The sequence below is a fragment of the Arvicanthis niloticus genome, chromosome 30 (genome assembly GCF_011762505.2).
Source record: "Arvicanthis niloticus isolate mArvNil1 chromosome 30, mArvNil1.pat.X, whole genome shotgun sequence".
Lineage (NCBI taxonomy): Eukaryota > Metazoa > Chordata > Mammalia > Rodentia > Muridae > Arvicanthis > Arvicanthis niloticus.
The window spans coordinates 9,429,956-9,541,643 of NC_133438.1; the positions used below are offsets into that span (position 1 = coordinate 9,429,956).

Consider the following 111,688-nt stretch of genomic DNA (forward strand, 5'->3'; position numbering starts at 1 on the left):
AGAACTATGAATCTTCCTCTTAACACAGCTTTCACAATGTTCCCTAAATTTGGATATGATGTGTATTCATTTTCAATGAATTCTATAAAGCCTTTGATTTCTTTATTTCTTCCCTGACCAAGTTATCACTGAGCAGAGAGTTATTCAGTTTCTATGAGTATGTTGGCTTTCTGTTGTTTTTGTTGTTATTGAAGTCTAGCCTTAGTCTGTAGTGATTTGATAGAATGCATGGGATTATTCCAATCTTCTTGTCTGTTGAGGCTCGTTTTATGTCTGATTATATGGTCAGTTTTGGAGAAGGTTCCATGAGGTTCTGAGAAAAAGGTATATTCTCTTGTTTTGGGGTGAAATGTTCAGTAGACATCTGTTAAATTCATTTGAGCCATAACTTCTGTTAGTTTCACTGTGTCTCTGTTTAGTTTCTGTTTCAATGACCTGTCCATTGGTAAGAGTAGGGTGTTGAAGTCTCCCACTATTATTGTGTGAGATTCAATGTGTGTTTAGCAAAGTTTCTTTTACAACTATGGGTGCCCTTGAATTTAGGGCATAGATGTTCAGGATTGAGACTTCTTCTTGGTGAATTTTTCCTTTGATAAATATGAAGTGTCATTCCCTAATTCATTTGATAACTTTTGGTTGAAAGTCTATTTTATTGGATATTAGAATGGCAACTCCAGCTTGTTTCTTGGGACCATTTTCTTGGAAAACTTTTTCCAGCCTTTTATTCTGAGGTAGTGTCTTTCTTTGTTACTGAGGTATGTTTCTTATATACAGCAGAATTCTGGATCCTGTTTACATATCCAATATGTTAGCCTGTGTCTTTTTATTGAAAAATTGAGTCTACTGATGTTAAGAGATATTAAAGACAGATGATTATTAGTTCCTGTTATTTTTGTTGCTAGAGGTGGTATATGTAGATTACAATCTGAATCTACACTCAAGAACAGCAATTTAATGGCAAAATCAAGAAAATTATGCCTGCCATGTTCAGTAATCCACAGCGTGCTTAAATCTTTAGTATTAGGAAACAAGTATTATTTAGGGTTAAGAACCAAGATATAAGTCTCTTTCAATTCCACACATTTATAAGAAGTTGTGGCAACTATACCATGTGTTTCAATATGCATTTTTATAACATGATCAAAGGAAATGTGACATATCCCACAAATAGCATGTAGCACATGAGCCTTTATGCAACAATATGTAAGAATACAATGCAGGCTATATAGCAGTTAGGTACCAATGTATTTTTTTTGCTCATGTGTCACAGTGAAAATATTTTCAAAATTACAGGCCAGAAGTCTGCGGCAGGACTTTTTCTGCCCATTGTATTTGCAGTGGAACTCTGCCATTGGATAGAGAAGAGGTAGGTGGGACTAAAAGTTGGGAGGAAGAAGAAACAAGGAAAAAAGAAAAGGAGGAGAAGAGAGGAGAGAAGATGGCCGCAGATGTCCACGTGTCTCTAGCAGTGTAAGGTATTATTCATATCAAGGTTAGGTAATTGGGTAAACAATTCTAATTGTGTGGACATCTTGTGTATTGAGTATTTGCTGATATATAAATCTATTTGGTTAATCTTTAAGCATTAAAAGTCTTTATTCTACCAGGTATGCAAGAATGGTGAATATTGTCTGGGTTTGAGCCAAGCATTATGAGAGTGGCGGAGTTGGCCATGAGCCCATGCATAGAGCCATGGACTCCATGGGGCTGACCAGTGGAGGTACCAGCCCCACCAACATCTTGTGGGTCCCAGGAAGGCATGCTGGTCAGCCAGTGCTGCCATTAGTGTGGGAACATGGTGGTTGGGAGATAGTGGGACCTCCCACTTTTTCAATGACCTCCCGCAATGTAAGTTCATGTTGAATATTTGCCCTAAAATTGGGGTGGATATAGTATGGGCAGATTTGAGAAAAGAGTCATAGGCGATATGGAATTATGCAACTATAGCATACAGCTGTAGTCATAAAGATAGTATGGTGAGGGCACAATAATAAACAGGATAACAGAACAGAAAAAAGGACCCAGAAAGAAAATGAGAAAGCCATGTTTACTAAATATTTAACAAAGAAGGCAAAAAGATATGTCTCAAAAATATGTTTTTCTCAACAAATGGTGCTGGCAAAGTAGATCCAATAGGAGAATAAAATTAAATTCTTATTTCTCATTTTGGATAACAATCCATTCAAAACCAATGCCTTATTTAAAGCCAGATACACAGAAGCCTAGAAAACATACTGAATATTCATCAGGATACTGGAATGGGCAAGAACTTATTGAATAGAAAGAACACCAGCACCACAGGAATTAACCCAAGTATTAACAGATGGGATGATATAAATATAAAGTTTGTGTCCATCAAAGGAAATAATCAACAGGGCACAGAGACACCCACAGAATGGGAGAGAATCTGTACCAGTGATACTCTGAATAGGAGCGCATATCTAGAATTTACCAATTATTACAGAAATTCAATTCCAAGGAAATAAACTGACAATCAACAAATGAGCAAATGTACTGAACAGACAATCTGAGAAGAGAAAAAAAACCAAATGGCCAATAAATATGGCAAAAGGAGTTCAGCATCCCTAATATACTATCATAGAAATGTAAAGTAAAACCACTTTGATATGCTGCCTCACCTCAAGTAGAATGGCTATCTGTGGGACTGTGAAAGGATAGCTTTGTCTCTGGTAGAGCACTGGCTGGAAACGGCCAGAGACCCAATAGGTATCCATACCTACAAGGGATGGAATACATTTCGCCATGCTCCCAGACTCCAGGCTCCTGACACATGACCAAGACCTCCATTGATCCATGCCTTCCAGTCACGAATGCCCCTACAGCCCCTCCCAAAGAGAGGTTTGTGTCACCTAGCACAGGTAGAGAGAGTGACTACAGGCCTCAGCCTCAGCTCTCCATATTAATGAGATACCTAAAGGCCAGAGGGCATAGCCAATTAAGCATTCCTTCCCAGACCCTCCTCGCTCCCTATTTAACTCAGGTCTGCCCTGAGGTCAGATGGGTACACCTCTATCCACTTTTCACCATGACAATAAACCTTTTAAAACCTTGAACTTCCTCGTGTCTTTGGGGCCTGCTGTGGGGAACCGTGGAGGGGGCCTTAGACTACCAAGCCTAGGCCTGCCAACTCAACCAAGCTAGCCAACCCAGCCAAGCGAGTGCCATAACCAAGAGTCTCTACTGGCGGGGCGCTGCTAGGGCTTCTCTCCCCCTCACCCTTCTTGGCTGCGGGCCGGTCCAGCCCATATGCCCTTCATCTTAGTTCTTCCGTGGCTCCCAGTGGCATCTGAGAGTCCAAGGACAGAGACCACCGGCCACCCAGTCAGCCGCATCGACCTGGAGACCCCCACTCAGGAGCTCTACTCCTGAGAAACTTCAGGCTGAGACCTCTTCATGCTCAGGTGGAGCCCCACGGCTTCTCCCAGCCCAGCGTTTGCCTGGTGCTATGTGGAGTGAACTCAGTCAAATTCCCGATTCTGCTCCCCAGAGACACAGTTCCAGCCACCTAGGGTGGCAGACATACAGGAACCACAACAGCCCAATAGGACCCACACCCACTCATGTGAGCTACCAGCCTCGCAGCTATTATTAATTAACCTGATAACAAAATGTTAGAGAGGAATAATATACCCTTATTCTCTGTGTGTGTGTGTTGATTATGTTTGAAAATTAATTCAGCTATTGTGAAAACTGGTTTGGAGATTATTTAAATATATAGAGATCTAACTATCATATGAGCCAGCTATTTTAGTCCTAGAGATATATCCAGAGAAGTCCACAATCCACCCTAAGGATACTTGAGCCCCATGCATACAACTGCTTTATCCACGATAGGAAAGAAGTTGAATCAATCTAATTGTCTACCAAGAGATGAATAGTTAGTAAAAATGGCATACATATAAAATGGAATACTATTCAGCTAAAGAGAAAAATGTAATCAAACTTTGCAGGAAAATAGTTGGACTTAGAATGTATAATATTAAGTGAGGTCATATGCAGAATCTAGCCAATAACATATCTATATGGAAACAATGAATACGTGGGCACTATAGAGCACGAAAAAAAGGGAACAAGAAAGATTAAATACCAGGGGGTGAGATAGGTTTGAATGCATGTAGTGGCCACCAGTTATGAAAAAGAATATAAAGCTAATTGCTTTTCTAGTTCTAATTCTTTCACAGGTTGGGGGGGGGGGGGCATTGGTTGTGAATCAGTTCATAACAACATAGTCAATAATGTAAACATAAAATCACATGTGAGGCCCCAGCACTTTTTTACTGTAAGTGTATAAAAGTGCATTGAGTTGTGTAGTCTATAGGCTGGTTAATTTCAGTATGTGATTTTGTTTCTTTGTTTCCAATATGTTTTAGAATAAAGTTTTAAAAAATTATCAGAAGCACAAGATTAAAGGCTTGCAATGTCTTAAAATAAAACATTTTTAGAAAATGAATGGACTTGAGTACTGACCTGGGACATATTTAATGAAGAAGAAGCCATTTTCACTATTTCTCTTCCTTAATTTTCTCTTTCAGGAATATTAAATAGCAGGCTTGTGACCCTTTACTATCAAGGAGTCAAAAATAAAGGACAAAAATTAATACAGAAAGATGTTAAAGAGCAATGCAAACCACATGAAAAGATCCAAGCAATAGAATACTACCTGGTGTCTGGTCAGAGGTCCCAAAGCCAGGAGAGCATGGAATGACATTTAAAAGTTGGAGAGAAAATCACTATCAACCATATTGTTAGACTCAGAAAAAATACTCTCTCAAAACTGATGGAGACATTAGTATATTTGAAGACAGTCACAAATTAACATAATTGATTTCATGTAATAAGTTAGAGGAAAATCATATACAGAAAAATCAGAGGAATTATCCATGAGAACAATGAAAATAGCCGCTCACAGAAAAGAAAACAAACCACTGATTCTCTCAGAAAAGGAAGAATACTATCAATAATCCACCCATCAACAACATAAAAGTAAAATAACAGGAAATAAAAACTCTATGAGCAAACAATAGCCACTCTGAAGATCATTACAAACAATCTTCAATCAAATAAACAAATTCTCAAGCTAAATAATTCTAGCACATGATGAAATGGTTCCACTTCTTCAAATATCATACTCCACAGATACCTTATCATTCAAATTCATTGCTACTTAAATTCACAATAGCACAAATTGAAACAACCTAAATGACCTTCAACTGACAAATGGGTAGTAAAGAAGTGGTACATATTACACTATGGAATACTATTCAGCTGTTATGAAAATTCAAAGCATGAACGAGCTTTCCAGGTAAATGGGCAGACCTAGAAGAGTCCCAAGTGAGCTAACCAAGACCCAGAAGGACAGGCATTGCATGTTTTCTTTAATAGTAAGTTCCTAGCTCCAAACCTGCAGATGTGAGTACACAAAATGGAATAACTGCAGTAACCAGAAAAGTAAAAACAGACCATGGTGGGATATGGTGAATAATAGAAAGGTAATAATAGGGAATAAATGATTCAAAGGGGGAAATGGAAAAACGGGCAGGAATTCAATCATAGAGCAGGGACAAATATAAATACACTCAAAAAGTATGGTAAATAAAATAAGAATGTCTAAAAATGTAATAAGGAATCATATTATTATCCAACTATGAAAACATGCTTACAAGACACAAAAGTCTATACAGACATAAACATTTGGAATATAAATAAAAACTTTCTGTCTGGGATGATAATGTTCTAAACAAAAGAGCTATAGATGTTTTCACAAAATTACCAACAGCAGGCATGAGAAGAATGTTTCCAAATAGTTGGTTACAGCTGTCCGAGAGCTTTCCAAACCATTACAAACTATTGTTCTTGCCCATGGTTTCCTCCTAGAGGAAGAAAGTGAGTCCCTTTTGTTGAAGATGCCCTGTACTCTGGATGCAAAACCGTGAGACTCAAGATGGATCTGAATGTAAAAGCATCCTCCCTGGGGACTAACTGTCATGATACCAGAAGGCAACATGGACGTTTACAATGGAGAGATCCAACCAACAGTCCTACCCAGCTATGACAGCTAAGAATCACAACAATGATCTGCACTGCATGATAGCCCAAGGCTGCAAGAGTAGCATACATACCATGGTGTCAACCAACACCTTCTAATAGGCCTTAAGACTTCAACAAGAAGTATATCACACCTATTACTGGAAATTTAGACATTATCCCCTGGACTTATGAAGTCATGGATATTGGAGGAGAACCAACAACCAGTAATTTACTAAACCTCCATAATCACAAAGAGCATTCTACGTATTTATCTTAATTCCCATATGTAAATGTACTCCTAATCCCTCATCAAGGAAAGTACTTTTTGCAACACATAAATATTATACAGAAAACTAGAATCAGTCAAAAGGTAGAGCTCTGATGCTCAGTCTTAACTGACATATAAGCAACACACGTCTTGCATCTAAAGCTCAGGGATCACTGAGAAAGAGGGCTTAGAGCAAGACTGGGGCTTGGGGAAGCAAGATATTTTAAAGGTCAGAGGAACAGGATGTTTGCTCTGAGATTATGTCTCCTAGAAAAGTCAGAAGAGCTATATGCCTAAAATCTTACAAACATGATTGTCTAAACATGAGCAGAACAAGGACAATACCAAGAGACATGCTAACATGGAAGGGAGAAAGCTCACTCGGCCTCAACCCTAGTCAAACACTAGGGAATTCAGTGGAGAATTAGTTGGAGTAGTCTTCCCCAGAGAATAGAAAACGATTGACTATCCAATACCAAGTGCTCATCCTAAAAACATACAGATTGAGTAGGTCCTATTTTTATCTTTAAAAAATCCACACAAGAGCTTAGTGGCTAAAAGCACTGACTGCTCTACCAGAGGTCCCGAGTTCAATTCCTAACAACTACATTGTGGCTCACAACCATCTGTAACGGGAGCCAATGCCCTCTTCTGGTGTGTCTGAAGAGAGTGACAGTGTACTCACATACATGAATAAATAAATCTTTAAAAAATAATTCATACAAACATACAACAACAATTAAAGGAAAAATTATTGAATGCATGTGTAAACTGAAAAATGTGTAAATTCTACATAAAGATGATTTGAAGGCATGAGACTTCTGTTATGGCTACGCACATAAATAACACAATATGGGGATAGAAAGATGGCTCAATGGTTGCCATTGTCTGGTGTTCTTGCAGAAACCCAAGTTCCATAACTAAAATCCACATGTGGTTCCCAAATGTCCATAACTCCAGGTCTAGAATGAATATATTGCAAGCAAAATATTTACATACATAAAACACGAATATCTAAATGAAAAATGTTATAAAGCTTGAGCAATTCCAGTGATTCCAAATGACTAATGCAAAAAGTGCAACATTTCCAGAACCTTTCCTATAGCAATGACCATGTGAATGTCACCAAAATATCACAAACACGAGTTGCAAACTAGACAGCCTCTTCTAACAATGATACTTGGAAAAGTATCTATGTGCATATAAAAATATGATCATGGGTTTAAGTCTCTCTTACCATACAAGGAATCACAAACCTTCATATATGACTTGAAACAGTGAATCCTGCAGGGTAACACAAAGGAGCAACACTTGATATAAGAGCAGGAACTGATAAATAGTACTGTGTACAATTACAACATCCAGGGGAATAGTGATAATTAACATTTGAAGAGACAAACTATCCAGTACATAAATGTATTAGATTTCTACAGATCAATAGATTAAAAACATAAAACCTATCAGAATTATACAGGAAGCAATAATAATAATTATGCAAATTAATTGAACAGAAGGTGTTCAAGAGCAGATGAAATGTTGAATATGTACATATTAAAAAGCTCTACATTTTAGGTCATAAGACAATGCAAATTTACTATGCACAGCATCCAATTTGCATAGTCAGTATACACATAGAAGTTCTTAAATAATAACATATACATTTGTTTCAGATATTTAATAAAATTTAAATGGATAATAGTCTCTAAGAAGGTGAGGTAACCCAATCACAAAAGAACACACATGGTATGCACTCACTGATAATTAGATATTAGCCCAAAAGTTTGCAATACTCAAGACACAACTCACAAACCACATGAAGCTCATGGAGAAGGAAGACCAAAGTGTGGGTGCTTTGGTCTTTCTTAGAAAGAGAAACAAAATACTCAGGGGAGCAAATATGGAGACAAAGCATGAGACAGAAACTGAAGGAGGGGTCATCTGGAGACTATTCCATCTGGGTATCCATCCTATGTGCAGTCACCAAAGGTAGACGCTGATGTGGATGTCAGAAAGTGCATGCTGACAGGAGCCTGATGTGGCTGTCTCCTTAGAGGTCTGCCAGAGTCTGAGATATTCAGAGGCTGATGCTCACAGCTAACCTTTGAACTCATCAGGGAGTTCCAAATGGAGGAGTTAGAGAGAAGGAGCTGAAGAGTTTTCTGGCCCCATGGGGAGAGCAACGATACCAACCAACCAGAGCTCCCAGGGTCTAAACCACCAGCCTGGGAGCACATAGGGAAGGACCCATGGCTCCAGCTGTATATGTAGGGGAGGATTGCCTTGTTGGACATAGGTGGGAAAGGAGGTCCTTGGTCCCGTGAAGGTTGGATGCCCCAGTGTCGGGGAATTCGAGGGTGGGAAGGTGAGAGTGGGCAGGTGGATGGGGGCACATCCTCATAGAAGCAGGAGGAGGGAAGATAGGATAGGGGGTTCGTGGGTAGGGGGGAATGGGGGAAGGGGATCACATATAAAATGTAAATAAAATATCCAATTTTTAAAAAAAGAAATTAAAAAATAATAAAAAAAAATAACATCAGTGTGTAATTTCCTTGTGGTTGTACCAGTATGTGGTAGAATTATTTATTTATTTATTTATTTATTTATTTATTTATTTATTTATTTATTGAGATAAGCTGGTCTAGAACTCACTGAGGTTAGCCTTCCCTGCCTCTGGAATACTAGGATTAAAGGCATGTTTGAACATGCCAGGTTCATTATCTGGTTTAGTATCAGGTAATACTGTCTTGATTTTTTTATGTCAGGAAGTATTAATGATTAAGTTGATTTGCTGTTAGTTCATTGAAGTTCTAATAGGATCCTGTCATTCTGGTCATGGAATTGTTTAAGGATGGCATTTTATAATTGCTTCAGTCCCATTGCTCCTCTTAGTCTTGTTTATATTATCTAATTCATATTGTTTATATTTGGTATGTTATATGCACCTGGAAACTCATCCATTTCAACTAGAGTATTCTATTTAGTACAACAGAAGTCTTCAATGTCAGTAGACAGAAGATCCATTTGTTAACACATTTCTATCAGTAAGTTGTGCCTTTACCTTGGGTAACTGTCAGAATCTTATGACCTGGGCAGTGGTGATCCATGCCTTTAATCCAAGCACTCAGGAGGCAGAGGCAGGCAAGTCTCTATGAGTTCAAGGCCAGCCTGGCCTACAGAATGAGTTCTAGATCAGCCAATGTTACACAATGAAACCCTACCTCTACAAACAGACCAACGAGACAAAAAAAAAAAAAAAAAAAAAAAAAAAAAGACATAAGCAAAAGGTATGTGTAGTTGGTAAGGTCTTGTAAGTCTTCAAACCAAGCACTCAGGAGGCAGAAACAGAGGAACTCTGTGTTCAAGGCCAGCCTAATCTACATAGAGAATCTAGGACATCTAGCATCACACAGAGATACCCTGTCTCAAAATAAAGCAGACTCCACCCTGAAGAATAACTTGTATGAACCCAGAATCAGTATGCAAGCTTCCAAAGGAGGAATCTAATGGACAGTCCTACAGATTTATGATGCCTATGAACCTATATCAACAATTATCATGGCAGGACCACTCTAAGGGTGCAGTAGTGGCAGGCTCACCTTAGTGATAACAAACAGCTCTCTAGTTGGACTTAAAACACTCTTAAAAAAAAAAACCATGACTGACACTGGAAACATAGCTACCTACTCAGTGCTGGTGAAATCAGGAACCTTACAGGGGAACCAACAACCGCCCCTTTACTAAATCAGCATAATCCCTAATAAAAATCTAAACATTTTTCCTTGTACCAATAAATAAATGTAGGTTTCTTCCCTTATCAAGGCTACCCCTCTTTCAACAGAAACCACTACAAAAAAAATCCACAACTAATCAAAATGTAGAATTGTAAAGTCCATGCCTAATGGATACATCTACAAAACACTCGTGCACATAAGACTCAAGGAGTATTTTTGAAGATGGGTATCAATAATCATGAGGCCCAAGATCAGGAAGTCTGCTATGAGACTGTTTCTCCTAGTAATGCCAGGAGCTTATCCATGAAATCTCAAAAACACAACTGTCCAAACAAGAGTTGAACAAGCACAACAAACAATGGGCATGCCAAAGTGGATGGGGAAAAGCCCACACAGCTTCAATCCCTACAACGTGTACTAGAGGCAACTGCACAAAGCTGAGAGCAGGAGTCTCCTTCAGGGACAAGCGTGCCAGCCAGTCTCCTCTTACCAAATGGTCAGCCTTGGAAACAAATACACAGGTAACATGATAGAGACAGAGTAGGTTATATTAAGTAATATATATGTATTTCAATTATACATGTTGAAGTCTAGTTCTCTAAACTGGTTCCCTGGTATTACTTCCTAAAAATAATTATAGCTATCTTGTTTCAGGTCCTGAGTATTCAGCCACTTAGCTTCCCTCCCTGGGCATTCTTCCCTGCAAAAGGTATTTAATTCCTAGTTCACCCTCAGTAAGATTCATGCATTATCATTTGCTATCTATGAACAAGCAAGGACCTTCTCTTCAAGAATCACCACTGGGGGTGGGGGAGCGAGGAAGCCAGCAGTGCCTGGGTACACAGGAGACTGGAAACCACAGCAATCATCCCAGACTTCATTGTTTCCCAATTTGGGAAATGATGGACAAAGGACTCACTACTATGTTCTGCCTCTCCTGAGATGCATGTTGGTGGTGCTTCAGGCTCCTGCAGTGAGGCAGTACATAGTCCAGCAAACCAACAAAGTCAAACTTGGTGAACCAACATGATTTTTTTAGGGGTGTTTTGCCTGCATGTATGACTGTGCCCCATATGTGTTCCACTTGCACAGGTGAAAAGAGGGCACTGGGTGCCCTGAATTTGAGGTTACAGATTGAGGACCCATGTGACAGTGCTGAGAATTCAATGTGAGCCTTGTGCAGGCTGCTGGCAGAGAAATGATGTTACAGTCTTACGCCTGAATAAGGTTTCCTACAGTACCAAAGCACTAGCCAAGATGTGTGCACTGGTGTAATACCGGTACTATTGTGTATGAGCACAGACAACCTTTCTTGAATGGATTTTTTTTGTTGTTAAGAAATTTTTTTGCGTTTTTATTGTATCATGAGGCATTGAAACATTTGAACAAATCAATATCTGGGTGGTTGGTGAAGCAGCTGCTTTCTCCTTCACTTCTTTGGGTTACTAGAGCAACTTGTCAGTAGATTAAAAATAATAATAATAATAAACCAAAACCCGACAATGTTTTGCATTACTTGAGTCTTTCCAAGGCATGAGCTGGTACAACACAAACTTCTCCTGTCAGATGCAACTAGTCTAGCATCCAGACATCATGCACAATAACACCGTGGTGACAGAAGTGCACCACACCTACTCCCACCTAGGCCCTGCTTGTTTGTGTATGATATTTAGAGCACCTGTAGGAGTGAGATAGGATTAGGAAGAGGGAGAAGGAAACAGCATGACTATCTGGCCAGGAGAAGGTCAGCTGAAGTTGTGCAGGGCAAACCTGAACGTGTCATCGGTACAAACCGAAGCATCGTTGATGTTCTTTAATAGAAATATCTGGTGGAAACCCATAATGGGATATTCATCAGGCTTGAGCTGGCCTACAACCATGCTGATGCTGCAGCTATCTGGTGTAGGCTGATGGTCCCATGCGGTGATACTCTGCTGAATTTCCTGGAACAGAAGGTTAGATAACTTTTCCACAATGGCAGCTTTCCCCTGGAACTGCTGTCCTTCCCACGTAAGGTACGATGCATCCATGTAAATTGTACCTAGTTGGGTTCTGTCTTTATCAAATAACTGATAATAATGCTGAATAAAGCTGGATCCAATCTGCTCCCAAATTGGCTTGTCTCCCATCATGGAGAGTCACCCACCTCACTGAGACCCGTGGAGCTGGCACAAAACGGCAACTTAGCACGGTCTCCTCTTGAATGGATTTAAGGCCTGCTCCTCAAAGGAATTTACACCATGATAACCAACACTTTGAAATTATAGGTCCAAGGACAGAAGCTATGATTTCTTTTTTAATAAACATGTTGCTAATCTGTCATCAGAATATTCATGTTTATACTGAACAGTTTATGCAACTCTGTAGCATGGTGAAAAGAGCCTCTCTTCTTTTGCAGGAGTGGGTAGGGAATGCGGAGATCCATAACTATTGAGAAAGTATGAAGAATGAACAACTATGTAACACTGGGGCAATTACCATTTCAAAATGGCTGATTGGGAGTTCTGAAGCCTCCCAATTCCATGATTCCATGAGGGTCTAATGGCTGTAAATGGCTGGTATATTATTTACAGCATAGAGCAAATACTTCCCCAACAGTACTTGAAATGGAATTCCCACATGCCTACAGGGATTGCATTCTTTCTTTTTCAAGACTTGGGGTTTCTGTGTAACTCTGGCTGACTTGGAATTTGTACTGTCGACAAGACTGGCCTCAAACTCACAAGATGTACCTCCATCTGTGTCCAGAGCTCTCACATGAAAGGCAAGCATCACCACATCCTTAGCCTTTGAGGATTTCTAAGAGCTATGTGAACACACCAGTGATGTCACATGTACAGCCTACTTTTATTCTTTGTGTCCTTCTTGGTATTTGTAAGGATAGACTCTAGTATGAAGATTTTGAAGGTGAATGAATGATGAGTATTTATTACAGCATTTTTTTCATGATGAATTGCCTATTATATTTGCAATTCCAGCACTATTTCTTAAAGGATTTATCAAATTCAATATACTTGTGTGTGTGTGTTGGGGGGGGGTAATATCCAATGAACAGCAAACCATGAGGATAACACCTTCACATGGTTTCTCATAGGGATGAACTTTGTGATGTTCAGCACAACTGGATGTCTTTGTCATATTGTTACTACATGTTGTACTTATTATGATTTTTTAAATCAGACAAATGTTTTTGTTATAGCTTTTCCCCAGTCTGAGAGAGAAGGCTCAGTGATTAAGAGCACTGGTTGCTCTTCTGAACTGGAGTTCAATTGCAACATACAAATGGCTAGCTACACACCACTGTCTTTACTGCCAACTTCAGAGGATCTGATGCTCTCTTCTGGCTTCTTCCTGCACCAGGCATATGTGTAGTGCACAGACATAGTTGCAGGCTAGGCACTCAGCACATTAGAAAAAACAAATAAATGAATAAAAAAAACCTTTCCCTGCAGTTACATTTACGGAATTTTATTTTAATATAAGCTTTGTTACATTTTTAAAAGATTTCAGTCTTCATTAAAGGATTTCACAAACTTGTTATCTTTGTGAACAAGATGTAATTTGTAAGCAGGGAACACGAGATAACTATTATGTCACATTATTTACAACAGTCTGTTTTTCTCCTGTATGAGTTTTCTGATGTCTTCTAAGATTCGAAATACACATGAAGGATAAGTTACAGTCTTTGCATTTGTGAGGTTTCTCTTCAGTATGAATTCTCTGATGCTTTCTAAGAAGGAAGCTCTCCGTAAAAGATTTGTCACATTCCATACATCTGTAAGGTTTCTCTCCTGTATGAACACTCTGATGTCTTTGAAGATGTGAGTACCTGATAAAACATTTGCCACATTCCTTACATTTGTAAGGTTTCTCTCCAGTATGAATTTTCTTATGTGCTCTAAGAGTTGTGCCTTCACGGAAAGCTTTGCCACATTCCGTACACCTGTATGGTCTTTCTCCAGTATGAACTCTCTGATGTATTCTAAGAGTTGCACCTGTAGTAAAGGATTTGTCACATACAGTACAACTGTAAGGTTTCTCATTCGTATGAATTCTCTGATGTGTTCTTAGATATGTGAGCTGGGTAAAGGACTTGCCACATTCAACACATTTGTAAGGCTGCTCTTTCGTATGAACTTTCTGATGTTGTCTAAGAATTGAGTTTCTAGTAAAAGATTTGTCACATTCCTTACATCTATAAGGTTTCTCTCCAGTATGAACAGTCTGGTGTCTTTTAAGAAGTGAGTTATGAAAAAAGGATTTGTCACATTCACTACATTTGTAAGGTTTCTCTCCAGTATGAATTGTCTGATGTCTTTGAAGATCTGAGTACTGGGTAAAGGATTTGTCACATTCTCCACATTTGTAAAGCTCTGCACCAGAATGGATTTTGTAATGCTTTCTAAGTTGTGATAATTCAATAAAAGACTTACCACATTCTTCGCATTCATAATCTATTTCTGAAGAATGAGTTTTCTGATGAATTTTAAATAATTCATAGTGGGTAAAGGATCTGTCACACTCATTGCATTTGTAAGACTTCTCTCCAGTATGAAGTCTTTGATGGCTTTTAAAGTGTGAACTTTTACCACATTCTGGACCAGTATGTTTCTTAGCTCTATGGGTTTTCTGATGTCTCCTGAAACTGGAACAGTGGGCAAAGGATCTGTCACACTCCTTACATTTGTAAGGCTTCTCTCCAGTATGCAATTTCTGGTGACTTTTAAGTGCTGACAACTGAGGAAATGACTTTCCACATTCTTTGCATTTGTAAGGTTTCTCCCCAGTATGAAGGCGTTGGTGTGTTTTAAGAGTTGTACACTGGGCAAAGGATTTGTCACAAAAGTTGCACTTGTAGGGCTTCTCACCAGTGTGAATTCTCTGATGTATAGTGAGGTTTGCGGAGGTACTGAAGCATTTCCTGCATTGCCCACACTGGTATCGTTTCTTTCTAATGTAGACTGTTTGTTGCGTGAGACTGTGTGTAGAGCTGAAATGGTCATCATATTTTTCCTGTCTCTGTTCTTTGTTTGCACTGTTTGTTCTCTGATCTTGAGCAATGTTGGAACACAAACTGGAAGATTTCTCACAGTCTCTAGATTTACAAGGTTCTTCTCCAGTGTGCGTGCTTTTAAGTCTATCTGGCTTTGATGAGTCAACAGTGGTATTCCTGTCCTTACAGCATCTGTCATTATTAGAGGTTTCTGTAGTGTCACTTCTTTTATAAAGTGCCGAGCTAGGGGCACCACGAAGCATTTCACGAAGCTCATTACACCGACCAGACTCCCTTTCAGTCCTCACTTGTTGACGGATAGTATGACGTGTAGAATAATTTTCTGAAAATGAGTACAATTCAGATTAATAGGGCTTGCTCCCAGATTTCACATGTGACAAATGACTGTCTCTGTAAGTTTTCTTTTTTATTTTTTTCGTCTTTTTTATTTTATATTTTATTTACATTTAAGATGCCACCCCATTTCTACATTTCCCCTCCCTAGAACACCCCTGTCCCATGCCCCCCCCTTTCCTTTTTGCTTTTATACGATTTTTTTAAAATGTTAATCAAAGGATTTATAAGTTTGGTAATGCTCAATCAGAAGCGTAACCCACTACCCAACCTAGATATAAAAACTATCTTTGACTGTGAACATCTGCCTCCATGCCCCCTCTCTCTTTCTCTCTCTCATCACCTAGCTTCTCCTCTGCTTCATCTTCTCTCCTTACTCCATCTCTTCCTCTCAGTACTCTTTCCCACTTAGCTCCTCCTACATATCACTCTTCCTGTTAAAGTAGAACTTTTCTCTCAAAATACAATTAGAGCATACTTATTCCTAATAGTACCAGTGAGGTACAAGCTCTGTAAGTTTTCTTTTAAGATAATTCAACCTTCAACTATTTAGAACAGAGCTCCCAGTAGTTGACACTTTTCATTCGCTGTAACTGTATGGATTCTCAACTGACAGGTTGTTTTCATAAGGAACCATGCAGTTACAAAAAAGGATTCTTCCATGGGTCAGTGATTTCTAATACACATCTCATCTTTACGGAAAATGTCTAAGAAGTTGGCATTCTCTGAAATGCATAAAAAGTTTAATCCAATCTCAGGCTCACACTGTTTGTATCTCACTTGCTCCAGGCAGGTGACCAGGCCTACTATGCACACAATATTCCATGTATTCTGTGAGGAAACCTACGACCAGTGCTAGAATTGTGGGAAACAATATAGACGTGTGAGACAGTGCTGTGCTCAGTACATGAGAAGTGCTCTAAGTAGAGGAATCTAGGAATAAATTCCCAATTATGATTTCCAGTCAGAATCTCCAGAATATTCTGAAAGAATTTTCAGTTTGCACATCTTGAGTTTTTCTTACAATTAAAACATCAATTGTAATGATGGCTATGGAACTTTAAGATATGGGAGAAACAATGTGTGCTACTGAATTTCTGAATGCATCTTCAAATCAAAATCAAGAGTGCATGGCACGTCTAAAGAGATAAATGAAGAAGAAAAAAGTAAATACAACAAAAGCTTTTTTTCTTAACTGTTCTTTTTTTCCTCTGGTTCTCTATGAAATTCACATCATACCCTCCAAGCACACGTGTTTTCAGGGCCTTTCCAATCTGCCTTGTATCTTTGTAACTTACCCCTCAAAAGACAATAAAAAATAAAAGTTAAAATTTAAAAAAAAATCTGGCCATGACTCTGGGCAACAATCTGCTCTTGTATCAACTGCAGCCTTCCTTCACACCTGGAACAGTTGAGCTGCACCAGTCCTGTTGTGCATGTACACATCCACTCCTCCACCACGTACATATTCATCATAGTAGCATTGGAAGCTGTGACGTGTCACACCATACACCCTTAGCCAAATAGTTTTACTTGCAAATGCTTGTGGTAATGAGCATTGTTCTGGTTCCAGTCCTCTGACTTCTGTTACACCATCAATACTGGACCCTTATGGAGGCTACTCTTGGCTATCCTGCTATTGTCATGAGTCACTGAAATCCTCCAGCTTTGGTTCAACAGAACGGGCCCCATTACAGGTTCCAGCAGTTCATAAATGAGGCAGATATTGGGATGAGCTAAATCAAAGTCATGGAACTTTTCCTGGGTGGTAACTGAGGTGGTTGGCCCTCCAGCTCTCCCACATACACATGCCATGTGGGCCAGCCCTCCTCCGCTGACTAGGCGAGAAGCAGGGCAGACTCTCCCATGTGAAAGTCTAGGTTGGACCACCATGTCGTGACTGGTGATGCATAGTGCTAGTGGGGCCACAAACCAAGACAAGGCCTTTGGTGGTGGCAGTATGGCCTGGACATCACCATGGCCTCAGGTGGGAGTGCAACCTCTCACATCAGGCTGTTCCTCACTGCATTCAGATTTCCATTTCCAGCCCTTCATAGTGCACAACCACTATGCTTCCTTCCCTTTGTCTCCACTTTCTCCAGCACATAGCTGCTCATAATAGTGACGCACTCTGGCTGTCTTCTGCCTGCATGAGCAAGGGAACCTCCTGGAAAATTTCTTTTTCACTACCTAGACTTCTATTTTTTTTTCCATGACAGCTTAATAGAGAGTTTACAACCTATAAAGTCAAAGGAAGAGTTAGGAATTATACAAGAAAAATGTTCTCACCCACAGAGACCAGGTTGGTATAGTTCTCCACCATCACATCAATGTACAAAGCCCTCTGAGCAGAGTCCAGGCATTCCCACTCCTCCTGGGAGAAGTCCACAGCCACATCTCGGAATGTCAACAGACGCTGAAAAAAAAAAGTTATAATTTGACTAAGTACTATAGGGTAGAATACTTTCCTGAATATACGGAGACAGGATGTAGATGAGTGAAGACCATTGTTATCAAACATCAGCAAAATATTAAAACATTTTTTAAAATCATCAAAAAATGATTTCCAACATAGTCACATTCTGTAACAAACTTTCAAACTCTGTGAAAAGAGGATGACACGATAGTTCTACAAGCAGTATCCATGAAACAAGAGACAGGTTTAAAGTATGGACATGGTTATCTACTTGATATATATTCTGAGTTCATGTGCCACAGCATCACAGTGTTCCTGTCTCAGAAGGACAATTCGTGATGAGGACATGTGCATTTAAATGCTCTGCCTTAAGGTCATCCTAAAATGCATACATCGAGTCAATCTTCTCTGTACTTGGTCTGGCCTTACATAATCTATTCCAACAGGCTCAGGTGTGATTTTTTAAGCTATAATATTTAACACCACACTATTAAAGCGCAATGGGGTAGGTATAGAAGGCAGAACTCATGAGTCCTTTTTAGGCAAAGAATTATTGTTTTTTCCACAGTAGCAAGTTTGTAATAACACTACACATTGATAACTTTAACTGTTACATATACAAATCAAGTATATATATATATATATATACATATATATATATATATATATATATATATACATATATACAATACACACACACACACACACACACACACACACACACACACACACACACACACATATACTCATAAGGCTATTAGGACCACTAACAAGCAGATAGAAAAATCTGCCTCAGCCACATTTTAATATAACCTAAACTTGTCCTAAGCATGTACACGAGCCACCTTAGACAAATAACAATGTCAGAACTCTTCAGCTGTCACTGAAGCAGAGAGTGACTAGAGCAAACCCACCACGGGAGTGCCTTTTTGTTACATCAAATGTAACGAGCAGCTTATGCACATCTGTCAGTCAGTGCTCATAAGACATTTGTATGAATGCATTCCACATAATTCTACACAATGAGGCCAAGCCCAAGTGTTCTGCTCAGTGGGATGCTGTGTGTGATAAAAACTAAAGAAATGAAAAAAAAGTAAAAATAGTGCTCTCTCTACTATGGAAAGTTACCACCGAGCTTCTTAAGTAAGTGTTTGATTTCCTTGGGATAAACAGATATGAGCTGCCAACAAACGTGTAGAAACACCACCACCAACATGATATGAAACACAAAAGGGAACTAAATACAAGTAGAATACAACCTCAGCCTACACTCAAGAACATCAGTTTCATGGCACAGTTAAGCCACATGTACCTGCCATGAAGGTAATCAGCACTTGTTATGAAAAAATACATAAAGCTAATTGGTTTTTTTTGTTCTAATTTTTTCACAGTTTTTTTGGGGGGGGATGGTGTTGGATTAGTATATAAAAATATATTCAAAAGTAAAACATAAAATCACATCTGAGGCTCCAGAGCTGCTGTTCCTAGTGAATATTGTAACTGCATAAAAATGTATTGTGTTGTCTATTCGCTAGGTCTGCTGAATTGAAGTCTGTACTTTTGTTTGTCTGTTTACAATTTCAAAATAAAATTTATAGCATTATCAGGAGCATAAAATTAAAGGCTTCTAATGTATCCAACTACAACACTTTTAGAAATAGACTGGACATGACTACTGACCTGAGATATGTTTCCTGAAGATTCAGCCATTTCTTTCTGTATCTCTTCTTCAGTTTTCTCTTTGAAGAATAAATAGTTGCCTAGTAGCCCTTTAATATCAAAGGGTCATCTACACCATCCATCTCTAGCTCTGGAAACACCAAGGAAGAAGAGGTGGTCAGGCAATAAGAAGGGAAAGAGGAGGGGAAAGGCTAAGACACACCATTCTCTAGACTCTACACAACTACTGTAATTAGTAACCAACAGCAGCTGTCTTTATCTGCACTGGTCTCACACAAGACCACGGTCAGTCTAGGAAGCAGAACGGCTCACTTTACCTCTCAGACGTTGGCTATGATAGATTCAAGAAGAATCACTGCCTTTAGTTGTTATCCTGTGCTGAGCACATCAGGCTCCAGCACATAGCTCCAAACCCACAGTCTCACAAACAGCTCTGGTTCATCTCAGCGGGCCCCAGGCAATATGAATAGAGATGAACACAGCACAGTGACTGTTGAACTTGTGGACCAGAGTATGAAGAGGTAGGACGTGAGCATGGGCGGTATTAGATGTGCCCATACAAATGCACACACACATTCTGTGTCTATATACATATGTTATACACATATGTATGTCACTGTAAAATAGCTAATAATAGAAGTTTGAGAAGGCCATTCATTCATTCAAGACAGAGTTTTTCTGTGGAAACTGTTTAAAGGCATGTGCTACTATTCCCAGCTCAAATACTGTTTTATTTTTAAGCTTTATTTATTTTATGCATGTAAGTACACTGTTGGTGTCTCCAGAGACCCCATAAAAGACCATCAGATCCCATTACAGGTGGTTGTGAACCACCATGTGGTTGCTTGAAATTTAACTCAGAACCTCTGGAAGAGCAGTCAGTGTTCTTAACTGTAGAGCCATCTCTCCAGCCCCCCAAATATTTTTCTTTAATGACCACATCAGTGTGTAATGTTTTGTTTGGTTGCACCAGTATCTGGATCTGGTGGGGATCTCTCTCGATATCTCTCTCTGTCTCTCATATTCTCTCTCTCTCTCTCTCTCTCTCTCTCTCTCTCTCTCTCTCTCATCTTTTTGAGACATGCTGTGCTTGAAATCACTGAGATCAGCCTACTCTGCCTCTGGAATGCTAGGATTTAAGGCATGTACCACCATGTTGGGAATGATAGGATTTAAGGTATGTATCGCCATTTTGGGCTCATTATCTGCTTTAATGTCAGGTAACAGAGTCAGGAAGTCTTGCTTTTTTTGTGTCAAGAAGTATTAAATGTAGCTTAGCTGTTTGTTTTAGAAGTTGTAATACACTTCTGTCAGTCTGGTCATGGAGTTGTTTTCAGGGTTATGTTTTACAATTGCTTAAGTCACATTCCTACTTGAAGTCTTGTTCATATTATTTCATGTTGTTTACATTTGTTGTGTTATATGCACTGGAACCTCATATATTTCAATTAGCCTTCCAATTTAGGGTAATAGAAATCTTTAATATTAGTAGACGTAAGCTCCATTTTTTAACTCATTTTTATCAAGTAGGCTGTGCCTTTACCTTGGGTAACAGTCATGGCATTACAAAATAATTGGTGGTGGCACACAGCTTTAATAGCTGTACCCAGGAGGTAGAGTCAGGTAGATCTCTGTGAGTTCAAGGCCAGCCTGGTGTACTGAGTTTCAGGTCAGCCAAGGTTACACAGTAATACACCAAACAAAGACATGCTAATAAAGAGCTATGTTTATTTGAGCAAGGTCATGCAATCCTTCAAACTAAGCTCTGTGGAGGCAGAAGCAAGGTGAAATATGAGTTCAAAGCCCATCTGGACACCATAGAAAGTCCAGACATGTGGCAATACACAGAGAGACTCTGTCTCAAAATAAAGCAAAGCAAACCCCTGCCTGAGGAATAGCTTTTATGATACCAGAAGCATCATTCAAGATCTAAGCACTGCTAAAAAACAACTATTCATTCAGATGTTTATCACAGATGCAATGACTTTACTCCCAAGTCCACTACAGATATATATGTATGCAATAACAACTAATTTTAAAAAGCAGTCATTAATTTGAAAGCGAACAGGAGGGTATTTGCGAAGATTTGGCAGGAAGAAAGGGAGAGCAGAAATGTTCTAATTATATAATAAACTCAAAATGAAAAACGTGAAGCAAAGCAAAACAAACGAACACATAACAACAACAAAGCCACACTAAAACCAAGCCAAACAAACAAGAGTTATGTGCCACTCAGGGAAATAAAGATAAGAGTTCCTTAACTTCCATGCTACCCTAGCTATGATCATCAGAAATATAAATGATAACTAATGTTGCCATAAATGTGGAGAAATATCATACATTACTATAATATTAAAACCTAGAGAAACAACTTTTGAACTCAGTCTAGATATCCCCAATGAAATAAATGAATAAATGAATGAATGAAAGAAAACTTCTATGTGACCCGAGTTGCAGCACCAATGTGTGACATTCCTGTGGAAACAAGAACAATCATTTACTTATCACAGATAAGGAAATGATAAATCAGTGTTGGGGAACTAACAAAGTCCATCTTAATGAACCAGTGTGGTTTCTTTTTAGGTTGTGCTGTCTGAATTTATGTCTGTGCATGATACATGTCCCTCGTCCTCTCAGAGGCCAGAAAAGAAAGGGCCTTGCAGGCCCTGGAGTTGAGATTAGAGATTGAGTGTTCATGTGAGGATGTTGGAAAAACAAAGTGAATCTTCAAAGGAGTACACAGTGTTTTTAAACCTGGGGTCATTTGTAAAGCCCAGTGAACTAGTGAGCTTTATCGGGGTGACTTACAAGAATATGGGTGAGGGGCTTCTGATAGAAGCAGAAAGGATTCAATGACAACTGCTACCTGTGAGAGTCATGGATAACAAAGATGGAAACCTGGGGATCACTGCAGATCCATGCAGCTCACCTGAGTTGGGAAGTGTGTCTTTCAAGACACTCAGTACCTCCTCTAGGAGCTTGCCTTGTGTTCTCTGGTCCAGGAAGCTTGATTTGTGTCTGCTTCATGGCTGGTCTGAACATCTTCTGTAAAGCTCATCTTGTTTCACCCTGTCAGCAGTCCTTGCCAATTATGTATGCTTGAGGCAGGAAGGCTCTAGTGAATCTTGTCAGTTTCTTGGACACCCTGAAGCTATTAAGTTTTCTATTTCTGAGCACTGGGAGAGTTTCTATAGGTTGGACAGTTCATGTCCCATTTACTCCCCAGCTATTAAGGCATCCAGTTAATTTCCCTTACCTCTAACACTCTATTTTTCTACAGAGCATCCTTCAATATGAAAAGGTTAAATCTCAGAGAATTTTGATACATAGTAACCTATCTTGGGCATAAAATCTAAGGAGTTTCTATCTTACCAATGATCATTTGCCAATCATGTTCTTCTTGCTTTATTCACAATGTTTAGGCCTGCAATCACCTCAGTTATCCATCAACTGACACACAGGCAAATGAAAATATGATACATATCTATAGAACCTGATATACTATTCAGTTGTAAATAAAAATGAAAGTGTGAAATCTGGATGTAAATGGAGGCAACTGGAAAATATGGTGACTGATACCAGCCAGTCCCCAGCAGTCAAAGAGCATACGTTTCCTCTCTTATGTGCATCTTTCCTTCGACATTTTTGTTTTGTTTGTTGAAGTAAAGCTGCATGTAGATGGTAGAAAGCTAGAAATGGACCAATAGAGGGAGATTCAGGAAGAAAGGATGGATAGCAGATTATGGGTGTATGAAACTAGAGGATGAATACTGGGGAAGAATGGTTCAAGTAGGCAGTAGAGTAGTGGAGAGACAGGGCTGTTGAGTGGTTAGCCCAAAGGATATGTCTGTGAGGAAGCTATATGGGCCCCTATCATTTTGCAAACAAACTAAAAAAAATTATAATGACAGGATAGTATCACATATGATATGAAAGAACTGGGCATAAAATAACATGTGTTAAATATGAAACTGGAGATGGGGCAGGAAGAAAGGAGGAAGAGTGGTTGGGGTAACCAAAAGGATGTATGAAGTTCTGTGAAATTCAACTACTTTACAAGACAAAGAAAACATCACTTATAAACCTTTTTAACAGTGGTAACAGAGAGAGAAGCTTTTTACACAGTTCAACTTGCAGAATATTAATTTAACTTAGACTCATATTTTCTGAGATTTAAAAAGTTCATTAAAGGCTTCCACATGTTTTTTTTACTGTGAATATCATGGGATGTATAAGCAGAGAGTATACTGAATAAATGCTATGTTACATTATTTAGAACAGTATGTTTCTCTCCAGTATGAAGTTTCTGATGTTCTCTAAGGTGAGAGCACCTAGTAAAAGATTTGTCACATTCAGTACATCTGTAAGGTCTCTCTCCAGTATGAACTCTCTGATGTGAGTCCTGGGTAAAAGATTTCTCATATTCCATACCCTTGGAATGTTTCTTTCCAAGAACGTTTTTCTGATGTGTTCTAAGAGTTGAGAATGTAACAAAAGGTCTGGCACATTCCTTACAGATACGTGACATCTGTTTCCAATATGAACTCTGTGATAGTGAGTTCTAAAATATGCTCGCTGGGGTAAAGGATTTGTCACATTCTCTACATTTGTAAATTGTCTCTCCAGTATGAATTTTCTGATGTTTACTAAGAGTCGACTTCTGAAAAGATCTGTCACATTCCTTACATATGTAAGGTCTCACTCCGGTATGAACACTCTGATGTCTTCTAAGATATGAGCCATGGATAAAGGATTTTTCACATTCCTACATAAATAGTTGCAAACAAATCCAAGAACACATCAAAAACAGCATCCATCATGATCAAGTAGACTTTATCCCAGGGATTCAGGGATTGTTTATTATACAAAAACCCATCAATAAAACCGACCACATAATTAAATTGAAAGAAAAGAAACACATGGTCATGTCATTAGATGAAGAAAAAGCCTTTGACAAAATTGAACCCCCTCTTCATGTTAAAATTATTGGAGACTCAGGGATATAAGGCACGTGCATGAATACAATAAAGACAACATACAGCAAGCCAATAGCCAAATTCAAATTAAATGGAAAGAAATTAAATCAATTCCATTAAAATCAGGGGCAAGGCAAGGCTGTCCACGCTCTTCATGTCTCTTCAATATAGATAGTACTTGAAGTTGTAGCCAGAGCAATAAGACAACTAAAGGAGATCAAATGGATACAAACTGAAAAGGAAGAAGTCAAAGTATCCCCAGTCAGACATGATAAGATTGGGTCACATAAATGACCCAAAAAACTGTATGGAAGAACTACAGCTGATAAACACCTTAAAGAAAGTGACTTGATACAAAATTAACTCCAAGAAATCAATAGCCCTCCTTTATTCAAAAAATAAATGGGCTGAGAAAGAAACCAGGGAAACAACACCCTTCACAACAACCAGAAATAATATACAATCACTTGGTGTAACTCTAACTAAACAACTGTATGACAGGAACTTCAGGTCTCTGAAGTAAGACATTGAGGCGATATCAGAAGATGCAAATATCTCCCTTGGTCATGGATTGGCAAAAAATAGTAAAAATGGCCATCTTACTAAAAGCAATCTACAGAATCAATATAATTTCCATCAAAATTCAAACACGATTTTTGACAGACCTTGAAAGCTGGACTACAGAGCAATAGTAATAAAAGCTACATGGTATTGGTATAGAAACAGACAGGTTGTTCGATAGAATCAAATCAAAGGCCCAGAAATAAACCAACACCATACCTATGGACACTTTATTTTTGACCACACAATGGGATAAAAGGTATCTTCTAGATGCAATAAGACAACTGCTTTAACTGAATGTCTGTATGTAGAAGAATGCAAATAGATCCACTTTTATCACCCTACAAAAAACTCAAGTCCAAGTAGACCAAAGACCTCAACATAAAACTGGATATACTAAATCTAATAGGAAAGAAAGTGGGAAATAGCCTTGAATTCATTGTTACAGAAGATAATTTCCTAAACAGAACATCAATAGTTCAGGAACTATGATCAACAAATTAATAAAGGGACCTCATGAACTGAAATGCTTCATGGAACTGAAAAGGCAAAAAACACTATCAACAGGAAAAAATGGCAGCCTACGGATTGGGAAAGGATCTTTACCAACCCTACACCTGACAGAGGGCTAATATACAAAATATATATATACAACTCAAATACAAACCAACAACCCAAAATACCCAATTTAAAAATGAGTACAGGTTCTCGCGAGAGCTGTGCCTCTTTCTAAGCCGGCACTCCGTAAGGACGAAGCCATGTTCAGCTCGAGCGCCAAGATTGTGAAGCCCAATGGCGAGAAGCCGGACGAGTTAGAGTCTGGCATCTCTCAGGCGCTGCTCGAGCTGGAGATGAACTCCGATCTCAAGGCGCAGCTGCGGGAACTCAACATCACCGCAGCGAAGGAAATCGAGGTTGGTGGTGGTCGAAAAGCTATCATAATTTTTGTACCAGTTCCTCAGCTTAAATCTTTCCAGAAAATCCAAGTCTGGCTAGTTCGTGAATTGGAGAAGAAGTTCAGTGGGAAGCATGTAGTCTTTATTGCTCAGAGGAGAATTCTGCCCAAGCCAACCCGGAAAAGCCGTACGAAAAATAAGCAAAAGCGCCCCAGAAGCCGCACCCTGACAGCAGTGCATGACGCCATCCTTGAGGACTTGGTCTTCCCAAGTGAAATTGTGGGCAAGAGGATCCGTGTGAATCTGGATGGCAGCCGGCTCATAAAAGTTCATTTAGACAAAGAACAGCAGAACAACGTGGAGCACAAGGTTGAAACTTTTTCTGGTGTGTACAAGAAGCTCGCAGGCAAGGATGTTAATTTTGAATTCCCAGAGTTTCAGTTGTAAAGAAAATGACTGAATAAAGTGTCATTTATAGTAAAAATAAATAAATAAATAAATAAATAAATAAATAAATAAATACATAAATAAAATGAGTACAAAGCTAAACAGAGAATTCTCAACAGAGGAATCTCAACTGGCCAAGAAGCACTTAATGAAATGTTCAACATCCTTAGTCACCAAGAAAATGCTAATGAAAATAACCCTGGGATTATATTTTATACCCACCAGAAAGAACAAGATAAAAAATTCAAGTGACCACCTATGCTGGCAAAAAAATGTGGAGAAGCTAAACAAGAAGAAGCATCCAAACAAGGATGCTTGACTCTCACTTAGAAGAGGGAATGTAAAATAGGCAGGTAAAAAAAGGCAGGTAGGAGGAGGGAACTGGCTGGGAGAGAGAGTAGAGAAGAAAATTTGGGGGTTCAGACTCAGGTGTGGGAAGATACAGGATAGAAGGCCAGGAGAATAAATGGAAATCTGAAGCTGGCTGGATTTGAGGGGTGGGGAGTGTCCCTGGAATGAGCCAGATACTGGGATGGGAGGCTCCCAGGAGTCAATGCAGGTGACCTCAGCTGAGACACAGAGCTGTGAGAATATGGAACCTGAAGAAGCCACCTCCTATAGCCAGCAAGGATGCCCAGAGGAGAGATAAGGACACCAACCCACCCACAAAACTTTCAACCCAAATTTGTCTTGTCTCCAAGAAATTCAAGGACAAACATGGAGCAGAGACTTAGGGAATGGCCAACGAATTACTGGCCCAACTTGAGACCCATTCCATGGGTAAGCACCAATCTCTGACACTATTAATGATGCTCTGTTATGTTGCAGACAGGAGACATGGCTGTGTCTCCACCTAGCAGCTGACTGAAACAGATGCAGAGACTCATAGCTAAACACTGAATGAAGCTTGGGGTCTTATAGAAGAGTTAGGGAAAGTTCTGAGGGACCTGGAGGGAATAGGAACTAATAGGAAGACCAACAAAGTCGACTAACCTGGACCATTGGCAGCTCTCAGAGATTGAACACTAACCAAAGAGCATACAGGGGCTGGACCTACCCCACCAGCACCCATCCAACCCCACCAGCATGGGGATGCAGGTCCCCCCCAACATCTGGCAGGGCCTGTTTGAAAATCTATTGCCTGCCTATGGATCCCATTCCCCTAACTTAGCTGCCTTGTCTGGCCTCAGTGGGAAAGGATGCACCTAGCCCTGCAGGGACTTCATGCATCAAGGTGGGGGAAACCCAGAGGGCCTTCCACCCTCTCAGAAGAGAAGGAGATGGGGCATTGGGAGAGGGACTATGTAATGGGTGAAACAGGAGGGGGGAGGCAGCAATCGAGATCAAAAGGGAATAAATACATAAGTTAGTGGGAAAATGGAATACAAGTAAGCTAATGAGAAAATGTAATAATAATTTGCAGAAAAATGGCTGAGCTTAAAATGTGTAATATTAGGTGAGGTCATATAATGTCAGAAAGAAGAAACTACATTTTCCCTCATATGCAGAATATACCCAATAAGAAAGAATACACATGTGAGCACAGTAGAACTTGGAGGGAAAAAAAAACATGAAAAGTTAAATATGAAGGAATGAAGCATAACTGAATGCAGGTAATGAAATCCACTTATGAAAAATATTAAGGTGACTGTGTTTTTAGTTCTACTTCTGTCACAAGTTTTTTGGGGGTTTGGTCATAGATAAATTCATCAAAATATATTGAATATTGAAACTACCAAATCAAATGAGTCTCTCAAGTTTTTGTTCCCAATGAGTAATGTAACCATATAAAATTTCATTCGGTTGTGCAGACTAGGTCTGGTTATTTTCAGTGTTTGATTCTAACGTGTTTTATAATAAAGTTAAAAACAAATTATCAGAAGCAGAAAATTAAAGGCTTGCAATGCTTGAAAATATAACATTTCTAGAAAAACATGGACATGACCACTGACCTGGGACACGTTTCCTGGAGAATCAGCCATTTCTTTCTGTTTCTGTTCTTTAAATTTCTCTTTCAGGAACAATGAATAGCCAGCTTGTGGTCCTTTCATATAAGGGGTCAAAAAAAGAAAAGCAAAAATCAATATTGAAATCTACTAAAGAACAATGTCAACCACATTAAAAGATCCAAGCACAAGAGTACTACCAGGTGTCCTGTCAATGACCCCAAAGCCAGGAGAACATAGAACATCTGAAGGCTGGAGGGAAAACAATCACTGATAACCATACTGTTGCATCCAGAAAAATATCCTCCTTAAATTGATGCAGAGATAAGTGAATTTCAAGATAGTCACAAATCAACACAATTCACTTCCCTAAAACAACACGGTACATAATAAATTAGAGGCAAAATTTATACAGGAAAAATAGAAATATTATTCATGAGAACATAGGAAATAATACACCACATATGAAGAACTGGGAAGAACTGGGAAGTAATCAACCATGGGTAAGACCTCTAATTACCACAGGGAAGGAAGAATACTACCAATAACCCAACTAGCAACAGTATAAACAATAGAAGCATTGGGAATAAAAACACATGAAGAAAAAAATGTAGCCACTATGGATACCAATATGGAGAATCCTTGATTAAATAAGCAAACTCTTAAGTTAAATAGACCTAACACATGACACGGTTCTTCCATTCTTTGCTATATGCTCAAAACACTTAACATCCTACTCCACAGCTACATGCTACACTCATAATAGCTACAAGTCAAAACAACCTAAACGACCTTCAACTGACAAATAGATAGTGAAACTGTAGTATACATTATATGCACTATGGAATGTTATTCAGCTGTTATGAAAATTTAAAGTATAAATGAGCTTTGGAGGGAAATGAGTGGACCAGGAAAGGATCACAGTGAGTGAGGTAACCCAAAACCAGAAGAACAGATATTGAATGTTCACCCTCAAATGAAGTTCCTAGCTCCAATCTTCAGATTGAGTTCACACCATGGAGTAACTGTAGTAACCAGAAAAGTAAAAACAGACCACGGTGGGATGTTGGGGAGTAATATAGACAGGTGATAATAGGAAACACACTATTTGAATCAGGAAATGGAAAGACAAAGGCAGGGATTTAATTATAGAGAAGGGAGACATATAATCTCCCAACACACACACAAAAAAAGGGATGGTAAAATAAAGTAAGGTTGTCTGAAAAAGCAATAAGGAGTCATATTATTATCAAATTATGAAAAAACTGTCTACAAGATATATCAGTCTGTGCAGACATCTCCACTTTAGAGTATAAGTGAAAACTTCCTCTCTGAGCTGACAATGTTCTACAGAAGAGCTATACATTTTTTTTAAACAAAACTACCAACACCAGGCATGAGAAGAATGATTTCCAATTGTTGGTCTCAGTGATCAGTGATCCCTGTATATGAGAACGTGATTCTTCAAAAAGCACTAGATGTTTGACTTAGTAGTGTGATCAGTAGATGAAGAGAGGATTGTACAGTGACACCCGCCCCCCATTCTCATGCAGTTTCAGAATATTTAAAATATCTAGACAGCATTTTTAATTAGCGTAACTCGAACCTCACTTCCAGGCGTAGCTCAGTGAAAACTGGTGGGCAGAAATGGGATAGAATGATTGGGATAAGAATATTATATACTAGTGAGGTTCTTACTTATCCCAGACTAAAAATGATGGAAGCCTTTGAGCCCCAAAGGGATTCATGCTTGCAGAATAATTCTCCAAGAACCCCGAGGAGGGGCAAGGGAGGCTGGAAGGAAACCCACACAAACCAGAGTGTTGTAATTCTACAACATCCAGTCTCTGTACAAAACCTTCCCAGCGTGGTCCTGACATTATCCCTCCTTCTAGAAGTCCACAGTCACACCAGTGACCAGAAAAATTAAAACAGCAGTTAAAATATGTGTCCTGGTGCACACCTTTAATCCTAGCACTAAGGAGACAGAGTTAGGTGGAACTCAATGACTTCCTGGTCCAGCCTGGTCTACATGGTGAGTTTAGTCCAGATGCAGCAACACAATGGGTTCAGGTCTCAAACAGAGCACACAAAAGAACCAAAACATAACAGTTTGGTTGTATGTCTATGGACAGAGTCCTTTACTTGAAAGGAGAAGACAGAAGACTATTATTGACATTTTTCTAACATAGAAGAGTTAGAGCGGGTTGAAGAGATGGCTCAGTGGTTAAGAGCACAGACTGTTCTACCAGAGGTCCTGAGTTCAATTCCCAGACACCACATTCTGGCTCACAACCATCTGCAATGGAATCTAATGCCCTGTTCTGGTGTGTTTGAAGACAGCAACAGTGTTCTTACATACATAAAATAAATAAATCTTTTTTTAAAAAGTTAGAGTAATTATTCAAAAGATGCTTTATAGTACTATAGTATACAACAATACCTTTTCCTTTCTGTTTTCTTTTGCTTTTGCTTTTTTTTTTTTTTCCCTTTTTCTTCTCCCTTCTCCAACACACAGGATTTCTCTGTGTAACCCCGGCTGTCCTTAAACTATGTCTGTACATCACGATGACAAGGATCTTCCAGACCTACCTGCCTGTTTCCCAAATTAGGATTAAAGGCTTGTGCCAACACCAGCTGGCGTATAATGTTATTTCTAGCTGTGAACTGTAACAGCGTAGTTGTCCTGTGGGCCCTGTAACAACTGGAGCAGAGGCTGTTGCCTGCTTTTGGATCCCTTTCCCAACTGGCCAGTCTTGTCTAGCCTCCATAGGAGATAAACCTAATCCTACTGCAAGTTGATATGCTGAGACTGAGCCTTTGGACTCCTCCCCTTCTCTGAGGAGAAAGGGAGGAGAAAATTGGATGAGGAAAAGCATGAGGAATGGACTGGGAGAAAAGGAAGTGGGGGAGGGGAGTTGCGATAGAGTGTAAAGTAATAAATTAATAATGAGAAATAAACATTTACTTATGTTAGTGTTTACAACCATACCTATGTAATTTGCAAAAAAAAAAATATTCTTTCGGGTTAAATTACATTTACAATCACTCATTTAATGACTAGTATCTAAAAGATCTCCGGGGATGCCACGTCACTGTAATCCCCCTGGTAAAACAGGCAAGTTAGAGTGACTGAATGAATATTTCAAGGGCTTTTCCCTTTTAACCTTAACAAACGGAATTGGTTTTCAAATATCAATACATAAATTCAAATATTCTACTACCGTATTCTAATAGGAATGTTTAGCATTCAGACGATTAATTTAAAAAAAAAACAAGATTGGTCCGATTTACGCGAGCTAAAAGTTATTGACAAGGGAAGACATCTACAGCAGAATTCCGAACCAGGTTCCTTAGAAGAAGAAGACAAACTGATCATTTCTTGTCCCCTTCCCGCCCTTTTCCAGCCCCACAGCTCAACTGACCCGGGCGATTCCAAGGCTGCCTGGCTCCGGTTCGCGCCGCTTTGCTGCTGATTGCTGACTCCTCCACGGTAGCCCTACACGGCACCCGTGGCTGCCTGGAGTTTTAGCTTCCCACGAAGTCCTCTGTGTCCTCCGACCCCAGGTCTGCACCACGCGATCCCTACAAGGCAGGGCCGTGAGCTCTGGACGTGAACCCGTCTTTGACACTTCTGGCTTAGGGTCTCAGTCCACTTCTCCAGCCTCCCACACCCAGTTTCCAGTTTCCGTTCACGTCACTCCCCTAACTCCTCCCACTCGGAACACTATTTTTTTTCAACCCTGACCTAATGTCTAACAACCTTCCACCATGTTTCTGGGTGTGTATCCCTGCTTCGAGAAGACCGGTCCCTCCCACTCGGTCTCTGGCTTCCTGCCACACAGCTCGAGATGTCAGGCTTCCCTGAATCCGCTATGCACAGCCTCCCCGTGACCACTGCCAGCCTAGACCAAAACTGGCCTTAGTAGGACGCTGCACCCTGGTATCTGGTACTCATCCTGTGTTCTGAATCCTTCAAATGCAAAATAGCCTAAAACAAGCCTCTGGAATACATACTTCATACTATACAATAACAGGCTAACTTGAGAAGCCAGAGTCCCATCGCCAGCACACAAACATGCGAAGCCAAAACCAAATTCTGAAATTTTGACTTTGGTACAGACATTCAAAGAACTTGGAATTTGAAAAAGAAAAAAAAAAAAAAAGAAGAAGAAAGACAAGAAAGAAAAGCGTCTAAAGAAGTCAGTGGTCATTTTGCTCACAGCGTAGGGCTGAATTCATAGCGCGGTACTGCTTTCACCGCTAGATGGAGTGTTGTCATTTTAACTCACAAAGGCATTTGTCTTCTGTGACTCATGCACAAGGCTTTTTTCTTACAACAGGCTTTTGGTGGATGCAGACCCTTGGCTAGCCCAGATGCAAAAATAAGTAAAGTAGATATTTCTAATCCTGAAAAGGTTTGCTATTCCGTACCATCTCCATCTACTGTGGGAATTGTGGACCAGAGTAGTGCAGTGGGAGATGAGAATGGGCAGTATTTGAAGTGGGCACAGAAACACACAAGGATGTGATGTGGGGTATGTGTGTGTGTCTGTCCTTGTGAAATATCTACTAATAAAAATTTGGGGGGTTATTTATTCATTCTTTCCTTGTAAACAGGGTTTCCCTATGTGAAGCTGTGTTTTAAAACCTATGCTAATGTGATCAGATCAATTATTTAACATCAGTGTGTAATTTGTTTTTGGTTGTACCAGGTGATGGAATTTTTTTGTTTGTGTTTTGAGTCATGCTGGCTAGGAAATCACTCAGATTAGCCTTCCCTGCCTCTGGAATGCTAGAATTAATTAAAGGCATGTTCCACCATATCCAGGTTCATTATCTGGTTTAGTATCGGGTAATAGAGTCAAGAAGTCTTGTTTTTTGTGTTTGCGTGTCAGTAAGTATTAAATATTAAGTTGATTTGCTGTTAGTTCATTGAAGTTCTGATAGAATCCTGTCATTCTGATCATGGAGTTACTTTAAGGATGACATTTTATAATTGCTTCAGTCCCATTGCTCCTCTTAGTCTTGTTTACATTATCCAATTCATGTTGTTTATATTCGGTATGTTATATGCACCTGGAAACTCATCCATTTCATCTATAGTATTCTATTTAGTACAACAGAAGTCTTCAATGTCAGTAGACAGAAGATCCATTTGTTGACACATTTCTATCAGTAAGCTGTGCCTTTACCTTGAGTAACTGTCAGAACCTTATGACCTGGGCAGTGGTGATCCATGCCTTTAATCCAAGCACTCAGGAGGCAAAAGCAGGCAAGTCTCTATGAGTTCAAGGCCAGCCTGGCCTACAGAATGAGTTCCAGATCAGCCAAAGTTACACAATGAAACCCTACCTCTACAAACAGACCAACGAGACAAAAAAAAAAAAAAAAAAAAAAAAAAGACATAAGCAAAAGGTATGTGTAGTTGGTAAGGTCTTGTAAGTCTTCAAACCACTCAGGAGGCAGAAACAAAGGAACTCTGTGTTCAAGGCCAGCCTAATCTACATAGAGAATCTAGGACATCTAGCATCACACAGAGATACCCTGTCTCAAAATAAAGCAGACTCCACCCTGAAGAATAACTTGTATGAACCCAGAATCAGTATGCAAGCTTCCAAAGGAGGAATCTAATGGACAGTCCTACAGATTTATGATGCCTATGAACCTATATCAACAATTATCATGGCAGGACCACTCTAAGGGTGCAGTAGTGGCAGGCTCACCTTAGTGATAACAAACAGCTCTCTAGTTGGATTTAAGACACTTTTAAAAAGGGAAACCATGACTGACACTGGAAACATAGCTACCTACTCAGTTCTGGTGAAATCAGTAATCTTAGAAGAGAACCAACAACCACCACTTTAATAAATCAGCATAATCCCTAATAAAAATCTAAACATTTTCCTTTGTACCAACAAATAAATGTAGACTTCTTCCCTTATCAAAGAAACCTCTCTTTCAATAGTGACCACTACCAAAAAAAAAAAAAAAATCCACAGCTAATCAAAATGTAGAGTTGTAGAGACCATGTCCAATGGATTCATTTACAAAACACTCAAGGAATATTTTTGAAGATGGGGTACTAACATTCAAGTGGCAGAAGATCACAGAATTTCTGTAAGATTGTTTTTCCTAGTAATGCCAGAAACTATATCCAGAAAATCTCAAAATCATGACTACCCAAACAAGAGCTGAATAAACACAACAATGGACATGCCAACGTGGATGGGGAAAAGCCCACAAGGCCTTACTTCATACAGAGTGTACTACAGGTGACTGCACAATGCTGGGAGCAGGAGTCTCCTTCAGGGATGAGCACACCAACTAGATATTGAAAACCAAATGGGCCAGCATTGGAAACACATACACAAGTAACATGATAAAGACAGACAACGTTAAATTTCATAGTATATTTGATATGTATATCAATTATACATGTTGAAGTCTATTTCTCAAAACTGGTTCCCTGGTATTACTTCTTAGAAATAAATATAGCCATTTGTTTCAGGCCTGCAAGCCATTCCATACTGCTGAAACAAAACAAACAAAACAAAACAAAACAAAAAAAGCAGCCTGACTATAAGACACAGAAAAAATAATTTGGCTCTGAGTGAGGTCAAGTTGACCATACATCCTGCTATGCTCAGAGATTTGTTATCATATTTTGAGAACTGTTCTCCTTGGAAATTTCCCCAGCTGCATGCAGCCTTCACTTGGAGCCAAACAGGTAAAGGATCAACTTCCACTGTTATGTCTGAGTTACTAAAGTAGAAAAAAACTGATCACCCTCCAGACCTCATGCATCTGTGTAGGAGCTCATTCGTTTTTTTTTCCTTTATACAAAGTGTCCCTGGATAATGTACAGACATGCAGATTTCAGCTCAAGTCTGAAGCTTTTGCCATGATTGATCATTCTTTCAGTGTATGTTCAATAAACTGTACATGTCTGACTGAGATTGGTGTCTGTGTGGTTTGTGGAACAACTCCTGAATGCCAACAATACATATCTTATACATACATACATACATACATACATACATACATACATATTATGCATACAATCACAATTAATGAAATGAGAAGCCATGACCTTAAAAGAAAGCAGGGAAGAAAACGGAAATATTTTGTAATTTGTATTTGTCAGTAGGAAAGAGAACAGAAATACTTTGTAATTACACTACTATATCAGAAATTTACAGTACAAAAATGCAGAACAAAAACAAAACAAATGAAGGAACAAATACTTCAACAAACCTAAAGAAAAACTAAAAAAAAAAAAAAAAAAAACAGTTTGTAAAGTTATCAGCGAAATGCATAAAAGGACTCCTTTTAGCAACCATGATGCCTTAGCTACAGTGGCCATCATCAGGACTAGAAATGATAAGTCGTGTTGGCATAAAAGTGGGCAAAGGTGGTCAAATACTGATGTGGGAATGAAAACCAAGGAATCATTTTTGAAAATCTGTGTCTATATTCTAAGGGGAGGAGGGGAGAAAGCAGGCAGAAAGAAGGAAGGAAGAAAGAAAAAGGAAGAAGGAAGGAAGGAAGGAATAAAGGAAAGAAAGGAAGAAAAGAAAGAAACCTTTACATGGTTTCTCAGAAGTATGAACTATGAGATATAGTATAGTATGAACTATGTGTATAATACAATTACACATCTTTGTCAAAATTTTAACATTATTACATGTTGGCCTTATCTTTTGTTTTTGTTTTTGAGAAAGGGTCTGTGTAGTTATGGAAGTCCTGGAACTGGACTCACAGTGAGCTTCTAGTCTCGGTCTTCTGGGTGCTGTGATTAAAGGCATGCGCCATCTTACCTGGCATTATTATGAATGATTGGATGTTGAATGAGCTAAATGTTTTTGTTATAGCTTTTCTAAGGAATTAGAGGGAAGGCTCAGCAGTTAAGAGCATTGGTTGCTCTTACAGAGAACAAGAGTTCAATTCCCAACATATAAACAGCTACACACAACTATCTGTACTGCCAACTTCAGGGGATCTGATGCTCTCTTCTGGCTTCTGCCTGCACCAGGCATACATGCAGTGCACAGACATACTTACAGGCCAGGCACCCATACATATTAAAAGAAATAAAAATCTTTTCCCACAGTTACATTTGCAGATTTTTATTTTAATATAAACTCTGATGCATTTTGTAAGATTTCAGTCTTCATTAAAGGCTTTAACAATCTTGTTTTGTTATCTTTATGTTTTGATCACTTATCTCCTTGTGATTTGCAAGCAGAGAATACCAGATAAATATTATGTCACATTATTTACAATGGTATGCTTTTCTCCAGTATGAATTTTCTGATGTCTTCTAAGATTCGAAATCCACATAAAGGATACATCACAGTCTTCGCATTTGTAAGGTTTCTCTCCGGTATGAGTTTTCTGATGGACTCTAAGATATGAGCTCCTAGTAAAAGATTTGTCACATTCCTGACATTTGTAAGGCTTCTCTCCAGTGTGAATTTTCTGATGCGTTTTAAGATTAGAAATCCACAGAAAGGACACGTCACAGTCTTTGCATTTGTAAGGCTTCTCTCCAGTATGAATTTTCTGATGTCTTCTAAGACTTGAAACCCACAGAAAGGACACGTCACAGTCTTTGCATTTGTAAGGTTTCTCTCCGGTATGAATTTTCTGATGGTCTCTTAGAGTCGAGCACTGAGTAAAGGATTTCTCACATTCTCTGCATTTGTAAGGTTTTTCTCCAGTATGAATCTTCTGATGTCTTCTAAGACTTGAAATCCACAGAAAGGACACGTCACAGTCTTTGCATTTGTAAAGTTTCTCTCCAGTATGAATTTTCTGATGGTCTCTAAGATATGAGCACCTAGTAAAAGATTTCTTACATTCCTTACATTTGTAAGGTTTCTCTCCAGTATGAATTTTCTGATGGGTTCTAAGATTTGAAATCCACAGAAAAGATATGTCACAGTCTTTACATTTGTAAGGTCTCTCTCCAGTATGAACTCTCTGATGGACTCTAAAATTTGAGAACCAGGTAAAAGATCTGCTACATTCCTTACATCTATAACGTCTCTCTCCAGTATGAATTTTCTGATGTATTCGAACACTAGAAATCCGGAAAAAGGATTTATCACAATCTTTGCACTTAAGAGGTTTCTCTCCACTATGAATTTTCTGATGTTGTCTAAGATTTGAGTGCTTAATAAAAGATTTGTCACATCCCATACATCTAAAAGGTCTCTTTCTAGTATGAATTCTCTGATGTGTTCTAAGATGTGAGCACTTGGTAGTAGATTTGTCACATTCCCTACATCTGTAAGGTCTCTCTCCAGTATGAATTTTCTGATGAGTTTTAGGAGTGGAACTCACAGTAATAGTTGTATCACTTATCTCACATCTGTAAGGCTTTTCACCAGTGTGGATTCTGTAATGCATTTTAAAATGGGATAATTCAAAAAAGGACTTACCACATTCTTTGCATTCATAACGTACCTCAGGAGAATGAGTTTTCTGATGCCATCTTAATGATGCACAGTGGGAAAAGGATCTGTCACACTCATTGCATTTGTAAGGTTTCTCCCCTGTATGCCTTCTCTGATGGCTTTTAAGTGCAGACACCTGCACAAATGACTTTTCACATTCTTTGTATTTGTACAGTTTCTCAGCAGTATGAATTATTTTATGTGTTTTAAGACTTGACCACTGATTAAAAGATTTGTCACAAACATTGCACTTGTAGGGTTTCTCTCCAGTATTAATTCTCTGATGCATGCTGAAGCTTGAGGCAGTACTGAAGTGCTTCCTGCACTGCCCACACTGGTATCGTTTCTCTCTAATGTATATTGTTTGTTGCATGAGACTGTGTGTAGAGCTGAAATGGTCATCATGTTCATCCTGCTTGAGCTCTTTCTTTGCAGTGTAGAGTCTTTGATCTTCACTAATGTTGGAACACAAACTGGAAGATTTCTCACAGTCTTTAGAATGGCAAGGTTCTTCTCCAGTGTGCATCCTTTTATGTCGATCTGGGTTTGATGAGTCAACAGAGTCAGCCCTGTCCTTACAGCATCTGTCGTTATTAGAGGTTTCTGTAGTGTCACTCCTTTTATAAAGTGCAGAGTTGGAGGGTTCATGGAGCATTTCACCAAGCTCATTACACTGGCAAGACTCCTTTTCGGTCCTCACGTGTTGACAGACAGTATCATGTATGCAATAGTTCTCTGAAAATGAATACAATTCAGATTAGTAGGGCTTGTTCCCAGATAACAGTTGTGATAAATGACTGTCTTTGTAAGTCCTCTTTTAAACTAAGTTAATCTGCAACTATACAGAACAGAGTTCCCAGTGCCTGACACTTTTCATTCACTGTAACTATATCCTCACAAAAACAGAATGACAGCCTTCAAGGTCAGTGATTTCTAATAAGATATCTGATCTTTATTGAAAATGTCTAATTGGGCATAAGATGAAACAAATAAGTGAGGGTAGTAAATTAGCTTTGGGATGGAGCTTACTGACTGATTATATTTGGAACACGAGTCTCTATTTGTAAATTTTTCTCAGAAATGGATGAAGACTTTAATCCAATACTAGGCTCACAGTGTTTGTATTTCCTAATGTAATGTTGATTATTGTTCAGGAGTCACAATTCCTTGTAAGATTAAAGATGACTGAAAAGCATCAAAGGGTTTGTTTCTTTACTTTTAAAAAAAAGGCATTAGATTCTTCGAAAGTAATGGATACAAAGCAAATATTTTGCCAGATATCCAAGGCTCTAGATCATTTGAGGCAGGACATTCATGGACAGCTATTGTTCGGATCTTTTCCTACATCGTTTGAGTGCCACACACTGCTACGTTTCTTAACTTTCTTCATATGATTGTTCTAAAAGGTACTCTGTACACACTCCTAAGATTATATTCCAGAGGGGTGTCTGTGTATCATCTACTGTAATGAAAATGAAACATGCAATATAAAAACATACAAGCAAGGAAGGCAATTACAGAATAACCCTGCTTCATGGACTCATATTGTGACTTATAATTTGTAAAGTTATTCCAATCTGATGCCAGCACAGTCAAGTAAAATTGTACACTGTACTAGTATTAAGTCCCCATAATCCAGGTCTACTGAGTCACTATGTCTCCTATGAGTTACAGTGGGCAGGATGCATGTTGAGGACAGGAGATTGTAATAAGTTGCAAGGACCAGGAAGCCTTCGAAGAGAACTAAATACAGCAAAGGCAGTTTCAGCTCACGTTCTCTTTTAGCTGAATCCTTCACTGTTGATTCACTTGCCGTCCCAGGTTTTGGTTACTACATTTTCTCAACCTTCCAGGAAAATCTCATTTGCTCCAGATAGATGCCCAGGCCTACTCTGCACACAATAATCCAATTGTTCTGAGGTAGCCCACAATGCATGCTAGAACTTTTAACAACAATACAGTCATGTAAGATCCTACCGTGCAAAGTACATGAGAAGAATACAAATTAGAGAAAATTAGGAATGAATTCCCAATTATTATTTCTAGTCATACTCTGGGAAAATTTTCAGTTTGCATATCTTGAGGTTTTCATACAATTAAAACAATGTCAAGGGGGCTGGAGATATGGCTTAATGGTTAAGAACACTGACTACTCTTTCCAGAGGTTCTGAGTTCAATTCCCAGCAGGCACATGGTGGCTCACAACCATCTGTAATGGGATCCAACTCCCTTTTCTGGTGTGTCTGAATATAGATGCAGGCTGCAGAAGAGCTAGAGTGTACTCATATACATAAAATAATAAATACATCTTTAAAAAATGTCAATTTCAATGATGGCTATGGAGCTTTAAGATATTGGTGGAAATAGTATATGCTACTGAATATCTCAATGCATCCTGGAACCAAAATCAACAGTGCATGGCACCTCTAATAATGGAAAATGAAAAGAAAAAACTAAATACCATCAAAATGTTCTCTCTTCTTTTTAACATATTTTTCCTAATTCTTTGTGAATTTCATATTACGAACCCCAACCCCAGTTCCCCTCATTTACCAGTCCATCCATATCTGCTTTTCACCCTTGTAAGCTACTCCTCAAATGAAATAAAGCAGAAAATGTAAAATAAAATAAAATAATAAAAGAAATCTGGCCATGCCTCGTGGCAACAGCCTGCTCTTGTATATACGTCAGCCTTCTCTCACACCTGGTTCAGTTGTCATGGCACCAGTGCTGTACAAGTACTTACTATACCAGTCCATGTACAAGTCCACTCTGCCAGCAAGTATTCAGCATACTGGCACTGGAAACTGTGGTGTGTTACACAGTACGCACTTTTGCACAAACAGCTTTCCATGAAAATGTTTGTTGCAATGAGTCATTGGTCTGGTTCTAGGGTGCTGGCTTCTGCTACACCATCAGTACTGGACCCTGACCAAGGCTCCTCTTGGATAACCTGCTGTTGCCATGGGTCATGGAAATCCTGTGGCTTTGCTTCAACAGGATTGGCCCCTTCACATGTTCGAGCAGTTCATAGATGGGGTATATATTTTGGTGGGCTAACTCAAAATCCTGGACCTGGTCCTGGGTGGTAGCTGAGGTGGTCTGCCCATCAGCCTCTTGCAACCATGCTATCAGGGACAGCGTTCCCATTCCCAAGTCACAGCTTGCACAACCATGTAGTGGCTGGTGACAGGCAGGGCCAACTCAGGGAGCCCCTCAATCATCAACATGCCCTCAGGCAGCAGCCCAGACCACAGACATCCACATGGCCTTTGGTGGTAACATTGGCCACAGACATGGACACATACCCATGGTACCAAGGGTCCACTGACCCAGACATGGGCCTCGGCACTGGCAGTACAGCCCACACATCACCATGGTCACAGGTGGCAGTACAGGTCTCTCACATCAGGCTGTTCCTCATTGTCCTTGAATGTTCAATTCCAGTTCTTCTTCCTAGAGCACAAACCACTATGCTTCTCTTTGTCTCCAGTCTCTCCACTACAAACTTGATCATAGTAGTCACATTCTCTGGCTGTCTTGTGCTAGCATGGGCAGGCGAATCTCTTGGAAAATTTCTTTTTCACTGCCAAACTTTGCCTAGTCTTCTGTTTTTTTTTTTTTTTCCATAACAGCATAATAGACTTTACAGCCTATCGGGTCAGTATTTACAAAGGATGAGTTAGGAATTGTACAACAAAAATGTTCTCACCAACAGAGACCAGGTTGCTGTAATTCTCCACCATCACATCAATGTACAAAGCCCTCTGAGCAGAATCCAGGCATTCCCACTCCTCCTGGGAGAAGTCCACAGACACATCCCTGAATGTCAACATATCCTGAAACAAAAAAAATTACAGTTTGACTATGTGCTACAGAGTAGAATGCTTTCCTGAATATAAAAATACAGGATGTAGATGAGGAAAGACAATCATCAACAAAAGTCATCAAGAAAATTAAAACACTAAAAAAAAAAATCAAAACAATGATTTCCAATATAGTCATATTCTATAATGAATGATCAAACTGTGGAAAAACAGGATGACACAATAGTCTCACAACATATTCATGAAAACAAGACACATACTTAAGATCTGGACATGGTTATCTATCTGTTATGAATGCCATATTCTGTAGATTGCTATCTCTGCACAGGTGAGGTCAAGTGAAATGTAAGTCTAGAGCCTGTGGTTGGGCAATGGAAAAAGAAGGCGAGATGAAAAAATTTTAGAGAGAAGGAGACAGGGGATAGACAGGGGAAGAATGGAGAAAGATGGAGGCAGAAGACAAACTGGATCCACAGGTGGCCTGAAGTAGCCACAGGTAGCTATGTATATCATAAAAGAACAATAGAATAATATAGGGCTCATTTGTCCAATCTAGGTGGGCAGCTTGTAGTAATATCAATTGAGTTTTGAGTTCTTTGGGCATTTTGTGGATTGAGAATTTACTGTTATAAATCTGACAGATAAATTACAAGCCTCTAGAATCTTAATTATAAGGGGTTAGGAGTTTAGAGCCAGCAGCCACCAGGCCCAGGATGGCCTGGAAAGATACAATCGGTTTGGCAGTAGTGAACCCTGGGCAACTGGGTTGACAGCCGCATGGGAATAGCCATGGAGCGGGTAGCCCACATTGCTGGCAAGTAGTCAGCATTAGCGTGGGTTGTTTTTAATAATTACACGCTACAATATTCATCATGTCCCACAGGATCACAATGTACATGTCTCAGAAGCACATTCATGATGTGGACATGTCTTCTTAAATTTTCTGCCTGAAGATCATGCTAAAATCCAGACATTGAATCAATCCTGTCTCTATTGGGTCTTACATAATCTATTCTAACAGGCTCAGGTATGATTTTAAACTCTAGATGCAATACCACACCATTAAATAGCAAAGTGGTAGGTATAGAAGGCAGAACTTCTGACTGGCCTTTAAGTAAAGTGTTTTGGTATTTTTCCACAGTAGCAAGGATTGTAGTAACACTACATACTGACAAGTTTAATTGTAACATAAAAATCAAGTAGTCTACCAAATTAATTTTTATAAGAATGTTTGGGCCACTAACAGATAGAAAAATCTGCATGAGACACATTTAATATAATCTAAACTTTTCTTAAGTATATAGAAAAGCCACCATAGACAAATAACAATTTCAGTACACTGCAGCTGCAGGGTAGGCATGGAGAGCTGACATTTGAACAAAGTGTCTAGAGCAAGGCCATCATGAGGGATAGTCTCTCTGTATCAAATGGAACAGCTTATACACATTTATCAGTCAATGCTCACGAAACATTTGTATTGATGCATTCCACATAATTCTACATAATGAGTCCAAGCCCAAGTGTTCTGCACTTAGTATGCACGTGGGACTCAAAAAAAGAGAAAATGAAAAAGTGAAAATACAGATCTCTCTACTTTCGGAAGTAGAGAGCTTCCCGAGCTTCCTAAACAAGTGTGTGATTCTTCTAAGATAAACAGATATGAGGTGGAAACAAACATGTAGACACATCACCACCAACCATCATTGATATTAAACACCAAAGAGAAATACAGGTAGAACACAATCTCATTCTACACACAAGAACATCCGTTTCATGGCACATTTAAGCTGCCATGAATGTAATGACCACCCAATATGAAAAAGAACATAAAGGTAATTGCTTCTCTTGTTCTAATTCTGCCACAGGTTTTTGGAATTTTAAAAATCATCAGAATCAGAAAATTAAAGGCTTGCAATATATCAAACTATAATATTTTTAGAATGAAAGTGGACATGACCACTGACCTGGAACATCTTTACTGGAATATCAGCCATTTCTTGCTGTTTCTCTTCTTTGATTTTCTCTTTGAATAACAATGAATAGCCAGATCGTGGCTCTTTAATATCAAGGGGTCAAAAAAAAAAAAAAAGTAAAATTAATACTAAATGCTTGTAACGAACAATGTCACACCACATGAAAAGACCCAAGCAATAGAATACTACCTCATCTCTGCTCAATGACCCAAAGCCAGGGGAGGATGGAAAGACATTTAAAACTTGAAGAGAAAATCATCACTAACCATATTGTTGCACTCAGAAAAATACTCTCTCAAAACGAATGGATATGTGCATTTGAAAACAATCATGAATTGACACGATTCATTTTACTACAACAGCATGGCATACAATAAATTAGAGGCAACATACACAGAACAATTAGAGTAATTATCTACGAGAACACAGGAAATAATAAATCTCATGTGAAAAAGAGATAAATACAGGATAACTGGGAAGTACTCATCCATGCTCAAGACAGAAAACCACTCTTTCTCACAGTAAAGAAAGAAGAATACCATGAATAATCCAATCAGCAACAATATAAAAAACAGTATCATAGGAAATAAAAACACTATAACCAAAAAAAAAAAAAAAATGTAGCCATTCTGGAAACTAATATAGAGATTTGCAAATAAATAAAAAATCCTCAAGTTAAACAAATGTATCACATGACCCAGCTATTCCACTCCTTGGAATATGCTAAAAGGACTCAACATTCTACTCCACAGATATGTGCTCACCTATGTCCATTGCTGCTATATTCATAATAGCTACAAAATGGAAACAACATAAATGTTCTTCAACGGACGAATACAAATGTGTGTATGCAATACAAAATATTATTGAGCTGTAAAGAAACATGTAATCATGAGATTTGCAGGTAAATGGGTGGACCTAGAAAAGATCATAGTGAGTGGAGGAACCCAGACCCAGAAACACAGGCACTGCATGTTCTCTCTCATAGGAAGGTCCTAGGTCCAAATCTTCTGATGTGAGTTTATAACCTGGAATAACTGCAGGAAACAGAAAAGCAAAACCAGACCATGGAGGGATGTGGAGGCATAATAGGAGATAACAGAGAACAAGTCATCTTAGGGGGAAATGTAGAAAAGGAATTTTATTATAGAGAAGGGACAAAAATAAACACATAAGGAGAAAAATAACAGTAAAGATGTCTAAACAGTCAACAGAATCATAATACTACCCATCTACCATAAAATACCTACAATTTAAGTATGTGAATCCATATATATTTGGTGTTTAAATGAAAACTTTCCATTGGGTCGATAATGCTCTCTACAAGGGCCATATATTTTCTAACAAAGCCACCCAGAAATGCCAGAAACCTGCTGGGCTTGGAATGGGTTGAAGTAGGAAGTAGCTTCAGACATAGGTGTAGCTTTAAAGACTGATTGTCTCCACATGTAGTTTTTGATGCTCTCAGAGGTAGCTTTAAAGACTTGTGAGCTCAGGCTTTCTAGCTCTCTAACTACACTGCGGGTTTGCTGATAACTTCTAAAAAATCCTAAAGATTTTCTTCCTCATTCTGAGGGTTAAAAACCACTGGCTTGGGTGATTAACACCTGTAGACTAAGAGCAGGGGATTAAGTTAAGGATTAATTGGTAGGGCTTTTTTTTTCTTGCCCAGGAACAGGGAGGTTTTGGTCAATAAACTCTTATTTTTTATTTTTTTTAACTCGATATTCTATCTACACTCCAGATGCTATCCCCTTACCCCATCCCCCCCAGGAACCCCCATCCCATCCCCCCTCTTACTACTTCTATGAGGATGTGCCCCCCACACCTCCACTCCCACCTCCCCACTTCATGGGACCAAGGATCTTTTTTCCTACCTATGCTTGACAAGGCCATCCTTCCCTACATACCTGCATATACAGCTGGAGCCATGGGGTCCCTCCCTATGTGCTGCCAGGTTGGTATATTTAGACCCTGGGAGTTTTGGTTGGTTGGTATTGTTGCTATCCTCATGGGACCACAAACTCTTCAGCTCCTTCTATCTCCTCCATTGGAAACCCCTGATGAGTTCAAAGGTTAGCTGTGAGCACCCGCCTCTGAATATGTCAGACTCTGACAGACCTCTAAGGAGACAGCCACATCAGGCTCCTGTCAGCATGCACTTCCTGACATCCACATCAGCATTTACCTTTGGTGACTGCATATAGGATGGATACCCAGGTGGAATGGTCTCCAGATGACCTGTCCAGGCCAGCTAAACAATCAAGTCGGACACTTAGACCCTGTGGAGAGGACCGAGATGCACGAGAAAATAAAAAGGCACAGCAAGTCAAGAAGTCTGATCAAGCTGGCAAAGATTTTATTATTCACACAGGTTATATACTCTGAAAACAGGATATGGGGGAGAGGTAGGAAAGGAAAGAGGGCTTTGCAGGTGGAGGAAGCTAGCTGCAGCTGTGGGGTCTAACTAAGTTATACCTGTTGTTCTCACAAAGCCTTGCCATTACCAGGGGTTCTGAAAACATCTATCTAGCAGGATGTTGGCTAAATCTAAAGATCAGGAGGAAGGGTTACTAAGGTGGGTTGCTATGAGGCCTTGTTTGAAGTTCTGACAACTGACAAGTGAATCATGGAAGGTAAGCAGAAAGAAGAATAGTAGATAGGAGAGCCAAGGGTGAGTGTTTGCCAAGAGTAAGGCCTTGCCATGGCTTCCCACAATGACCCCTCCTTTAGTTTCTGTCCCACACTTTGTCTTATATTTGCTCCCTTGAGAATTTTGTTACTCCTTCTAAGAAGGACTGAAGCACCCACACTTGGTCTTCCTTCTTCATGAGCTTCATGTGGTCTGTGAGTTGAATCTTGGGTATTGTGAGCTTCTGGGCCAATATCCAATTATTAGTGAGTAAATACCATGTGTGTTGTTTTGTGATTGGGTTACCTCACTCAGAATGATATTTTCTAGGTCCATCCATTTACCTAAGAATTTCATGGATTCATTATTTTTAATAGCTGAGTAATAATCCATTGTGTAGATGTACCACATTTTCTGTATCCATTCCTCTGTTGAAGGACATCTGGGTTCTTTCCAGCTTCTGGCTATTATAAATAAGGCTGCTATGAAGATAGTGGAGCATGTGTCCTTGATATATGTTGGAGCATCTTCTGGGTATATGCACAGGAGGGGTATAGCTGGGTCCTCAGGTAATGCTATGTCCAATTTTCTGAGGAACCACCACACTAATTTCCAGAGTGGTTTTGCACCATCTTACAATCCCAACAATGGAGGAGTGTTCCTCTTTCTCCACATCCTCACCAGCATCTACTGTCACCTGAGTTTTTGATCTTAGCCATTCTGACTGGTATGAGGTGGAATCTCGGGGTTTTATTGAACCAGGAGAAGAGAGTCATGCTACCAAATGGAAAACCTTTCACACAAGCAAATACTCATAAACTCAGATAAATTCATGTAAAAAATCACACACCTCCATGCAAACCATCTGAGCCCAACTACATACTTAACTCTTAATTACTTACACACCCAGATCTATACTTACATATGCATATGGAGCAAAAGACAAAGCACCAGTGCAGAAAGAACTCAGTCATTCTGGATGAAGAATGACCTTCAATCTTTATTGCATAAAGAAAAGGTTTCTACTGTTTCATTGCTAAATGAATTAAGCCCAAATCTGTAAGAACAAAGCTTTGTCCTCTTTAGCAAGACTAAGTCTGTCTTGCTATCAAGAAAAGTCCTGTTCTGTTCCATGGTAAGGAGAAGTCTGCTTGCTCTTTCTACTCTCTCTATAGATTTTTTTCTTTCCCTCTGCATTCTGAATATTGCTATCTTAATTTTTTAAGTTGCCCTATAATTTCTAAGTTGTTCTACTCTGCATTTTTCTTCTAATCTTGCTCTCTCCTGCTCTGATGTAACAATGCCATGCAATGCAATGTAATCATTCCTAGTCTTAATACTTATCCTAGGAGAATAGTTCACATGGTTTTTCTAAGCATCTCATTTTACAAAAGTTCACTAGAATTTCAATCATAAATTTAAATCATAAGTTGAATGAAAAGTTTACAACAGAGATGTTTACATGTTTATCCATTATGAGGAATTATCTAGCTAAACATTCATTATCTATCACTAGCTCTACAGGTTCTTGGAGAGTTAAAGACTATAACTAAGTTAGCATTGAAGATTTGTATACATAAACCCAGTCAATATTTTATCTTCTGTCCTTACACCTACAATAAGTAAGTTCCCTTTGGTTACATGTTTAACAACCTCTTGGAACAAGGTCTAATTTGTAAATGCCTGCTTTCTATCTCAAAAGCAATTAACTGGTGGCACTTGAAGACTGGCAGATTTCTCATTGCAGTTTTGACATCAGAAGGAACTTAATAGTTATATTATGAAAGAGCTTAATAATTACTATTATAGTTTTAGGAATTCTTATAGAATCATTATTAAGAATTAAGAAATTATTTATTTGTCTATATAGCATCAGTACAAGACAGTATATCTTCATTGTCCTGCAGAAATTTACTCAAAAGGGTGGGTTAATACCTAGTGATTGTTATATAGATTTAATAATAACAAGAAACACATATTAAAAGCAGGAATCTTTCCTCAAATGTAATCTCCTTGGCCTTGCCTAAAGGAGCAAATCCATCATAGCTTTACAGTCCATGGTAGAACCATCTCAGGAAAAGCACCTGCTAGTTTTTAGCTTCTCTTAAATGGCTGCTGGCATAGAAGCTTGCTTTGAGGTTGATGGTTACAACTGTCCTAGAGACTCTAAATACCATCTAGACTATTGTTGTTGCCCATGTTGGCCTCCCAGACATAGAAGGCGAGTCCCTTCTGATGAGAAGCCATGTACTATGAACATAGATCCCCGGGGACTCAAAAGATAGATCTGACAATAAAGCATCCTCCCTAGGGACTAGCTTTCATAGTATCAAAAGGAAATATGCAAGCTTACAAAAGCGGAAGAGAACCAACAATCCTACCTAGCAAAGACACCTATGAACCAGAACAATCTGCACCGCACAATAACTCAGAGATTTTAAGAGTGGCAATCATACACTACTGGCAACAAACAGTTTCTAACTGACTTAAGACCCTCTCAACAAGAGCAAAATCATACCTGGTACTAGAAAGCCAGCCAGCTTCCCCAAAGCTAGTCAAGTCACAGATCTTGGATGAGAAGCTACCACCACTATTTTACTAAATCACAATATCTCTAACTACATTCTAAATATGTATCCCAATTCCCACAGATAAACATAGTACTCACCTTTCATCAAGGAAATGGAGATTATTACAGAAAACCACAGTCAGCCAAAATGCAGAGTTGTGATGCTCAGTCCAACTGACACATAAGCAACACAACTGTGGCACCAAGGCCCAGGCATCACTGAGCAAGAGGGGGCAGGGATATTGTAAAAAACTAGAGAAACAGGAGGTTTGCTGTGACATTGTGTCTCCTAGAAATGTTAGAGAAACTACATGCATTAGATCTTACAATCATGGTTGCCTATACATTTGCCAAAGAAGACATCACCAAGAAGTGTGAGAACATGGAAGGGAGAAAGCTCACTAGTCTTCAAGCCTAGGCAAATACTAAAGAATTCTGAGAGCTGGAGAAACAGTCTTCCCCAGAGAGTAGTACACCATGTGGTTACTCAATACCAGGTGTATGTCCCTGAAAATACACAGAGTGCATAGGCTGTAATTTTTTTGCTTAGGAATTCACAGCAACATACAATAACAATGAAAAAAAGGTATTAAGAAATAATAAATGCTTATATAAAGTGAATATTTTGCATCATCTACACACACAAAAATGACCAGAATGGGTTTTTTTTTTTTTTTTTTGCCATTTTGTATTATTGCTACTCATATAAGTAACACTTTAAATGTGACGAGAGAGATGCCTCAATGGTTATGAGGGCCTGCTGTTCTAGCAAAGACCCAGGTTACATGCCTAGAATATGAAGTGTGGCTCCCAAATGTTCATAACTGCACTACTATGAAGCAAGGCATACACTGTCAAAAAACACTCACATACCTAAAATATATGAATCTAAATTGAAAGAAATTTAATAGTAAATAAAAATTAGTGAGAAGATATATATATATATATATATATATATAGAGAGAGAGAGAGAGAGAGAGAGAGAGAGAGAACAAAATAAAAACTCCTTGAATGAACTAACCACATAGATGAAAGATGTCTAAAATGAAATTTTTGACTTGTTGAAGCACTGAGGAAGACACTGACTAGCACATGGAAAGATATTTCACAAAGATACAGTGAGACATATTAGTGTGAAATCTGCAGCTATTCTGAAAGTGGTTTATATATTCAGTTCAAACAACATTACATTTAAACTTCCCACAATAACCTTCAGAGAATTAGTAAACAGAAGGCAAGAATTTATTCTGACCCATAAATTTGCTGGATACAAAACAACTCCAGGAAAATGCTGCTGTGTTCGAGCTCTCCCCTGTAATTCCAGATCAGCCCAATGCGGTAGAGCATCAGACCCCAAACTTGCCCAATAGCAGTGACCATGTAAATGTCACCGAGATATCACAAACAAGGGTTGTACACTAGACAGCCTCTTCAAAAAGTGGTACTGGGAAAAGTATCTATCCACATTTAAAAAAAGAAAAAAAATTGGTATTCAGTGGGGGTAAAGGACTGAAACAGGCAACCCTGGGAGATAGGAGGTGGGGGGACCCTTCAGAATGTACCACAAACCTGGGAGGTGAGAGACTCTCAAGACTTAGATGAAAGGCCCTACAGTAGAGAGAGGGAACTCGTAGAGCCCGCATCCAGCAGAAAGACAGGGCATCAAATGAGGGAGGAGGTTGCCATCCCATAGTCAAAAATTCTGACCCATAATTGTTACTGTCTGAAAGAACTGTAGGGACAGAAATGGAGAGGAGTCTGAAGAAAAGAAGGTCCAGGGACAGGCCCAAAGTGGGATCCAGCTCAAGGGGAAGCCCCAAGGCCTGACACTATTACTGAGGGTATGGTGTGCTCACAAAAAGGGACCTATCATGACTGCCCTCCAAAAGACCCAACAAGTAGCTGAAAGAGTCAGATGCAGATATTTACATCCAACCAATGGACAGAAGCTGCTGACCTCAGTAGTTGAATTAGGGAGATGATGGAAGAAGCTGAGGAGGAGGGCAACCCTGAAGGAGGATTAGGAGTCTCAATTAACCTGGATACCCGAGGTCTCTCAGAGACTGGACCACCAATCAGGCAGCTTATACCAGCTGATAGGAGGTCCTCAACATATATACAGCAGAGGACTGGATCTGGGCTCAGTCAGAAAAGATGCACTGAACCCTCAAGAGACTGAAGGCCACAGGGAGTGGGGAGGCCTGGGGGGTATGAGGGTGTCGGCATCCTCGTGGAGATGTGGTGGGGAGGGAGAAGGTAAGGGATGTGGGACCGGGAGGGGGATAAAATCTGGACTATATAAAAAAATTAATTTTAAAAATGATTTAATAAAATTTTTTTTTAAAAAGAGGTACATGAAAACTCTAAGGGGGCTTCCAGCCTCTCACTGGGCAGTGTCTGGCACTGACAATAATGCCTGATCTCTTTCGGGCATTGCTGCTTCCACCCTAGGAAAGAACCTAAAAATGTAGCTTGTCAGCAATGACCACCACCCTTAGAAAGCATGTGCAAAATAAAACTTAGTAAAACTAGGTTAAAACGCTTTTGCTAATGGCTCTGAGGTAGAAAATCTTAGGGAACAATTTGAAGTTCAGAAAGGCACATTCTTATTAGTTAAGCTAGGAACTTTTTAAGGTCAGGCAGCGATCACTAATGTGACTCTCACCGAGGTGGGACTGGTGATGATTGATTTCTTCTTCCCATTTTTGCCCTCAGCTTCCTGATATAACTTAATAGGAATTGTTAATCGGTAGATGCACATTTTCTGAGAACTGAAAATAGATTATGATGGGTTTTTATGTACAAGTTTTATTTTTATAAAAGATTTTTGTTTACATGAAATATTTTTTAAAGACAAATGATAAAACAATTAATCTTTTCTTTGTAACGGCAAATTGCTGCCTACCCATAAAAGACACTGACTGAGTAAACTCCCTTGCTTGCCCACACTTTGTTGATCTGTAACAAGTTGCTTAGTTATGAATAAACATTGGTTCTTGAGAATAACTTGTTCTCTTTCACGTATACTTCATAATGTTGTTTTTTGTAAAGGTATTGGGGAACATACTGTTTTTTCATAATCACTTCCTAGAAGAAAACTATAATGTAATCACATTGTAATTTTATTCTGCATGGAAGATTTTGCTGTGATATGTAAGCTATGGGAGAAAAAAGTAAAGTAATTGGAACTTTGTTCCATCCTTCAAATCTGTATATATGTGTAAAGTTGGTGTGAGAGTATGTTGGAACCTTGCTCCATCCATTAAATTTGTATGCATGTAAATATGTAAAGCTTCTGTGGGTGAATGTTGGAAGATGTATGTATATATATTATGTATGTGTGAAATGCTTGGAGCCTGCTTGTTGGAACATTGTTCCTTCCACCCACCAACTGCTTACATATGTGGGGGGGGGGGCATATATGTGTATGTGTGAAATGCTTAGAGCCTGCTTCCTGTAGCTTTGATCCAGCCATTCAATGTGTGAATATTTATGTCTGTTTGTCCATCCACCCATCTTTTGCTTCATCCACTGAGCGTGTGTGTGTGTGTGTGTGTGTGTGTGTGTGTGTGTGTGTGTGAATTTTCTCTCTTCCTTTTCTTTCTCACTGGCCCCTAAGAGTTACGAGTTCAGAGTTTTTCCTCTGGCACAGGAAGTGCCAGCTCCAGTCAGGCAAACAAGCTTTGTGCCCTGAGAGAAAAGTTTGCTGAATAATTTCTTTAATTTTTGGCTACCATAAGCAGCAGCCCTGTCTGTATCTAGACCGACACTTCAACACCCCCGTCAGCTGCTCCTAGTGCTGACCCCCTCCCATGTCACTCCTGGCTCCCTGCCTCAGTTTACACCCCATGAATGTGAATACTGGCCTTTGACATCCTAGACATTTTTTTTTTTTGACAATTTTCTATTAAAAAATTTGTTTCATATTGTTGGGGTCCAGGAGTCACCCCAGAAAACATTCTAACACTGATGTCAGTTAAACAGGGATGAATTATTGAATCCATCTCCCACTATTGATCCACACCCCCCAAGACTGATCAAGCAGGGCAACAGCTCAAAGCTGTGCACTGGACATTTCTCAGGGCCAGTTTATAAAGAATGAAACTGAAAAAATCACATTGAGCTCATACACCTGGAATGGATGCTGGAAGTGCTACCCGGTTGTCAGCCTTGACTCAAGCCATTTTATACATAAGAGTTCACATTAACCTGTAATTGATGGGTCCTATGTGAAAAATTATAGTTGTGAAATTTCTCAAGATTAACAAAACTCATAACATACAGAACACAACAGGCTATGTGGTCAGCATGACCCTGCTGAGTCAAGTTATTTTCTGATTCACTGACTGGCAGACATATCATAGCAACAATATGAAATAGCTGGCAGGCTTGGAACAAGATGGCCACAGCTATGCTAAGGGGGGCGGGGGCAGGTCTCAACAATATCTAAAGATACAAGATACTGGGCAATATATGTATATATTTGAAATAATAGCCTTAACTGTCCTGGAACTCACTCTGTAGTCTAGGCTAGCCTTGAACTCATAGAGATCAGCATGCCTCTTCCTCCAAAGTGCTGGGATTAAAGACTTGCACTAACACCTTCTGGCCTAATTTTTTTAAAAACACAATGACTATAGATAGCAGTAAGAAGACTAATGATCATAATTATACTAGTGACAGAAAATCATACTTGATAAACATGGGTGCATGTCACAAAACCCAGAATGCAGACATCCCCAGCAGACATGAACAGAAGACTACATAAAGCATGTGAAAATGGGCACATTGACCATGTTCTTTTCAAACCTGGGAGGACAACCTAGAAGGAAGTTTGTCTTCTCTTAGATGCCACCCAAGTCCTATTAAAATCCTACTTGCATATTCTACACAAAATAATCCTAAAATCTGTGCTGACGAAGGAGCAGCACAGAATTGGAAAATACTAAGAGGATCACACCTAGAGGTGACCTCACAGTGTATTATAATTACAGCAATGGAAACCTCTTGGAATTGTCATGACAACAGACAAAGACGAGATATCCCTGGGAAGACAGGATAGACAGTGTTTAACTGTCTGCAAATATAGTTCCTGATCTTATCAAAAGTCTGTCAGCATTTTTTTCAGGAACGGAGGAATTAACACTAAAAGGTAGTGAATATGCTGGAATACGAATTTTCAGAAAACAATAAATACACATAAAATTATTAATTATTATCATCTTATAATACATGAAAATCACTGAAGTGAAAACCATTTAATATTGGTATGTAGACATTATCAGTGATGTGCATGGAATAAGGACAGCATCACTCACATGCACAGTCAAATAAAAGTTTTTGCCCCCTAGTATCAATTCTACTGTAGAAAGTCTTCTCATCTCTACAATAGGATAATCCTATTAACAGAATCCTATAAACAGAATGTGGCAAAACTGACTTCATGTCCCACTTCCACAGTCACTGGAAACCCCTTGTCATCCCTTCACCAATCCTCCAACATACCTGGATCCTATGCTACTGTCTCCTGTCTCTCCATCTTCCCAGTCTCTTTTTTGTGTTTCACAGGTGAGCAGGTCTGGGTGATCAGTGAGCCCTGCACATGAGATAGCGTTTAATCACAAGGAACCTGTTCTAACACAGTACTGTGCTCAGTCAATAAAAAGAAACGAATTGAAGACTCTATAGTGACCCTGCAGGTGTCAGGCAGTGTCAGAATACCGAAAACATTTGCAAGCATTTTCAGATAGCATAACTTGAACCACACTTCCATTCACAGCTCAGTCAACTCTCAGGTGCAGAAATGGAACTGAATGATTGGAACAAGAATATGATACACTAATGAGGTTCTGAGGTTTCATCATAGACTAAAAACGATGGAAGCCTTATACTCACAAAGAAACAAAAAGAAGAGAAAACATTTTCTGAAATCTGTTGTCGTTCCTCTAAGGATTCCGCCTTACTCTGTAGAACGTGAGACTCATCCATACAGATCTCACATAGTTGCAGTCTAATTTGCCAAGAACCGGAAGGAAGAGCAAGGGAGACAGCAAGAAAACCCACAGAAATCAGAGAGTCCTAATTCTGCAGCATCCAGCCTGTGCAGAGACCTGTGAGCAGGGACCAGGCATTGCCCCTCCTCCTGGGAGAAGTCCACATCCACACCACTGTCAACACACCACAAAATAAAACACAACAGGTTGAACATTCCTGCTGCTGCACAACTTTAATGTGAGCACTGAGGAGATAGAGGTCAGCGGAAATCTGTGAATTCCAGTCCAGCCTGGTCTACATGGTGACTTCTACATAACAGTTTAGTCATGTGTCTATGCACAGAATGCTTTTCTTGAACCAACAAGACAAGAGGATTGCAGCGATTTTTCTGATGTAGATGAGTTATCATAATTATTCATAAGATGCTTTTTAATATTATTTTATATTATAATTTTGTTTTTTGTTTTTTAATTTTGTTTTTGTCTTTTTCTCCACACTCCCCCTTCCCAACAGGGTTTCTCTGTGTAGCCCTGGCTGTCCTTAAACTTGCTCTGTAGACCAGGCTGACAAAGAACTCCAAGATCTACCTGCCTCTGCCTCAGGAGTGCTAGAATTAAAGGTGTGTACCACCACAAGCTGGTTTATACAGCACTGTCTAAGTGTGAAAATCCTGTGACCTGATTCCCTCAAACAGCATACTGTGATTGCCAGGCTGTAGTTTACAACATTAAGAACTCAGCAGAAGTGTTGGGGTCTAAGAGTCACCCTACAAACCACACAAACAAATTCTGATCTTTGTCAGACAGGAATGGTTTATTGAAGACACACCCTAAGACTCAAAAGCCAGGTCAGCAGCTCAGACTTCAGGGGCTACACTGAACATCTTTTCCTGTCAGCTTATAAAGGGGGGGAAAAAACCAGACTGCACAGTGAGCTCACATGCAGGTGCAGGAAGAGCTGCCCTGTGGTCGGCTCTGACTCAAGACATTTTAGACATAACAGTTCATGTTGACCTTTAATTTGGTGAGTCCTACATAATGTTTTGTGGAATTTCTTAAGATGACCAAACCTCAAACAAAACGTAACAGGATATGTGATCAGCATGACCCTGCTCTGAGTCGAATTATTTTTCTGCATCAATGACCGGCAGGCAGGTTACAACAACAATATGAAATGGCTGGCAGGCATGGCACAAAATGGCTACAGCTATTCTGAGGTGGGGCCGACCTCAACAAGACGACACATTTTTTTTTCTTTTTGTTGTCTGGCTTTCTTTCCTTGATTGCTAGCTTCCTTTCTTCTTTCCTTCCTTTCTTATTTCTTCCTTCTCCTCCTTTTTTTTGTAGTTATTTTTATTGTTTTGTTTTTTGAGACAGGGTCTCATCATGTAGCTCTAGCTGTCCTGGAACTCACTATGTAGATCAAACTGGCCTATACTCACTGAGATCCTCCTGCCTTTGCCTCCTGAGTGTCACCAAGCCTCGTGGCACTCTTTCCACAATGCTGCATTTACATCACAGATTGCATACGTCTCTGATGAAAAATTAATGGTGGATAGAAAGTTTACTTTTAAAAGTTAATTTTTACATCCATACCTGTGACACTCACAACAGATATTACACTCAGATTCAATTAAGTTTGCAGGAGGTTCCTTTCGTGAATAAAAGCTCATGGGGAATCTACCACTGCCACTCTCTTGACTAGGGAAGCTGGTAGAACACGGAAGTTAGTATGGGTGATTGTAAATTTCAATAGCTTTGTCCCTTCCACCATAGCAAAGAGAACTGCGTGTGCAAATATCAGCAGATAAATTCAAATATTCTACTAGATTATTCTTACAAGAATATCTTGCAGCCAGAAGATCAATAAAGAGAAATAGTATTATTCCAGTTAGTATTATTGAAAATTTATCGACGAGGGTAAGACATCCACAGCACAATTTTGAGAGCCATCATCCTTATGGACAGAGGAGAAACTGATCCTGCTCTGCTCCCCTCCCCCTCCCTCCGGTTCCCCAGCCCCACAGCTCCTCAGACCTGGGAGGTTCCAGTGCCTACCCCACCACCACCACCACTTCCTCCCCACCCCACTCCTAGACTCCCCGACCCCCTGGTGCTGTTCCTGCCTGCTGCTGAGCTGCTGACTCTCCGTGGATATTCACAAGGCACCTGCGGTATAGGTAAGTTTTCTGGTCCTGCGAGCGCCGTTTCCTCCGAACTCAGGTCTCCACCACCACGCGATTCCATACAGTGCAGCCGCCACCCCCCTCAACCCCCACCCCAGCTCAGTCGGGGAAGGGGTCCTTGAGACTCCTGGCTTTGACTTTTTAGTCCCACTTCCCAAGCTAACACACCTTGCTTCCCAGCTTCCCCGGGCTCAGTCCTCTAATCCCACCCACTCTAAACCCTTCCTCTACACTCAGCCAATGTGCCACATCCTCCCATCCTCTATTTCTGGGTGAGTGGCTCCGCCCCGCGGAGACCTGTCCCTCCCACTTCGTCTCAGGCTTCTTTCCACACAGCGCCCGTCCTCAGGTTGCCCTAGAATCGCTCTGCACAGTGTTCCCCACATGCTTGCTGCCAGCCTAGACCAAAACTGTGTCTGGTAGGACCCTGTACCCTAATATCTACCCCCTCCCCCGTGAATTCTGAATCCTTCAGATGCAAAATAGACAGCCTAAGATCTCCATCTCACTATCAGCCTCTCCACCACATACTGCATACCAAACAACAGGCTAAATTCGGATGCCAGAATCCCTTCCCCAAAACACAAACATGAGAAGCTGAAACCAAATACTGCAATTATGATTTGGGCAGAGACCTCTCAGGAACGTAGTTTTGAGGGGTGGTGGGGTTGTCTCAAGAGCTCAGTGGTCAGTGTTCGGGTCCAGCAGAAGCCCTACAAACCACAGATCTCAGTCAGACAAGGACAGTTTACTGAGCACATACCCTAAGACTGATCAGAATTTGGGGGCTGAGCTATAACCTCAAACACTTCTCAGGACCGGTTTAAGAAGAAAAAAAAAAAAATCACAATGAGCTCGCGTGCAGGTGCAGGAAGTACTGCCCTGTGGTCTGCTCTGACCCAAACTATTTTGGCTAGTTAGAACAGTTCTAAGTGACCCTTATTCTGATTAGTCCTAAGTGGAACATACAGTTTTCAAATTTCTTAAGATGAACCAACTCCAGACCATATAGAACATAATAGGGTGTGTGGTCAGCATGACCCTGGTATGAGTCAAATTATTTTTCTGTGTCAATGACTAACAGGCATATTACAGAAACAGTGTGAAATAGCTGCCAGGCATGAAACAAGATGGCTACAGCTATGCTACATGGACAGACCTCAACAGTCAGCCCACAGCTAAGAGCCCAGGACTAAGTTCATCCCACATTGGACTGCGTTTACCACTAGATGGCAGTCTTGTCATTAACTCAGAAACAAGTTTGTCCTCATGACTCTGAAAGTGCTTTGAGATAAAACTTAGAACTTTTTTCTTTTATTACAGTGGTGAATGCAGAGAATCTTGCCTGTCCCAGATGCAGAAAATAAGTAAGGTTTGTGGTCCCAACCCTAGAAAAGTTAGTTTCATCATCCAATGTCTAGCTCTGGGAACATGGAGGAAAAAGAGATGGTTTGGAAATAGGAAGGGAGAGAGGGGGAAGGGCTAAGAACTCTTATGTTGTTCTCAGAGTTCTCTAGACTCCATACAACTACTGTAATCAGTAACCAACAGCAACTCTTTACCTGCACTGCCCTACAAGACCACAGTCAGTCTAGGAAGTGGAAAGGCTCACTTTACCTCTCAGATGTTGGCTGTGGATCGATTGTAGAAGAATCACTGCCTTCAGTTGTTATCCTGTGCTGAGCACATCGGGCTCCAGCACATAGCTCCAAACCCACAGTCTCACAAACAGCTCTGGTTCATCTCAGAGGGCCCCAGGCAATATAAATAGAGATGAACATATCAGTTTATAATTTTTTATTTGTTTGGACTTGTATCTCATGGGATTGTTTCCTTTCTTTTTTTTTTTTTTTTTTTTGTTATTGTTGTTGTTTTGTTTGTTTTGTTTTTTCGAGACAAGCTGATCTTTAACTGACTGAGATCGGCCCACTCTGCCTCTGGAATGCAAGGATTAAAGGCATGTGCCACCATGCCTGTTGTGGTAAATCTCTGACCCAAATAAGTCCGGTCAAAGAAAAGGCATGGCTTAGAAGTGAGACATAAAAAAGGCAGAGGCAGACTGGTAGAGAATCAGACACTTCTGAGAGTACAACTTGGAGTTGGAATTAGGCATTAGGTAGCAGGCACTTGGAAGAGAACTTGGAAGAAGTAACTTGGAACTTGGAGGCACTAGGGACTAGGAACTAAGGACTAAGAACTTAGGACTTGGGACTTGGAGAGAAGAAGAGAGACTGAAGAATAAAAGGGATTGAATCACGCTCTATCTGGTCTCCATTCTTCGAGTCTGTCCTCACTCTCTCTCTTGCTGAACCCTGACCCTCGGACCAGAGCTGCAGCTTGGGCCTGGATACAGTGGCCGCCAAACTCGGGGTAGCCCGGGCCTCAACATTTTGCTAGGGCCGCGACATTTTTGGCACCCGAACGTGGGACTAGTGCGGTTCTCAACTTTTTTGGCCACCCAAAGTGGGCCAGCTTAGGACTCAACAACTTTACATCTGGAACTAAGCTCCACTCTATCCTTTCCTCCCAGCCCCACCCTCACAAATCCTTTCTCCTATTGCCTCTTCTCCTCCTCAGAGAAGAGGAAGAAGTCTTGCTTTTTTATGTCAAGAACTATGAAATGTTAAGTTGCTTCGAAGTTCTTTGAAGTTCTGATGGAATCTTGTCAGCCTGTTCCTAGGGTGGTTTTCATGGTTGCTTTTTATAATTGCTTCAGTCACACTGGCACTTGTAGTCTTGCTCATATTATTTATTTCATGTTGTTTACATTTGGTGTGTTACATGCACCTGGAACCTCACCAGTTCCACTCAGAGCTTCCAATTTACTGCAATAGAAGTCTTTAATGTCAGTAGACATAAGTTCCGATTGTTAATTCATTTTTATCAAGTAGGTTGTGCCATTGGGTAATTGTCAGGATATAACAAGCTGAGCAATGCTGCCTTTCAAAGGCAGAGGCAGGCAGATCTTTGTGAGTTCAAGGCCAGCCTCATGTACAGAGTAAGTTCTAAGTCAGCCAAGGTTATGAAGTAAAACCTCTACAAACTGTGGGAAGCCATGGCAAGGCCTTACTCTTGGCAAACACTCACCCTTGGCTCTCCTATCTACTATTCTTCTTTCTGCTTACCTTCCATGATTCACTTGTCAGTTCCCAGAACTTCAAACAAGGCCTCATAGCAACCCACCTTAGTAACCCTTCCTCCTGATCTCTAGATTTAGCCGACATCCTGCTAGATAGATGTTTTTAGAACCCCTGGTAACCAAAAGGCTTTGTGAGAATAACTTAGACCCTGCAGCTGCAGCTAGCTTCCTCCACCTGCAAAGCCCTCTTTCCTTTCCTACCCCTCCCCATCCTGTTTTTAGAGTATATAACCTGTGCGAACAATAACATTTTGCCAGCTTGATCAGACTTCTTGACTTTCTGTGCCTCCTTATTTTCTCACACATCTCAGTCCTCTCCACAGGGTCTAAGGGTCCCACTTGATTGTCCAGCTGGCCTGGACACAAACAAACAGATGATAAGAAAAAGTTACATATTTTGTACAAGGTCATTCAAGCCTTCAAATCTAGGAGGGAGAAGCAAGGGGAAGTCTATGTTCAAGGCCAGCCTGGTATTCATAGAGAATCTAAGACAACTGGCAATACACTGAGCGACCCTGTCTCAAAATAAAGCAAACTCCTCCCAGAGAATTAGCTTGTGTGGCACCGGAATCGGCGGCATACATGCTTCCAAAGAAGGAATCTAATGGACATTCCTGCCCATCTATGATGCCTATCTACCAAATCAGTTATCATCTTATCTTGGCAGAATAACTCTTAAGGGTTTATCTATTTGATTGATTTAGGTATAGAACTCTAAATTCACCAAGATAGGATTGATAATATAATACTTTCTCCTAAGTTGTCAAATACATATGAACTGGTCATTGTGAATGTAAATCTTACCTAATAGTTTTAATGGTTTTTTTATATCAGTTATCACTGTATATAGTTTATAGATGTAAGAGAAAGAGCCTTTTATTGGACTAAAAGGGGGAATTGTAGAGAAAATCTCCTGTGTACTGACTGGATTGTTGCATCACTTGTCAAAAAAAAAAAAAAAAAACCTAAAAAACAAAAACTATGGCATACAGGAAAGGGTAGAACAGAAGGTGGGACTTCCGGTAGGTAGAAAGGATTCTGGGATAGAGCCAAGTGTGGGAGAACTGGAGCTCAGACATGCAGGAAGATGGTAACTAAGCATCAAGTAATCATCAAGGGATTAGAATTTAATAGAATAATAGGATTATTGAACTATAAACTTGTCAGAAAAATATGCCTAGCTATATGGCCTAGGATTTTGTAAATATATTTGAGTCTCAGAGTTCGTTATTCTTGGGAGGTTGGGCCTGGGAAGAAAAACACATGCTTACAGAAAACTCCCTACTACAATTCAGCAAATTCAACAATGGCTGGCTATGACCAAAAAGTATGAAAAATCAGTAGTTGCTCAGAGCACAAGGCTGGATGTCTCCACTGGTCTTCAGTACATGCTGGAATCCAAAAGAAGAAGGATCCAAAGCCAGGGAAAGAATGGCTGTACAAGCAAGACAAGGACAAGCAAGCAATAATGAAAGATTCCTCTTTCCATGAGCTTACATAGGTTTCTGGCAGGTTTGGCCAGAATACAGGTGTATCTTCCCAGGTACTAGGTCTGGATCAAACACATGTGCTTTCCTACCTCCATGGTCTGTACTAGAAGTAAAATCACACAATTCAAAACAAGAAAAAAAATCTCTAACAGGCATGCCCTTCATTTATGGATTATATAGTTCCTTCCAGGTGTAATCAATATCCAAGAATAGTCATCAAACTCAGTAATTCCAGAAGCTATATCTTATAATCTTACCAACATGACCTCTCAAATGTGAAATAAACAAAATTTAGAAAATGTCTATGTGACCCAATTACAGCATTGATATATGACACTATTCTTGTGTAAACAAAGACAAACATCTACTTATCCCAGATAATGAACCAGTGACAGATAAAGGTTCAAGAAACAAGAAAGTCACACTTAGTGAAACAATGTGGTTTATTTTTTCAGGGATATTTAGTCTGCATGTATACCTGTGCTCCACCTGTGTTCCTGGTCCTCTCATAGGCTGGAAGAGGTTATTGCATGCCCTGGAGATGAGGTTATAGGGCCCATTTGAGGGTCTTGTATTCAAAGGTGAGTCTTCTGAAAGAACAGACAGAACATTAACTACTGGGTCATCTTTAAAGCCCAGTGGGCCAGTAAGTTTAATTGGGATGAATTAAAAAAATAAATAAAAATAATTGGGGTGACTTACAAGTGTGTAGATAAGGGGCTACCAATAGAAGCACAATGGACTGAATAACAGTTTCATTACCTTGTGAAGGTGATGGCTAAAGAAGCTGGAAATTGGGGGATCACTGTCGTTCCATGCAGCTCACCTGAGTTGGAAAGAGTGCCTTCAAGCCACTCAATACCTCCTCCAGGAGTTTGTCTTGTGTTCTCTGGTCCAGGCAGCTTGACTGGTATCTGCTTCATGGCTGTTCTGAACATATTCTGTAAAGCTCACCTTGTTTCACCCTGTCAGCAGTCCTTGCCAATTATGTATGCTTGAGGCAGGAAGGCTCTAGTGAATCTTGTCAGTTTCTTGGACTCCCTGAAGCTATTAAGTTTTCTATTTCTAAACTTTGGGAGAGTCTCTATAGAATAGACAGTTCATGGCCCCTCCACTGCCCTGCAATTAAGGCACCCAGTTAATTTCCCTTTTCTCTAACACCCTATTTTTAAAGGAGCTTGCTTCTACATGAAAGGGTTAAATCTCAGAGAACTCTGATACACAGTAACCATTCTTAGGTATGCAATCCAAGGACTTTCATTTTACCAATGAGCACGTGGCCCATCATGTTCTTGTTTGTTTATTCAGTGTCCAGGCAATGGAATCAACTCAGAAATCCATCAACTGACACATGGGTAAATGAAAATGTGATACATATCTATAGAACCTGGTATATTATTTAGTTGTAAATAAAAATGAAAGTGTGAAATCTGAATGTAAATGTAGGCAACCAGAAAATACGGTGACTGTTACCAACCAGTCTCCAGCAGTCAAACAGCACGTTTCCTCACATATGTGGGTCTTAGCTTCAATGATTTTGTTTGTTGAAGTAAGACTGCATGTAGAAGCTAGGAAGTTAGAAATGGTCCATTAGAGGGGAGATACAGGAAGAAAGGATAGATAGTTGAATGCAAGTGATATGAAATTGGACAGTGGGATGTGGGAACAGAATAGTTCGAGTGTGTAGTGGAGTATCGGGGAGAAGGGGCTGCTAAAAGGTCAACCCAAATGAGATGTCCATGAGGAAGCGACATGGAACTCTTACCATTTTGCAAGCAAAGTGAAAAAAAATATGAGAGGATAGTAGAAGATGTGATATGAAAGAATGGAGCATTCGATATCGTGTTAAAATGTGTAACTGGGGATGGGGCAGGAAGAAAGAAGGAAGAGTGGTTGGGGTAACCAAAAGGATGTATGAAGTTCTGTGAAATTCAACTATTTTACAAGTCAAAGAAAGCATCACTTATAAACCTTTGAACAGAGGTATGCCACATGGGTAAATAATGCTGCTCCCAGATACCAGGACTAGTAAATGAAACTCTCTATACCAGGTACTAGTTTGTGGTCCTCCTTTCTTCCTGGGATCGTTGTACAGCAGGCCATGAGGACAAAGGAAGCAAAGTCAACAGACAGCCTGTGAGTACAAGGCTTGGGAATATCCACCCAAGAGCAGATCTTATTAAAGTTTTGTTAAAGATCATGTTGTTAATCTGCCATCTAAATATTCATGTTTATAATCACCAGTTTGTACAACTCTCCAGCTTGGTGAAAGAAGTCTCCTATTGCAGCAGGTAGTGGGAATGCAGAGAACAACTGTTCAGGAAGTACTAACAAGAAAATGTGTAAGATTGTGGTGATTACCATGTACTCATGGTTGACAGAGGGTCCCCCAGGCTATTTTGCGTCATCAAAAGTAGACTGGCTATTAATGGCAGCAAAATCATTTTAATTTAGGATATGGGTTAATACTTCCCATTTTTTTCAGTAGTGTGAAATAAATTTCTGCATCCCCTTAGAGATTTTTCTTGAGACAGCTGATCGTGAACTCAGAGATGCACTTTCTTCTGCCTCCACGGTGCTGGGAGTAAAGGCATGTACCACCAAACCCAGAGCACTTGGGGATTTCTAAATTGTGTCTGAGCATTCCTGTGATGCTACAGTACAGCCTGTGTATCTCTTTACAGTTTCTTACCTTCTTGTTATTTGTAAGGTTTGACTCTAGTATGAAGATTTTGATGGTGAATGAAAAACGAGACTTAATTAGAGGTTTTTTTTGTATGTTTTCTCTCATAATGAATTTGCTTTCATGTAAGAAATTTCAGCACTAGGTAAAGGCTTTGTCAATGTCAATGCATTTAGGGAGTGTAATTCCCAATCAAGAGCAAGGCATGGATATATATGGTATAACTCTATGCGGTTTCTCAGAAATAATAAACTGTGATGTACAGCACACTTAGAGGTCTTGGCCATATTTTTAATGTTAGTACATTTTATACTTAATATTATTTTTTGAGACAGGATATATGTAGTTCTGACTGACCTTGAACTATGTATACCGGGATGGCCTCAGATTCACAGATCTTCTTGCCTGTGTCTCCTTAGTGTTGGGATGAAATAGTGTGCACAACCTTCGCTGGAATTAAGAATTTTATTATGAGTTTCTAGATGATGACCAAAATGTTTATATTGCTGCTTTTCCCAGGGAAGGGAGAGATCGCTCAGTAGGTAAAAGCAAGGGCTGCGCTTTTGGAGGACTAGGGATCAATTCCCAATACACACGTAGGAACAAACAACCGTCTTTGATTCTAGCTTCAGGGGATGTATTGCCAGCTTCTGGCTTCCACAGGCACCAGGCATATATGTAGTATACAGTGATAAAATCATGAAAGAACCCCTCGCCCCCTGACACACACACACACACACACACACACACACACACACACACAGAGAGAGAGAGAGAGAGAGAGAGAGAGAGAGAGAGAGAGAGAGAGAAAGCTTTTCTCAGAATTACATTTGAAAATTTTATTTTGACATAAACTGTTTTTTCCCTAAGATTTAAAACGTAAGTAAATGCTTTCACAAGTATCTCATCCTTATGTTTCTATTATGAATACTTAGAGATTTGTAAAGAGAGAGAATACCAGATAAATGCTCTGTCACACTACAATGGTATGTTTCTCTCCAGGATGAACTCCCAGATGTCCTCTGATATTTAAAAGTTCCATAAAGGATTTATCACTGTCTTTGCATTTGTCTGATGTCTTCCTAGTATGAATTTTCTGATGTTCGTCAAGAGTTGAATACTTAGTAAAAGATTTGTCACATTCCATACATCTATAAGGTCTCTCTCCAGTATGAACTCTCTGATGTGTTCTAAGATGTGAGACCTGGATAAAGGATTTGTCACATTCACTACATTTGTAAGGTTTCTCTCCAGTATGAAATGTCTGATGTCTTCTCAGAGCTGAGCATGTAGAAAAAGATTTGCCATATTCCTTACATGCATAAGGTCTGTCTCCAGTATGAACTCTGTGATGATGACCTCTAAGGTATGAATGCTGAGTAAAGAATTTGTCACATTCTTTACATGTGTAGGTTTTTCTCTCCAGTATGACTTTTCTGATGTTCTCTAAGAGATGAGCACTCAGGAAAAGATTTGTCACACTCCTTCTATCTGTAAGGTTTCTCTGCAATATGGACATTCTGGTGTCTTCTAAGATGTAAGTTATAAGTAAAGGATTTGTCACATTCCCTACATTTGTAAAGTTTCTCTTCAACATGAATTTTCTGATGTCGTTTAAGAGTTAAATTCACATAAAGGATTTGTTGCATACCTCACATTTGTATGGCTTCTCACCAGGATGGATTTTCTCATGTCTTTTAAGTTGAGATAATTCAAGAAAGGACTTACCAGGTTCTTTGCATTCATACAAGTTTTCTAGAGAATGACTTTTCTGATGCCTTCTATATGATGCATAGTGGGTATAGGCTATGAGACACTCCTTGCATTTGTAAGGCTTCTCTCCAGTATGCATTTTCTGATGGCTTTTAAGTGCTGACAACAGAGGAAATGACTTTTCACCTTCTCTGCATTTGTAAGGTTTCTTCCCAGTATGAAGTCTTTGATGAGTTTTAAGACTTGACCACCGAGTAAAGGATTTGTCACAAACATTGCACTTGTAGTGTTTCTTTCCAATATGAATTCTCTGATGTACAGTGAGGCTTGCGATGGTACTGAAGCATTTCCTGCATTTCCCACACTTGATGTGGTGTCTCTCCAATGTAGATTATTTGTTGCATGAGACTGTAGGTAGAGAGGAAACTGTCATCATAGTCTCTCTGCCTGTGCTCTTTCTCTTCAGTGCAGCGTCTCTGATCTTGAGGAATGTTAGAACACAAAGTTAAAATTTTCTTACAGTTCTTAGATTCACAATGTTCTTCTCCAGTATGTGTGCTTTTATGTCTATCCAAGTCTGACAAATCAACAGAGGCATCCCGGTCATTACAGCATCTGTAGTTATTAGAGGTTTCTGTAGTGTTACTTCTTTTATAAAGTGCACAGTTGGAAGCATTTCACCAAGCTCATTACATGGACAAGACTCCTTTTCAGTCCTCACATGTTGTCGGACAGCATCACATGTACAACTCTCTGAGAATGAAGGCAAGTCAGATTAATAGGGTTTGTTCCAAAATTAAACATTTGATAAATTATTGTCTCCATAAATTCCTTCTTACAATAAGTCAACCAGCAAGTATTTAGATGTGTTTCTTTCACTGTAATTTTATGTATTCCCACAACAATGGCCTGATAGCCTTCAAGGGTCTGTGATTTACAATAGATATCTCACTGTTATAGAAAATGTATAATGGTTCAAGATGGATCAGATAAGTGAGGAGTTAGTAATTAGTTTTGGGGGTGGAGCTCATTGGCTGATTATACTTAGAATACATGTTTATATTCAGAAACTGATGACAAGTATAGTGAAATCCCAGGTTCACAGTGTTTGTACTCAATAATATACAACAACAAAGAGGACTGTCCGAGAAACCCAAATATTTCTATGCTTACTTAGAAGTATCAGTGCATTTGTTTGTTTGTTTGTTTGTTTAGAAAGACTATGTTATTGAAAAGTAATGGAAGCAAAGTAAGTATTTTTCAGATATCAGAGGCTTTAGAATATAGAGCCCAGAGTCTAGATCATTTGAGGGAGGGCTGTCAGGTGCAGCGATTGCTTTCTCCCCCCCGCCCCCACACTGAGTTATACACATTGCCATATTTCTTTACTTTCCTTATATGGTTTTTCTCACCTACTTACTCTGTATATCAATTCTTGAGATTATTTTCCAGAATGGGGTCTGTGTATTCTCCACTGGGAAGAAAATGAAGGATATAATATGAAGACATACATGCTAAGAAGGTAATTACGGGGGCTGGAGAGATGGCTCAGTAGAAGAGCACTGACTTCTCTTCCCAGGAACTACATGGTGGCTTACAATCGCCTGTAATGGGATCTGATGCCTCTTCTGGTATGTCTGAAGACAGCGATAGTGTATTCACATAAATAAAGAAAAAAAGAAGGTAATTAGAGAATAATGTTACTTCATGGCTTCATGTCAGACTCATAATTTTTTCAATTATTCCAATCTTATGTCATCATAATCAAGGAAAATTCCATTTTGTACTAGTATTAAGTTGATAATTCAGGTGCAATAAGACTAGTTACAACAGGCAGGATACATCCTGGAGGCACAATATTAAGCTCAGTGCCTGGAATCATTTTAGGTGGAATTCAATATAGCAAACACATTTTCAGCTCTTGGCTTCTCCTTCACCTGAAACTCTTACTGTTGTCCCACTCATTCACTAGCTCACCCTAGTTGTGAGCCAGATGAGGCTATTCTCTCTCTCTCTCCTCTCCACATTTCATGGTAAACTCAATTGGTCTAGACAGGTGACCAGGTTTACTTTGAGTACAAAAATTCACATATATTCTGTGAGGTAGCCCATTACCCATGCAGTGATTTTTAGAAGGAATACATATGTCTAACACAGCACTAAGATAACACAGAGTAGAGACATCTAGTAATGATTTCCCAATTTCTATTTACTGTCAGAATCTTAAGTATTCTTGGGGAGACTTTTCAGTGTTTATATGGTCAGTTTTTCTTCTCACAATTAAAATCATGTAATTACAATGATGGACATGGAGACGTAAGACATGGGGTTAAATATTATATGACACTATGTTTCTGAATGCATTGTGGAAACCAAATGAAGGTTGCATGATATCTCTAGAATGGAAAATGGAATGAAAAAATCATATACCATGAAAAAGTTCTTTTCTACTATCAAACTTTCCCTAGTCTCATGTTCTTTCCAAACAGCTTAACAGAGTTTACTTCCATAAAATCAATATATAGAAAGAAGGTGAAAGTTCTACAAGCAAAATTTTCTTACCGACAGAGACCAGGTTGCTGTAATTCTCCAACATCACATCAATGTACAAAGCTCTCTGAGCAGAGTCCAGGCATTCCCATTCCTCCTGGGATCAGTCCACAGTGACATCTCAGAATGTCAACAGACCCTAAAACAAAAAAGTGTAATTTGACCATGTGTTATGGGGCAGTGCTATCTTGGATATAAAGAGATGGGATGCAGATGAGTGAAGACAATTACTGAAAAAGATGATTTTTAATATAGTCACAATCTATAGTGAATGCTCTAACTCTGTAAAAACAGATGACACAATAGTATCACAAGTAGATCCATGAAAAAATATACATTTAAGGTCTGGACACTGTTATCTGTTATGGATGCGGTGTTTATGTCTCACAGGATCACAGTGTACATGTCTTAGAAGTCAAATTCGTGGTAAGGAAACATGCTTTGAAATGCTGTACCTGAAGATCATGCTAGAATACTAACTGAATCAATCCTGTTTGTTCTTCATTCTTATATGTCTGTTCTACCCAGCTCAGTTGGGATGTTTAAACTCTAGGTCAAATCCATACCATTAAATAGCAAAGGGGTAGATATGAAAGGCAGAAATTATGACTGACTTTATAGGCAGAGTTTTGGGTTTTTTTTCCACAGTATCAAGGAGCATAACAACACTGCATACTGTCAATTTAACATTAACATATAAGATCAAGTAGTCTGCCAGGCAGTGGTGGTGCACGCCTTTAATCCCAGTACTTGGAAGGCAGAGGCAGGTGGATTTCTGAGTTAGAGGCCAGCCTGGTCTACAGAGTGAGTTCCAGGACAGCCAGGGCTATATAGAGAAACCCCGTCTTGAAAAACACAAAAAAAAAATCAAGTAGTCCATGAAATTAATTTTATGAGAATATTGGGCCACTTCCAAGCAGACAAATAATGCATATCAGCCACATTTGGTATAATCCAAAACTTTCCAAAAATATATAAGCATTAACCAACTTAAACAAATAACAATTTCATGAGTTTTGAAGAATATTTAATTCTCAACAAGTTATTATAATTGAGAGAAGCCCCAATACACGTCAAGTAATGTTTAGGTTGCAGTAATTGTGGATGCATTGAGTAGTGACAAGATTTCCTGGGAGTAAATGAATATACTAATATAGCCACAAATTGTGTGAGAATTATACTCAGTTCTCAGTGTTTTTTAAATATAATATAATATAGCTCAGAAAAATGTGTAAGGAGAAAAGTTGAGCTATTGTGTCTGAATTTTATAGTTTTTAATGTGTTCTTTTTGATAGGTATGGTGTATGATCTAACAGGATTTTAGGTAAGTAGTATTTATGATTCGTCTTTGCTTTCTCTGAAAATACAAAGATGTGGTGACATGTTCTGATTATTCCACGAGTCAGGAATATAAATGTAAACCTGCAGTCTAGAATCCATTTTTCCACTTTAACATACTGCAGCTTCAGGGTAGAAACATAGAGCTGTCACTCTCACAGAAACTGACTAGAACAGAGCAACCATGAGGAATGCTCTCTGCACCAAATGTGATGGCTTATTCAATGCACTCAAGACATTTTAATTGATGCATTCCACGTAATGATATTCCACAGATGGAGTCCCAGCCAGAAAGGGATGCACAATTGTATCCTGTTAGGCAAAAAGATAAATGAAAAATACTGATCTCTCTAGTTTGAGAGGTTACCACTGAGCATCCTAATCAAGTGAATGATGTGAGGAGCAATTCTCCTGAGAAAAACAGATATGAAGCATCATCAAACACATGGATACAACATCACTGTATGAAATTAAACATTGAAGAAAAATACAAGTAGAGTAAAATCTGAATCTACACACAAGAACATCAATTTCATGGCAAGATCAAGCCAGATATGCCTGCCATGGTCAGTATTCTATAGTGTGCTTAAATGTTTACCATGAGTATCCTAGTATTATTTAGTATTAAAAAAACCAAGATACGTCTCTTTTAATTACACACATTGCTAAGATAATGTGACAACTGTTCTATGTGTTTCAATATGCTCTGTCTATAACTATGATTCAAGGAAATGTGGGTCCACAAGAGGCAGCAGCCCGCACAGAATAATATATAAAGATATAGTCCACCTACTGCAGCAGTTAGGCATCAACATTTTTTTCTTCATGAGTCAGTATGTAAAGACTTATAAAATTATAGGTCATAAGTTGATGTGAGATATTTGCCCTAGGGAAAAGAATCATCTGGGAAGGATAGAATGGATAAAATTTTATGTGTGGACTTATGGTATTATATAATAAAGCTGAAGTTAGAAGGACAGCCTACCATGGGCATAAAATTAGAATAGAGGATAACAGAATAAGACAGAGGACACAGAAAGAAAACCATATAGTTATGCTTACTTAACACAAAGGAGGCAAAAAAGATACATTACAAAATCTGACCTCTTCACCAAATGGTGTTGGCAAAACTGGATCCAGCAGAAAAAAATGAAATTAGATTCTTATCTTTCAATTTACACAAAAATCTATTCTAAACTGATCAAATACCTTATTTAAAACCAGAAACACATAAACTTAGAAAATATGGTGTATACCCATCAGGATACTGGGATAAGCAAGGACTTGTTGAATAGAAAGAACACCAACAGCACAAGAACTAACCCCAAGTATCAACAGATGGGACAACATGAATATAAAGTTTCTGTCCATCAGGGAATAACCAGCAGGGCACACAGACACCCACAGAATGGGAAAGAATCTACACCAGCAACACTCTGGATAGGGGCTCTTATCAAGAATTCACTAAGAATTACAGAAATTAAATATCATGAAAATAAAACTACCAATCAACAAATGAGGAAATGAACTGAACAGACTCCTTGAGAAGACTGAAATAGAAATGGCCAATAAATATTGCAAAAAGTGTTCTGGATTCCTAAAATGCTACCAGAAAGAGTACACAAATTAAAACTTCGAAATAGTGTCTCACTCCAGGAAAAATGGCTGCCATCAACCAATTTGACAATGGATGACAGAGATGAGGTAGAGATAAAGGAACTTTTATTCACTGTCAGTGTGTGTGTAAATTAATATACAGAAGTTGAAGTCAGTTTGAAGATTATTAAAAATTAAAAAAAGTATGAGCCTAAAATTTCACTCCTGGGAGCATACACAGAGAACTCCACATTCTACTCTAAACATATTTACATCCTATGCTTCTGATACTTTATTCACCACAGCAATGTATTAGAATCATACTAATCATCAATACATGAGTGTATAATGAAAATGTATGCATAGCAAATGGAAATCTATTCAGATGAAAAGAAAAATGTAATAATTTTCAGGAAAATGGATGGACTTAGAATGTATAATATCAAGTAAGGTCATAAGAAAGAAAGAAGAAACTAGTTTTTCCACCATATGCAGTATCTGGCCAATGTATCTATATGGATACAGTGTACATGTGGGCACAGTAGAGCATGGAGAAAAGAGAACAAGAAAGGTTAAAAATCAGGGGTTGAGGTAGGACTGAATGCAGGTAATGAAAGCCAGTCATGAAAAAGTATAAATCTAACTCCTTTTCTAATTCTAATACTGTCACAGGATTTTTTGTTTGTTTGTTTTGGTGGTTGATAAATTCATAAAAATATATTTGATAGTGAAAACATAAAATCAAATGTGGGACTCCAGAGCTTATGTTCCCAATGACTACTCTATAGTCAGTTTTATAGTCTTTGTTAATTTCAGTGTGTGATTTTGCTTGTTTCCAACATGCTTTATAATTAAGTTAAAAAAATTATCAGGATCAGAAAATTAAAGGCTTGTAATGTCTGAAAATATAACATTCCTAGATAAAAAAGAGAACATGACCACTGACCTGGGACATGCTAATTGAAGAATCAGCCATTTTTTCTGTTTCTCTTCTTTGGGTTTCTTTTTCAGGAACAATGAATAGATGACTTGCTGCCCTTTTATATCAAAGTGTCAAAAAAGGCAATAATTAATACTGAAAGTTGTTAAAGGATAGTGTTAAACCACATAAAAAGATCCAAGCAGCAGAATATTACCAGGTATCCTGTCAATGATCCCATGGAACTACATTTGAAACTTGGAAAGAAAAATCACTGTCAACGATATTGTTGCACTTAGAAATATAATCTTTTTAAACTGATGGAGACATAAGTCCATTTGAACATAATCACAAATTAAGACAATTCAGATCACTAAAGCAGCATAATAGAGGCAAAATATACATAGGAGAATCAGAGGAATTATCTATGACAATATGGGAACTTATAAACTTCATGCAAAAAATAGATAAATACAGGAGAACTGAAAAGTAATCACCTGTGGGCAAGACAAGAAAATATTAATACTTACAGAGAAGGAAGAAGAATATTACCAATAATCCAAACAGAAACAACATGGAAACCAAAAGGATAGGGAGGAAAAAAATGAACAAAAAAATCTAGCCAATATGGAGAATCCTCAATCAAATCAACATATCCTCAAGTTAAATAAATCTAGCACATGACACAGCTGTTCCACTCCTTAGCATATGCTCAAAGGACTCAACATCCTACTCCACAGATATGTGCTAACACATGTTCATTACAGTTATATTAATAATTGCTACAAAATGGGAAGAACCTAAATGTCCTGCAACTGACAAACATAATGAAAATGAAATGAGTAAATAATATTCCATACACACTATGGAATATTATTATTAAGCTGTAAAGAAAACTGAAATCATGATTTTTTACATTAAATGGATGTACATAGAAATGATCACACTGAGTGGAGTAACCAAAACCCAGAATGGCAGGCATTGCATGTTCTCTCTCATAAGAAGGTCCTAGTTGCAAATCTTCTGATGTGAGTTCTCAACCTGGAGTAACTGCAGTAACCAGAAAATTAAAAACAGGTCATGGGGAGGGGGGATGCTAGGGAATCATAGAAAAATAACAACTGACCTAGAGGACATGGAAAAACAGGAGATAAGATTTAATTGTGTATAAGGGGTACATATAAACACAGAACAGTAAAATAAGGACAGTAAAATAACAATAAAGATGTTTGAAACAGTCATAATGATTAATATTATTCATCCAGGAAAAAAGGCCTATCATACATATATGTTTGAGCATATATATATATACATTTAAAGTGTAAATGAAAGCTTTGCATTAGGGCTGATAAAACTCCCCACAGGAGCATAGATTTTCTAACAAAACCACCACCAGACATGAGAAGACTGCTTTGAAGTTGTTGGTTTTAGGTATCCAAGAGACTCCAATACATTATAGGCTAGTGCTGTTACCTATGGTTGCCTTCTAGAAGTACAAGGTGAGTCTTTATTGTTGAAGAAGTCACATACTACAGATACAGAACCCAGAGACCTCAAGATGAATTTGATCTTAGAGCATCTTCCCTGGGGACTAGCTTTCATTGCACTTGAAGGCAACATGAAACCTTTCAAAGGAGAGAGCCAACCAACAGTCCTACCCAGCTATGACACCTATGAAATGAAACAATGATCATCATTGCAGGTTAACCCTAAGGGTACAAGAGTAGCATACATACCTTGGTGGCAACCAACAGCTTCTAACTGGACATAAGACCCTTTCAACAAAAGGGAAATCATGCCTGATACTAAAAACCTAGCCAGCTTCCCTAGTGTTAGTAAAGTCAAGAACCTTGGAGGAGAACTTACAACCACAACCTTACTAAATCAGCACAATGCCTAACTGCATTCTGCATATTTCTCCTAATTCCCACAAATACGCATTGTACTCATCCTCCTCAAGAACAGTTCTTTTGGCAATCATGGACGATATTACAGAAAACGACTATCAGTCAAAATGCAGAGTTGTGATGGTAAATCTAAATGACATAAAAGCATCACAACTCCTGCACTAAGGCTCAGGCATCACTGAGAAGAGGATGTGGGGTATGGATATTGTTAAAGCCAGGAGAACAGGAGTCTGCTGTGACATTGTGTCAGAAATGTCAGCGAGGCTACATGCATGAAATCTTACAAACATGGCTACCAAAAAAAGAGCTGAAAAAGGACATATGCTAATGTGGAAGGAAGAAAACTCACTATGTCTCAACCCTACACAAACATTAAGGAATTCTGAAAGCTGGAGAAACAGTTTTCCTTAAGAAGAGTACACTCTATGGGTTATACAATAGCAAATGTTCACCCCTGAAAACATACAGAATGAGTAGGTTGTAATTTTATGTTTAGGAATCCACACAAACATACAATAGTAATAAAAGAAAAACTTCTTAAAAAATAGTAAGTGTCCAAGTCAAGGTTTTTGATCATCTAAATAAAAAAACTGGACAAGAATGGCTTTATATAATTTCCTATCATTTTTACTCATATAAATAAAACTTAATAGGGTGCTAAAGAGATGATTCAATGGTTCCAAGCAACTGTTATTAACGTAGAGACATTTCAACAAAAAATGGAACAGAAAGTAAAAATTAGCAAAGGGGAAGAGAAAGACAGAAAAACGAACAAGCAAGCAAACAAACAAAAGCAAACAAATCAACAAAATTTAAAATCCATGAATGAACTAACCAAGCTTACGAAAGGCCAGTGCAATGAAAACTTTGAATCATGGAAGGAACTGAAGACACTAACTAGAAATGAAAAGATATTTTACACAGACATAACAGGACATAATTTTGCAGAATCTCTGGAAGTGGCATATAGGACCAGTCTAAACTCCACGACACTGACCTCAATATACTTCACAGATATAGTAAAGAAAACCTAGAATTTGTATTGATGTGCAAATTCCTTAGGTACAGAACAACCTCAGGAAAATGTTACAATGCTCATGTTATCCCAGTGTGATTCCAGATCAGCCCAATGCAGTGGAGCAGCAGATCCAGATTCTACCCAAGAGCAATGACCATGCGAATGCATCCAAAACACCACAAACTCATGTTGCAACTAGGCAGCCTCTTCAAACAGTGGTACTGGGGAAAGTATCTATGTGCATATAAAATATGAACCTGGATCCAAGTCTCTCCTACAAGGAATCACAGCCTTTCGTATGTGATCTGAAACAATGAATCCTGTAGAGTAACAAAAACTCTGCAGCGACTGACAAAATATACTATGTAAAATTTTAAAATCCAGGGAAATAGTAAAATTAAAAGTATGAAGAGATAGCCTATCCAGCAGATATATTTATTATATATGTTTATAGAATATCATATATTATATATATATATATATATTATAATGGTCAAAAATTCAGAATCTATTTTAAAAAACTGACAATATGAGCAAATAATAATATAGTTAATAAATAAGTATATTCTACTCATTTATTTTGCTCAACATTTGCTGGAAGACACAATGTGCACATATTAAAAAGCTCTGCAGTATAGTTCAAAAGATATATAATATATAGATATTCCAGTTTTATCCAGTGTCCACACTCAAGTTTCTACACAATAACAAATGAATTTCTTGCAATTAATATTCCCTATACTAAACATGTATAGGGAACTACACCATTCAAAAAAGAAAAATGACAGCAGATATTAAAACATATTTTCTACAAAAAATTTCTTATCTAAAAGATAACAAATACTAAGATTTTTTTTAAATGCCATGAATACGGAGTGCAGTAAAGATAGTGACCATAACTATAGTAGTGACAGAAAAGACAGAAGTTTTAAAATACAAAATAAAGAGTAATAGTAATTGGTAAAATAATCCGTTAGATAAAACGTCCTTGTTCAAGATGGGTGGATGTCACAAAACACAGACGCATATATTTGCAGCAGAAAGAAAACAGAGAAATATATAAAACCTAAAAACTGGCATATTGCCTCATATGCTTTTCAGACATGGCTAATATTTAAAAGTTCTACATGGATGCCAAGTCACTAAGTATATACCCAGGACTAACAGGAGAGTTAACGTGGACGAATGTAAATTCTAAGAGCTTGGTTCTTTTCACCTTCACAAAGAGAACTGATATTCTCCTACAATATTCTAATAGGAATGTTTTGGTAATCAGAAAAATCGAAAACAAAACAAAACAGGATTAGTCCACTTTATATGAGATAAATTTATGCACATAGCAAGACATCCACAGGAGAATTTCAGAGCCAGCTTCCTTAAGAACAGTACAGAAACTGACGATGCCCTGCTCAGCTTCCGCCTGTTTCCCAGCCCCGCAGCTCCTGAAGCCCGGCTGTGCTTCCAGCTGCTGCACTGAAGAGTTCCCAGGATGCCCCGCGGCACCCACGGCTACTGGGAATTTTAGCTTCCCGGAAGTCCACTGTGTCATCGGACCCCAGGTCTGCACCACGCAGATTCCCGCGTGGTGAAGGCTCAGGAGCTCAGGGGAAACCTGTCGAAGCGACTTTGGCTTTGGTTCTAGGTAAAACTTCCCTAACCTTGTAAGACTCTAGCAAGCAGAGCCTTAGTTTCCCAGAGACTCCCTGAGTGAACTACGCGGAGACAGAACCGCTGCAAAATGCAAGAGGAATTTTTAATGATCCAACACGCATGGGGGTCGTTCTTCACCGAAGGTGAAGTGGCGACCGGAACCGCCCATTTAGTCGGTTCTTACACCGTGTAAGTGGTAGACTAGAGAAACAGCGACTGGGCACAGTATGATTGGCTGAACAGTGCAACTTTTAAGCTGATTGGTTTAGGGAATGAGGTGGCAGGGGCATCCCTTGCCCATGGGTGGCCAACCGTAGTGTGGGATGTGCCCTGACAAGCAGATCGGGTTTTCTCCCCTGTAGTCTGACGAATATTGATTAGCCTTCTTCTCTTCCAGAGCCGTTGCTAAGCGGACCGGGAATGCTAATTAGCCTCTCCGTTCCTGAGCTGATCTCCCCAACCCCAGCAACTTAGCGTCCCAGCAACCCACGTCTTTCCTATAATTCCTCACACTTCTACACAGTTCCCCTACACATCCCCCAAAGTCGACTATCCTCCCAATATGCTTCCGGATCTCCAAATCTGTTTCCGGGTGAGCACCTACGCCCAAGCAGGGACTGGTCCCTCCCACTTTGTCTCAGGCTGCCCCGGCACTGCACAGCCTCCGCGACACTCTTGCTGCGATCCCAGACCACCACTAGATATCTGAGCCCCAACCTAGGTTCTGAACCCTTTAGATAAACGACGGTCCCCCTCCAAAACTGGAGCAGTGGCTGTCCCTGAATTAGCTGAGTGCCTGTGGATTCTTTCTCGTAACCCGGCCGCCTTGTCCGGCCTTAGAGAGGATGTGCTTAGTCCTAGAGTGACTTATGTGCTGGGGGATGAGAGTGAGGGGGTGAATACAGGTGTGGTGGGAATCCCCCTTCTCAAAGGAGAATGGGAGCGGGGAGGAGGAAAGCTGCGAAGGTGGGGGAACTGATATTGGGATGTAAAGTGAATAATAATAATAATAATAATAATAATAATAATAATAATAATAATAATAATAATGCCTAACATCGCCACTGGACTACCAACCTCTGACCTACATATTTAATACCAAACAATAATAGGCTAAATCCAGAAGCCAGAGTCCCACCTTCAACACACAAACATTAAGAAGCCAAAACAAAATTCTAAAATTTTGACTTGGGGAGAGATATTTAAAGAACTTGGATTCTGAAAAGAAATAGGTATCTCAAGAAGTCGGGCCTTTGCTAACAGCCTAGGGGTGAATTCATCCCGCCCTCTACTGCTTTCCCACTAGATGGCGCTTTTGTCATTTAAGTCTTCTGTGACTCATACACAGGTGATTTGAGAGAAAAGAGGAAGAAGTTCCTTTTTCCTTTTTTAAAATGGAGTGGTGGATGCAGACTCTGGGCTGTCCCAAATGCAGAAAATAAGTATGTGGTCACGGGCCTAAAAAAGTCAGTTACACCATCCCATCTGTAGCTCTGGGAACACTGAGGAAGAGACGAGTAGGAAATAAGAGAAAGAGGGGGATGGGCTAATACACACCATTCTCTAGACTCCATACAACTACTGTCATCAGTAATCAACAGCCATTCTACTTACTTGAACTGGCCTTACACAAGACCACAGTCAGTCTAGGAAGTGGAACGGCTCACTTTACCTCTCAGACGTTGGCTGTGGATCGATTGTAGAAGAATCACTGCCTTCAGTTGTTATCCTGTGCTGAGCACATCAGGCTCCAGCACATACCTCCAAACCCACAGTCTCACAAATGGCTCTGGTTCATCTCAGTGGGCCCCAGGCAATATGAATAGAGATGAACACAGCACAGTGACTGTTGGAATTGTGGACCAGAACAGTGGAGAGGTAGGACGTGAGCGTGGGCAGTATTAGATATACCCAAACAAATGCACACACGCATTCTGTGTGTATACATGTATGAGTGTGAAACAGCTGATAACACAAAGTGTGTGTGTGGGCAGAGGGAGGGCTCATTCATCCACTCATTGACTGTAGACAGGGTTTTTCTGTGTAATCCTGTGTTTAAAGGTATGTGCTACCATGCTCAGCTCAAATTTCTTTGAAATGACCATGTAAGTGTGTAATTTTTGCTTTTTTTGGCTGTATCAGTAACTGGTGGGATTTTTGTTTGTTTGATAACTAATTTCTGTGCCTGTCCATGAGTGAGACATTCCACCATGTCAGGATCATTATCATCTGGTTTAATGTCAGGGAAAGAGTTAAGAGTTAGGAAGTCTCAACGGGCGGTGGTGGCACACGCCTTTAATCCCAGCACTTGGGAGGCAGAGGCAGGTGGATTTCTGAGTTCGAGGCCAGCCTGGTCTACAGAGTGAGTTCCAGGACAGCCAGGGCTACACAGAGAAACCCTGTCTTGAAAAACCAAAAAAAAAAAAGTTAGGAAGTCTTGTTTTTTGTGTTTCAAGAAGTATTACACGTTAAGTAGCTTTGCGATTAGTTCTTTGCAGTTCTGATAGAATCCTGTCGATCTAATTGTGAGATTAATTTCAGGGTTGCATTTTATAATTTAAGTCACAATGCTACTACAAGTCTTGTTTATATTATTTACCTCGTGTTGTTTACATCTGGTGTGTTTATATGCAGCTGGAACCTCATCTATTTCAAGTCAGCAATTTTGCACAATAGAAGTATTTAATGTTCGTAGAAATAAGATCCACTTGTTAACTCATATCAATCAGGTAGGTTGTACCTTTACCTTGGGGAACTGTCAGGACATTAAAAGCTGGGCAGTGGTGGTACAAGCCTTTAATCTCAAGGACTCAGGAGACAAGAGACAGTCAGATCTCTGTGAGTTCCAGGTCAACCAAGATTATATCCTGCATCTACAAACACACATACTAACAAACAAAGACATCAGAAAAAGTTATATTTCGTTGGGCAAGGTCATATAAGCATTCAAACCTAGAACTCAGGAGGCAGAAACAGGGGAAGTCTGTGCTCAAGGCCAGCCTGGTCTGCATACAGAATCTAGGCCACCTAGCAACACACAGACAGACACTATCTCAAAATAAAGCAAACTCTTCTCAGAGAATTAGCTTGTATACTAGAATAAGTATGCAAGGCTCCAAAGGAAGAATCTCACCAACAGTCCTACCCAGCTATAATGCCTGCGAACCACATCGATGATCATCTTGTCAGGATGACGCTAAAGATTCAGTAGCGGCAAGCTCATCTTGGTGAAAACCAACAGCTCTCTAATTAGACTTAAGACACTTGTAACAACAGGGAAACTATAACTGGTACTGGAAACCTAGCTAACTTCTCACTGCTAGTGAAGTTATGAATCTTGGAGGAGAACCAACCACCATCAATTTACTAATTCATATTGGTTCCTAATAAAATTCAAATATTTTTTCTTGTACCCACAAATAAACATTGTCTTCTTCCCTCAGCAAGGAAACTTCTCTTTCAACAGAGAGACCACTACAACAAATCTACAACTGACCAAAAAGTAGAGTTGTAAAGTCCACAGTTAGTGGATACATCCATAAAACACTCATGCACCTAAGGCTTAAGGAATACTTTTGAAGATGGTCTATTAATATTCAAGAGGCGGAGGATCAAGGAGTTTGCTGTGAGATTGTTTCTCCTAGTAATACTAGGAGCTTATCCACAAAATTTCAAAAATCATGACTACCCAAACAAGAGCTGAATAAGCACAACAGTGGAAATGCCAAAGTGGATGGGGAAAAGCCCACAAGGCCTTACTTCATACAGAGTGTACTACAGGTGACTGCACAATGCTGGGAGCAGGAGTCTCCTTCAGGGATGAGCACACCAACTAGATATCCCAAACCAAATGGGCCAGCATTGGAAACACATACACAAGTAACATGATAAAGACAGACAAAGTTAGATTTAGAAATATATATGTATATAAATTATACATAAATTATATATACATACACACATACATATTATACATAAAATAGCAATGAAATGACAAGTCGTGAATTTAAAAGAGAGCAGGAAAGCATTCATGCGAGAATTTGGCAGTAGGAAAGGGAAATGAAACATGCTGTTGTTACACTATTTTAAAATTTTACAGTACAAAAAAAAAAAAAAAAGCAGAACAAAAAACTAATACAAGAAACCCAAACAAAACCAAAAAAGTTTGTAAAATTATCAGTGAAATTCAGACAAGAATTCCTTTAAGCTAACATGCTGCCCTAACTACGGTGTCCATCATCAGGACTAGTAATGTTAACTACTCTTGGCATAAACATGGGAGAAGGACGCCAAATATTGTTGGGGGAGTGAGAACTAGAGAATCAACTTTGAAAGTCAGTGCACATATTCAGAAAGAAGGAAAGAAAGGAAAGAAGGAAGGAAGGAAGGAAGGAAGGAAGGAAGGAAGAAAGAAAGGAAGGAAGAAAGAAAGGAAGAAAGAAAGAGAGAGAAAGAAAGAAGGAAAGAAGGAAAGAAAGAAAGGAAGGAAGGAGGGAGAGATAGATAGATAGATAGATAGATAGATAGATAGATAGATAGATAGAGATATCTGGGTTTCACAATTACAGAACTAGTGACACTATTCCACTATTCCTGTGGAAACAGACACACATATACTTATCCCAGATGAGGAGCCAATGACAAATCAATGTTGGGAACCAACAGAGTTCAACTTGGTTTCTTTTTTATTGATGTTTCATCTGCATGTATGTCGGTGAACTATATGTGTTTCTGGTGCTCACAGGGTCCAGAAAAGGGCACTGGATGCCCTGGAGTTGAGGTTACAGATTGAATGGCCGTGTAAGGGCGCTGGGAACTCAAAGTGAGTCTTTTGAAAGAGCAGACCGTGCTCTTAATCACTGAGTCATCTTTAAATGCCAATGGACCAGTGAGTATACTTGGGTGACTTGTAAGAGTGTGGGTGAGTAGCTACTGATAGAAACGCAAGGGACTGAATGACAGCTGCTTCACCCTGTGAGGGTGATGGCTAATGAAGCTGCAAACCTGAGGATCACTGCATAGCTTACAGGAAGCTCACCTGAGGTAGGAAGTTTGTCTTTCAAGCCACTCACTAACTCCTCCAGGCAGCTTGACCTGTCTTGTCTGCTTCAGGCTACTTGACTGGTGTCTGCTTCATGGCTGGTCCGAATATCTTCTGAGAAGCTCATTTTGTCTGATAGTTTTAGAGTCCATACTGATTATATATGCTTGAGGCAGGAGGGCACTGGTAAATTTTGCCAGTTTCTGGGACTTCCGGAAGCTATTAGTCATCTATATCACCTGGTGATTCTTTGTAGGATAGAATATATGATCTCCCATTAAAACATCCATTTTACCTCTGCTTTAATATTCTATATGTTAAGGAACTTCCTCCAAATTGGAAGGTTTAATCTCCGTAGAAGCTGATACATAACAACCATTCCTGGGCATGCCCTCCAGGGACTCTCCATCTTTACCAAGAAGCAATTGCCCATGATGTTCATTGCACTTTTATTCACAATATCTAGGCAATGGAATCAATGCAGACATCTCTCGGCTGACACATTCATGAATAAAACTGTGATACTTATACAAAGGTATATTACTCAGGTGTCAATAAAACGAACCTGGGAAATCTGGAAATTATGATGAGTGCTGCTGCCTAGGCCCTAGCAATCAAACATCATGTTTCCACTTGCTACAAACTTTTGTTTTGTGTGTTCTAGGGAGACTACATATAGATGCCAGGATGCCAGAAATGCACCTGTACTAGAGTTCAAGAGAAGAAAGAGAGGGTGGATATTAGAATAGAGGTGATATGAAAATAGAGTGGGAATGCTGGGTACATGACTCAAACATGTAGTGCGAGATGGGGAAGAAAGGGGGCTGTTAAAGCTCGACTCAAATGACATGTCCATGAATGAGCTACACGGATGACATGTCCATGAATGAGCTACACGGAAACCTATCGTTTTGCATCCCAAGTAAAAAATGTAATAAGAGGGGATAGCAGAACAGATGTGCTAGAAGAGAATGGGCACTGGACAATGTGTAATGTGCATTTAACTCAAGATAGGGACAGGAAGAAAGAAGAGTGGGTGGGTTATCCAAAGTAAGGCTTTACGAAGAAGCCTTATGAATGAAAGAATCCCACTATCTTAAAAGTTATATAGGAAATATGATTTTAAAGTCATTGAGCAGTGGTGTCACACATGGTTAAATAATACTGCTCCCAGATGCCAGGGCTGTTAAATGGAACTCTCTGTACCAGATATTTGTACCTGCTTAGGATGTACTCCTCATAGAGACCACAGAGGCACCCCAAACAAAACAGGTCATCGTCAGTTCTCTTGCATGGCCACCCTAAGCACCCGGTGTTATTGATGACACCAAACACTTTGGTAACAAGATAGACCGAGAACAATCTTGAACATACCAGGAAACTAATTGACTAGCTTTTGTAACACTGCAAAGTGTAGTACAGACTGCTGGCAGAGAAATGATGTCATGGTCTTACCACTGAATCATGTATCCACAGTACCAATTCACTATCCAAGATGTGTGAACTCACAGATGCACCTACCTCTGTGTATGGAGCACTGCAGTGAGCGGTGTGCATCATTACATCCTTAGCCTTTGAGTATTTCTACGCTGTATGTCAGTATGCAACTATAATACATGCACAGCCTACCTCATCACAGTTTGTCTCTTTCTTGATATTTGTAAGGATTAACTCTATTATGAAGACTTTGAAAGTGAATGAAAGATGATAATTTAGAGCATTTACTTTTATGATGAATTCCCTTTTATCTCTGCAATTTTAGCACTATTCTGTAAAGCATTTGTCAAATTCAAAACAACTGTGGGCAATGTAAGTTCCAAAGAGACATGGGGATTATATAACATATACTTTAACATGGTTTCTCAGAACTATGAACTTTGTGATGTATACTTTAATTACACATCTTTGCCAGTTAATTATGTAATTGTATGTTGTTCTTATTTATCATTGTTCTTTTTTATTTTTTTTTATTTTTTTTGAGAAAGGGTCTATGTAGTCATGACATTCCTAGAACTCATTATGTACACCAGAATGAACCCGAGCTCAGTGATCTGCTTGGCTCTGTCTTCTAAGTGCTGCAATTAAAGGCATACACTATCTTGCCTTGCATTATTATGAATGGTTAGATGTTAAATAAAAAGATAATTTTTTTTTTATAGCTTTTCCCAGGCATGGGAAAGAAAACTCAGTGGTTAAGAGCACTGGTTGCTCTTACAGAGAATGGGAGTTCAATTGCCAACATACAAATAGCTACACACAACGAGGTATACTGCCAACTTCAAGGGATCCGAGGCTCTCTTCTGCCTCCTACCGGCACCAGGCATACATGTAGTGCACAGAGAATACTTGTAGGCCTGGCAAACATACACATTAAAAAAACAAAAAACAACAACAAAAAAATGCTTTTCTGGAAGTTATGATTACAGAAATTTATGTTAATATAAACTTAATTTATTTTAAAGATTTAATCTACATTAAAGCCTTTCAAAAGCTTGTTATTTTATGTTTATATTACTTATACTGTTGTGATTTGTAAGCAGGGAACACCAGATAAATGCTATGTCACAATAGTTACAATGCTATGTTTTTCTCCAGTATGAACCCTCTGATGTCTTCTCAGATTTGAAATCTGGATAAAGGATACATCACAGTCTTCGCATTTGTAAGGTTTCTCTCCAGTATGAATTTTCTGATGGGCTCTAAGATATGAGCACCTAGTAAAAGATTTGTCACATTCCTTACATATGTAAGGTCTCTCTCCAGTATGAACTCTCTGATGTGTTCTAAGATGTGAGTCCTGGGTAAAGGATTTGTCACATTCCATACATTTGTAAGGTTTCTCTCCAGTATGAATTTTCTGATGTGTTTGAAGAGTTGAACACTTAGTAAAAGATTTGCCACAATCATTACATATGTAAGGTCTCTCTCCAGTATGAACTCTCTGATGTATTCTAAGATTTGAACGCTGGATAAAGGATTTGTTACATTCTCTACATTTGTAAGGTTTGTCTCCAGTGTGAATTTTCTGATGTGCTCTGAGAGTTGAGCACTCAGTAAAAGATTTGTCACACTCCGTACATTTGTAAGGTTTCTCACCAGTATGAACACTCTGATGTCTTCGAAGATGTGAGCACTTGGTAAAAGATTTATCACATTCCCTACATTTAAAAGGTTTCTCTCCAGTATGAATTTTCTGATGTGTTTTAAGAGTAGAATTAACAGTAAAGGATTTGTCACACACCTCACATTTGTAAGGCTTTTCTCCAGTATGGATTCTGTAATGCCTTTTAAGATGTGATAATTCAAGAAAGGACTTACCACATTCGTTGCATTTGTAAAAATTCTCTAGAGAATGAGTCTTCTGATGCCTTCTATATGATGCATAGTGGGTAAAGGACCTGTCACACTCCTTGCATTTGTAAGGCTTCTCTCCAGTATGGAGTCTGTAATGGCTTCTAAGGTGGGAAAGCTGATGCAAGACTTTGCCACATTGTTGACAAGTATAATACTCCTCAGCATTATGGATTTTCTGATGTCTCCTGAAACTGGAAGAGTGAGCAAAGCATCTGTCACACTCCTTGCACTTGTAAGGCTTCTCTCCAGTATGCATTTTCTGATGGCTTTTAAGTGCTGACAACTGAGGAAATGACTTTCCACATTCTCTGCATTTGTAAGGTTTCTCCCCAGTATGAAGTCTTTGATGTGTTTTAAGATTTGTGCACTGGGTAAAGGATTTGTCACAAAAGTTGCACTTGTAGGGTTTCTTTCCAGTATGAATTCTCTGGTGTACAGTGAGGCTTGAGGCAGTACTGAAGCATTTCCTGCATTTCTCACATTGGTGTGGTGTCTCTCCAATATAGATTGTTTGTTGCATGAGACTGTATGCAGAGCTAAAATTGTCATCATATTCTCCATGACTCTGCAGTTTGTTTCCAATATAGAGTCTCTGATCTTCACTAATGTTGGAACACAAACTGAAAGATTTCTCACAGTCTTCAGATTTGCAAAGTTCTTTTCCAGTGTGCATCCTTTTATGTAGATCTGGGTTTGATGAGTCAACAGAGTCATCCCTGTCCTTACAGCATCTGTCGTTATTAGAGGTTTCTGTAGTGTCACTTCTTTTATAAAGTGCAGAGTTGGAGGGTTCATGAAGCATTTCACCAAGCTCATTACACTGACAAGACTCCTTTTCGGTCCTCACGTGTTGACAGACAGTATCGCATATGCAATAGTTCTCTGAAAATAAATACAATTCAGATTAATAGACATGTATCCAGATGACTCGTGATAAATGACTGTCTCTGTAAGTTCTCTATTAAAATAAGTCAACCTGTAACTATTTACAATAGATCTCCCACTGACACTATTCATTCACTGTAACTGTATAGATCCTCACAAAAAACAGCATGCCAGCCTTCAAAGTCAGTGATTTCTAAGATATCTGATCTTTATTGAAAATGTGTAACTTGGTACAAGATAGAACAAACAATTCTAGGTAAGTAATTAGCTTTGAGATTGAGCTCACTCACTGATTATATTTAGAATACATCTCCATATTTTTTCCTCAGAAATGGCTAAAGACTTTACTCCAATCCCAGGCTCAGTGTTTGTACTTCCTAATGTATGGCAATGAATATTATTGTTCAGGAGACCCATTTCCTTTTTAAGATAAAAGCTTACTGAAAACCACGAAAGAGTCTGTTTCTTTTGTTTTTTTTAAAAAGGGGGGAGTGTTAGATTCATCAAAAGTAATGGATACCAAGCAAATATTCTGTCAGATATCCAAGGCTCTAGATCACTTGAGGCAGGATTTTCACAGGCACCTATTGTTCATATCTTTTTCTCCATTGTCTGAGCTCCTCACACTGCTTTGTTTCTTAACTTTCTTTATATGGTTATTTTCAAGCCTAACTCTTAAGATCATTTTCCAGAAGGATATCTCTTTATCTTCCACTGGAATGAAAAATGAAACATGTAATATGAAGGCATACAAGCAAGGCAATTACAGAACAATCCTACTTCATGGACTCAGATTTATAATTTGTAAAATTATTCCAATCTGACGGCTGCACTGTCAAGAAAAAATTGCACATTGTACTCATGTTTAGTTCCCATACAGATCTACAGGTGTCATAAGTCACAATGACTTCTAAGAGTTACAGCAGGCAGGATGCATGTTGAGGACAGGAGACTGTAGTAAGTACAAGGACCAGGAAGCCTTTCAAGGGGAACTGAATTCAGCAAAGGCAGTTTCAGCTCTTGCTTTCTCTTTCACTTGAACCCTTCACTGTTGTCCTGCTCACTCACTTGCCCTCCCTGGTTTTGGCTACTACAATTATCCATCCTCCAGGGCAACCTCATTTGTTCCAGGCAGGTGACCAGGCCTACTCTGCACACAATAATCCATGGGTTCTGTGAGGAAACCTACAACATAGAATCTTTAGAAACAATACAGATGTGTGAGACAGTGCTATGCTCAGTACATGAGAAGTGCTCGAAGTAGAGGAATCTAAGAATAAATTCCTTACTACTTCCAGTCAGCATCTCCAATTTATTTTGTGAGAATTTTCAGTATACACATCTCAAGTTTTCCTTACAATTAAAACAGTGTGAACTGTAATGATGGCTACAGAGCTTTAAGACATGGGTGGAAACAGTATACGCTACTGAATTTCTGAGTGTATATTGGAACCAAAATTAAGGGTGCATGGCACCTCTAAAATGAAAAATAAAAAGAAAAAAATACTAAATACCATGAAAATGTTTGTTTCCTCCTTAACATATTTTTTATATTTTTAAAAATTATATATTAATTTCACATCATGCACCTTAATTCCACTGATATCTCAGTCCTTCCATATCTGCCTTCTACCCTTGTAACCTACCCCTCAAAAGAAAAGAAAAACAATTAAATGTAAATTAGCAAAATTCTCCTTAACCCTTATGGAAAACTATGTGCCCTTGTATCAACTGCAGTCTTCTCTCACACCTGGAATGGTTGTTCCTGCACCAGTCCTGTTGTGCATGTACAAGTCCACTCTTCCAACACATATTTGTCATAATGGCATTGGAAGTGGTGGCTTGTCACACTGTATTTTTTTTTTTTTACTCAAACAGTTTTAATTGGAAATGTTTGTTGCAATGAGTCTGGTTCCAGGCCTCTGGCTTCTCCTATACCAATACTAAACTCTGGCCTAGAGTGCTCTTGGATATACTGTTGTTGCAATGTTTCATGAAGATCCTGCAGCTTTGGTTCACCAGGACTGGCCCCTTCATGTGCTCCAACAGTTCATAGATGGTGTACAGGTTGGGGTGGATTAACTCAAAGTCCTGGAACTGAGCTTTGGTGGTAGCTGAGTTGGTCTGCATACCACATTTACTGCACCAGTGCCAACACCTAGGCAATAGGTGGGGTCAGCTTCCTCATGCCCAAGTCACAGACTGCTCTACCATGTGGTAGCTGATGAAGGAGTGGGGCCAGCTCAGGGAGTCCCTCAGTCATCAACATGGACTCAGGCAGCAGCCCAGACAACAGACATCCCCATGGCCTTGGGTGGTAACATGGCCCACAGACATTGACATAGACCCCTGCTGCCAATAGGGACATGGACCCACCATGGCCATGGGCAATACCATAGGATGATTATCACTATGGGCTTAGGTGGCAGTGCAGGCCTCTCGCATCTGGCTGTTACTTACTATGGTCTTGTCTCGAGTTCCACTGCTTCTTCATATACAAACCATTATGGTTCTCTTTGTCCCAGTCTCTCTACCATGTACTTGCTCATACTAGTGGTGCCCTTTGGCTGTCTGCTGCCCACATGGACTAGTAGACATCTTGGAAAATTTCTTTTTTACTACCAAACTAGTCTTCTGGTTTTTTCATGACAGCTTAATAGAGAGTTTACAACCTATAAAGTCAGTACTTATAATGAATGAGTTAGGCACTGTACAAGAAGAATGTTCTCACCCACAGAGACCAGGTTGCTGTAATTCTCCAACATCACATCAATGTACAAAGCCCTCTGAGCAGAGTCCAGGCATTCCCACTCCTCCTGAGGGAAATCCACAGCCACATCCCCAAATGTCAACAGACACTGAAACATAAATTATATTTTGACTTGGGGTTACAGGATACTTTGTGTTATTACTTATATCCATGACACTTTCCTGGATATAAAGAGATGAGGTGTTGATGAGTGAAGACCATTATCATCACACATCATCAGAAACAAACAAACAGACAAAAAACATAACTTTCAATATAGTCATATTTTATAATGATATTTTTTTAAGATTTATTTTTTATGTACAGTGTTCTGCCTGCATACAGGCCTGCATACCAGAAGAGGGAGCCAGATCTCATTATAGATGGTTGGAAGCCACCATTTCTTTGCTGGGAATTGAACTCAGGACTTCTAGAAGAGCAATCAGTCCTCTGAGCCATCTCTCCAGCACCCTACAATGAATTTTCTAACCATGAAAATAGGATGACACAATAGTTTTATAAGCAGTCTACATGAAACAAGATTCACACTTAAGATCCGGACACAGTTGTCTATCTGTTATGGACACAGTATACATACCTCAGAAGGGCAATTTGTGATGAGGACATGTGCTTTTAAATGCTTTGCCTGAAGATGATCCAAAAATACAGACACTGAGTCAATCTTGTATGTACTTGGGCCTTACATCATCTATTCTAACAGGCTCATGTATAATTTTAAACTCTAGGTATAATGCCACACCATTAAATAGCAAAGGGGCATGGAAGATAGAACTCATGACTGACTTTTTGGCAAAGAGGTTTTTTTTTTTTTTTTCCCCCAATAGTATCAAGGATTATAATAACAGTACATACTGACATTTTTAACTGTATCATATTTTAAAAATTCAGTAGTTTTCTCAATTATTTAAGAATATTGAGGCTACTAATATGCAGAGGGAAAAATCTTTATCAGCAACATTTTATATAATCTAAACTTTTCCTAAGAATATACAAGAGCCACCATAGACAAATAACAATTTCAGAACAGTGAAGCTGCAGGATACGCGTGGAGCGCTGACATTCAAAGTGTCTAGAGGAAGGCCATCAGAGGGATAGTCTCTTTGCAACAAATTTAACAGCATATGCACATGTCAGTTAATGCCCATAAGACAGTTGTATGGATGCATCCCACATAATTCTACATAATAAGTTTAAGCCCAAGTTCTCTGCACAGTAAGATGTTTGTGCAAAAAAATGAAAAGAAAAAAAGTAAAAATACTGATCTCTCTACTTTGGCAAGTTATCCCTGAGCTTCCTAACCAAGTGAGTGATTCTCCTGAGACAAACAGATATGAGGTGCCAACAAACACTCGGCCCTATCGCCACTGTCATGATATTAAACCCCAAAGAGAAATATAAGCAGACTACAATCTCAGTCTATACTCAAGAACAAGTTTCGTGGCATAATTAGGCCACATACGCCTGACATTTTCAGCACTCTACAGTGTGCTTAAATCTTTATTAGTAAGATCCAAGTTTATTTATGATTAAGAATCAATATGTCTCTTTTAATTCTACACATTGCCAACACATTGTGACAACTATTCCATGTGTTCCAATATGCATGTTTAGGACCATGATTCAAGAAAATATCACAGATCCCTCAAATACAACCTACACAGCACATACATAGCCCTCACTCAATAATATAGTGCATCCACTACTCCAAATGGATATCAACATTTTTTTTTTGTAAATGTGTCAAAGTGGATGTATTTTAAAATTACAAGTCATAAGTTCATGCAGAATACTTGTCCTGAAAAATAAACCTCTTAGGAGAAAAAAAAAATGGAGAAAAGTGCTGTAGGAGTGGATTTGGGGTATTATACTGTATAGTTGTAATCATAAAGACAGATTGGTATAGTCATAAAATAAGAAAGGAGTATGACAAAATAGAAGACTCGAAACCAAAATTACAACTGTATGGCTACTTTAATATTTGACAAAAGAGGCAAAGACAACTCAAAACTATGGTCTTCTCAACAAATCGTGATGCCAAAACTAGATCCAGTAGTAGAATAAAATTAAATTCTTATTTCCCACTTTGTGCAAAAATCCATTCAAAATGGAACAAATACCTTATGAAAACCAGACGCACACAGAAAGAAACCTAGGAAACATAGGGATTACCCATGAGGATGTTGGGACAGGAGAGAACTTATTGAATAGAAAGAACACCAACAGCACAGGAAGTAACCCCAAGTACCAACAGACGGCAAGACATGAATATAAAGTTTCTGCCCGTCAAAGGAAACAAGCAGAAGAACAGAAAGATACCCACAAAATGGGACAAAATTTGTAGCAGCAACATTGTGGGCAGGTGCTTGTATCTAGAATTTACCAAGAATACAGAAAGAAAACTCCAAGAAAATAAAACTGCAATGAACAAATGGGCAAATGTGCTAAAGAGACACTTAGAGTAGATAGGAACACAAATAGCCAAGAAACATGGACTAGAAAGGTGTTTAGGATTCCTAAAACGCTATCAAGGGAATAAACTCAAACTACTCTGAAATAGTGGCTCACCCCAGGCAGAAGGGCTGCCTGTCATCTACTGACAACAAATGTCAGAGAGAATGTGGAGAGAAAGGAAGCCTTATTCACTATTGGTTAGTGTGTGTGTGTGTGTCCACGTGCCCACATGCAAATTAATACAGCCATTGTAAAAATCAGTTTAGAGATAATTTAAAGAATTAAAGCTACACGTAATCTATAATTCAGCTCTTTCCTTCCTGGTAACATACTCAGAAAACTGCACACCACACTCCAGAGGCATTTATATACCATATTGGCTGCTGCTTTCCTTATTCACCATAGAGAAGTACTGGAATCAAACTAATTGTCTGTCAATAGACAAATGGATAATGAAAATGTTACACATGTAACATAAAATACTATTCAGATGAAGAGAAAAATGTAATAACTTGCAAGAAAAAAGCAGATGGACTCAGAATGTGTAGTATTAAGTGAGGACATACTGGTAAGAAGGTAAGAAAGAAGAGTCACTATTTTCCCTCATAGGAAAATAGTTAAGACAGAAGTTAAGACAGAAGTAAATAGAGAAAGTCAACCAAGAGTTATTAGAAAACACACCTTGGTCTATCCAGTTACGGTACAACAAAGACCTCCAAATGTTGTTTACCCACAGGGTTATGAGGAATTTGAATGGCAACCTGTGGATGTGTTAGGTCTAAGAAAATTTAAGGAGAGTGTCACTAATTTTGGTATGCACTCACCATTTGTTAAACAAATTCTGACTTCTTGGGCTATTAAAAATAGAATAATCCCCCAAGACTGGAAAGATATGGCAAGAGCTATATTAGAACCTGCCGCAAATTTACAATGGGTTGCATGGTAGAGAGATGAGGCGAGGAAGATAGCAAGACAAAATAGAGCCAATGGGCGAGAGATTTACTGCAACACTTACGTGCTTCAGCTTCCCATCTAGCACGCCACCAGAGCTAGTGAAAAAGGACGATTAATAGGAAGCGGGCATTGTGGACATGTTTAGAAATAGTTCTTTGGAGCTATTCCAATCTGCACTGTCAGCAGTCCAGTCCCCTCAGCAATCACCACTCACAAATCAATACCTGCCATTAGATGCAGAAGAAACAGCAAAGCTATGCCATTCTCCGCCAACTGGCCTGAGACTGGGGAAGCCGCAAGAAGCTGCTGGAATATCACAAGTTCTTTGGCCTGTTACTCTCTCCAAAGACACACGCGTAGATCAGCAATGTGATACAAGGCAAACCGATATCGGATTGTCATCAGCAAAGACTGGTGAGACCGACCGAGTAAGGTGAACCAATGCCAGAGGCTCCTCTCACTGTCTGTGGGGTCATATTTATATTTTTTCTAAACATCAAACTTTCTCTCATGCATCTGCTTCAGCAATTCTCTCACCTGTGCCTGCTTTAGAAAAATATCCTTTCAAGTGTCTGCTTCAGTAAAATATCCTCTTACCTCCGTGCTTGAGCAAAACGTTCTTTCACATGTCCGCTTCAGCATTGTTTAATATGTCTGCTTCAACATTCTTTCATGTATGTCTGCTTCAGCAAAACATCCTTTCACCTGACTGCCTCAGCCAAACATCACATGACATAACTGAGTTTCCAAAGAAACCAGAAATTTCCACTTCTAATACGTATAGATGGAAACTATGCACATGTGCGTACAGTAAAACACAGAGAAAAGAGAACTTGGAAGGTTAAATACCAGGGGTTGAGTTAGGACTGAATGCAGGTAACAATCACCACTTATGAGAAAGGATAAATTATAACATTTTTAGAAATTAAAGTAGACATGACCACTGACCTGGGACATGATTAATGGAGAATCAGCCATTTTTTTCTGTTTTTCTTCTTTGATTTTCTCTTTGAAGAACAATGGATAGCCAGCTTGTGGCCCTTTAATATCAAGGGGTCAAAAAGGAAAAGTAAAATTAATACTGAATGTTGTTAAAAAAAAAAAAAAAAAAAACAATGTGAGATCACATGAAAAGACCCAAGCATCAGGTGTCTAGCCACTGATCCCAAAGCCAGGAGAGCATGGAAAGACTTGGAGAGAAAATCACTCAGAAAAATACTCTCTCAAAATTGATGGAGTCATAAGTGCATTTGAAGACAGTCACGAATCAACACAATCCGTTTTACTAAGGCAGCACAGCACATGATAAATTACAAGTAAAACATACGCAGGAGAAATGGAGGAATTATCTATCAGAACACGAGAGATAACACATTTTATGTGAAGAATAGATAAATACAGGAAACTGGGAAGTATTCATGCTCAAGACAATAAACCAGTCTTTCACTCAGTGAAGACTGAAGAATACTACAAATAATCCAACCGTCAACAACATAAAAAACAAATCATAGGGAATAAAAATACTATGATCAAAAACAAGCGGCTACTCTGAAAATCAATATATAGAGAGAACTGTCAATTAAATAAACAAACCCCCAAATTAAATAAATCTAGCACATGACACGGCTGTTCCACTCCTTGGCTTATGCTCAAAGGACTCAACATCCTACTCCACAAAAACATGTCAAATGCTGCTATACTCATAATAGGTACAAAATGAAAACAATTTAAATGTCCTTTAACTGACAAATTACAATTTTCATATAAATAATGGAATATTATTCAGCTATATAGAAAATTGAAATCATATTTGCAGATAATATCATACTGAGTGGAGTAACCCAGACCCAGAAACGCAGGCACTGCATGTTCTCTCTCATAGGAAGGTCCTAGCTCCAAATCGTCAGATATGAGTTCACACCTTGGAGTAACTGCAGTAACCAGAAAAGTAAAACCAGACAATGATGGGATGTGGAAGAGTAATAGATAGGTTATAATAGGGAAAAAGTGATCTTAAGGGTAAAACTGAAAGTGTATTGAGAGTCTCTTAGATAGATATAATCTTAGAAGGACGGTAAAATAACAGTAAAAATGTCTAAACAGTCATAAGGTATCATAATATTATCCATCTACCATCAAATGCATACCATACATATAAGACTGTGAATGCATATACATTTGGAGTGTAAAGGAAAACTTCCCATTGGGCTGATGATGCTTCCTATAAGAGCCATATATTTTCTAACAAAGCCACCAATGAAAAACTTGCTTTGAAGTTTTGGTTACAGTTGCCCAAGAGACTCCCAATACATTACATGCTATGGCTGTTGTCCATGGTTGTCTCGTAGATGTAGAAGGTGAGTCCCTATTGTTGAGAAGCCATGAACTTTGAACATAGATCCCAGGGGACTCGACAGATGGATCTGACACTAAAGCCTCCTCCCTAGGGACTAGCTTACTTGGTACCAGAAGACAACATGCAAGCTTACCAAGGAGGGAGTCAACCAACAATCCTATCCAGCTATGATACCTATGAACCAGAACAATCTCCACTGTACAATAATCCTGAGGGTACAAGAATGGCAACCATAACTTGGTGGGAAACAACAACTTTCTAATTGACTTAAGACACCCCTCGCCCCCCCTCCCCCCACCAAGATAGGAATCATTCCTCATACTGGAATGAAAACTAGCCAGTTTCCCAATGCTAGTAAAGTCATGACTCTTGGAGGAGAAGCTGCATCCACTACTTTACTAAATCAGAATAAACCCTAATTGAAGTCTAAATATTGATCCTAATTCTGACATAAATGTAGTATTCATCCTTCATCAAGAAGGATGAAGGTTTTTGTTGTTGTTTTTTGTTTTGGTTTGGCTTGATTTTTTGCAGCACATAGAGATTACAGAAAACCACAATCAGTCAAAATGCATAGCTGACACATAAGTAACACAACTCTGGCATCTAAGGCTCAGGCATCACTGATCAAGAAGGGGCAGGATTATTGTAAGAGCCAGATGAAGGGGAGATTTGCTGTGACATTGTGTCTCCTAGAAATGTCAGAGGAGCTACATGCATGAAATCTTAATATCATGGTAGCCTGTACATGAGCTGAAGAAGGACAACACCAAGAGACATGCTAACAAAAAAAGAAGAAAGCTCACTAGGCCTCAACCCTTGTCAAACACAAAGGAATTCTGAGAACTAGAAATAGTCTTCCCAAGAGAACAGTGCACCATGGTTATTCAGTAGCAAGTGCTCATCACTGAAAACATACAGACTAAGTAAGTTGTACTTTTATGTTTAGGAATTCATACCAACATATAACAATAATGAAAGAAAAAGCCATTAAGAAATAATAAATGCCTGTGTAAAGTGAAGAAGATTTTGCATCAGCTACATAACACATTGGTAGGATTAACATAGTGAAAATGGCCATCTTACCAAAAGCAATCTACAGAGTTAATGCAATTCCCATAAATTTCCAACACAGATTTTTACAGACCTTGAAAGAATAATTCTCAATTTCATATGGAGACATTTAATTTGATGTTGGCTGTTGGGTTGCTGTACATGGCCTTTATTGTGTTTAAACATGTGCCTTTTATCTCTGATCTCTCCAAGACTTTTAATATGAAAGGGGTTGGAATTTTGTTCAAGAATTTTCAACATCTAATGAGATAATCATGTGGGTTTTTTTTTTCTTTCAGTTTGATTGTAAGAGGACATTGATGTATTTTTGTATAATAAACCACCCATGCATCCCTGGGATGAAGCATACTTAATCTTGGTGGATTATGTCTCTGGTGTGTTCTTGGAGTCGGTTTGTGAGAATTTGTTGAATATTTTTGCATTAACGTTCATAAGGGAAATTTGTCTAAAATTCTCTTTCTTTGTTGAGTCTTTGTGGGTTTAGGTATCAGGGTGACAGAGTCCTCAAAAATGAATCTGGCAATGTTCTTCCTGTTTCTGTTCAGTAGAATCGTTTGAGTATTTGTCTTAGCTGTTCTTTAAAACAGTATGGTAGAAGTCTACACTAAAACCATCTGGTCCTGGGTTGTTTGTTTGTTTGTTTGTTTTTCTTTTCCTTTTTTTTGTTGGGAGACTTTTAATGACTATTTAGAAAGTTTGCCTGATCTTGATTTAAGTTTGGTAAGTGATATTGCTCTAGAAAATCATCCATTTTATTTAGATTTGCCAAGTTTGTGGAGTTCAGACTTTTGAAATAAAGACCTAATGATTCCTTGAATTTCCTCAGTGTCTGTTGTTATGTTTCCCCTTTCCCTTTTGATTTAATTGGGATACTGTCTCTGTCTTTTAGTTAGTTTGGCTAAGGGTTTGTCTATCTTCTTGACTGTCTCAAAGAACCAGCTCTTGGTTTCCTAGACTATTTGTATTGATTGATTGATATGAACCCTCAGTTTGATTATTTCCTGCTGTCTACTCTTCTTGGCTGTGTAAGCTTCTTCTTTTTTTTTTTTTTTTTCCCTAGAGATTCCAGGTATACTGCTAAATTGTTAGTATGAGGACTCTACAATTTCTTTAAAAAGCACTTAGTGCTATGAACACCCCTCTTACTTCTGCTTTCACTGTGTCCCACAAGTTTGGGTATATTTTCATTGAATTCTACAAAGTTCGTTCTTTCTTTCTTTCTTTCTTTCTTTCTTTCTTTCTTTCTTTCTTTCTTTCTTTCTTTCTTTCTTTCTTTCTTTCTTTCTTTCTTTCTTTCTTCTTTGACCCAGTGGTCATCGAGTAGAGAGTTGTTCAGTTTCTATGATTTTGTAGGCTTTTTGTTGTTTCTGTTTTTGTTGAATTCCAGCTTTATTGCATGGTGATGATAGGATATAAGAAGTTACTTTAATTTTCTTGTATTGGCTGAGACCTTCTTTGTCACTGAGTATATGGTCAATTTTGGAGAATTTTTCATGAGGCACTGAGAAGATAGCATATTTTGTGTTTGGGTGAAATATTCTGTAGATATCCCTTAGGTCCATTTGATTCATAACCTCTGTTAGTTTCATTATTTCTCTGTTTATTATCTGTCTCTGTGACCTGTCAGCTGGTTACAGTGAAGTTCAATGTGTGATTTCAGCTTCAGTGATGTTTCCTTTATGAATGTGGGTGTCTTTCCATTTGGGACATAAATGTTTAGAATTGAGACATCATCTAGCAGGATTTTTCCCTTAATGAGTACAAAGTATCCTTCCATCTCTCTTTTTTTTTATTACTTTTGGTTGAAAGTCTATTTTATTACATATTATACGTACATCAGCTTGTTTCTTGGATCCATGTGATTAGAAAATTTTTTTCCAGCCCTTTCCTATAAGATAATGTTTATATTTGTTGCTGAGGCACGTTACTTGTATACACCAGAATGATTGATTCTTGCTACATATCTAGTCTCTTATCTTGTGTCTTTTTATTGGGGAATTGAGTCGATGTTGAGAGATATTTATGACCAATGATTGTTAGTTCCTGTTATTTTGATGTTGTTGGTGGTTTCTCTCTCTCTCTCTCTCTCTCTCTCTCTCTCTCTCTCTCTCTCTCTCTCTGTGTGTGTGTGTGTTCTTTTTGTTTGGCTGGTTTGGAATTATCTATTTCTTGTGTCTTCTTGAATGCATACATACCCTTCTTATATTGAAGTTTTCCTTCTAATATCCCGTGTAGGGCTAGATTAATGAAAACATATTGTTTATATTTGGTTTTATCACAGAATATCTTATTTTCTCCTATGGTAATTCAAAGTTTTGCTGGGTATACAAGTTTGGGTTAGCATCTGTGATCCTGTAGAGACTGTAAGACATCTACCTGCCCAGGTCCTTCTGGCTTTTAAACTCTCTGTTAAATCTGATGTAATTCTAATAGATAGGCCTCTATATGTTACTACAGAGCAATAGTAATGAAAATGGCAAGGTATTGGTATAGAAACAGACTGGTTAAACAATGGGCCCAGAAATAAACCCACATACCTATGGACATTTGATTTTTAACAAAGAAATCAAAACCATATGTCATATTTAGGGTTCTACTGCTGTGAACAAATACCAAGACCAACGCAATTCTTTAAAGAATAACAAATAATTAGGGTTGGCTTACAGGTTCAAAGGTTTAGTCCACTATCAATAAGTTGGGAGCATGGCAGGCATGGTCCAGAAGTAGCTGAGCATTCTACATCTTCATCTGAAGGATATTAGGAGAAGACAGGCTTCCAGGCAGCTAGTACAAGGGTCTCAAAGCCCATACCCACAGTGACACATTTTCTCAAACAAGGCTATACCTCCTAATAGTGCCACTCCCTGGGCCAAGCATATTCAAACCACCACAATCCACTCCCTGGCACCTATGACCTGTACAAACACATGAGTCTGTGGGGGTCCATACCTAGCTATAGAATAATAACAAATAGATTTAGTCCAACTTCCAAAGTGCCCATGTTCTATAGCAGTCTCAGCAAAGTAAGAAGTTTAAAGTTCAAAGTCTCTTCTGAGACTCATCCAATCATTTAACTGTAATCCCCAAAGTAAGACAGAAAAACATCTTGGCAAACTCCAAACTCTGCATCTCCATGTCTGATGTCAAAGCACTCTTCAGTTCTCAACTCCTTTTTCATCTTTGTTGATTGTAACAAACTTCTTTCTCCTGGTTTGCTTCCACTCCCTGTTAGCAGCTTTCCTTAGCAGACAACCCAACACTCTGGCATATTGAACATTTTGGGGTCTCCAAGGCAACTTTAACTTCACAGCTTCTTGTTTCAATGTCTGGGATCATGTGTGGACATGATCTTTTAGGCTCCTCCAAAGAGCTTGGGTCACATCTCCATCTCGTTCCTCTGTAGCACTCTAGACTCTGGTTGACGGTTGACTCTACTCCACTGCTGCTGCTGTTCCTGGTACTGGTATCTTGAAAACACTGTGGTCTTCTGCTACAACTAGGCTTCACCAATAGATTCTCATAGGCTCTCTTCCTGGTGTGAAGCCTCAACTTATCTGCATGACCCTTTCAGTCTAGGGGTGTAAACTATAACTGAGGCTGCACCTTCACCAATGGCCTTCCTTGACCTCTCACTCTGTCAGACCTCAGCTGTTCTCTATGACCCCTTCATATGTTCAAAACCAATAAAACCTGAGTGATTCTTACACATTACCAAGTTCAGCTGCACCACAAGGTACAACCCTGGCTATCTCTGGAACATAGCTTCATCGTACTCTCAGAAAACACTTCCCAGAGGATTTCACCTCAGTGACGCTGGTCTATTCTTAATCACTATCAATTTCTTCGCTCCAGCTAACCAGCACCAATTGTTCCAAGAGTCCATTCTATTCTTAACTCTAAAGCCAGAGCCACATGGCAGAAGTTGCCGCGTTCTGCTTGCTGGGGCTGGAAATGGCCCTTCTTATTCTATTACCAACTTTCTGTTTTCCACCTCCCTTGCTGCCTAAGATTGGCTGTTCTAAAACTTGCTCTGTAGGTTGACCTTGAACTCAGAGATCTGCATGACTCTGTCTCTTGAATACTGGGATCAAAGGCATGTATCAATATGCCTGGACTTAAACTTTTCTCTACTTGGAACTTGTTCTATACCAGGCTGGCCTCTACCTCAGGAAGCTGCTTCCCTTTGGCTCATATATATATACCATCATGCTTGGACATAAGTTTTCATGGCCATTGCTCCTAAGATCTGGATAAAAAGCTTGTGTCTTCCAGGCTCAATATCTGGATCACAAGTGTGCACTCCATTTTTGGATTGTAGTTCATTCCAGATTAAAAGTCAAAACTATTCTTTGTTCAACTGCAAACACAAACAATAAGCTGAGGGGTGAAATTATGCCCTGAGATCACCACTCCCTTCATCTCTTTATCTCCTTGAACATAGGATTCAGCTCCATTTCACTTGCTGGTGCCCCTTTATTACTTGAACCATACAATGTATATTTTTTTTCTTTCTCAGCTTGCTCCTTTTCATTAAAACACTCTTCAAAAGACTAAACCAGAGAACAAAGTCTCTGCTGGGCTCTTTTAAGACTTCCTTTGTCAATGTAATTAATAGAAATCTCTTTACTTTAGCCTCAGGTAGACTCTTCAGACAAGGGTAAAAAGAAGCCATACTCTTCACAAAAATCCCACAAGAGTCTGTAGGCTATATACTGAAATTCTTCTCCATTGACACCTCTTGGGCCAGGTCTGAACAGTTCAAATCACTCTCAGCAACAAAGTGTTCTATATTCCTACTAGGACAGCCCATTAACCCCCACTTAAAGTATTCCACTGCTTTCTAAATCCAAAGTCCCAATATCCACATACTTCCAAACAAAAGCATATTCAGGCCCATCACAGCAATACCCCAGTTCCTGGTACCAACTCTGTGTTAGTTAGGGTTTTACTGATGTGAACAGACATTATTACCAAGGAAACTCTTATAAGGACAACATTTAATTGGGGCTAGTTTACAGGTTCAGAGTTTTAGTCCATGCAAGCATGGTGCAGGAAAAGTTGAGAGTTCTACATCTTCATTTTAAGGCTGTTAGAAGACTGGTTCCCAGGCAGCTAGTCAAAGAGTCTTAAAGCTCACACACACAGTGACACACTTCCTCCAACAAGGCCATACCTACACCAACAAGGCTATACCTCCTAATAGTGCCACTCCCTAGGCCAACCATATTCAAAAGACCAGAGACTTGATATACCATGGGGTGGTGATGGGGGGGGGGGAGGGCTCCCCTGTGGGGAGCCGACAGAAGGCGGCTATCATCCTTGCAGCCATCTTGAGCCATATACCCTGACTTGTTTACAATAGTCTACAACAGCTGAGCACACTCTGATAACATCTTGTCTTAGATAACCAGGATTTTCCCTTGGGTGTGTAAGACTTAAAGGTGTGATTTAGAGCCAAAGGTATAACTTAAAGGTGTAATTTAGAGATAAGACTTAAAGGCGTGGCTTAGAAGTGAGACATATAAAAGTCGAGAGGTAGACAGAAGAAATTATTAGACACTTGTACTTGGAAGAGTACTTGAGACTTGAGACTTGAGGCAGGTAACTTGGAACTAAGAAAGAGACTAGCAACTTAGAACTAGGATTAGGACTTGAGACTTGGTGCCGAAGCCCAGGACCTGAGACTTATTACAGCTGGAACTAGGGACGTAGAGAAAAGAAGAGAGACTGAAGAATAAATGGGATTGAATCACACTCTGTCTGGTCTCCATTTTTCGAGTCCATCCTCACTCTCTCTCTTGCTGAACCCCGACCCGCCGACTGGAACAGCTTGGGGCAGTGCGGGCTCTAACAATTTAGCCCCCAAGGCTTTTGGCAGTGCGGGTTCCAACATTGAGAGAGCTGTCCCCCCGACATTTTGGCCCCCAAGCGTGGGGCAGAGCAGTTGGCAACACTTTCCCTTATCAGATAAGAAGGGGAGGAAAGAATGGGAGGAGTAGTACCCCCCTGTGTGAAGGGATACTTGGAAGAAGGGGACTGATATTGGGTTGTAAAGAAAATAAATATCTTATTAAAAAAAAAAAAAGAATGGGGTATATTATTGTTAAATTCGTTGTATATGTGAAAGTGATTTATATCTTCAGTTCAAATAGCATTACATTTAAACTTACCAAAATAACCTTCAGAGAATTAGGAAAGAGCAACCTTGAATTTATATTGGCCAAGAAATTTCCTGGGTACAAAATAACCTCAGGAAAATGTTGCAGTGCTTCAGCTATCCCAATGTAATTCCAGATCAGCCCATGCAGACCAGCATTGTGGTCCAATGTGGACCAGCAGGACCTTATACCTGCCTAATAGCAATGACCATGTGACTACAACCAAAATACCTCAACCATGGGTTGCAGACTAGACAGCCTCTTCAAATAGTGGCACTGGGAAAGTATCTATCCATATATAAAAACATGAACCTGGGTCTAAGTCTCTCCTAGAATCACAGACCTTCATGTATAATCTGAAACAGTGAATATTGCAGAGTAACAAGAAGGGGAAAACATTTGATATAAGAGCAGTGACTGACAAACAATATTGTGTAAAATGAAAAACATCCAGGGAAATAACAGTAACTATAAAAGTTATTTATAAAAGTATAAAGAGATAGAATATATTGTAGATACACTCATTAGCTACCTATTTACAGAACAATGGGTAAGAACCCAGAATCAATCAAAACATTAGAAAGGAAACAAATGATAATGTAATCAATAAATAAGCAACTGAATTGAACCCTCCATGCTCAACAGCAGTTTCAGTGGCTAATATGCACATATTAAAAAGCTCTACATTATAGGCCATAAGATCCTGTAAATTCAATATACAGAGATTCCGAAACAGTAAAAAAATGTATCTTTTCAGCAATTTCTTGATATGTAAGTGGATATTATTCCCTAAGCTAAAGATGTAAACAGAGCAGAGTTTTCAAAAAATTGACAGCTGAAATTAAAATAAATATTTTCTACCAAAAAAATCCATTTCATATCTAAAGATACAAGATACTGAGCAATATTTTTATAAGTCAGGGTTTCTCTGTGTAGCCATGTCTGTCCTGGAACTTACATTGTAGATGAGGCTGGCCTAGAACTCATAGAGCTCTGCCTGCCTCTTCCACAAAAGTGCTAGGATTAAAGGCTTGTACTAACACAATCTGGCTTAAAAAAATTTTTTTAAAAATTAAAGGCTATGACTATAGGCAGCAGTAAAGAAGACTGATAGACTGATGATCATAATTATACTAGTGACAGAAAAAACAAGACAAAAGAATTGAAATACAAAATCAAGAGTATAAGCAAATGATAAAATGGTCCACTAGATATAAAGTCCTTTGATCAACACAGGTGCATGTTGCAAAACCCAGAATGCAGAAATTCCCAGCAGACATGAACAGAAGACTACATAAAACATGTAAAAACTGGCACATTGACCATATTCTTTTCAACCTGACAAGGCAACTTAGAAAGAGGACTGTCTTCTCTTAGATGCCAACCAATTCCTATTAAACCAATCCCTATTAAAACCCTATTTTCATATTTTACTGAAAATAATCCTATAGTACCAAGGAACAGTAAATAGCCAGAAAAAAAAAGTCTCACCTAGGTGTGATCTCAAAGTATATTAACAAGTACAGCAATGGAAACCACTTAGAGCTGTCGGGACAACAGACAATAAGAGATGTCCATGAGAAGACAGAATAGACAGAGTTTAATAGTCTGCAAATAATTTCCTGATTCTTATCAAAACTCAGTTGGCATTATTTTCAGAATGAAAAAATGAGAGAGCATGCTAGAATATCAAAAGCTCAAATATTCTTAAAACAATAAACAAATCTACAAGTATTAATTTTCATCGTTCTATAATATATTGAAATCAGTGAGATGAAAACTATTTAATACTGGCATGTAGACATGATCGGTGATGTGCATGGAATAAGGACAGCATCACTCACATGCACAGTCAAATAAAATTTTTATTTCCTTCCTAGTATCAGTTCTTCTGTAGAAAGACTTCTCACTTCTAAAATACGAAATCCTGAGGAGATTTTTCTCGGTAGAAGTCTCTAGAATTATTTCTAGCAAAACAGAATGTGGCAAAACTGATTTCATGACTCACTTCCACAGTCACTGGAACCCCTTGCCATCCCTTCACCAATCCTCCAACATACCTGGATCCTTAGCTACTGTCTCCTCCCTCTCCATCTTCCAGGTCTCTTTGTTGCGCTTCACAGGTGAGCAGTTCTGGGTGATCAGTGAGCCCTGCACATGAGAAAGAGACTCTTCAGAAAGCACCTGGATTGCTAACATACTACTGTGCTCAGTAGGTTAAGAGAAATGAAATTGAGAATTCTACAGTGAACCCTTCCCATTTTCACATAGTGTTGGAATACTGAAAACATCTAAAAAGTATTTTCATTTACCATAACTTGAACCTCACTTCCAATCACAGCTCTGTTTAATCTCAGGGGCAGAAATGGAATTGAAAGATTGGGATGAGAATATTATATACTAGTGAGGTTCTAAATGTTGGGGCCTAGGCTGGCCCACTTTGGGCGGCCACTGTATCCTGGCCCAAGCTGCCGCTCCGATCCGAGGGTCAGGGTTCAGCAAGAGCGAGAGTGAGGACGGACTCCAAGAATGCAGACCAGACAGAGTGTAATTCAATCCCGTTTATTCTTTAGTCTTGCTTCTTCTCTCCAAGTCCCTAGTTCCTAGTCCCTAGTGCCTCCAAGTTCCAAGTGCTAAGTGCCTAATGCTTACTACCTAGTTCTTCTGAGTTCTCTCCCAAGTGCCCTGCTACCTGTCTTCTCTCTGCTGTGTCTGGTTCTCTCCTCTGTGTCTCCCTAATGTCTGATGTGTCTACTGTCTGCCTCTGCCTTTTATATGTCTTACTTCTAAGCCATGCCTCTAAGTCACACCTATAAGCATGCCCTTAGGTCTTATCTCTAAATTACACTCTTAAGTCACACACCTTTAATCTCATGCACCTTTAATCTCACGCACCTTTAATCTCAAGGTATCTAAACCAAGATTATCGGAGTGTGCTCAGCTGTTGTAGGCTATTGTAATCAAGTCTCATGTCAGGGTATATGGCTCAAGATGGCTGCAAAGCTGATAGCCGCTTTCTGCTAAAAGTCGGCCCCCAACACTAAATTTATCCTGGACTAAAACTGATGGAAGCCTTATACTCCCAAAGAAAGACACCAAAGAAGAGAAAACATTTCCTGAAATGTTTTTGTTCCTCTGAGGATTTTGCCTTACTCTGTACAATGTGAGACTCATCCACACAATTCTCACACACTTGCAATCTAATTTGCCAAGAACCCTAAGAAGGAACAAGGGAGACAGAAATCACATCCACAGAAACCAGACTCTTCAAATTCTGCAGCATCAAATCTCTATACAGAGACCTGTGAGCAGGGACCAGGCATTGCCCCTCCTCCTGGGAGAAGTCCACATCCACACCACTGTCAACACACCACAAAATAAAACACAACAGATTGAACATTCCTGCTGCTGCACAACTTTAATGTGAGCACTGAGGAGATAGAGGTCAGCGGAAATCTGTGAATTCCAGTCCAGCCTGGTCTACATGGTGACTTCTACATAACAGTTGGGTCATGTGTCCATGGGCAGAATGCTTTTCTTGAACCCCAAGAAGACAAGAGGATTGCAGAGATTTTTCTGATGTAGATGAGTTATCATAATTATTCACAAGATCATTTTTAATATCATCCTAAACTATAATTAATGCCTTTGACTTTTGTTTCAATCTATCTTTTTGCTGCAAAACATGGTTTCTCTGTGTAGCCCCTGCTGTCCTTAAACTCTCTCTACAGAGCAGGTTGGCAAAAAATTCCAAGATCTACCTGCCTCTGCCTCTGGAGTGCTGGGATTACAGGTGTGTGCCATCACCACAAGCTGGTTTGTACTGCCCTGTCTAACTGAAAACCCTGTGACCTGATTCCCTCAAAAGCATACTGTGATTTCCAGCTCTAATTTGCAATATTAAGAATCCAGAATAAGTAGACACATTTTTTCCTTTTTCTTGTCTGACCCACCTACCTGCCTTCCTTACTTACTTACTTTTTCCCCCCTTTCCTCCCTCTTATCCTTTCTTCTTCCTTCCCCTTGTATTTCTTGCTGTTGTTGTATTTATATTTAAGGTTTTAGAAACAGGGTCTCACAATGTAGCTGTGGTAGTCCTGGAACTATGTAGCCCAGGTTGGCCTACAACTAACTCATTGAGATCCACCTGCCTTTGTCTCCAGAGTGCTGAGATAACAGAGAAGTGTCACCAAGACTGGCAGCACAGTTTTCACAATGTTGTATTTACATCACAGCGTGCATACAGTTTTAGATGGAAAATTAATGGTGGCTAAAACGTTGAGTTTTAAAAGTTAATTTTTACATCCATACCTGTGGAACTCCAATTGTACTCTGAATTAATTTTGCAGATGTTCCTTTTATTTAGGACTAATATCTAAAAGCTCTAGGGGAATCCAAGTCCCTAAGTCCATGTGCCACTCTCTTGAATAGGGAAATGGTAGAACACGGAAGTTAGCATGGATAATCGTAAATTTCAAGAGCTTTGTCCTTTCCACAATAGCAAAGAGAACTGCGTTTGTAAATATCAACCGGTAAATTTAAATGTTCTACTAGATTATTCTTAGAATATCTGGAGGCTAGATCAATTGAAAAAATAGCATTATCCAGTTACTATTATTGAAAATTTATCGACGAGGGTAAGACATCCACAGCACAATTTTGAGAGCTGTCATCCTTATGAGTAGCAGAGACACTGATCATGTTCTGCTCCGCTCCCGCCCGTTTCCCAGCCCCGCAGCTCCTCTGACCTGGGAGGTTCCCGGGTCCCCAGGCTGCGGTTCCCGCCGCTGCGCTGCCGACTGCTGACTCTCCCAGGACGCGCCCGCCTGGCACCTGTGGCTTAGGGGAGTTCACGGGTCCCGCAACACCCCGGCCGCGGGCTCTGCAGACGAGTCTGCACCACGTGACTCCACACAGTGCTAGCCCGAGGTCGGAAATTGATTCTTGGCAATTTGGGCTCTGACTCTTTACCTTCAATTCCTTAGGCTCACACACATTGCATCCCAGTATCCCAGCTGGTCACTCCTCTAAACCCGCCCACTCCACACTCTTCCTCTACAACCAGCCAATGTATAACATCCTCCCATTCTGTTTCCGGGTGAGTAGCCCCGCCCCACGGAAATCAGTCCCTCCCACCCGGTCTCAGGCTTCCTTTCTGGCAGCTCCAACTGTCAGGCTGCTCTGGATTTGTTCTGCACAGTCTCCCCACATGCTTGTTGTGAGCCTGGACCAGAACTGGATCTGATAGGACGCAGCGCCCCGGTATCGGACCCCCGTAGTGAGTTCTGGACCCTTCAGATACAAAATAGGCAGCCTAACACCCCCATTGGACTATCAGCCTCTGGACCATATAATGTATACCAAAGAGCAACAGGCTAAATTCAGATGCCAGAACGCCGTCCAATAAAATACAAACGTGAGAAGCCAAAATCAAATAGTGCAATTCTGATTTGGGGAGAGATCTTTCAGGAATGTGGAACATAGACAGAGACAGAAAACTCCTACCTGAAGAACAGCTTGCACTGTATCGGTAGCAGTCGTGCAAATTTCCAAAGGAAGAAGCCATTGAAAAGTCCTACCCACCTATGGTGTCTATGAACCACATCAATGGTCCCAGTTACTTTTGCAGAATTTTAGTTTAGTGTAAGTGTTTTAAGATTTAAACTGCATTGAAAACTTTTGCAAGTTTCTTAACTTTATGTTTCCATTACTTACATTGTGATTTGTAAGCATACCTCTGGGGAGTTAACACTTTCTTACAGTATAATTGCATGGACTTTCAAAAAAAACAGAGTGACAGTCTTCAAGGAAGATGAAACAAATAATTGAGAAATCAGTAATCAGCTTTAGGATGCAGCCCAGTGACTGATTATATTCAGAGTATACGTTTCTATTTTTAAATATTTTTCTCAGATATTGATGTACAACAGTTTAATGAAACTCAGATTCACAATACTTGGGTAAATTAATGTATCATAATGTAGATTACTATTCTGATGACCCAGACTTTGTAATATTAAAGCCTCTGTTTAAAGCATCAAAGGCCTATTTTCTTTCTAAGAGAGAGAGAGACAGAGACAGAGATAGAAAGACACAGAGAGAGACAGAGACAGAGAGAGGGAGAACCACGAGATTCTTCAAAAGCTATTGATCTAAAGCAAATGTTCTGGTAGATGTCAGAGGTTCTAGATGATCTGAGGCAGGTCTGCAATAGGAAGCTGTTGCTTATTTCTTTCCTCCACTGTCTGAGCTCAACACACTCCTGTGTTTCTTAATGTTCCTTATACAGTTATCCTCAAGTCAACTCTACACTGACTCCTGAGATCATTTACCACAAGTGTATCTGTGTTTCCTCCATTGAGAAGAAAATGAAGGATGTAATATGAATATGAAATATGAATATGAAATATGGAATATGAATATGAAGGATGTAATATGAATACCTATGAAGGCAATTACAGAACAATGCTACTTCATGGACTCACATTCGACTTATAATCTGTAAAAAAAAATCAATCTGATGTCAACAAAGTCGAGTAAAATGCGTTTTATACTAGGATTAAGTCACTGTGATTCAGGTGCAATAAGGAACAATGTCTTCTAACAATTACAACAAGCAGGATGACTGTTTTGTTCTGCTCATTCACTTGCCCACCATGGTTGTGGCTACATCATCTCCATGTTTCTGGGCAATCTCATTTGCCCCAGACAGGTGACCAGTTGTAACTTGGAAATAATAATCCATGATTTCTGTGAGGTAATGCAGTAACTTTTAGAAAGATCACAGATGTCTAACACAATACTGTACTCAGTATATGAAGAGAAGACAGAATACAGATATCTAAGGAATGATTTTCCAAATGCTATGTCTGATCAGATCTTCAGTATATTTAGGGAGAAATTTCTTTTTGCATACTTGAGTTTTTCTCACAAAAGTATGTGAAATGAAATAATAAAATGGAACCAGAGTATATACTTTGAAAATCATTGTATATAATCTCAAAAAAAAAGAAGAAAAAGAAAGTGTTGGAGATTGGTTCTAATGCTTTGATTCAGTAGGAAAGCTGCATGTCCAAACACTAATGATCCTTGTCCCCAGTTGGTTTTTGATCAATCAATAGAGATGCCAATGGCCAATGACTAGGTATGGGGCGGGACCCTTAAAGTTGGACAGGCTAGGACATAGGGGTAGGGAGAAAAAAGAGGATGTATCAGATCTAGCCCCACAGAAAGGGAGAGAGCCAAGAAGCCATCTAAGAATTTGGGTAAGTGTCCACTGGGGCCACCATTTCCCTGATTGAGCCTGGGGTAGCAGGGGAAGGTTTAGGAGTGGCCAGCCTTTGAGGTTGCCAAGGTATTTTAAAATTAACTGGAGTGTGTGTGTGTGTGTGTGTGTGTGTGTGTGTGTGTGTGTGTGTGTCCTATTCACTACTCCAGGTTGCTAGCTCCTGGGCAGGTGGGCACATGCAATCTGCTGGGAGCCAAAGTGGTATAGCCCAAACTTAGCTCTGAGAGAGAGAGACAGAGAGAGAGAGAGAGAGAGAGAGAGAGAGAGAGAGAGAGAGAGAGAGAGAGAGAGAGAGAGAGAGAGAGAGAGAGAGTGAGTCTGGGTGACACACTTACAGACCTGAGTATGGCATCATTCCTCTAGAAACAAAGACACCTATCTACTTATTCCAGATGAGAAACCAATGAAAAATCAATGTTGTGAACAAACAAACCGAAACTTGGTAAGCGAATGTGGTTTCATTTTTATAGGTGTTTTTTGTTTTTTTGTTTTGTTTGATTTTGTTTTTGCTTTTTTTTTTTTTTTTTTTTTTTTTTTTTTTATTTGCATGGATGTGTGTGTTCCTGTATTCCTGGTGCTCACAGAGGCTCACAGGGCATTGGATGCCCTGATGGTGAGGTTATAGATTATGCACAAATGAGTGTGCTGGGAACTCAAAGTGAGTCTTTGAAAGAGCAGTGTTCTCAACCACTGAGTCATCGCTAATTCTCAGTGGACTAGTGAGTTTTGATGGGGTGAGTTATAAGAGTATGGATGAGAGGCTACTGATAGAAGCATGAAGGACTGAATGACAGCTGTGTCACCCAGTGAAGGTGATAGTTAATGAAGTTGCAAATATGGGGATGACTACACAGCTTACAGGAAACTCACCTGAGGAGAGAAGTCTTTCAAGCCACTCACTACCTCCAACAAGCAGCCTGACTTGTCTCCTCCAGTCCAGGCAGCTTGACTGGTGACTACTTCATAGCTGGTCTGAGCATCTTCTAGGAAGCTCATTTTGTCTGGCAATGTCAGAGTCCTTACTGACATATGCTTGAGGCAGAAGCACAGTAGAGAATTTTGCTAGTTTTGGGGACTTCCTGAAGCTATGAAGTCATATATTTCTGAGCTTCTGGTGATTCGATGTAGGATTGAATGTATCACCTCACATTAAAGCATCCTGTTCCTTTACTTCTCCTTTAACATCCTGTGTTTTAAGGAGCTTCCTCCAAGTTGGAAGGTTTAATCTCAGATGGAACTGATACACAAAGTCTCCCAGGCATGACCTCCAAGGACTCTCCATCTTTACCAAGGAGCACTTCCCCATCATGTTCATTGTACCTTTATTCACAGTATCTAGGCAATGGAATCAATTCAGCTGTCACATGTGGAAATGAAAGTGTAATACTTCCCTACAAAGTATATTATTCAGATATAAATAAAAATGAAAATGTGAAATTTAGATGTAAATGTAGCTACATGGAAATTAGGATGAGTGCTGCTTCCTAGGCCACAAGTCAAACATCCCATGATTCTCAGATTTTGGGTGTTCTAGTGAGATTACATGCAGAAGCCAGGAAGCTAGAAATCCATGAGTGGTGGAGAGATTCAGGGAGAGGGTGAGAGGGTAGATATTAAAATGTAGGTGATATGAAAATAGAGTTGGAATGCTGAGTGCATAACGATTCCAATATGTAGTGGAGTGATGGGGGATTCAGGGGGCTGCCGAAGCTCAGCTCAAATGAGATGTCCATGAATGCTACATGGAAACCTATTATTTTGCATGCCAAGTAAAAAATGTGATAAGAGGGGATAGGAGAATACATGTGCCATAAAAGAATCCCTGGGGCATTGGACAATGTGTAATATGTGTTTACCTCAAGATGGGGGCAGGAACAAAGAAAGAAGAGTGGGTGCATTAACCAAAAAGAACCTTTTATGAAGAATCCTTATGAAACTGCAGTACTTAAAAAGTAAATAGGAAAAATGATTGTAGAGATGTTGAGCAGTGGTGTCACACACAGGTAAATAATGTCGCTCCCAGATCCCAGGAGTATTAAATGTAACTTACTGTAGCAGACCTTGGTCTCTTCTTGGGAATTTCTGCTCATGGAGGCACCCAAAACAAAACAGGTTATTGCTAGAGCTCTTGCATGGCCACCCTAGGCACATGGTGTTTACTGAACACACCAAACAATTTGCTTACAAGATACACAGAAAACAATCTTGAACTTACTAGGAAACTCTCCCAACAGGCTAACTTTGTAGCGCTGCCAGGTTTTATGAAAGCTTCTGGTAGAGAAATGATGTCATGGTCTTACTTACCCCTGGACCATGCATCCTACAGTACCAAAGTATTAGCCAAAATTTGTGCACTGATGTAATTCTGGCACTATTGTGTATGGGCAACCATTCTAC

General features: G+C 39.3%; 3 protein-coding genes, 1 long non-coding RNA gene and 3 pseudogenes across 14 annotated transcripts; 2 read left to right on the plus strand and 5 right to left on the minus strand.

The window, feature by feature from the left end:
• Positions 1-11,456: 11,456 nt before the first annotated feature.
• Positions 11,457-12,213, minus strand: LOC143440678 (nuclear transport factor 2 pseudogene; annotated as a pseudogene).
• A 1,286-nt stretch (positions 12,214-13,499) lies between these two features.
• Positions 13,500-32,149, minus strand: LOC143440942 (uncharacterized). Of its 2 annotated transcripts, XM_076927886.1 has the most exons (5): positions 31,742-32,149; positions 28,323-28,414; positions 19,491-19,620; positions 17,684-17,810; positions 13,500-15,383 (listed from the first exon to the last, which is right to left on the minus strand). In XM_076927886.1, exons 3-5 carry the CDS (start codon positions 19,518-19,520, stop codon positions 13,636-13,638), a joined length of 1,905 nt encoding a protein of 634 aa, XP_076784001.1. In that variant the 5' UTR covers positions 19,521-19,620; positions 28,323-28,414; positions 31,742-32,149; the 3' UTR covers positions 13,500-13,635. The 2 variants fall into 2 exon arrangements, with proteins under 2 accessions (XP_076784001.1, XP_076784002.1); XM_076927887.1 differs by lacking the exons at positions 19,491-19,620; positions 31,742-32,149 and having other exon boundaries at positions 28,323-31,735.
• LOC143440944 (small ribosomal subunit protein eS7 pseudogene) lies at positions 25,735-26,376 on the plus strand (annotated as a pseudogene).
• Positions 32,150-36,429: 4,280 nt separating the features above from the next.
• LOC143440940 (uncharacterized) lies at positions 36,430-66,142 on the minus strand. Of its 6 annotated transcripts, none has more exons than XM_076927877.1 (6): positions 65,998-66,142; positions 62,065-64,719; positions 54,284-54,374; positions 43,569-43,660; positions 41,490-41,616; positions 36,430-38,512 (listed from the first exon to the last, which is right to left on the minus strand). In XM_076927877.1, the coding sequence occupies exons 4-6, from the start codon at positions 43,596-43,598 to the stop codon at positions 36,582-36,584; spliced, it is 2,088 nt and encodes a 695-aa protein (XP_076783992.1). In that variant the 5' UTR covers positions 43,599-43,660; positions 54,284-54,374; positions 62,065-64,719; positions 65,998-66,142; the 3' UTR covers positions 36,430-36,581. The 6 variants fall into 6 exon arrangements, with proteins under 6 accessions (XP_076783992.1, XP_076783994.1, XP_076783995.1 ...); XM_076927879.1 differs by lacking the exons at positions 62,065-64,719; positions 65,998-66,142 and adding exons at positions 45,766-45,859; positions 56,941-57,197; XM_076927880.1 differs by lacking the exons at positions 62,065-64,719; positions 65,998-66,142 and adding exons at positions 45,766-45,859; positions 57,126-57,148.
• LOC143440945 (uncharacterized) lies at positions 65,094-72,493 on the minus strand (annotated as a pseudogene). The gene is made up of 4 exons (XR_013108244.1): positions 72,413-72,493; positions 68,545-68,671; positions 68,330-68,336; positions 65,094-66,731 (listed from the first exon to the last, which is right to left on the minus strand). The product of XR_013108244.1 is annotated as an uncharacterized LOC143440945 (transcript).
• A 4,309-nt stretch (positions 72,494-76,802) lies between these two features.
• LOC143440946 (uncharacterized) lies at positions 76,803-86,695 on the plus strand. The gene is made up of 3 exons (XR_013108245.1): positions 76,803-76,952; positions 77,358-79,689; positions 84,597-86,695. It is a non-coding gene; the product is annotated as an uncharacterized LOC143440946 (long non-coding RNA).
• LOC143440941 (uncharacterized) lies at positions 81,628-107,039 on the minus strand. Of its 4 annotated transcripts, none has more exons than XM_076927885.1 (6): positions 106,752-107,033; positions 104,064-104,154; positions 93,364-93,455; positions 88,972-89,098; positions 84,646-86,237; positions 81,628-82,298 (listed from the first exon to the last, which is right to left on the minus strand). In XM_076927885.1, exons 2-6 carry the CDS (start codon positions 104,095-104,097, stop codon positions 82,293-82,295), a joined length of 1,851 nt encoding a protein of 616 aa, XP_076784000.1. In that variant the 5' UTR covers positions 104,098-104,154; positions 106,752-107,033; the 3' UTR covers positions 81,628-82,292. The 4 variants fall into 4 exon arrangements, with proteins under 4 accessions (XP_076784000.1, XP_076783999.1, XP_076783998.1 ...); XM_076927884.1 differs by having other exon boundaries at positions 81,628-82,301; XM_076927883.1 differs by having other exon boundaries at positions 81,628-86,237; positions 106,975-107,039.
• Positions 107,040-111,688: the final 4,649 nt, after the last annotated feature.

Excerpts from the sequence above, each read along its gene's own strand:
- LOC143440942 (XM_076927887.1), bottom strand. The coding sequence starts at position 28,421 with ATGAAAGGACCACAAGCTGGCTATTCATTGTTCCTGAAAGAGAAATTT. Across the intron at positions 17,811-28,322 it reads CTCCAGGAAACGTGTCCCAG|CGTCTGTTGACATTCCGAGA; the intron begins GTCAGTGGTCAT and ends TTTTTTTTTCAG. Across the intron at positions 15,384-17,683 it reads TACCAACCTGGTCTCTGTGG|AAAATTATTCTACACGTCAT; the intron begins GTGAGAACATTT and ends ACTCATTTTCAG.
- LOC143440941 (XM_076927883.1), bottom strand. The coding sequence starts at position 104,097 with ATGGAGAGGGAGGAGACAGTAGCTAAGGATCCAG. Across the intron at positions 93,456-104,063 it reads GACAGTAGCTAAGGATCCAG|GGCCACAAGCTGGCTATCCA; the intron begins GTATGTTGGAGG and ends TTGATATTAAAG. Across the intron at positions 86,238-88,971 it reads CAGCAACCTGGTCTCTGTGG|AGAACTATTGCATATGCGAT; the intron begins GTGAGAACATTC and ends ATTTATTTTCAG.
- LOC143440940 (XM_076927877.1), bottom strand. The coding sequence starts at position 43,598 with ATGGCTGATATTCCAGTAAAGATGTTCCAG. Across the intron at positions 41,617-43,568 it reads TTCCAGTAAAGATGTTCCAG|GATATGTTGACATTCAGGGA; the intron begins GTCAGTGGTCAT and ends TTTTTGTTTCAG. Across the intron at positions 38,513-41,489 it reads CAGCAACCTGGTCTCTGTTG|AGAACTATTGCATACATGAT; the intron begins GTGAGAACATTT and ends ATTCATTTTCAG.